The sequence below is a fragment of the Mobula birostris genome, chromosome 12 (genome assembly GCF_030028105.1).
Source record: "Mobula birostris isolate sMobBir1 chromosome 12, sMobBir1.hap1, whole genome shotgun sequence".
Taxonomy (NCBI): Eukaryota; Metazoa; Chordata; class Chondrichthyes; order Myliobatiformes; family Myliobatidae; genus Mobula; species Mobula birostris.
This window is the reverse complement of record NC_092381.1, coordinates 13,761,458-13,905,636: the sequence shown is the minus strand read 5'-3', so window position 1 is coordinate 13,905,636 and position 144,179 is coordinate 13,761,458. Positions and strand designations below refer to the sequence as shown.

Genomic DNA, 144,179 nt, shown 5'->3' with positions numbered 1-144,179 from the left:
TAGCAAGCACTGGGTGTTGTAGAAGATCCTCAGTAGGTAAAGCACTTTAAAAAAAAATAAATTGCTTCCTGTTGGTTTATTGGCGTAATGTGTGCATTTTTCTGCATGATTTCAAAGACAGCAGCTTGGACCTTCGCCCACACTTTGACTTTACAGAGAAAGAGAGGCCAGTACTCTTCTCCTCACAACACAGGAGGGTGTTTATCGGAGAAGTTTAGAATCATAGAACGTAGCGCAAGGAAAGGCCCTTTGGCCCACAGTGTTGCTGCTGAAATGTTTAAAATGGGTAACTAAGCTAACCTCTCTTCTTGCACAATTTCTACATACTTCCATTTTCCAAACGGTTCTTAAAAGTCCCTAATATATCTGCCTCTACCACCATCCCAGGCACCCACCACTTTGTGTTTAAAAAAAATCTTGCCCCTCACATCCCCTTTAAAATTGCCCCCTCTCACCTTAAATGCATGCCCTCTGAAATTAGACATTTCATCCCTGGGAAAAGATACTGTCTGTCGGCTCTTATCTATGCCTCCCATAACCTTATAAACCTCTATCAGATCTCCCCTTAGTCTTTGCTGCTTTAGAGAAAACAACCCAAGTTTGTTCACATGCCCTCTAATTCTGAAACCATCCTGGTAGACTTCTGCACCCTCTCCAAATCCTCGCCATCCTTCCTATAACAGGGTGACCCCAACTGTTTACAATACTCCAGGTGCAACCTAACTAGAGTTTTATAAAGCTGCAACATAACTTCCTGACTTTTGAACTCAATGCTTCAACTACTAAAGGCAAGCAGTATGCCTTCTAAATCACGCTTTTAACCCGTTTAGCCACGTTCAAGGAGCTATGAACTTGGGCCCCGAGATCCCTCTGCTCATCAACACTGTTAAGGTTCTTGCCCTTAGCAGAGTACTATCTCTTTACACTTGACCTACCGAGGTGCAACTCTTAAACTCTTATCTGCCATTTCTTGGTCCATATCGGCAAATGATCTATGTCCTCTTTAATGAAGCGCTCGGACGGAGCATGGATTGGAATGCTGAACCAGCTGAAGAAAGGATCGAGTGTGAGGCGGAAACCAGTTTAAAATAATTTGTGAAAGATCTATGAGGAGGAGATCATCAGGAGTGAATTAACTGAAGATAATCGTATACTTTGAAGTGGGGGTGGGTCAGATATCCTCAGATCAGCACTAACGAGCCTGTCCTGGAGTTAAAGGATTGTGTGTGCGTCAGAGGGAGGATCGGGGCTTGTTGTGGTCTGTTTTATTGTGTTCTGTGCTGTTCTGCTAAGAATTGTGGGCATGCTACATTGGTGCCAGACTGTGTGGTGACACTTGTGGGCTGCCTTCAGCACACCCTCAGGTACGTTGGTTGTTAATGCAAACAACACATTTCACTATGTTTCCATGTACACCTGATAAATAAATTTGAATCTTCACATCTATTGAGTTACAAAGAGAAAACATATCTTTACTTTAGCGCAGGGATGTTTTCCTCCAACTTTATGACAACCTAGTCAGACTTGGCTGGGACACCCTGTGCTTTGTGGTCACCATACTATGGGAAGGATGAAAGACGTGGTGCTGCTAGAGAGGGTGCAGTGCAGAATCACCAGCATGCTGCTGGGATGGACTGTTTCAGTAATAATCTATTTTCCCCGGAGCACAGACGGTTAAAATGTGACGTGATTGAGGTATACAAGAAGCATATTGATTAGGTAGACCTCATGAACCTTTCCCCCGTATCAGGTAGATGAAAGTAAAGGACTTAAAGATTGAGGGAAAGGAGGAAGAGATTTAAGAAGGGATCTGAGGGGGAGCTTTTTCACACAAGGGTGATGGGTACCCAAAACACACTTTCACAGAGAGTGGGGGAAGCATAGTTGCTAATAGTGGTTTAAAAAAGTCTAGAAGAACACTTGAATCACCCAGATACAGAAAGGTATGGGCCAAGTACTGGGAGATGGGATTAATGTGGGCAGGTGCTTGCTGGTAGGAGTGGATATGGTGGACCGTTTCTGTTCTCTATGACAAGTGAACCTTAAAGGTTAAATGATGATTTGATTGAGGTTCAGAGTTCAAGGTAAATTTATTATCAAAGTACATATACAGCATGTCACCATATACCACCCCGAGATTCATTTGCTTGTGTACACTTGCAGTAGAACAAAGAACTACAATAGAATCAATGAAAAACTACACACAAAGACTGACAAGCAACCAATGTGTAAAAGACAAACTGTAAATACAAAAAAAGTAGTAATAATAAATAACATACAACCTGAGTTGTAGAGTCCTTGATAGTGAATCTATAGGTTGAGGAATCAGTGAAAGTTGAGGTGAGTGAAGTTATCCACACTGGTTCAGGACCTTCGTGGTTGATGGGGCAAATGAAGCTCTCCCCTCTGGTTCAGGAGCCTGATGGTTGAGGGGTAATAACTGTTCCCGAACCAGGCAGTGTGAGTGATAAGACTCTTGTACCTTCTTCCTGATAGCAGCCGTAAGAGAGCATGTCCTGGGAGGTGCAATCCATTATGATGAACGCTGTTTTCTTTGTGACAACACTCCGTGTAGGTATGGTCAAAGGAGAGGAGGGCTTTTTCTGTGACGGAATGACCATAAGATATAGGAGCTGGATTAGGCCAGTTGGCTCATCAAGTCTGGTCTGCCATTTCATCGTGGCTGATCCAATTTTTCTCTCAGCCCCAATCTCCTGCCTTCTCTCTATATCCCTTCATGCCCTGACCAAGCAGGAATCTATCGACCTCTGCCTTAAGGACTTGGCCTCCACAGCTGCCTATGGCAAAGAATTCCACAGATTCACCACTCTCTGGCGAAAGAAATTCCTCCTCATCTCCATTCAAAAAGGATGCCCCCTCTACTCTGCTGTGTCCTCTCCCACCACAGGAAGCATCCTCTCCACATCCACTCTATCAAGGCCTTTCACCATTTGATAAGTTACAATGAGGTCACCCCTCCTTCTTCTGAATTCTAGTGAATACAGGTCTAGAACCATCAAACACTCTTCATGTGACAAGCTATTCAATACTGGAATCGTTTTTGTGAATCTCCTTTGAACCCTCTCCAGTTTCTTTCATCCTTTCTGAGATAAGGCGCCTAAAACTGCTCGCAATACTCCAAGTGAGGCTTCACCAGTGCTTTATAAAGTCTCAACATTACACCCTTGCTTTTATATTCTAGTCCTCTTGAAATGAATGCTAATACTGCATTTGCCTTCCACACCACAGACTCAACCTGCAAATTAGCCTTTAGGGTATCCTGCACAAGGACTCCCAAGTCCCTTTGCACCTCAGTTTTTTTGTATTTTCTCTCCATTTAGAAAATAGTTAGTCAATGCTTTAATTTCTTCTGCCAAAGCTCATGACCATACACTTCCTGACACTGTATTCCATCTGCCATTTCTTTACCCATTTGCCTAATCTGTCTGTCCTTCTGTAGCCTCTCTACCCACAGAAACTACCTGTCCCTCCACCTATCTTCATATCATCTGCAAACTTTGCAAAAAAGCCATCAATTCCATCATCCAAATCATTGACATATAACGTGTCCAGATCCACCACTTCTTACAGTCTTTGTGGGGATTGGTTTTTCCATGCCAAGCTGTGATGCCCTATTGAAGTTTTCAGGAGAATAAGAGGAATGAGCAAGGTAGGTGATTTTCTCTAGAAATTAATAGGACCTTCAGCCCATTGTGTCCATGTGGCCAAAAGTGGACTTCTTGGTTCTCCCTCCATCGCTGTACAGGTTGCAGCTCTCCGAGTATCCATCCAGGTAACTTTTGTACCTGCTGAAGGTTTCAACCTCCAGCCACCACAGTAAGTCCCACACCCCCACTTGAATCTACTCTTGTCTCCTTTGTTCTAATGAAATTAAGACTCAACTTCTCCAATCTCTCTCCAGAGCTATATACCTCCAGCCCTGCCAATATCTCTCTAATTTTCCTTACTTCCTCTGTAGCACTTACAAATTTCCACTTTTTGTAGAGTCCAAATTAAAGCAGCCTTTTTAAAAGTGAGGTTAAGAAACCCCTTCCTCCATAGACATTCTCCCTTTCCCCCCCTTCCCATTGGAAGCTTTAAAGCTCATACCACCAGGCTTGAGGACAGCATATGTTACAGCATAACTGTTCCTGGGAAATTTTTTTCTACAGAAGTGGCTTGCCATTGCCTTCTTCTGGGCAGTGTCTTTACAAGACGGTGACCCCAGGCATTATCAGTACTCTTCAGAGGTTGTCTGCCTGGCATCAGTGGTCACATAACCAGGACTTGTGATATGCATCAGCTGCTTTTATGGCTTCAGGTGACCCTGATCGGGGTGCTAAGCAGGTGCTACAGCTCGCTCAAGGGTGACCTGCAGGCTAGCGGAGAGAAGGAGCACCTCCTTTGGTAGAGGCGTGTCTCCACCTTGCCACCCAATCCACTGTTGTAAGACTATTGAGTGGTTCCTTAGTATGATAAGATGAAATTTTGACCTCACTGTCTACCTCATCATAGCCCTTGTACCTCACTATCTACCTGCAATGCACTTTCTCTGTAACCGTAACACTTTAATCTGCCTGAGATGTTAACAGTAGTTTCTGATGGACTCTAAATCATGACCTCTGGGGGCTTTGTAATTGCTGGCATGGTAGGGGGGGCGGGGTTGATGCTTTTGCTGGAGCTAGTGGGGGAAGGAGGAGGATTGTTGCATTTGCTGATGCTTGTGCGTGGGAGGGGGGAGGAGGGCTTTGGGGTTCTAATGTTTTCTGTTATTCTTTATTTGGATATTTTTTCTCTCTGTTTCATGGACGTTTGCAAAGAGTAAGAATTTCAGGCTGTAAATTAAGTGGAACCAATATGTTACCGCCTTTCCCTTGAACGACCTCAGTACAATGATGTGGTGAAATGATCTGTCTGGATGCACGCAAAGCAAAGTTTTTCCACTGGACCTCAGTACATTATTTGTCACATGTACATCGAAACTTGACACTTAACCACTACGCAGGTCATGAGGGACCACCTGAGAAGACATTTCCAAGGTATGTCAGGTGCAATGTGTCCTTTGGACGTCCTAAAGGTGTGAAATGCACCAAAATAAGCAAACTTACTTTTCAGCATTCTGAGAGTTTAAATGTTCAAAGGGAAATTAAACAAAAAAACACTGCCTTGTAAAATTATCCCGGAATTATTTAAGGAACAATTGGATCATGCCATTGGATGCTGTGATGTACCAGAGGGTATTCCTTATCTGTGCTTGTGTTATACACAAAATCAAAGCTAAATTAAAATAAACATACTGTGAAATATGTAAGAATATGAAAAACAATATGTCCATTGCTGTGGTTTACAAATCAAATCCAAGACTTAACAGACTAAACAGTTACTCATGCTCTACTTATGAAACATTAACAATCATACATGCTACTTCTATATTGTATATCCTATTTATTGGCACGTAATTAACTCGATCTTTAATTCTTGGACACTCATTAAGTGTATATAAGTTTGCTGTAGGGGGAAAAAGGCCAGTCTGCCCTTCTTGTGATAGCCCTGAAAAAAATTCCAATTAAAGATTAGCTTTATTTTTTTGTCACATATACATCGAAACATACAGTGAAATGTGTCATTTGTGTCAAATCAAGTCAAATCAGTGAGATGTGTGCTGGGGCAGCCCGCAAGTGGCACCGTGATTCCGGCACCAACATAGCATGCCCACAACTTACTAACCCTAATGCATATATCTCTAGAGCGTGGGAGGGAATCTGGAGAACCCGGAGGAAAGCCATGAGGTCACGGGAAGAATGTACAAACTCCTTACAAACAACGTCGGGTATCAGAGCCCACTGGTGCTGTGAGGTGACTGCACTAACCTCTCTGCTGCCGTGCCACACTCACCCCAATACCATTTCCCCAACGTGCTAGCTCTCAGGAACATTAGAGATTCTGCAGGTGCTGGAAATCCAGAGCAACACACACACACACACAAAATGCTGGAGGTACCCAGCAGGCCAGGCGGCATCCATAGAAATGAATAAACAGTCGATGTTTTGGGCCGGCACCCTTCATCGAGATCAGCTTTCAGGTGTTCATCTTTCAGGGCTACATCAATACTGCAGTGTTTAAGGTGCTGGATTTGTAACCCAAAGGCTTGTACTGGAAATCCAGATACCCAAGGTCAGTCCCCACCATTATATCTGTGGAATTCAATGATCAGGCTGATAATTGGGAATTACATAAAAGTAGGCTTAGTAGTGGTTCAGCAGGCAGTGCGGCTGCCTCACAACCCCTACCCCGAAATGTCCATATGGGTGCTGATGACCAGCGGGTTGTCTCTCACTCCAACCTCCAGCATCAGCAGGCTTTCGGGTCTCCTGGAGGTTTGGCCCTGAGCTGGGGTGCTGTCTGTAGTGGGAGTCAGAAATATTCCCTGTCAAGCATCAGTGGCGTGACCTGAAGATTGTTGGGGCATGGATGTTGTCCTGGAGCCACAGGTAGACTCGAAAACAGTTACTTTCCCCAAGCAGTAAGGCTGATCAACACCTCCACCTGCTAACTCACCCCTCCACACCCCCGACCACCACCACTTTATCATTTCCTGTCAGTCACCTTATGTACAGACACTCCTGTGTCTAGTGTCACTTTATGGACATACAATCAGTCCATGTATATCAGCTAAAGTATGTATTTATATTTATTGTGTTTTATTATTGTGTAACTTATTGTATTTTTTATACTCCATCAGATCCAGAGTAACAATTATTTCATTCTCCTTTACTCTTGAAATCTTGAATCTTGAAAATACAAATTAAAGGATTATATTAAAACTCTGTCTGTTTCTCTGTTGTCTGCTATGTGTCTCCAGCTACCTATTTGAGTCTTAAACAAAGACAAAATGGTGGAAGAACTCTATAGGTCAGGCAGCCTCTGTGGAGAGAGAAACAAAGTTACATAGAACATAAAACAATAAAGGACAGGACAGGTCCTTTGGCCCACCGTGTTATTCCAACCCTTTATCTACTCCTATATCATTCCTTCCATATATCCCTCCATTGTTCTATCATCCATGTGCCTAAGAGTCTCATAAATGTCCCTAACATATCTGCCTCTACCAGCACCCCAACAGCACATTCCACACACCCACCACTCTCTGTGTAGAAAACCTACCCTTTATATTTTCCACGAAACACTCCTTATATTAACCATTTTCTGGGAAAAGATCTCTGGCTGTCCACTCTATCTTTGCCTCTTACCATCTTGTACACATCTATCAAGTCACCTCTCATCCTCCTTCACTTGAAAGAGAAAAACCCCAGCTCACTCAACCTATCCTCATAAGACACACTCTCTAATCCAGGCAGAATCCTGGTACATCTCCTCTGCTCCCTGTCAAAAGCCTCCACATCCTTCCTATAATGAGGCGACTCGAATTGAATACAATATTTCAAGTGTGGGCTAACTAAGGTTTTATAGAGTTGCAACATTATCTTGCAGCTCATAAACTTAATCCCCCGACTAATGAAGGCCAACACATCATACGTCTTCAAACAACCCAGTCAACTTGCACAGCAACTTTGAGGAATCTAAGGATGTGGTCCCAAGATCTCTCTGTTCCTTCATATGGTTAAGAACCCTGCCATTAACCCTGACTTTTGCCTTTACATTGTACTTTCCAAACTGAATCTTTTCACACTTTTCCGGATTGAACGTCATCTGTCACACCGCAGCCCAGCTCTGCAGCTTATCAATTTCCCTTTTAACCTATGACAACCTTCTAACTATCCACAACACCACCAACCTTTGTGTCATTTGCTGACTGGCTAATCCACTCTTCCACTTCCTCACCCAAGTCATTTATAAAAATCACAAAGAGCAAGGTCTCAGACAGATCCCTGTGGAACACCACTAGTCACTGACCACCAGGCAGAATATACACCATCTACTACCACCTTCTGCATTCTGTGGGAAGCCAATTCTGAATCCACTAACCATGTTTCCCTGGATTCCATTTCTCCTGACTTTCATGGAGAACCTTATGAAATATTTTTCTAAAATCCATATACACAACAGCTACAGCTCTGCCTTCATCAATGTGCTTTGACACTTCCTCAAAGAATTTATTTGGGCTTGTGAGGCAAGACCTGCCCCTCAAAAGCCATGTTGACTATCACTAATCAGACTATGATTCTCCAAATGCTTCTATCACATCCTTCCTCAGCCTTGGACACTCCAGAAAAAAAAAGTCCAATTTTGTCTTAACCTCTCCTTTAGCTCATACCCTCTAATCCAGGCAGTGAACTGGTAAACAACTTTACAAAGCCTCCATATCTATCCTGACAACGCGCCGGAGGAACTCAGCAGGTTGGGCAGCATCCAGAAACAATCAATCAACATTTCGGGCCGGAACCCTTCATCAGGACTGAAAAGGGAAGGGGCAGAGGCCCTATAAAGAAGGTGGGGGAGGGTGGGAAGCTTTGACCCCAGCATCTGCAGAGCATTTTGTGTTTGCATATCTATCCTGTGTGTTCATCCATCGTCGACGTCGATGAGGACCTCAACACTATTATGATGTCGAGACTAGCGCATGATTTGGATTTAAGTGAGGGAGAGTTGTGCACCGCCAGCCTCACTCTCTCTTCCCAATTCCCATCTGGATCCAGTGGCAAGATAGAGTCGAGACGGCTGGAGATGGGACTAGGCGCAATGGATGACCAGGACATCTTCTGTGTCTTGTCCTGCTCTACACGTTCCACGACGCTTGCAGAGACCGCCTTCTCGACCGTTGGACCTCCCATTGGTCTCGTCCACTCAATCCACCGGAGTCTGTAAATCTATCCTACAAAATGCACGCAATATCATAAATAAACTATTTTTAAGAAAACAGTTAAAACAAGCACTTGGTGGCCACTTTATTAGGTACCTCCTGGTTGTTTTCTTGGGTAATGGTATCTGAGGTGGGGGTGGGTAGTGAGAGGATCAGAGCCGCAGAGTTATAGAAAAGTACAGCACAGAAACAGGCCCTTCGATCCATCCAATCCATGCTGAACCATTACAGAGGTCATGAGAAGCACTGATAAGGTAAGGCGGTCAGGACAAGCGGCGGTAGAAATGGAGGCGAGGAATGCAGATGCAAGTTCAGTGGGGCAGGAGCAAGCAGAAACAATGGGCCTACCTGGACAACAGTCAGGTTTGTGGATCATGGGTAGGAGGTAGAAATGAGCAGTGCAGTGTAAGGGGGCCAGTAGCAGTGTATGGGTGGATAGAATCAATTTCCCAGGGTAGAAATATCAAACATGGGACAACATAGCCTTGAAGTGAGAGGGGAAAATTTAAATGAGGTGTGCGGGAGAGATTTGTTTTTTTGCGTGGAGTTGTGGGTGCGTGGAATGAGCTACTGGGTGTAGTATTTTACCATATATGTAAATGAAAATGTAAATAAGGTTGAAAGAGTACAGAGGAAATTTACAAGGATGTTGGCAGGACTGGAGGATCTGAGTTATAAGGAAACATTGAATAGGTTAGAACTTTATTTCTTAGAATGTAGAAGATTGAGAGGAGGTTTCGTAGAGGTCTATGTTATGAGGGGTATAGATAGGGTAAACGCAAGTAGATTTCTTCCTCTGAAGTTGGGTGGGACTACAACCAGAGGTCATGGGTTAAGGGTGAAAGGTGCAAAGTTTAAGGGGAACATGAGGGAAACTTTTCACTCAGAGGCTGGTAACAGTGTGGAACGAGCTGCCAGTGCAAGTGGTGCATGTGAACGTGCTTTCAATGTTTAATAGATAGGTATATGGACGGTAGCAGTATGGAGGGCAATGGTCCCCATGCAGGCTGATGGGAGTAGGCAGTTTAAGTGTTTTAGCATGGACTAGATGGGCTGAAGGGCCTGTTTCTGTGCTGTACTTTTCTATGACTCTATATACTACCGTGGGATTCATCCTCTTGCAGGCATTTAGAGGAACAATAAATACAAGAGAACGTTATGAAATATCTACATAAACAAAGAAAACAAATACCAAAGTGTAAAAGAAGACAGCCTGTGCAAATAAAAGTAACGCTGAGAACACGAGTTGTAAAGAGTCCTCGAAAGTGAGTCTGTAGGTCAAAGAATCAGTTCAGAGTAATCCACGCTGATTAAGAAGCCTGATTTTTGTCGGGAGTAACTGCTCCTGAACCTGGTGGTGTGGGACTTAAAACTTCTGTACCTCCTGCTCGATGGAAGAAGTGAGAAGAGAGCATAGCCAGGATGGTGGGGTGTTTGATGATGGACTCTGCTTTCTTGTGGCAGCACTCCATGTAAATGTACCCAGCGGTGGGGAGGGTTTTGCCTGTGATGGACTGGGCTGCATCTACCACTTTGTGTCCTCTGTTCTGTTCCTGGGCATTGGTGTTTCCATACCAGGCAGTGGTGCAACCAGTTAGGATACTCTGCACCACACATCTATAGAAGTTCTTCAAAGCTTTTGGTGACTCCCAAATCTATGCAAAGCTCTAAGAAAGTAGAGGCACTATCGTCCCTTCTTAGCGACGACATTGTGATGACTGTGATTTGGCATTGTGCTTGGCACAGACGCGGTAATTTGAGAGGCTTGATCTTGAGCTGTGCTGTTGTATATTCTATTTATAGCATTAATAGGAAAGAGCAGGGATTAATTTTAAAGCATCTGGACTTCTTCAAGAAGCTGTCATAAGGAGAATGGAGGAAATATCTTGGTAGACCATGAGACAGAGCTTGATGTGCAAAGAGCTGAGACATTGGTCAGACAGCATCTGGAGTGTTGCGAGCAGTTTAGGACTCCTTATTTAAGTAAGAATGTGCTAGTACTGGAGAGAGTCCAGGAAAGGTTCATGCGAATGATCCTGGGAATGAAAGGGTTAAAGTACGAGGAGCATTTGATGGCTCAGGGTCTGTGCGTGCTGGAGTTTTGAAGAATGAGGGAGGGATCTCATAGAAACCTTTTGAATATTGAAAGGTTGAGACAGAGTGGACGTGGAGAAGATGTTTCCTGTAGTGGGAGAGTCTCAGACTCAATTGCACAGCCTCAGAATACAAGGACGTCCCTTTAGAACAGAAATGAGGAGGAATTTCTTTCGCCAGAGGGTGGTGATTCTGTGGAATTCGTTGTCCCTGATGGCTGTGGAAGCCAAGTCTTTGGGCATATTTAAAGTAGAGGTTGACAGGTTCTTATTAGAAAGAGTGTCAAAGGTCATTGCAGAAAGCGGGAAAGTGGGGTTGAGAGGGATAATAAATCAGCCATGATCAAATGGTGGAACAGACTCGAAGGGCCAAATGGCCTGATTCAGCTCCTATATCTTATGGCCTTCTTGTCTTATATTACTGTTGCAACCATCCTGCCGATGGTATCACAGCATTATTCTGACTGATCCAGACTGGCTTGACTGTCCATTAATTAAAATCATATAAATGTTTACTTACCCAGAATTCTGCTTCAGTTTCAGCCGAGATGTTTTTACAGCAAAAATCACCAGCATTCAGAGTGTTTAGAACAATTTGTCTGCCATTGCCAAGTCCCCAAACTGTCTGTAACACATCTGCACACTTCCACTACACCAGAGCTCCCAACCTAACACTACGCCGGGCCCTCCACGGGACAGGTGAGGGACCAAGGTGGTGCCAGCATTACTGCAAATTACACGTAGAGAATGCAACACACACAAAATGAACTCAGCAGGCCTGGCAGCAGCTATGGAGGGGAATAAACAGACTCAAAGAGGATGGATAGTTACCTTATTTATTAATGTCATGGGATTCTTGCAGGTAGGTTTGCTAGCATGGTTCAGGAGGGTTTAAACTAATTTGCAAGGGGGATGGGACCCGGAGCGATAGAGCAGTGAAAGAAGTGCATGGAATAAAGCCAGATCTAACATACAGAGAGGCTTTGAGGAAAGAGAAGCAGAATAAACAGTGTAAAGGTAGTAAGGCAGAAGGGCTGAAGTGTGTGTATTTCAATGCAAGAAGAATCAGGAACAAAGGTGATGAACTGAGAGCATGGATACATACATGGAATTATGATATAGTGGCCATTACAGAGACTTGGCTGGCACCAGGGCAGGAATTCTCAATATTCCTGGATTTCAGTGCTTTAAAAGGGATAGAGAGGGGGGAAAAAGGGGAGGAGAGGTGGCATTACTGGTCAGGGATACTATTACAGCTACAGAAAGGGTGGGTAATGTAGCAGGATCCTCTTTTGAGTCAGTATCGGTGGAAGTCAGGAACAGGAAGGGAGCAGTTACTCTACTGGGGGTATTCTATAGGCCCCCTGGTAGTAGCAGACATACCGAGGAGCAGATTGGGAGGCAAATTTTGGAAAGGTGCAAAAATAACAGGGCTGTTATCATGGGTGACTTTAACTTCCCTAATATTGACTGGTACCTGATTAGTTCCAAGGTTTTGGACGGGCAGAGTTTGTTAAGTGTGTCCAGGATGGATTCCTGTCACAGTATGTGGACAGGCTGACCAGGGGGAATGCCATACTAGATCTAGTACTAGGTAATGAACCGGGTCAGGTCACAGATCCCTCAGTGGGTGAGCATCTGGGGGACAGTGACCACCGTTCCCTGGCCTTCAGCATTATCATGGAAAAGGATAGAATCAGAGAGGACAGAAAAATTTTTAACTGGGGAAGGGCAAATTATGAGGCTATAAGGCTAGAACTTGCGGGTGTGAATTGGGATGATGTTTTTTGCAGGGAAATGTACCATGGACATGTGGTTGATGTTTAGAAATCTCTTGCGAGATGTAAGGGATAAATTTGTCCTGGTGAGGAAGATAAGGAATGGTAGGGTGAAGGAACCATGGGTGACAAGTGAGGTAGAAAATCTAGTCAGGTGGAAGAAGGCAGCATACATGAGGTTTAGGAAGCAAGGATCAGATGGGTCTATTGGGGAATATAGGGTAGCAAGAAAGGAGCTTAAGAAGGGGCTGAGAAGAGCAAGAAGAGGGCATGAGAAGGCCTTGATGAGTAGGCAAAGGGAAAACCCCAAGGCATTCTTCAATTATGTGAAAAACAAAAGGATGACAGGAGTGAAGGTAGGACTGAGTAGAGATAAAGGTGGGAAGATATGCCTGGAGGCTGTGGAAGTGAGCGAGATCCTCAATGAATTCTTCTCTTTGGTATTCACCAATGAGAGGGAACTTGATGACAGTGAGGACAATAAGAGTGAGGTTGATGTTCTGAGGCATGTTGAAATTAAGGCAGAGGAGGTGTTGGAGTTATTAAAATACATTAGGAGAGATAAGTCCCTGGGGCCTGATGAAGTATTCCCCAGGCTGCTCCACGAGGTGAGGGAAGAGATTGCTGAGCCTCCGGCTAGGTTCTTTATGTCCTCATTGTCCACGGGAATGGTACCGGAGGATTGGAGGGAGGCGAATGTTGTTCCCTTGTTCAAAAAAGGTAGTAGGGATAGTCTGGGTAATTATAGACCAGTGAGCCTTACGTCTGTGGTGGGAAAGCTGTTGGAAAAGATTCTTAGAGGTAGGATCTATGGGCATTTAGAGAATCATGGTCTGATCGGGGACAGTCAGCATGGCTTTGTGAAGGGCAGATCGTTTTTAACAAGCCTGATAGAGCTCTTTGAGGAGGTGACCAGGCATATAGATGAGGGTAGTGCAGTGGATGTGATCTATATGGATTTTAGTAAGGCATTTGACGAGGTTCCACACAGTAGGCTTATTCAGAAAGTCAGAAGGCATGGGATCCAGGGAAGTTTGGCCAGGTGGATTCAGAATTGACTTGCCTGCAGAAGACAGAGGGTCTTGGTGGAGGGAGTACATTTGGATTGGAGGGTTGTGACTAGTGGTGTCTCACAAGGATCTGTTCCGGGACCTCTACTTTTTGTGTTTTTTATTAACGACCTGGATGTAGGGGTAGAAGGGTGGGTTGGCAAGTTTGCAGACGACACAAAGGTTGGTGGAGTTGTAGATAGTGTAGAGGATTGTTGAAGATTGCAGAGAGACATTGATAGGTTGCAGAAGTGGGCTGAGAAGTGGCAGATGGAATTCAACCCGGAGAAGTGTGAGGTGGTACACTTTGGAAGGACAAACTCCAAGGCAGAGTACAAAGTAAATGGCAGGATACTTGGTAGTGTAGAGGAGCAGAGGGATCTGGGGGTACATGTCCACAGATCCCTGAAAGTTGCTTCACAGGTAGATAGGATAGTTAAGAAAGCTTATGGGGTGTTTGCTTTCATAAGTCAAGGGAGAGAGTTTAAGAGTCACGACGTAACGATGCAGCTCTATAAAACCCTGGTTAGGCCACACTTGGGGTACTCTGTCCAGTTCTGGTCGCCTCACTATAGGAAGGATGTGGAAGCATTGGAAAGGGTATAGAGGAGATTTACCAGGATGCTGCCTGGTTTAGAGAGTATGGATTATGATCAGGGATTAAGGGAGCTAGGGCTTTACTCTTTGGAGAGAAGGAGCATGAGAGGAGACATGATAGAGGTTTACAAGATAATAAAAGGAATAGTTAGAGTGGATAGCCAGCGCCTCTTCCCCAGGGCACCACTGCTCAATACAAGAGGACATGGCTTTAAGGTAAGGGGTGGGAAGTTCAAGGGGAATATTAGAGGAAGGTTTTTTACTCAGAGAGTGGTTGGTGTGTGGAATACACTGCCTGAGTTAGTGGTGGAGGCAGATACACTAGTGAAGTTTAAGAGACTACTGGACAGGTATATGGAGGAATTTAAGGTGGTGGGTTATATGAGAGGCAGGGTTTGAGGGTCGGCACAACAATGTGGGCTGAAGGGCCTGTACTGTGCTGTACTATTCTGTGTTCTATGTTCTATCCCAAAGTGCTTTACAGGCAATCAGGTGGTCATGATTATCATGAGGCAAAATTCCACTCAGCAAGCTCACAGAGAGAGTGCAGGTGGGGAAGCGGATATAGAGAGAAAGAGAGAGAGAGAGAGACAGAAAGAAAGAAAAATAAAGAAATAGATAGATTGATAGAAGGTGACTACTGACTTAACCATGTCCAAGAAGTTGAACCTCCAAAGGTGTAGAGTTGGGTTAAAGTTGAGCTTCAGAACAGACACCAGAAGCGAACCCATCTGCTGAGAATTTCTTTATTGAGTTATATTCAAAGGGGCGGACAGTGTTTCTGGTAACACCTGTGGTAAGGTACGCAGCTGCTGAAAGCCTAGTGAAATCTTTTTAAACCAGCAGGGGGTCTTTGAGAGGAGAGTCTGTGGCTATCTTGCACATAATGAGCACCTCCAGTGATGGTCCAGTTGCTGCTTGTCTTGGCTTTGACTTTGGCTTGTAGGAAGTGATGTGATTTCGCGTCTGGGATTGATTCGAATGAGTAAGCCGTGGATCACCATAACACTGCATCCCACCTAGCAGTAGGAATGTGCTGAAGGCTTGAGAATGTCAGTCCCTGAAAGAAGTGCACTTCGCCCAGACACACTCTGCATGCTGTACATATTGCCAGTAGAGTGCAAAGTCAAACTGCCCAACGCATCACTGGCACCAGCCTACCCACCTTCAAGGATATACATACAGAAAGGTGCCAGAACACAGCCAGTAGCATCATGAAGGATCACACCCACCCTGCTCATGGACTGTTTGACCCACTCCCAATGGGAGAAGGCTACGTAGCAGCCCCACCGGGACCACCAGACTCAAAAACACTATCTTTCCCCAAGCAGTAAGGCTGATCAACACCTCCACCCACTAACCCAACCACCACTACTTTATCATTTCCTGTCACAGTCACCTTATGTACAGTCACTCCTGTGCCTAGCCTCACTTTATGGACATACAATTAAACTGAGTAGATAAGCTATCTTACGTATTTATGTTTATTGTTTTTAATTATTGTGTTGCTCTTTATTTTATTGAGGGTTTTTTGTGCTGCATTGGATCTGGGGTAAGAATGATCTTGTTCTCCTTTACACTTGTGTACTGGAAATGGCATTAATCAATCTTGAATATTAACATTGCCAATTACTTAAAGTTCCCTCTTGCTGCCATTGGTTGTTTATGCTTATTGATTGAGTTGAGTTTCAGTTCAAGTTTAATTGTCATTCGGCCATAAACATATATACAGCTAAATGGAACGTTGTTTCTCTGGGGCCAAGGCGTAAAACACAGTACATACAGTCACACAGAGTACATATAGTTACAATAGCAGTACAATGCAATGCATAATTTAGACCATAAGAGACAGGAGCAGAATTGGACCATTTGGCCCATCCAGTCTGTCCTGCCATTCAATCATGCCTGATCTATTTTTCCCTCCTCAGCGCCACTGCCCAGCCTTCTCCCTGTAACCTTTATGCCATGGCCTATCAATCTCTGCCTTAAATACACCCAATGACCTGGCCTCCACAGCTGCCTGTGGTAACAAATTCCACAAATTCTCCACCCTCTGGCTAAAGAAATTTCTCCGCATCTCTGTTTTAAATGGATGCCCCTCTATCCTGAGGCTGTGCCCTCTTGTTCTAGATTCCCCCACCATGGGAAACATCCTCTCCACATCTGCTCTGTCTAGGCCTTTCAACATCTGAAAGATTTCAAGGAGATGCCCCCTCATCCTTCTAAATTCCAATAAGTACAGGCCCAGAGCCATCAAGCATTCCTCATAAGACAACCCTTTCATTCCTGGAATCATCCTTGTGAACCTCCTCTGAACCCTCTCCAATGCCAGCACATCTTTTTAAGATAAGGAGCCTAAAACTGTTTATACTACTCAAGGTGAGGCCTCACCAGTGCCTTATAAAGCCTCTGCATCACATCCTTGCTCTTACATTCTAGACCTCTTGAAATGCATTTTAACATTACATTTGCCTTCCTCACCATCGGCTCAACCTGCAAGTTAACCTTTAGAGTGTTCTTCACAAGGACTACCAAGTCCCTTTGCATCTCAAATTTTTGGATTTTCCCCCTGTTTAGATTTCTTCTACCAAAGTGCATGACCATGCATTTTTCCAACATTGTATTTCATCTTCTTGCCCATTCTCCTAATCTGTCTACGTCCTTCTGCAGCCTACCTGTTTCCTCAGCACTACCTGCTCCTCCACCAATCTTCATATCATCTGCAAACTTGGCAACAAAGCCATCTATTCCATCATCTAAATCATTGATATACAGCATAAAGAGAAGCAGTCCCAACAATTTAAAAACACTATACCCTACAATAAGTTATGTATAAAAAAAGAGTCATGCAAAATGGGAGCAAAATAATCGATAGTGTTTGTGGGTTTATGGATGGTTCAGAAACCTGATGCTGGAGGAGAGGAGAAGAAGCCGTTCGTAGACTGCCGGTCTTCAGGCTCCTGTACCTCCCCTCTGATGGTATAGTGAGAAGAGGGCGTGTCCTGCATGGGGATTTCCCTTGATGGTGGATGCCACCTTCTGGAGGCGTTACTCTTTGAAGGTGTCCTCGATGGTGGTGAGGCATCACCTGATGTCCCTGATGGAGCTGGCTGAGATTACCACTTTCTGCAGCTTTTTCTGATTCTGTGCTTTGGCGCCTCCATACCAGACGGTGCTGCAACCAATTAGAATGCTCTCCACCGCAGATCTGTAGAAATTTGCAGAGTCCGGTGACAAGCCAAATCTCCTCAAACTCCTAATGAAATATAGCCGCTGGTCTGCCTTCTTTGTAACTGCATCAATATGTTGGGCCCAGGATAGATTTTCAGAGACGTTAATATCCTGAAGCTTAAAGCTGCTTACCCAAATCTACAATCTCTGCTCCAGGAAGGAGAGAATAAGATTTGACATGGGAACACCACTACCTGTAGTTCCCCCTTCAATCATCAGTGCTGAGTTCCTCCAGCAGTTTGTGTGTTGTATCCAGATTCCAGCATATGCAGCCTCTTGTGTCTATGAACCACAGTAGTGTAGCAGTTAGTGTGGCACTATTTCATCTCGGGGTGTCAGAGTTCAGAGTTCAGAGTTCAGTTCTGGTGTCACCTGTAAGGAGTCTGTGGAATGTGTGGGTCTCCTCCGGGTGCTCCAGTTTCCGCCCACAGCTCAAAGACATACCAGTTAATTGGTCAATGTACGTTGTCCTCTGATTAGGCTCTGATCAAGGGTTGTGGGGGGCACCCAGAGCTTGAAGGGTCAGAAGAGTCTGTTTCCTGCTTTATCTCAATAAATAAATCACTACAGATAAACTCCATAACCATGTTGCACTCAAGTGAACTCTTTTGTTCTCTTTTTTGTTCTATTTTTGTTCAATTTTCTTTCAAGAGAATCTGTATAAAATTGATATATAATTTATGTTTTCTTGTGAATTCATGTGCCTGTGATGCTGCTGCAGGTAAGTTTTTCATCGCACCTGTACAGTCAAGTACTTGTTCATATGACAGTAAACTTCACTTTGACTTGGACTATTAAAGTTCAAAGTAAATTAATTATCAAAGTTGGTAATGCTGCATGTTTCCATATATCAACTGGAATTCATGCTCTAACAGGCATAAAGAAATAAATTAGTTTATGAACAGCAGAGACTGACAAACAACCAGTGTGCAAAAGGAGTGAAATTGTGAAAATAATAAAATAAGAGAACATGAGTTGTAAAGAATCCTTCAGAGAGAGTCTGTGGATCGTAGAATCAGTTCAGAGTTGTGGAGAGTTAAGTTATCAACACTGGTTCTCCTAAAGGGTGATTTATCTCACTAAAGAGAGGCTACAGAAGGACTTCAACAGATTAGGAAAATGGGCACAGAAATGGCAGATTGGCAGAATGGAATACAGTGTTGGGAAGACTATGGTCATGCACTTTGGTAGGAAAAGTAAAAGGACAGACTATTTTCTAAATGGAGAGAAAATTCAAAAATCTGAGGTGCAAAGGAACTTGGTAGTCCTTGTACAGGATTCCTTAAAGATTAATTTGCAGGAGGAGTCAGTGGTGAGGGAGGCAAGTGTGATGTTAGCATTGATTTCAAGAGGACTAGAATATAAAAGCAACGATGTAATGTTGAGGTTCTGTAAAGCACTGGTGAGGCCTCACTTGGAGTATTGTGAGAGGTTTTGAACCCCTCCTGACATTGGAGAGGGTTCAAAGGAGGTTCACAAAAATGATTCTGGGATTGAAGGGCTTGTCATATGAAAAGTGTTTGATGGCTCTGAGTCAATACTCACTAGAATTCAGAAGAATGAGGGGTGGCCTCATTGGATATTCAAAGGCCTTGATAGAGTGGATGTAGAGAGCATGCTCCCTATGGTGGGAGAGTCTAAGACTAGAGGACACAGCCTTAGAATAGAGGCGTCTTTTTAGAATGAAGATGAGGAGGAATTTCTTATCCAGAGAGTGGTGAATCTGTGGAATTCTTTGGCCATAGGCATCTGTGGAAGCCAAGTCATTGGATATATTTAAAACAGAAGTTGGTATATTTTTGATTAGTTGGGGCATGAAGAGATGTGAGGAGAAGCCAGGAGATTGGGCGGAGAGTGAAATAGATCAGCCATGATGAAATATTGGAACAGGCTCAAGGGCCAACTGCTCCTATACCTTACGGTCTTATAGTCTTATTCTCTGCTAATTACAAAGCAAGGGAGTCATATGAATCTCCACTCAAGATACTTGATACCAACTATGGCACAATTGGTTTCCAGTTTACGACCTAAAATGTTAATTCTCACACCACTAGGTTCAAGAACTTCCCTTCAACCATTCAGTTCATGCACCAACATGCAGAACCCACATCAATGCAATTTATCAACACTAAACTGAGTGGCACGGCAGCATAGTGGTTAACAAAATGCCTTACAGTACAGGCAACCCGGGTTCAATTCCTGCCACTGCCTGTAAGGAGTTTGTACATTCTGCCCGTGACCGCGTGGGTTTCTTCCAATTGCTCCGGTTTCCTCCCACAGTCCAAAAACATACTGGCTGGTAGGCTAATTGATCATTGTAAATTGTACTGTGACCAGGCTGAGGTCAAAACGGGGGATTGCTAGGCAGTGTGGTCCAAAAGGCTGGAAGGGCCTATTCTGCGCTGTACCACAATAAATCATAAATAAATAAACTATAACAACTTTTCACTAAAATTGACTTTTTGTGTTGTAATTGTTTTCTTTCTTGTAAAAGTGGTGTATAAGTTATGTTTTTCTCATGAATACTGCTTATAAGAACCTATGTGCCCGTGATGGTGTTACAATTAAATTTTTTATTGCACCTGTCCATACAATGTACTTATGCGTATGACAATAAAGTTGAATTTGACTTTGACTTTTAAGAGGAAATATTGGACAGGTTGGGGCCATTTTCTTTGTCACAGAGGAGGCAGAGTGGAGATAGAACAGTGGTGTATAAAATTATGAGGGATATTGATATAATCAACAGAAAGGACCCATTTCCCTTATTAGAGGGGGTCAAAATAAAGATTAGCTTTATTTGTCGTATATAGAAGTCCCAACAAGAGAGTGTGAAATACTCGATCTGCTATTAGAGAATGAGGGCAGGCAGATGACAGAAGTTTGTGTCGAGGAACACTTTGCATCTGGTGATCACAATGCCATTAGTTTCAAAGTAAATATGCAAAAAGATGGGTCTGGTCCACGGGCTGAGATTCTGAATTGGAGAAAGGCCAATTTTGATGGTATCAGAAAGGATCTGCCAAGTCTGACAGGGTGTTTTCTGGCAAAGGTGTACTTGGTAAGTGGGAAACCTTCAAAAGTAAAATTTTGAGATCTCAAAGCTTGTATGTGCCTATCAGAATAAAAGGTAATGATAATGAGCTTAGGGAATCTTGGTTTTCAAGAGATACTGAGGCCCTAGTTAAGAAAAAAAATGAAAGTACAGATATAAGCAGGTAGGAACAAATGAAGATTTTACGGAGTATAAGAAATGCAAGAAAATACTTAAGAAATAAATCAGGAGGACTAAAAGAAGGCATGAGGTTGCCCTAGCAGACAAAGTGAAGGGACAAAATTGGTACCCTGGAAGTTCAGATAAGGTTGATTGGTGTCAGGATGGATCTGATTTGGGTCGCCTCCAACCTGATGGCATGAATATAGATTTTTTCTTCCAATAAAAAAAATCCTCTCCCCCTCCTCTCTTCTCTTATTCCCGATTTGGGCCTCTTACTTCTTCTCCCTGTGACCGTGTGGATTTCTTCCGAGAGCTCCAGTTTCCTCCCACATTGCAAAGGCAGATGGTTTGGGTTATGGTTAGTGAGTTTTGAGCAAGCTATGTTGGCACTGGAGGCAAGGCAATACTTGCAGGCTACTCCCTGCATAACCTTTGCTGATTTGATTTGATGCAAATGATGCATTTGAAGTTCCCCTGGGCCAAAGTGCATCATACAGTACATTTAACTCACATACAACACATAATGTCAAGATTCTTGTCAAGATGGTGATGCCAGCCCATTCTAACTAATGGTTGTCCTTTACATCTTTCTTATTTCACTGTATGTTTCGATGTACATGTGACAACTAACAGGTCTTCAAACTTTATATGTTCTCATGCTTTTGCATTTCCTGTATTTTGTTTTTGCTTTTTTTCTTGTACAACTTTGATATACTCATATTCCATAATGATCTGTAGGAATGGCTTGCAAAACCAGACTTGTTACTGTATTTGCAACATATGACAGTAATGGGTGGTGAGGTGGAGATCTCTGTGTTCGTTCATCGTCGTCGATGAAGACCCTGACACCATTAGTCAAGTGATAATGGTGTCGAGGCTAGCGCGTGATTTGGATTTAAGTGAGGGAGAGTTGCGCAGCGTCAGCCTCACTCTCTCTTCCCAATTCCCATCTGGATCCAGTGGCAAGACAAGAGGCGAGACGGCTGGAGATGGGACTAGGCGCAGTGGATGACCAGGACGTCTCCTGTGTCTAGTCGTGCTCTACACGTTCCACGACGCTTGCAGAGACCGCCTTCTTGACCCTTGGACCTTCCATTGGTCTCGTCCGCTCAATCCACCGGAGTCTGTCTTCACATGCTGGGGTAGACAACTCCCCATCTCACCAAGGGTTTGAGACCTGTCGGCTACCCTCACCTGGTTTAGCCGGCTTGTCGAAGCCATTGCCCGGGGTTTGGCCGCTATCGCTGGTGGAGATACGTCTCTACTGAAGGAGGTGTAAGGCGCTCCTTTCCTCCTCTAGTCTGTAGGTCACTCCTGGGCAAGGTGTAGCACCTGCTTAGCCCCCCCGATCAGGGTCATGTGAAGCCATGGGAGCAGGTTGGTGGATGGTCGTATAGCTGCTGCATATCACAAGCCCTGGTTATGCAACCACTGATGTCAGATAGACAATCTCGGAAGAGTATTGATAATGGCTGTGGTCACCTGTCTTGTAAAGACACTATCCAGAAGAAGGCAGTAGCAAAGCACTTCTGTAGAAAAATTTGCCAAGAACAATCATGGTCATGGAAAGACCATGATCACCCATGTCATATGACATGGTACATGATGATGATAATGATTTCAATAATAAACCAATTACCAATCGTATTATTAATGCACATCAGAAAAAAGCTTTTTAACATCCTGATTTTTTGTGTGAGGAAGAACATTTTACTTTGTTGGATATCCGAAAAGGCCCATGGACTTTTTGGTTGGCGTAAATTAATCATGGAATACATTCCTTTGGACTTGTTGACATGTATGGTACACTCAAAAACAAATAGTTTTCATAAAACATGGCAACCTTTTCTGTAGTACGTATATAAATGTAAACCTGTCTGCTATACTAATGAGGGCTTTTGTATAGGATGTTGTGGTGATGTCTATATTTTGATGGAAGTGTTCTGACACCTGATATCTGTGAGGGGAAGTAATGTAAATGTAAGTGTGTCTGGAAATTGAAAGTCTTGTTATGCTGAACAAACAAACAAACAAACCAATTACCATTCCACTTGACAGGAGGGAGAGTTGACAAGGGAAGGGGGGAGGTGTAAGAGGGGTGCTTGATTATGTTGGCCACTTTCCCAAAGCAGCAGGAAGTGTTGGCAAAGTCAGTGGTGGGGAGGCTTTAAAATTTAGAAATATAGCACAGAACAGGCCCTTCTGACCCAACAAACCACAACCCACTAGCCTAATCACAGGATAATTTACAATGACCAATTTTGCTACTCTTCCAAGAGGACCACAACTTTGTCGTAGGGTTTGGAAGCTTGTGTGCCTCAATGACCTGGAGAGTTATGTCGGCTGGAGTCAGGGTTTTATGCATTGGCTCTTGGTGGGATCGTCCATGCCCAACAGGTCAAAGGGTAGAGGCCAAACTAAGAGTGGTCCACTGGTCCTCCAGGTTCAGGGGTTCAACACAGGGCTGACTAGTAAAAGAAAATGATTTCAGAAACAGCAATGAAGAATCCTTCTATATATACATACAACTGTATGGACAGACAGAGATGGAGGACATTTATTGCTCCCCTATATGCCAGCAGCATAACGGGCAGTAAGTTATTATCCGACTAGCCCTGCCATGGATTGTCCCAAGCCCAGATTGTTGGGCATGGGGCTAGCAACCCCATCCTATAAAAACCTAGTGGTACAGAAGCTCCAAAGACCTCATCCCTGGCAAAGGGAAGTTCTTCACCCAGAATATGTAGAGATGAGCAGCACCAGGATTTGAGAAGACTGGCCTGGGGCAGAGGACTCTGGCAAATTGCTTTTGGTGGCCTATACCCCAGTAGGGCTGATGATTTTAAGTAGAAGAATTAACCTACTAACCGGTACGTCTTTGGACTGTGGGAGAAAACCAGAGCATCCGGAGGAAACCCGGAGAGATGTGTGATGGGCAATAAATACCAGTGAAGCCCACATCCAAAGTATGAATATAGAAAATGACAAACTCCATTGCAAAGCACTTTGACACATGATATGCCAAACAGAAAGTAACGTTAACTAAAATATCCTCTGATGGCAATTGCACAATCTTGTACGGAGCGATCGCCTGCTGATCTCACCAACAGTGGATTAACCGTCAATAGTAACAAAAAAGGATTCTCCTTTCACATTTATCAGGCAAAAAGAGATCAACCTACCACCCTTCAAGTCGCAAGATGTCCCTTGATTTTATTCCATTGGGAATTAACGGTTGCAGGCTGACCATTCGGGATCATAGCCTGAAAATAGTGAAGTGAAATAATAGTGAGCCAACACATTACTGTGTGGCTTTGACATATCTCTGGCTGTTCTTGTAACGCAGATGTTAAACTATTTTAGGCAGGTTAACCATTCACTGTCTCAGCAGAGTTGTACACACAGTGGCCGCTTTATTAGGTACATCTGCACACCTGCTCATTAATACCAGTATCTAATCAGCCAATCATGTGGCAGCAACTCAATGCAGACATGGTCAAGAGGTTCAGTTGTTGTTCAGACCATGTATCAGAATGGGGAAGAGATGTGATCTAAGCAATTTTGATCGTGGAATGACTGTTAGTGCCAGACAGGGTGGTTTGAGTATCTCAGAAATTGATGATCTCCTGGAGTTTTCACACACAACAATCTCTAGAGTTGGTGCAAAAAAAAAATCCAGTGAGCGGCAGTTCTGTGGGTGAAAGCACCTTGTTAATGAGAGAGGTCAGAGGAGAATGGCCAGACTGGTTCAAGCTGACAGGAAGGTGACAAAACTGAAATAACTACGCGTTAAAATAGTGGTGTGCAGAAGAACATCTCTGAACATACAATATGTTGAACCTTGAAGTGTTTCCCAATGATCCTTTGGTCTCAGTGGGGGCGGCCTTCAAGAGAGTAAATCCAAGGAAAGCATCCGGTCTGTACCTGGCTGAATACTGAAGACTTGTGCCGACCAGCTGGCTGGTGTATTCATGGATATCTTCAACCTCTCGCTCCAGCAGTACGTCGTACCCACCTGCTTCAAGCTGGCTTCAATCATACTGGTGCCCAAGAAGAGCGTGGTAACCTGTCTAAATGACTATAACCCAGTGGCACTTGCTTCCACAGTGACGAAGTGTTTTGAGAGGCTGGCGTTGAAGCATATCAGCTCCTTTCTGAGTGCCGACTTGGATCCGCTGCAGTTTGCGTATCGAAGCAACAAGTCTACAGCAGATATTCTCTTATTGGCTCTTCACACAACCCTGAAACATCTGCACAGCAGAAGATGCCTACATCAAGATGCTCTTTATCAGTAAACTCCAGGACCTGACCCTCAATTGTGCAATTGGATCCTGGATTTCCTCATGTGCAAACCCCAGTCAGCTCGGATTGGCAAAATACATCTCCACAATCTCCATCTGCACAGGAGCACCACGGGAATGTGTACTTAGCCCCTGCTCTACTTGCCTTACACCTATGACTGTGTGGCTAAGTACAGCTCCAACACCATATACGTTTATTGATGACATCACTATCGTGGGCCATATCAAAGTTGGTGATGAATCCCATACAGGAGGGAGACTGTAAATTTGGCTGAGTGGTGTAATAACAACGACCTCTCGCTCAATGTCAACAAGGAATAGATATTAGACCAGGAGTGGGAAACCAAAGGTTCATGAGCCAGTAGTCATTGGAGGATCAGAGGTGGAGGGGACCTGTCCTGGACCCATCATATTAATATAATTGTGAAGAAAGCATGACAGTGCCTCTCCTTCCTCAGGAATCTGTGCAGGTTCGGCATGTCATCAAAAACCTTGGCAAACTTCTGTAGATGTGTGGTGGAAAGTGTGCTGACTGGCTGCATTATGGCCTGGTATGGGAACACCAATGTCTTTGGGTGGAAAATCCTACAAGAGGTAGTGGTTTTAGCCCAGTACATCCACGGGTAAATCCCTCCGACCACTGAGCACATCTAGATGAAATGTTGCCATAGAAAAGCAGCAACTGGCATCAAAGATCCTCACCACCCAGGCCCGTGCTCCTTTCTCGCTGCTGCCGTCAGGTAGAGGGTACAAGAGCCTCAGGACTCACACCACCAGGTTCAAGAACAGTTACTACCCCTCAACCATCAGGCTCTTGAACAACAGGGGATAGCCACACTCATTAAAGGGCTCTGTGATCTTGTTATTTCATGCTCGTTATTTATTGCTATTGATTTGTTATCTACATTTGCCCATTGTTTACAGTTTATAGTTTCTGAAGGTTACAGTTCACAGATCCTGTTTACGGTTACTGTTCTATAGATTTGCTAAGTATGCCCGCAGAAAAAGAATCTCAGAGTTGTGTGTGGTGACATGTATGTACCCTGATAATTAATTTTACTTTGAACTTTGAACTTAGAACATGGATGGGCTACAGCAGTAGAAGACTGCAAACATACACTCATTGGCCACCTTATTAGTGTCAGGAAGTGCCAAATAGAGTGGCCACTGGGTGTATATTCTGAGCATTTATTTTTCTTATGTAATGAACACTTCAGCAGTTCTTTAGCATGAAAATTCAGAGCCCATTAAATTGTTTTCCTCAGCCTCGGGGGAGAGAATGATTCACTCTGTTCAAGACGCTGTCTTCATTGAGAAGCATGGGTGATAGAGTACTCACTAATTTTCCCTCGACCGTCTTGGCAGTGTGGGCTGGCTTGTGAGTTATTGGTTGATTATGGCAATTCATCTCAACTTGTTAGTCACAAAACAAACCCAGACATGATGCAAGGAAATACCAGAGATGAAAACTTTGGGTACTCTCGGTCCAATGTAGTCTGTTCTGTTTAAGTCTGTTAAATTTATCACATGGCGTGTCTCAAGTTACTCTTACGGTTGGGGGGGGGTGGCGGTGGGGAGGCTTGACTTTGGTGAATAGTGTCAATTGAGCGATACTGGTTCCTGTTCAAACTGTTGTTCTGATTGCTGTTAACATAAATTGTGGAAGAAAATAATTCCAGGAGACGTGTCAAAAGAGCCAGTATTGCCAGATTAACATTATCAGCCTGGTCAAAACTCGGCAGCTCACCAATAACACTATCCTATGTGAACACTTATACACTGTTTAACTTTAGCAACAAGTTTTACAGAGCTGACTACTTAGAGACACAGGAGACTGCACATGTCAGAACTCAGTTTGCTATTGTTTATATATTTATTCATTTAGGTATTTATCTATTTGTGGACACGTGGCCAAGTGGTTAAGGCGCTAAACTAGCGATCTGAAGGTCGTGAGTTCGAGCCCTAGCCAAGGCAGCGTGTTGTGTCCTTGAGCAAGGCACTTAACCACACATTGCTCTGCGATGACACTGGTGCCAAGCTGTATGGGCCCTAATGCCCTTCCCTTGGACAACATCGGTGTTGTGGAGAGGGGAGACTTGCAGCATGGGCAACTGCCGGTCTTCCATACAACCTTACCCAGGCCTGCGCCCTGGAGAGTGAAGACTTTCCAGGCGCAGATCCATGGTCTTGCAAGACTAATGGATGCCTTTACTTTATTTATCTATTTATTTATTTGTTTTTTTATTTATCCATCTGTCTATCTATCCATCAATCCATCTGCCCATCCATCTTTTGCTTGTGGGAGGAAACTGAATCATATGGAGGAAACCCATGTAGTCACGGGGAGGACGTACAAACTCCTTACAGGCAGCATCAGAATTGAACCCAGGTCACTGACACTGTAAAAGCGCTATGGTAACTGCTGTCCCACACTCTACCAAAACATTGGCTCTTCATTCATTTCCGTAGATGCTGCCTGACCTACTGATTTCCTCCAGCATCTTGTCTGTGTTGCTCTGGTCTTCCAGGATGTCTTGTAGTTTTAACTGAACGTCTTATTATGCCATTTTGCATATGTCCTTACGACTAAGAAAGAGACCTATGGGCCCATCAAATCTATCCTAGTCCACAAACCAATCCCAATTCCACACTAATTTTCCCCTAGGACCTATTCTCCCCACATTCTGATCACCACTTCCCAAACTGCAATGCACTAATACACCCTAGGGGCAATTTACAAAGACCAATTTGCCTGCCAACCCGCATGTCTTTGGATGTGGGAGGGAATCAGAGAATCTGGAGAATGGAATCTGACAAACTCTGCATGGATGACACCTCAAATGGACCAGGATCTCTGGAGGTGTCAGGCTGTGTCCTGTTCTGAAGAGCTGATTCCAGACCCTGGTCACCGCCCCTGTTTTTCATATAATGTTACCATGTGAAAATGGATGTATCCTATTTTACAGCTGTGACTGGGTGTAGTAGACTGCTAGGAAGGCAACCAAAGCTTGCAGCGTCATCTCCCTCAGATGAGAAAACGGGCTGAAAAATGAGAGGTGGAATTTAGATTAGATTAGATTAGAATCAACTTTATTGTCATTGTGCTGAGTACAGATACAAAGCCAATGAAATGCAGTTAGCATCTGACCAGAAATGTAAAGAATAGTGTTATTTACAAAATAACTACGAATAAAAAGTGCTACAGCACACAAATATAAAAGTACTGAGACAGTACAATACGGATGCAATACTGCTTAGCGCTGTGATGTGAGGTTCAGCAGGGTCACAGCCTCAGGGAAGAAGCTCTTCCTGAGCCTGCTGGTGCGGGAGCGGAGGCTCCTGTAGCGCCTACTGGATGGGAAGAGAGTAAAAAGTCTATGGTTAGGGTGAGATGCATCCCTGATAATGCTTTTCACCCTGCCCAGGCAGCGTTTATGGTAGATGTTCTCAATGGTGGGCAATTGGGTGCTGATAACACAGCCAAGTGTGAGCAGTTTCCCTTTAGGAGGACAAACTAGGGTAGGATTTCCACGGTGAATGGCAGGGCACTGAAGAGTGAGGTAGAACAGAAGGATCTGGGAATACAGGTCCATAATTCCTTGAAGGTAGCATCAGAGGGTAGGTATGGATGCAAAGGGAGTTTTTGGCACAATGACCTTCATAAATCTACAGCTACCTACAGGAAAGATATCAATAAACTTGAAAGGTACATTGGAAATTTACAAAGATATTGCTGGGACTTGAGGACCTGAGAAATAGGGAAGGGTTGAATAGGTTAGGACGTTATTCCCTGGAGTCAGGAAAATGATTGAGATCTTATAGAGGTGTGATATGGGGCTTAGACAGGGTGACTCCATTCCGTCTTTTTCACCTCGGGTTGAGCAGGGTTACAGCTAGAGGGCACAGGTTAAAGATGAAAGGTGAAATATTTAAGGGAAACCTGAGGGAGAACTTCTTCACCCAGAGAGTGGTGCAGCCCGGAACCAGCTGCCAGCGGAAGTGGTAGATGTGGGTTCAGTTGTAACATTTAAGAGAAAATTGGATAGGTGTATGGATGGGAGGGTTATGGGGGGCTACGGTCCGGGTGCAGGCCGATGGGTCTTGGTAGAACAGGTTAGCACAGACTAGATGGGCTGAAAAGCCAGTTTCAGTACTGTATAGACTCCATCAGTGCGTCTCCCGAGCTGACCAATGTACCATCCATCCCGTGTCCGGGGTTGACCCACTGACAATCACGCCAGGGGAAGCATTTTCAGTAAAACTGACACGACGGGGGCCTGTGTTCCGCCGACAGCAGCGAGTGAGAAGGGGTTAAGGGAAGGGGGCAGGGACCCACGTGCTTTAAGTATATTATTAAAAGCTAACAGCTGAAGAAGCCGTGTCCCGGATCGCGTGGAATGCGGCAGACAGTGAGCGAACGGGACTTTTATGGAAACTTGCTACGGGGGAGACGTAATTTTACCCAAACGACATTGAGACTAATCGGTGGTGGTTGAAAACGGCTTAACAGCTCTCTCAGTCTAACCAACTCTCTGGATTACCGCAGGTCGCCAGAATTGAGAGAAACGGAACTCCTTTGGCATAAGGCAAGTTTAACTTTAAAAATCAATACTGTAACGGTAGGGACCTAAAGGAGATGGGGCGAGTTCTGTTTCGAGGGGAAAATTGAAAAGGTTAAGAATTGAAACCACCCACACAGGTACGTGTGAAAAATCAGAAAACGCACGAAGTGCTGGAGGAACTCAGCAGGCCAGGCAGCATCCATGGAAAGGAATAAATAGTCGACGTTTGGGACAGATCTCGGCGCGACTCGTCGACTCTAGTCATTTTCACAGATGCTGCCTTCCTCCAGTATTCTGTGTGTATTGCCCTGGATTTCCAGCATCTGCAGTATCGCGTGTATGGAAAAAAAAAAGTAACTTGATCTAGTTTTAAAGTCTTGGAAATGGTACGTGTTTTAACATCCTTGGTGGTACACTTGTCCCTCATGGCCAATTGGACGGCGGTTGTTAATCGTCAAGCCCGGTGGGCGAGAGGTGATACTCGCCTTCTCCCACTACAAGTGAAACATCCAACTTTAAAGGTTGTTCTGCCCAAAAAAAAATTCTTCTGATTTCCCCTCGCCACTTTGACAGGAGCGCACTGAATACCCGACCCTTATGCCGGAGCGGGGACGTTCACCTTCTCAGGAATTCTGAAGTGATTTTTTTTAACGCCAGTAGGTTGTTACTCCAACGGAGCAATAAAATAATTACTTTAATGATTCTAACAGCTGTTTACAGGATTGGAAGCGCCTCTTTAAGGTTATTTCCTATTATAGTGCTGGGAACTCCGCCGGCAAATTGTCAGCGCTCCCACTAACAGCAGCGAGATCCTTATTGTGTGTGTTTGGCGGCGGGCAAGTGGGTTAACGCTTGAGAAATTAATATTGGCCGGGATACCCGGCGTGAAGTCCAAAATAATCAAGATTGTTTAATGTAATTTCCAGTGCAAAGGAGAACGAAATCGTTGTCACTCCAGATCCGATGCAGCCCAAAAAGAAAACACATTTAGATACAGGACACAATAAAAATAAGTGCACAAGACAGTGTGTAAATAGTGATACTAGGCACGGGAATGTCTCTGACAAGAAATGATAAAGGAGTGGTGTTGGGGGTTGTGCTGGGTGGGTTAGTGGGTGGAGGTGTTGATCAGTCTTTCTGCTTAATAAACCCCTGGAACCTGGAGTGTGCGCAGAGGCATTCTAGATTAAACCTCCTTTAAACAGACGCGTGTTTTACATCAGCAATGCAAAGTGCAGTCTGCCCCTCCCTCCAGAAACCAGAATTCAATGTGATCTGTTTTATTTAGTGGGCAAACTGGCATCGGGAGCTGACAGTCTAATCTTGGTATTCACTATTGTTGCCAATAACATGTCCCCTCACCCTTTCAGCACGTAAGAGTTTTCTGTAAATTGGCTTTAACTGGGTCTGGAAGAGGTGCGGGTGTCCCTCCCCGCGCCCCGCTGTCTCGTGTGCGGAACCTCCGACAGTGCAGACCGCATACTGCTGGGATTTTAAACTCAAACCCAAACGCGTACTGAATGTAGAGGGGAGGGTCGCAATGGGCCGTGTACTGTCCATGAACACTACCTAGTTATTCCTCTTTGCACTAATTGTTTACCCGCGGAGCTTCTGCTGCCGCCGCAAAACACGTTTCGCCATCTATACAACAACCTGATTCCGATTCTGGGATGAGGTAGCCACTTCCATTTTAATAGCTTTCTGGGATGTCGAGATTATTTTTGGCTCAAGGTTTGTCACCTGGGAGAGTCTTTGGATTAAAAAAAAACTTTTCCGTAATTTATTTCATTTAAAATACTTCTAGGTTTTGCCCACTTGAGAATACAGTAGATCAAGTGTTCTGCATAAAATAGTTGTACAAAATGGAAACGGGCCCTTCGGCCCAACTCGTATATGCTAGTCAAGGTGCCCAGCTGGGCTAATCCCATCTGTCAGTGTTTTGCCAATATCCAATATTCTCTAAGGTCAAACAAGGGAACACAAACCAATCTTCATAGATCACAAGTGGAGAGAGTGAGAAACTTCAAGTTCCTGGGTGTCAAGATCTCTGAGGACCTAACCTGGACGCAAATATGGAAGGCAAGACGAGGGCTATATACTTCATCAAGAGTTTGGGGAGGTTTGCTTTGTCAGCTAAGACGCTTTGAAAACGTGTACAACTGTACCTGGAGAAGACTCTGACTGGCTACGTCATCGTTTGGTATGGGTGGGGGGGGGCTACTGCATAGGATCGAAGTAAGTAGAAAAATCTTGTAAAATTAGTCAGCTCTATCATGGCCTCCATAGTCATCCAAGCTATCTTCAAGGATCGGTACCTTAGGAACGCAGCGGCCAATATTAAGGATCCCCTCCACCCAGAACATGCCCTTTTCTCATTGTTACCATTAGGAAGGTGGTACAGAAGCCTGAAGACACAAACTCAACGATTCAGGAACAACTTCTTCCCGTCTGCCAACGGATTTCAGAATGGGCATTGAACCTATGAATACATTACTACCTCACTTCTCAACTTAACTGATTAATATACATGCATATACTTAATATAATTCGTTTCTTCCCCGTATATTTATTTTATCATGAATTTCATTGTACCGCTGCCGTAAAGTTAATAAATTTCACGACAGATGCTGGTGATATTAAACCTGATTTTGATTCTGAAGTGCAGGCGTCTCTGATTCCCTGCATTCATTGTAGTCATATAGTTACCACATTTACTGTCCTCTAGGCTGATGTTCTAATGGGGCACCTAGAGGGTGCAGAACTATCAATACAGAAAGGTGCTGGGAAAGGGCTAGTAACATCATGAAGGATCCCACCCACCCTGCTCATGGACTGTTTGTCCCACTCCCATCAGGGAGGAGGCTATGTAGCATCCATGCCAGGAACACCAGACTCAAAAACAGTTACTTTCCCCAAGCAGTAAGGCTGATCAACACCTCCACCCACTAACCCACTCCCAACCAACACTACCTTACCATTTCCTGTCAGTCACCTTATTTATAGACACTCCTGTGTCTAGCATCACTTCATGGAACACAATCAATCTACCTACATAAGCTAACTTGTGTTTTATATTTAATTTATTTTTATTATTATTGTCTTTATTGAGGTTTTTTGTGCTGCAATGGATCTGGAATAACAATTATTTTGTTCTCCTTTACACTGTACTGGAAATGGCATTAAACAGTGTTGAACATTAATATTGCCAGTTACTTAAAATTCCTTCTTGTTGCCATCATTTGCTTATGCTTATTGACTGAATTCAAGTTCGTCATTCAGCCATAACATGTAAACAGCTAAACGAAAGAGTGTTCCTCTGGGGCCAAAGTCAAAGCACAGCACATACAGTCACAAAATAATAATAGCACTAATCCCTGAGCAGCATGGCATTGATGGGGCATGGATGTCATCCTGGAGCCACCAGTAGACTCAAACGGTTACTTTCCCCAAAGCAGTGAGGCTGATCAACACCCCCTCTCACTAACCCACCCCTCCACACCCCAACCACCACTACTGTGTTACTTCCTGTCAACCACCTTATATACACACACTCCTGTGTCTAATGTCACTTTATGGACATTCAATCAATCAATCTATGTATATAAGCTAAAGTATCCATTTATATTCATTGTGTATTTTATTATTGTGTAACTTCTATTGTTTTTTTTTGTGTGTTGGATCAGATCCAGAGTAACAATTATTTTGTTCGTCTTTACACTTGTGTACAGGAAATGACATTACGCTATCTTGAATCTCTCTGAGGTGATGTTAGACCTAAACTCCCCCAACCCCTTCCCTCTCATGAGGACGTAAAAGATCCTTGTGACTATTTTGAGAAAGTCCCTATGTGTGCTGGAAAATATTTATCGCACAAAGCACATCATAAAAACCGGACTCTGGGGCGGCTTCCATCTTGCAGTTATCAGGACCACTCATGATGCTAAAAGATGAACTCCAGATTGCCCAAATTACCTTGTTGTAGCCATTGCACTTTATCAGTCCATCTGAACTGCACTTTCTCTTTAATGCCATATTCTGCTTTCCGTCTTCCCTTTTTGCTGCCTCACTGTACTTGTGTGCAGCATGATCTGTCTGGATGGCCCACAGACACAAAGCTGTCCAGGATGATAAGGAGCATAGATCGAAGGGACAGCCAGAGACTTCTCCCCTCTGACATGACCAATATGAGGGGGCAAAACGTTAAGGTGATTGGAGGAGTGTATAGGAGGGAATGTCTGAGGTAAGTTTGCTTCCAGAGACTGGTGGGTTTTGGAACGTATTGCCAGGGCTGGTGGTAGAGGCAGATACTTTAGGGGCATTTAAGAGACTCTTAGATAGGCACGTGGATGTGGCTCATGGGTGTAGTGGCTAGTGCAACACTATTACAGCTCGAGGCGTTTGGAGTCCAGAGTTCAGTTCCGACGTGGTCTGTAAAGAATTTGTATGTTCTTCCCATGACCATGTGGGATTCCTCCGGGTGCTCTGGTTTCCTCCCACATTCCGAAGATGTACCAGTGAGTAGGTCAATTGGTCACTGTAAATTGTCCTGTGACTGGGGCAGGGTTAAATAGGTGGGTTACCGGACAGTACAGCTTGTTAGGCCAGAACGGCCTGTTCGATGCTGTATCTAAGCAAAGCCTTCACACTGACCTGTGGTTGGGCTATTTCAGTGCAGAGCTGTGCATCTCGTTATGAAATTTAATACAATACAAATTAAATACAAAACGTTGGAGAGCTCAGCTGGTCAGGCAGCACCTACAGAGAGAAATAACCAGTTGACATTAATGAAGGGTCTCAGCCCTAAATGTCGACTGTCTTATTCCTTTCCATAAATCGACTGTTGGGGCCATTGGGCTCATCAACTCTAATGATGGATTGACCGTGCTGGATTGGATTTAGACCATTACAACACCCTTCAGCCTACTATGTTGTGCTGATCTTTTAACTTAAGGTCAATCTAATCCATCCCTCCCACACATTCCATTTTTTTTTATCATCAATGTGACTATCTATGAGTTTCTTATGCCTCTTGTATATCTGTTTCTACCACCACCCCTGGCAGGATGTTTTACACACACGCCACCCTCTCGGTAACGAACTTAACTTTGACATCCCCTTCCTCCCTATATTTTCCTTCTATCACCTTAGAAGTATATCCCCATTATTTTAGTCGTTCCCGCCATGGGCAAAGTCTCTGGCTATCCACTCAATCTATGCCTCTTATCATCTTGTACACCTCTATCAAGTTACCCTCTTTAAATCTCTCTCCTCTTTAAATTTATGCCTTCTCTTGAAAATTCTGCATTTCTGTTCCACAGCAGCATCTGAAGTCCATCTCTAAACTGCCACTGAACTTGTGGGCATTTAGATGGGTGCATTACTGGAGTTTGCCAAGGATGCAGTGTGTTGACCCAGCGTGCTTTCATTTGCAGGGTGTGGGAGTGTATCAGTGTTTCCCACGATTGCCGGATTTTAATTGTGCCTCCACAGGATGAACTTGGTTGGCCAAGACACATCTGTCCACCTCTAAACTGTCTCTAAACTTAGCAGTAAATTAAAAACCATTGTAGTGGTCTGTTGGGGTAACCTGTTGTGTCTGCTGCTCCTAAAATGTCCAGCTCTACATTAGTGAAACCCAGTGCAGACCTCGAGACTGCTTTGTTCGCTCTGTCCACTACCAAAGGGAGGATTTCCTGGCAGCTACCCATTCCAATTTGACTACAAATTTCCATATCAATATGTCTGTCCATAGCCTTCTCTACTGCCTCAATGAGGCCAAACTCAGGTTGGAAGAGAAATGCCTCATATTTCTTTTGGTTGGCCTCCAACCTGATGGCATGATCATCACTTACTCCAACTTCCAGTAACTACTTCCACTGTTTTTCATTCCCCAATCTAGTTACCTGTCCACCAGGACCCTCTGGAGCCCCTCCTTCTTTCTTCCATAACCAATTGTCTTCTCCTTTCGGATTCCTCCTCCTTCAGCCCTTTACCTCTTCCACCTATCACCTCCCAGTTTCTCACTTCATTCCCCCTCACCTGGCTTCACCTATCACCTGGCAGCCTGTACTCCTCCCCCTCCCCCCCCACCTTCTTTATTCCAGCTTCTGCCACCTTCATTTCCAGTCCTGACGAAGAGTCTCGAAAATGTCAACTGTTTATACCCCTCACAGATGCTGACTGACCTGCTGAGCTCCTCCAGCATTTTGTGTTCGTTAGAAGGAGTGCAACTAGGAAAATGTAAGAAGGGGGCCATAGCAAACAAATCCCATAAACAATTTACACCTGGTTACGGTTGCCAGGGTCCCAGTTGCCTTATCCTTATCTTCAGATCATTGTTTCTAATGAACAAAAACTGAATAGACATTTAAGTTTTTAACCTCCATGAAGCAAGACTGAAGTGTAGTTCGAGGCGTCCATGCCATTAGTCTACTTTTTTTTTTACTTGGAGATATAGCCTGAGATATATTCTGGCCTAATTAACCCATGCTTCCCAATTACACCCATGTGACCAATCAACCCACTAACCCGTACATCTTTGGACTGTGGGAGGAAACCAGAGCACCCGGAGGAAACCCATGAGGACATGGGGAGAACGTATAAACTTTATAGACAGTGGCAGAAATGTACCTGGGTCACGGGTGCTGTAATAGTGTTTGGCTAACTGCTATGCTATTGTACTGCCCCAAATACTTCATGAAAGTGGGTCTCAAGAAAATGAATCTGGAGTAAGTACACAGTGACAGATATGTACATTGATAATAAATCAACTTTCAAAATTCCTCTTACCGTTAGGAACACTTTGTCATCGCATTTCTTCCAATATTTCAATCATCATAAAGTGTCATTTAACAGTATTAAATATTATTTCCACATGGTTATTCATACTCCTTGAATATGCATATTTCTTATACTGAAATAGTGCATTTAGACCTTTGGTAATGCATGGACATGTCTTTATCTGGACACTGGTTTTCCCCTTGGAGTTTAAAGTAAATTTATGATCTACTCCTGATGTGTAACTACTCCTGATCCTGGTGCTGTGGGACTTCAGGCTCCTGTACTGCCTTGGTGATAGCAGCAATGAGAAGACCCGATGTAGATTGGTTGCCGAGCACCTATGCTCCATTCACCAGAAGAAGTGGGATCTCCCAGTGGCCACCCATTATAATTCAACTTCCCATTTCCGTTCTCATATTTCAATCCATGGCCTCCTCTATTGTCATGATGAGGCCACACTCGGGTTGAAGGAGCAACACCTTATATTCCGTCTGGGTAGCCTCCAACCTGGTGGGATGAGCATCGATTTCTCAAACTTCTGGTAAAGCTCCCCCTCCCCCCTTCACCATTCACCATCCCCTTTTCCCTCTCTCACCTTGTCTCCTTGCCTGCCCATCGCCTCCCTCTGGTGCTCCTCCCCTCTTTCTTTCTTCCATGGCCTTCTGTCCTCTCCTATCAGACTCCCCCTTCTCCAGCCCTGTATCTCCTTCACCAATCAACCTCCTAGCTTTTTATTTCACCCGCCCCCCCCCGCTTTCACCTATCACCTGATGTTTCTCTCTTCCCTCCCCCAACATTTAAATCTACTCCTCATCTTTTTTTTCTCCAGTCCTGCCGAAGGGTCTCGGCCCAAAGCGTCGAGTGTACTCTCTTTCCATAGATGCTGCCTGGCCTGTTGAGTTCCTCCATTTTGTGTGTGTTGCTTGGATTTCCAGCATCTGCAGGTTTTCTCTTGTTTGCGAGAGCACGGCCTGGATGGGGGGGCCCTCGATGATGGATGCTGCTTTCCTATGGCAGTCCTCTGAGTAGGTGTGCTTAATGGTGGACTTTTCCTGCAATGGACTGGATTGTATCCTCCACTTGGGCTTGTGGTTTAAATATGAGAGTTTGTGTTTCCACTGAGGAATATCATCTCCAATATGAACATCATTGTTAGAACAGTAACAATTAAAGACAGAAATAACTATCATTTACCCTGGACAAGAAGATTCTAGGGGTAGTCAAAGCTGCCAAATGCATCATCGGCTCTAACCTACTCGCCATCAACGTGATGTATACAGAGAGGTGATGGAAATGGGGCCAGTAGCATAACAAAGGATCCCACCCACCCTGCTCATGGACTGTCTGTCCCTCTTTCATCAGGGAGGAGGCTGTGTAGCATCCATACCAGGACCACCAGGCTCAAAAACAGTTATGTTCCCCATGCAGTAAGGTTGATCAACACTAACTCCACCCACTGACCCACCCCTTCACACCCCCAACCACCACCACTTTATCATTCCCTGTCAGAGTCACCTTATGTACAGACACTCCTGTGTCTAGCCTCACTTTATGGACACACAATCAATGTATATATCAATGTATTTGTGTATTTATATTTGTGCTTTTTTTAATGATTGTGTTCTTTTTCTTGTGATTTTTTTTTGTGTGTGTGTGCTGCAATGGGTCAGGAGTAACAATAATTTCATTCTCCTTTATACTTGTGTACTGGAAGTGACATTAAACAATTTAGAATCTTGAATCACATTCACTTGGATGTGCTCAAGTTTCTAAACCCTTGCACAACATTGGTATAGGTTCGTAGATAAATGTGGTATTCATTATGTGCAACCGGGTCGCACAATAGCCTTGGGATCAATGGCTAATTAACCATTTAAGATGTAACTGCTAACCAGATCATTATTAAAAAAAATCCTGGAAATACTCTACAAGTAGTCTGCATTTGTGAGGCCTGGCTGCATATAACATGAGTACATAACGCAGTTTGTTCTGACGAAGTGTCTTGAATGAGCTAGGGCTTTTCTCTTTGAAGTGAAGGGGGATGAGAGGTGACTTGATCGAGGTGTACGAGATGATAAGAGACATAGATAGAGTGGACAGCCAGAGACTTTTCCCCAGAGCATAACTGACTCATTCAAGGGGTTACCATTGTAAGGTGAATGGAAGAATGCACAGAGAAGATGTCAGAGATAGGGTTTTCTTACACAATTCAAGTTCATGTTAATTGTTATTCAACTATACACATATATATGGCTAAATGAAACAAAGTTCCTCTGGGACCCAAGTGCAAAATACAGTATGTTACATACAGCACAAAATTAATAATAATATTAACAGATAATCTGTAGATGTACAAGTTGACAAAGTATATGTATGACATAATTCAATATACAACTGTATTACTGTTACTGGTGCTGTCATAAGTAATGTGTACTGAGTGGTACAGGGTGTTCAGAAGCCTCACGGCCTGGGGGAAGAAGCTGTTACCCAGCTCAGCAGTTCTTGTACTTTGGTACTGTACTTTCTGCCTGGTGGTAGGGGGTGAAAGAGATTCACACGTCGTGGTGGATTCGTCTAACAGCCTCCCAAGGATGGTGGTAGAAGCAGATACCTTGGGGGTATATAAGAAACATGGATAACAGGAAAATGGAGGGCTGTGTAAAACGGAAGGATTAGATTGACCTTAGAGTAGGTTCAAAGGTTAGCACAGGATGGTGGGCTGAAGGGCCTGTACTGTGCCGTAGTGTTCTGTGTTAAAATCGAAGATGTGGTCAGTTTTTGTAGCATTGCCGCTCTGGAGGAGATCATGAGGAAGTGAATGAACTTGGTCAAGGGAATAAGAGTTCTAAATTTGGCCATTGCCATGATGGAGTCAGAACAATACGATATGCTTCCAGAATGCAAACATTTGTAAATAATTATTACATGATGTCGCTATCCATTAATTGATGTTGGACCCTGATGTTTTCGGCTCAAGGTCCTTTGGCAGTCAAGAATGAGGCAGAAAACTTGTTGCTTACAATTGTTTATTAAACATTATAAGAATGAAACAAGGGGGAAGCAAAGAGGGAAAGACAGAGCCTGGTGGCAAGGGGAAAGAACAAAGAAGAGGCAAAGAGACCGATCCAACGTGCTCTGGTCTCTTATACCAGATTGCTAATTCCATTGAATTTGCGTAGATGACAGTTAACCAATCGGATAGCCCCACTCAAGTAATGGAACTTGAACTAACTTCTAACTTCCACGGGAACTAAGAAGTTATGAAAGCAATCACAACCACTACAAAACACACTGAACAATCACACGCACATAGGTAATTATACAAAAACCATAAGAAAGTTGAACTACAAGGAAAATAATAATTCTGTAGTCCCATCCAGCACTGATTTGTTCCTGTGACAGAACTGAGCAACAGAGCCGTCAGTCACCAAACTGTACCAAGCGCAACATTCCTACTACACAAGTGTCACGGCTCTGTTCCATCAGTTTTCTAAAATAGCTTGAAGATAATTCCACTGGACATGTTCCGTGAGCTGACGTGTCAGGAAATGTCAACCTCCAGCTGTGCACGTTAGTCTGATACTTCACAGGTTTGAAACCCATGACCACTTCAAATTGAATTCATATTTGTGGCAGCCCTGGACTTTAAGGTAATTTCTCCCATAGGGCTAACAAAGGAGGACATCAGTTTATCCCAGACATTTTGGCATGGCTGACAATTCACACAAAAATAATTGCAGCTTCCACATGGGTGTACAACTGCTCCAGTTTATATTTAGCCATGGTGACAGTTCAAATTCTTCAGTCCTTTTTTTAACATGGGTCAGTCATTTAGTATCTTAAACTTGTTGTACCATTCCATTTGCTTGATGTTTTAACTCTAATTACTCAACTTTGTGTTATGTGCCTTTAATATTGTTCTTATAAAATATTTTATAGAGTGTTCCAATTTCTGTTGCCCAAGCAACCTCAAACTTTTGAGGGTCGGGGCTGGGTTTTGGACTCCTGCTGTGATCACTCGGTCCTCACTGTGTCAACGTGGAACGTAGGCAGCACGGTAACATGGCGGTTAGCGCAGCGCTTTTCCGCGCCAGCTGTAAGATTGGGATTTGCTTCCCGCCGCGGTCTCTAAGGAGTCTGTATGTTCTTCCCATGATCACGTGGGTTTCCCCCAGGTGCTCGGGTTCCTTCCACATTCAGGCTAGGGTTATTGATTTTTGGGCACACTGTGTTGGCATGGTGTGCCAGCCGCCAGCACAGACTTCGTTGATTTGATGCAAAACAGTGCACTTCACTGTATGTGAGAACTAAAACTAATCATAGAGCATAGAGCAGCACAGTATGTCCTTTGACTCACAAGGTTGTGCCGACCTTTTAACCTACTCCAAGATCAATCTAGCCCTTCCCTCACACATAGCCCTCCATTTTTCTGTCATCCCTGTGCCTACCTAGAAGAAGGTGACACAAAAGACTGCAAATTCTGGAACTCTGGAGCAATACACAAATTGCTGGAGGAGCAGGTGAGCAGAAAGGCCTGTTTTGGGGCATTCGTACTCTAACTCCAAGTGTTGACCTTGTCAGCCATGCCCTATCATCAGCAGGCCAGGCAGCATCTGTGGAGGGACATGGACAGTTGGTCTTTTGTGTTGAGACCCTTCACCGTTCCAGAGTTGCTCCAGCATTTCATGTGTTGCTTCTTTGCACTAAGTCTGAACACTTTCATCTTGCTCCCAGTGTTTCCCCCACCACCACCATCCCCATGTTCTGCACTCCCACTTTGACCAGTTCTCTTCCTGATTTGTAGCCATTCAATCAAATCCTTCAATCATTTTCTGAACACAGCACAGTACAGGCCCTTCAGCCCACATTATTGTGCCGACCTTTTAGTCTACTCCAAGATCAATCTGACCCTTCCTTCACACATAGTCCTCCATTTTTTCTTTCATTCATGTGCCAATTTAAGAGTTTCTTAAATGTCCCTAATATATCTGTGTCTACTACCACCTTGGCAGTGTGTTCCACACACCCACCACTCTGTTTGTGAAAACAACTTGCCTCGACATCTCCCTATACTTTCCACCAATCATCTCAAAATTATGGCCTCTCATATTAGCCTTTTCCGCCCCGGGTAAAAGTCTCTGGGTATCCACCCGATTATATGCCTATTGTCATCTTGTACACCTCTATCAAGTCACCTCTCCTCTCCTTCACTCCAATTAGAAAATCCCTAGTTTGCTCAGCCTATCCTCAGTCCGGGCAGCTTACTGATAAATCTGCTCTGCACCCTCTCTAAAGCTTCCATATCCTTCCTGTAATGAGGTGACCAGAAATGAACACAACACTCCGTGTGGCTTAACCCTCAGCCTCTACACTCGAGGGGATGTAGACTAGTCCTATCTGTATATTTGGACGGATGCACTGGTTATGTTGACCTGCAGGTTCGGGTTAAGTTTAACTTGCAGTGTTGCTGCGTCGTGGTTTGTACGCAGATGCATTCCCTAATTCTGAAGATGACAGATTGGTACACGGCTATTAAAATAACATACTTATTTGAATTAGTGATACAGCACACTAACAACATGCTTCCGGCCCAACAAGCCCGTACTGCCAAATTTCATCCATGTGACCAATTATCCTATACTTGTTTGGAACGTCTGAGGAAATCTGAGCACCCAAAGGAAACCCAAGTGTTCACAGGGAGAATGTGCAATCTCCTAATGTACAGTGGTGGGAAGTGAACCCAGGTCACTGGCACTGTGGTAGTGCTATTCTGACTGTGGCACGCCGTCAACATAAAATTGCATTGAGATTAAAGTAACTCTTCCGGGTGATGCAAAGTATAAAGTGGTGCACATAAAGGGCATCTTCACAACAGCCCAAACATCGAACTTGCCATCGCACAGAAATATCCACAGACCTCTTGGTTAATGGTAAGGATCCCTGGCATAAAAAAAAAGTTGGGAACTCCTGTTCAAAAGTTGGTGTCTCAAGAAGGCGGCATATATCAGAAAGAGTCTCATCATCCAGGACATGGCCTCCCCTCTTCTCATCTTTACCATCAGAGAGGAGGCAAAGGAGCTGAAAGACCCACACTCAATATTTTGGGGACAGTTTCTTCCCTTTTGCCACCAGATTTCTGAATGGTCCATGAACACTACCTCACTATTTTGCCCTCTTAATGCACTAATTTTAAAATATTTCTTATTGTAATTTAAGGTTTTTATGTATTGTGTTGTACTGCTGTTGCAAACCAACAAATTTCATAACGTATGTCAGTGATAACAAATTGGATTCAGATTCTGATATTCATACATTACCTACCGATATCATTCCATTTCCACAACACAAGGAAGAGCTTCTTTACCATGACATTTCAAGCGCTCGATGCAGGTAGAAAGCCAGGCTATTAACCTCTATACTTCAGCCAGAGGGAAAACTAAAGACCCTTATCTCTATCCAGCAATCTCAGCTGGAACAGCAAAGTGCTGGAGGAACTCAGCAAGTCAGGCAGGATCTTTGGAGAAGAATAAACAGTTGACATTATAGGTCAACACCCTACTTCAGAACCTGATATTCCTCTCCATAGATGCTGCCTGACTTGCTGAGTTCCTCCAGCATTTTGTGAATGTTGCTCTGGATTTCCAGCATCTGCAGAATCTCTTGTGTTTATGATCTCAACTGGAAAGCTTTCTGTGAGGATTGCTACCTTCTCATGGTGGAGAGGTTTGTGAGTTCCTGCGAGCAATGCTGCCTGGAGATAGGGTCACCCATGGCGGTAAGGTCAAGGGGAAAGATTCCAGACAAAGAATGATCCAACCTAGACCTCAACAGTGGAGCTGGCAGAAGATGATGACACATCACAACGGCAGTTAACGTGGAAGAAGGCTGCAGAAGTGAAGGGTTCCCAGTCGTCATGGACCCTGACCCTGGTCTGTCAAGAACCGTGTGATGGCTGCCTGTGTATCAGTCTCCCCACTTTGAATGGTCATGCTCAGCCATTCTCCGTTAAGGAAATCCACCATAACATCTCGGATTAAATCCTGTGGTGATCCTGGATCAGCCTCAACTGCCACCTGAAGACCTACTAATAGACAACCACTTAGGGAAGCATCAAACCCGACTCGAGTGATTGCATTATTAATATGACTAGGAAGTGCCTGGTCTGGTTGAGCACAGTGCTGATTGTAATTCCACTGATCAAATAGCCTAACCCATTGGATTTGAACATGAGATATTTCATTTTGATTTTATTTGCTTAAAGGTACAGCACAGTAACAGGCCCTTCTGGACCAACGAGCTTGTGCTGTCCAATAACACCCACATGACCAATGACTAACACGAACGTCTTTGGACCGTGAGAGAAAACCTGCATGGACATGGGGAGAACATAGACAATCTCCTTACAGACGGTGGTGGGAATTGAACCGGAGTCGTTGGGGCACAAACTGCTATACCACCATGTGGTTCACCATGCTAAGTATGGCACATAGTCAGGAAGAATTCTCAGAATTGGGTTCAATATCACGGGCATATGTTGTGAAATTTGTTGTTTTTCGGCAGCAGTACATTGCAATACATAATTTTAAAAAAAACACAAATTACAACATGAAGATGTATATAAATTAATGAAACGACAACAAAGAGAAAATGTACAGATGTTGGAAATCCGAGCAAAACACAAAATTCTGGAGAAGTCACCTCGGACTTCAACTACTGCACAGAGTCTTGTCATCTTCAGAAGTTTTCTGATGACTCTGCCATAGTTGGATGCATCAGCAAGGGAGATGAGGCTGAGAACAGGGCTACGGTAGGAAACTTTGTCACATGGTGTGAGCAGAATTATCTGCACCTTAATGTGAAAAAGACTAAGGAGCTGGTGGTAGACTTGAGGAGAGCTAAGGTACCGGTGACCCCTGTTTCCATCCAGGGGGTCAGTGTGGATATGGTGGAGGATTACAAATACCTGGGGATACAAATTAACAATAAACTGGACTGGTCAAAGAACACTGAGGCTGTCTACAGGAAGGGTCAGAACCGTCTCTATTTCCTGAGGAGACTAAGGTCCTTTAACTGAGGATGTCCTTTGACTGAGGATGTTCTACGAGTCTGTGGTGGCCAGTGCTATCTTGTTTGCTGTTATGTGCTGGGGCAGCAGGCTGAGGGTAGCAGACACCAACAGAATCAACAAACTCATTCGCAAGGCCAGTGATGTTGTGGGGATGGAACTGGACTCTCCCATGGTAGTGTCTGAAAAGGGAATGCTGACCAAGTTGCATGCCATCTTGGACAATGTCCCCCATCCACTACATAATGTACTGGGTGGGCACAGGAGTACATTCAGCCAGAGACTCATTCCACCGAGATGCAACACAAAGCGTCATAGGAAGTCATTCCTGCCTGTGGCCATCAAACTTTACAACTCCTCCCTTGGAGGGTCAGACACCCTGGTGCAACTGTAACGAAAACCAATTTCCCCTGGGATCAATAAAGTATGACTATGAGAAGTTCAGCTAGCAAGGCAGCATCGATGGAAAAGAGTGAAGAGTCCATGTTCAGGGCCAAGACCCTTCATCAGGACTGAAATTAGTTGGGTAATGCAAAATGAGAGCCAAAAAAAAAGAAAAATGTATAATGAGGCTGCGTACATGGACCGTGGATTCATTGTCCATTCAGAAATCTGATGGTGGAAACATAGAAAATAGGTGCAGGAGTAGGCCATTCGGCCCTTCGAGCCTGCACCGCCATTCAATATGATCATGGCTGATCATCCAACTCAGAACCCTGTACCTGCCTTCTCTCCATACCCCCCGATCCCTTTAGCCACAAAGGCCATATCTAACTCCTTAAATATAGCCAATGAACTGGCCTCAACTGTTTCCTGTGGCAGAGAATTCCACAGATTCACCACTCTCTGTGTGAAGAAGTTTTTCCTCATCTCGGTCCTAAAAGGCTTCCCCTTTATCCTTAAACTGTGACCCCTCGTTCTGGACTTCCCCAATATCGGGAACAATCTTCCTACATCTACCCTGTCCAATTCCTTTATACGTTTCAATAAGATCCTCCCTCAATCTTCTAAATTCCAGAGAGTATAAGCCAAGTCGATCCTTCCAGAGAGTGGAGAGGAAGGAGCAATTCCTCTGCCTCATGGCAAGAATTTTGGGCGTACTTGGCCTTTTCAGCCACAGCTTCCAATGGTGCAAGTACCGATTTTTGGGGCCGGAACTCGGGTCTGTAAAGTCTCAGAATGGGCACGTTTGGTAGGTTCCCAGGTCTGTGAAGCACTTCTGTATATCAGGGCCCTCTACAGCACAGGGTAGTGATATTCAGTGGGTACACTTCTACATAAATATTTTAGAAAATGTACAGCACAATACAGGCCCTTCGGTCCACAAAGCTGTGCCGAACATGTCCCTAACTTAGAACTACCTAGGCTTAACCGTAGCCCTCTATTTTTCTGAGCTCCATGTAGCCATCCAGAAGTCTCTTAAAAGACCCCATCGTTTCTGCCTCCACCACCGCCGCCCACAGCCCATTCCATGCGCTCACCACTCTCTGCATTTAAAAAAAACTTACCCCTGACATCTCCTCTGTACCTACTTCCAAGCACCTTAAAACTATGCCCTCTTGTGCTAGCCATTTCAACCCTGGGGAAAAGCCTCTGACTATCCACATGATCAATGCCTCTCATTATTTTGTACACCTCTATCAGGTCACCTCTCAACCTCCATTGCTTCAAGGAGAAAAGGCCAAGTTCACTAATCTATTCTCATAAGGCATGCTCCCCAATGCAGGCAACATCCTTGTAAATCTCCTCTGCACCCTTTCTATGGTATCCACATCCTTCCTATAGTGAGGCGACCAGAACTGAGCACAGTACTCCAAGTGGGATCTGACCAGGGTCCTATATAGCTGTAACATTACCTCTCGGCTCTTAAATGCAATCCCACAGTTGACGAAGGCCAATGCACCGTATGCCTTCTTAACCACACACTCAACCTGCATAGCAGCTTTGAGTGTCCTATGGGCTCGGACCCCAAGATCCCTCTGATCCTCCACGCTGCCAAGAGTCTTACCATTAATACTATATTCTGCCATCATATTTGACCTACCAAAATGAACCACCTCACACTTATCTGGGTTGAACTCCATCTGCCACTTCTCAGCCCAGTTTTGCAACCTCTGTATTGTTGTAACCTCTGACATCCCTCCACACTATCCACAACACCCCCAACCTTTGTGTCATCAACAAATTTACTAACCCATCCCTCCACTTCCTCATCCAGGTTATTTATAAAAATCACAAAGTGTAGGGGCCCCAGAACAGATCCCTAAGGCACACCATTGGTCACTGGCCTCCATGCAGAACATGATCCGTCTACAACCACTCTTTGCCTTCTGTGGGCAAGCCAGTTCTGGATCCACAAAGCAATGTCTCCTTGGATCCCATGCCTCCTTACTTTCTCAATAAGCCTTGCATGGAGTACCTTATCAAATGCCTTGCTAAAATCCATATACACTACATTTACGGTTCTACCTTCATCAATGTGTTTAGTCACATCCTCAAAAAAAATTCAATTAGGTTCGTAAGATATGCCCTGCCTCTGACAAAACCATGCTGACTATTCCTAATCATATTATGCCTCTCCAAATGTTCATAAATCCTGCCTCTCAGGATCTTCTCCGTCAACTTACCAACTTCTGAAGTCAGACTCACTGGCTTATAATTTCCTGGGCTGTCCCTACTCCCTTTCTTGAATAAGGGAACAACATCCACAATGCTCCAATCCTCTAGAACCCCTCCCGTCCTCATTGATGATGCAAAGATCATTGCCAGAGGCTCAGCAATCTCCTCCCTCGCTTCCCACAGTAGCTTGGGGTACATCCTGTCTGGTCCTGGTGACTTACCCAAATTGAAGCTTTCCAAAAACTCCAGCGCATCCCTTTACTTAATATCTACATTCTCAAGCTTTTCAGTCCACTGCAAGTCATCCCTACAATCGCCAGGATCCTTTGCCATAGTGAATACTGAAGCAAAGTATTTATTAAGTACCTCTGCTATTTCCTCTGGTTCCATACACACTTCTCCAATGTCACACTAGATTGGTCCTATTCTCTCATGTCTTATCCTGTTACTCTTCACATACTTGTAGAATGCCTTGGGTTTTCCTTGAACCTGTCCACCAAGGCCTTCTCATGGCCCCTCCTGGCTCTCCTAATTTCATTCTTAAACGCCTTCCTGCTAGCCTTATGATCTTCTAGATATCTATCATTACCTAGTGTTTTTGAACCTTTTGTAAGCTCTTCTTTTCTTGACTAGATTTACAACAGCCTTTGTACACCACAGATCTTGTACCCTACCATCCTTTCCCTGTCTCATTGGAACGTACCTACCCAGAATCCTACGCAAATATCCCCTGAACATTTGCCACATTTCTTTGGTACCCTGAGAACATCTGTTTCCAGTCTATGCTTCCAAGTTCCTGCCTGATAGCCTCATAGTTCCCCTTACTCCAATTAAACATTTCCCTAACTTGTCTGTTCCTCTCCCTCTCCAATGCTATGGTAAAGCAGATAGAATTGTGATCACTATCTCCAAAATGCTCTCCCACTGCGAGATCTGACACCTGACCAGGTTCATTTCCCAAATACAGCCTCTCCTCTTGCAGGCTTTTCTACACATTGTGTCAAGAAACCTTCCTGAACACACCTAACAAACTCTACCCCATCTAAACCCCTCACTCTAGGGACATGCCAATCGATATTTGGGAAGTTAAAATCTCCCACCACGACAACCCTGTTATTATTACTCCTTTCCAGAATTTGTCTCCCTATTTGTTCCTTGATGTCCCTGTTACTATTGGGTGGTCTATAAAAAGCACGCAGTAGAGTTATTGACCCCTTCCTATTCCTAACTTCCACCCACAGAAACTCAGTAGACAATCCTTCCATGACTTTCTCCTTTTCTGCAGCCGTGACACTATCTCTGATCAGCAGTGCCACGGCCCCACCTCTTTTACCTCCCTCCCTGTCCTTTCTGAAACATCTAAAGCCTGGGACTTGAAGTAACCATTCCTGCCCCTGCACCATCCAAGTTTTAAATGGCCTTGCTCCCACTCCGGGATTCTGGTTGATAATGTTAATTATTAATAGTTTACAAAGTACTTTATTCACAAGGGTGCTTTTAGAGTAGGGCTTCCCAACCTGGGGTCCACAGACCTCTCTGTTCATGGTAGGGGTCCATGGCATAAAGGCTGGGAACCCCGCTTTAGAGACAAACAGCAGTCTTCTTGTTGCTTCTTTCTAAATAACTTTTTTTTACTCCCCTGAGTATTTCCTCCCCAAACCCAACCAGTAGTTAGCCACAGGAAATTGTCCTTTTTTAAAAAAAAATTGGAATCATGTTTAATACCTCTGACACATGTGAAATGTGTTGCTCTGCAGCAGTGCAATAGTAGAGAAACTACAAATTACAGAGTGAACTCGTGCTGGTCTTCATCAGTCAGGGAATTCAACATTGAACATAGACCATTACAGCACAATACAGGCCCTTTGGCCCACAGTGATCAATCTAACCCTTTCCCTCCAACATATCTATACACCCTTCTGTCATTCATGTAATATTTGACACCTGACTAACCAAGAAACTATCAACCTGGGCTTTAAATACTCAGTGACTTGGCCTCTACAACCATCTGCGGCAATGAATTTCACAGATTCACCATCCTCTGGCTAAAGAAATTCCTCCTTCTCTCTGTTCTATGTGGACATCCCTCTATTCTGAGGCCGTGCCCTCTGGTCCTAGACTCACCGGCTGTAGAAAACATCCTCTCCATTTCCACTCTGTCCAGGCTTTTCAATATTCCATCGGTTTCAATGAGATTTCCCCCCCCACCCCACATTCTATTAAACTCCAATGAGTATAGGCCCAGAGCTGTCAAACGCTCTTCATACATTAACCCTTTCACTCCCAGAATCATTCTCATGACCCACCTCTGAAGCCCCTTCAATGCCAGCACATCTTTTCTTGGATAAGGAGCCCAAAACTGCTCACAATACACCAATTGCAGTCTGATCAATGACTTACAAAGCCTCAGCATTACATCCTTACTCTCATGTTCCCGACCTCTCGAAATGAATGCTAACATTGCATTTGTGTTCCTTTTTGCTGGCTCAACCTGCAAGCTAACCCTTAGGGAATCCTGCACAATGACTCCCAAGTCCCTTTGCACCTTTGATTTTTGAATTTTCTCCCTGTTTAGAAAATAATCTACACCTTTATTCCTTCTGCCAAAGTGGATGACCATACACTTCCCTGTACTATATTCCATCTGACACTTCTTTGCCCATTTTCCCAATCTAAGTCCTTCAGCAGACTCTCTTGCTTTTCTTTTGTAGGTATTTTATAGGTGGAGGGGAGCCCCCTCCCCATCTGTGTATTGTCTGCAAAGATGGCCGCGAAGCCATCAATTCCTTCATCCAAATTATTGACATATAACGTGAAAAGGAGCAGTCCCAATACCAACCCTTGCAGAACACCACTTGTCACCGGGAGTCAACCAGAATAGGCCTCTTTTAGAAACATAGAAAACCTACAGCACAATACAGGCCCCTCAGCCCACAAAGCTGTGCTGAACATGCCCCTACCTTAGAACTATCTCGGCTTTACCCATAGCCCTCTATTTTTCTAAGCTCCGTGTAGCCATCCAGGAGTCTCTTAAAAGACCCTATCATTTCCACCTCCACCATCGCCGCTGGCAGCCCATCCCATGCGCTCACCACTTTCTGCGTAAAACAAAACTTACCCCTGATATCTCCTCTGTACCTACTTCCAAGCACCTTAAAACTATGCCCTCTTGCGCTAGCCATTTCAGCCCTGGGGAAAAAGCCTCTGACTATCCACACAATCAATGCCTCTCATTATCTTAAACACCTCTATCAGGTCACCTCTCAACCCTGTAGGTTTAGCGTCCTCTGTTTGGGGACACCCCTCATCTACATCGGGCATATCTTGCCCTAGGTACTGAGACTGTCACCCCAGATTCCAGAATATGCCAGCAGAGTGAAATACCATCCCTGAATCTGCTCCCTCTGGCTCTGTTGGCACTTTGTTTCAGTGAGATCTCCTCACTAATCAAAAAGGCACAGCCGCATCGACAATCTCCGTGGGATTGAGACAAGTTCGGCTCCCTGGTCCCAGTCCAGCAACTTTCTACAGGAGCACCATTGAGTGTCCTGTCGGGCTGCGTCATTGCGTGGTGCAGAGACTGGGGAGCATTGCACCACAACACCGATTAGAGGATAGTTAAAAACCACCGAGAGAATTATCGGGGTCTCCCTTTCCCCTGTTTGTGACATTCACTGGGAGCATTACACATGAAGGGCCCAAAGCATTGTTGAGGATCCCTGCCACCTTTATCACAATCTCTTTGACCCACTGGCATCAGGAAGGAGGTACAGGAGCATCAGGACTAGAACTGTCAAACTGGGTAACAGCTTCTTCCCTCAGTCTGTGAGGCTAATACATACCATGCCACCACTGAGGTCTCATCACCTGGATATTGAGGTGTTTACTGTTTATTGTTTACCTGCACTGCTTTACTACATGTATTTTGAATTATATTTTAGTACTTAATTACAGTATAATATTCTGGTTTGTGTTGTGTGTGATGCACTGTGTGGGCGAACTGTGGTCTGGAGGAACACTATTTTGTTGGGTACAGTCAGAAGATAATGAACTTGAACCCATTCTTCTAAACTCCAGACAGCTGAGAAAGAGCAAGTTTTCTGTCCACTTCCAGGACTTTATCTACTAGAGTCTAGAAGAATGAGGGGAGATTGGATAGAGGTAGGCTAAATGGAAGCAGCTTTTATCATGGGTTAAGGGGGAAAAGGTGAAATATTTAAGAGAAACACGAAGGGGAACTTCTTTACTCAAGGAATGGTGAGTGTGTGAAATGAGCTGCCAGTGAAGGTGGTGAATGAGGATTGTTTTTCAACATTGAAGAGAAAATTGGATAAGTACATGGGTGGAAGACTATAGTCCAGGTGTGGGTTGATGGAACAAGGCAGAGTAATTATTTGGCATGGACTAGATGGGCTGAAGGGCCTATTTCTTTTTCAATCTTTTTATTAATTTCAACATCATACACATTACAAAAAATAAGTACAGAGTGATTGGGATTGCATTAATAATAATTGTTATAAAAGTATACAGTCAAGTAACACATAGTTAGTAAACCTCCCAAAAACTCTCAAATGAACAATAGAACATATAAAAAGTATACATAAAATACAAAAATATAAAAAAAACAGAAAAAGAAAAAAAAAATCCCATTAGAAAAAAAAAATGAATCTACCCAAACTAAAAGAAAACTAAGGAACAGAAAAAGAAAAAGAGGGCTATTATGATACCTCAGATAGAACCAATAGTGTCGCCACTTCTGCTCCTCTCCCCATATATTGAAATCACAAAATAGATTTGGAAAGGGTCAAATTACATCATGTGGAAATATTGAATAAATGGTCTCCAAGTCACATCAAATTTAATAGATGGGTCATAAATGACACTTCTAATTTTTTCTAGATTTAAACAAGACGTAGTTTGAGAAAACCAATGAAATGTAGTAGGAGGATTAATCACTTTCCAATTCAATAGTATAGATCTTCTAGCCATTAGAGTAACAAAAGCTATCATCTGACAAGCTGAAGAGGGCAAATGATGTTTTTCTATCATTGGTAAACCAAAGATGACAGTAATAGGATGAGGTTGTAAATCAATATTCAAGACAGTTGAAATAATATCAAAAATATCGTCCTAATATTTCCTCAATAAAGGGCAAGACCAAAACATACGAGTTAATGAGGCTATCTCAGAATGACTTCTATCACATAGAGGGTTTATGAGAGTAATAACAAACTAATTTATCCTTAGACATATGAGCTGAAGGGCCCATTTCTGTGCTGTGGTGTTCTGTGTGGTGGCACTATAGAGTAGAGGTTAGAGTAACACTGTAACAGTACCAGCCACTCAAGTTCAACTCTGCCACCATCTCCTCCCACATTCCAAAGACATATGGGTTACTCAGTTAACTCACACAAAATGCCAGAAGAACTCAGCGGGTCAGGCAGCATCTTTGGTAATGAACAAACAGTCAATGTTTCAAACAGAGATCCCTCAGAGAGACCTTTTCAGAATGGCAGGCAGTGACTAGTGGGGTACCGCAAGGCTCAGTGCTGGGACCCCAGTTGTTTACGATATATATTAATTACTTAGATGAGGGAATTAAATGCGGCATCTCCAAGTTTGTGGATGACATGAAACTGGGCGGTAGTGTTAGCTGTGAGGAGGATGCAGGGTGACTTGGATAGGTTAGGTGAGTGGGCAAATTCATGGCAGATGCAATTTAATGTGGATAAATGTGAGGTTATCCACTTTGCTGGCAATAACAGGAAAACAGATTATTATCTGAATGGTGGCCAATTAGGAAAAGGGGAGGTGCAACGAGACCTGGGTGTCATTATACACCAGTCATTGAAAGTGGGCATGCAGGTACAGCAGGTGGTGAAAAAGGTGAATGGTATGCTGGCATTCATAGCAGGAGGATTCGAGTACAGGAGCAGGGAGGTACTATTGTAGTTGTACAAGGCCTTGGTGAGACCACACCTGGAGTATTGTGTGCAGTTTTGGTCCCTTAATCTGAGGAAAGACATTCTTGCCATAGAGGGAGTACAAAGAAGGTTCACCAGATTGATTCCTGGGATGGCAGGACTTTCATATGATGAAAGACTGGATCAACTAGGCTTACACTCGTTGGAATTTAGAAGATTGAGGGGGCATCTTATTGAAACATATAAAATCCTAAAGAGATTGGACAGGCTCGATGCAGGAAAATTGTTCCCGATGTTGGGGAAGTCCAGAACGAGGGGTCACAGTTTGAGGATAAAGGGGAAGCCTTTTAGGACCGAGATGAGGAAAAACTTCTTCACACAGAGAGTGGTGAATCTGTGGAATTCTCTGTCACAGGAAACAGTTGAGGCCAGTTCATTGGCTATATTTAAGAGGGAGTTACATATGGCCCTTGTGGCTAAAGGGATCAAGGGGTATGGAGGGAAGGCTGGTACAGGGTTCTGAGTTGGATGATCAGCCATGATCATACTGAGTGGCGGTGCAGGCTTGAAGGGCCAAATGGCCTACTCCTGCACCTATTTTCTATGTTTCTCATCAGGACTGGAAAGGAAGGGGGAAGATGCCAGAAGAGGAAGATCGGGGGAAGGGGGGGAAGGAGGATAAGCTACAAGGTCATAGGTGAAACCAGGTGGGTGGGGAAGAGGGGGAGGATGAAGTAAGAACTGGGAGGTGATAGGTAGAGAAGGCAAATGGCTGGGGGAGAAGAAATCTGATAAGGGAGGTGAGTGGACTGTGGGAGAAAGGAAAGGAGGAGAGGCACTGGGAGGTGATAGGCAGGTGAGGAGAAGAGGCAAGAACCCAGAGTGGAGAATAGAAGAAGAGAGAAGGGGAGGGGATAAATTACCAGAAGCTGGAGAAATTGATGTTCATGCCATCAGGTTGGAGGCTACCCAGATGGAATATGAAGTGTTGCTCCTCCACCCTGAGAATGACCTCATCGTGGCCAAAGCAAAGGCTATGGGCCGACAGGTTGGAAAGGGAATGGGGAAAAGAATAAAATTTGTTAGTCATAAAGAAATTACACTTTTGGCAGATAGAGCAGAGGCGCTTGACAAAGCAGTCTCCCAGTCTTCATTGGGTCTCCCCAGTGTAGAGGAAGCCACATCGGGAGTACTGGATAGAGTAGAAGAACCCAGCAAATCCGCAGGTGAAGCATTGCCTCACCTGGAAGGACTGTTTGTGGCTCGGAATGGAAGTGAGGGAAGAGGTGAATAGGCAGGTATCGCATTCTGCTGCTTGCAAGGATAAGTGCCAAGAGGGAGATCAGTAACAAGGGATGAATGGACAAGGGAACTATGGATGAAGTGATACCTATGGAAAGTGGAGAGTGGGGGGGAGGGGGTGTAATGATATGTTTGGTGGTCAGATCCTGCTGAAGATGGTGGAAGTCGCAGAGAATAATGTTTTGGATCTCAAGCATCTGCAGAATCTCTTGTGTTTTTGGGTTCATTGGGTAATTGGTCACATGAGGGGTAATTGGGTGGCGTAGAGCCTGTTACTGTGCTGGATCTATAAATAAAATAAATAAATAGAATGCTATGGAAATAATACTGAGGCATTTATGACTGTCCAGTAAAGCAACCCTCACTGCATCCAACCGAGAACAGTGAAACTGAATGAGGTATCAGTCATTTCCAAGATTGAAGATGTTTATTGTTATACACTTGTAAAGCAGAATAAAATGATTGTTACTCTGGATCTGATGCAGCATAAAAAAACACTAAGCATGAAGAACATAATTTAAAAAATACAAATAAATATAAAAGCAAACCTATAAAACACAATGTACAAGTAACTGTTATATATGTAGACTGATTGTATGTACCTAAAGTGATGCGAGGTGATGTGTATGTAGTGGGGGTGAGGTGGGTTAATGGGTGGAGGCGTTGATCAGCCTGATGGCTTGGGGAAAGTAACGGTTTTTGAGTATAAGTCTTACCTGAAGATCTAGTGCAGTACTTTCCAGCAACACTCGTTTTGGGACCTGGTATTAAATAAAGGCTTGTTCTAATATGTAGGTCAGTGCATAATATTAGACACCTTTGTTCATCTACTTTGCTCATCTAATTAGTAGAAATTAGCTAAGGATGTGGACAAGGATTCAGCTCTACTTGTGTCAGTCTAAAATTAATACTTCAGTGAAAAAAATGAGTGAGAAGGTTTATAGCAAAAGCCTGTAATCCAAAGGATGTGAAATCAAGTTGTAACTTGATAATATTAGTAGGTGCTTGTATAATCCATTAATAAACCTTAATACTTCTAAGTCAGCTGGTCATAGTTTTGACAGAGTGGCATGGTAGTGTAGTGGTTAGCACAACGCTTTACAGTACAGGCAACCCAGGTTCAATTCCCACCACTGGCTGTAAGGAGTTTGTACGTTCTCCCTGTGACTCTGTGTATTTCCTCAGGGTGCTGCAGTTTCCGCCCAGAATCCAATCGTGTGCCGGTTGGTAGGTTAATTGGTTGCGATAAATAGTTTCATGATTTGGTTAGGATTAAATCGGGTTGCTGGGCGGCACCGTTTGAAGGACTGGAAAGGCCTATTCTGCACTATATCTCAATCAATACAAGGGATGATTGACAAGTTCGTGGCCTAATGTAAAAGGAGATGAGTTATTAACTTCAAACTTTCTGCATAATCACTCAGAGTTGACCTGCGTGTGCATTTAACAAGAGCTGTATAACTCATCTCCTACCTTAGGCCACGAACTTATCAATCACCCCTGCTGTGGACACTTTCTGGAGGTCCAAGATCTGTATGCTCCACGACCGCTGGACTATGTGTGTAAATGTAAGAGAGGACTATGTTAAAAAATAAATGTGCTAGGTTTTCTAAAATTAACTCCTTCTACCTTGGGCCACGAACTTATCAAACACCCCTCGTAAATATGTCTGATACTGTTGTGCTCCTAATTTCCACTAATATTACAGTGTAGTATTGCAATAGCACCTTTCAACATTAAACTGAGTCCTGGCTAACTTTTTCAAAAAAATTAGCTATTGAGACACAACACGGAATGGGTCCTTGTGGCCTTCCGAGCCGCGCTGTCCAGCAACTCCTTAATTAATCCCAGCCTATCACAGGACAGTTTACAATGGCCAATTCAGCTACAACTGGTAGGTCATTGGACAGTAGGAGGAAACCAGAACACCTGGAGAAAATCCACACATCAACTCTTCTGGTAGATGTGAAAGATTCTATGCCATTAATGGATGAATAGAGGATCTCCTCCAGTAATATGGTCAACATTCCAGATCTTGCTTGCTATTTATAGAGTCCTAGAGCAACACAGACTGGGGGAATGTGGAAAAGACTGTAAACACAAAATAATCTGCAGATGCTAGGGGCAAAGTAACACTCACAACACGCCGGAGGAACTCAGTAGGTTGGGCAGCATCTGTGGAAAAAGATCGGTCGACGTTTCGGGCTGGAACCCTTCGTCAGGACTGTGGGGGAAGGGGCAGAGGCCCTATAAAGAAGGTGGGGGGAGGGTGGGAAGGAGAAGGCTGGTAGGTTCCAGGTGAGTAACCAGTAAGGGGAAAGATAAAGGGGTGGGGGAGGGGAGGTGATAGGCAGGAAAGGTGAAGAAGGAATAGGGGAAAACACAATGGGTAGTAGAAGGAGGCGGAACCAAGAGGGAGGTGGTAGGCAGCTGGGGGAGGGGGCAGAGAGACATAGGGATAGGGGAAGGGAGGGGGAGGGGGAGGGACCTTCCGGAAGTTGGAGAATTCTATGTTCATACCAAGGGGCTGGAGACTACCTAGACAGTATATGAGGTGTTGCTCCTCCAACTTGAGTTTAGCCTCATCATGGCGGTAGAGGAGGCCATGTATGGACATATCTGAATGGGAATGGGAAGCAGAGTTGAAGTGGGTGGCTACTGGGACCCACTAAGGTAGCCTCCAGTCCCTTGGTATGAACATAGAATTCTCCAACTTCTGGTAATTCCCTCCCCTTCCCCTATCCCTATGTCACTCTGCCCCCTCCCCCAGCTCCCTACCACCTCCCTCTTGGTTCTGCCTCCTACATTGTGTTTTCCCCTATTCTTTCTTCACCTTTCCTGCCTATCACCTCCCTGTCTCCCCTCCCCCACCCCTTTATCTTTCCCCTTACTGGTTTTTCACCTGGAACCTACCAGCCTTCTCCTTCCCACCCTCCCCCCACCTTCTTTATAGGGCCTCTGCCCCTTCCCCCTACAGTCCTGACGAAGGGTTCCGGCCCGAAACATCGACCGATCTTTTTCCACGGACGCTGCCCACCTGCTGAGTTCCTCCAGTGTGTTGTGAGTGTGGAAAAGACTGTTACTGTCCACCTTGTATACGTGGAAACTTTGTGTTTAAACTGACTGGTATTTGCAGAACAATAATGACCATATTTGGAAACAATCTACTCAAAGTTTCAAACTGTTTCAAAGTGCATTTATTATCAAAGAATGTATAAATTATACAATCTTGAGATTTGTCTGCTTACAGGCTGCTATTGACCAGTTCTGGGCATTCTTAGGATGTGATTATTTCTCCTTCTGGTTTAAAAAAAAAATTCCCTTCCCCTCTCCTCCTCTTCTTTTCCCCACTCTGGCCTCTTGCCTCTTCTCACCTGCCTATCACCTGGTACCCCACCTTCTTCCCTTTCTCCCACGGTCCACTTTCCCCTCCTATCAGATTCCTTCCTCTCCAGCCCGTTACCTTTCCCACCCACCTGACCTCAGCTATCACCTTTTAACTTGTCCTCCTTCCACTCCCCCAAACCTTTTTATTCTTTGTCTTCCCCCTTCATTTCCAGACCCGAAGAAGGGTCCCGGCCCAAAACGTCGACTGTTTATTCACTTCCATAGCTGCTGCCTGATCTCCTGAGGTCCTCCAGCATTTTGTGGGTGTTGCTATTGAAATGCAAACTTTGTCTATTCTAGCTTTTTATTGTTTGCTGATTTAGAGACTCTACCATCCACAAACACTACCTCACTCTTCCTCTTTGTCTCGATGTATTGGAATTTATGGTGATTTTTAGGGTCTCCGCCAGAAGCATCGAATTTACATTGAACAGTACAGCACAGGAACAGGCCCTTCAGCCTACTGTGGTGTGTTGATCTAATTAAATTAATAATCAGATGGGCCACCTAACTAATCCCCTCCGCCTACACAATGTTAGTATCCCTTCATTTCCCTCACATTTATCTAAACATCTCTTAGAAGTCTCCAATGTACCTTTACTACCAACTCGGCCAGCACATCTTGGGCACCCACCGTGCTCTTTATTTTCTCCTCTAGATGCTGCCTGACCTGCTGCCTTCCACCAGCGTTTTGTGTGTGTTGCTCTGGATTTCCAGCATCTGAAGAATCTCTTGTGTTAGTGACTTTTGTGTACCACAAACACAAAACAACAGATTTCATAAAATACCTTACTGATAATATGGTCTACTCTACTCTCCTCTCCTATCAGATTCTTTCTTCTCCAGACTTTTACCCTTCCTACTCACCTGGCTTCACCTATCACCTTCCAGCTAGCCTCCTTCCCCTCCACCCCACCTTTTTATTTTGGCATCTTCCTCCTGCTCCCCAGCCCTGATGAACGGTCTTGGCCCAAAATGTCAACTGCTTATTCATTTCCATAGATGCTGCCCGACTTGCTGAGTTCCTCCAGCATTTAGTGTGTGTTGCTTAGAGATCATAATCCTGATTCTGACACTGACTCACCCACAGCTTACAAGTAGGATATCGCAACAATTAGAGAGCTCCACCACCCTATATCATTGGACTACATGTAATCTGTTTTATTGCAATTGTTTTTTTTGTCAAGCTTTCTACAGTTTGAAAGTAACAGACTATGATATGCAACGTGCATGTCACATAGCATAGCATGAGTGTAGTATGCATTGGATGGTCTTTTGAAAGTAACACAGAGTAATGGTATACGTGCTCTACATGCTATTGTGTATTGCACAAGAGCATGATTGTTATATTAATATTCATATAGCATGTATGGTATAATCATTGTATGTGTGTGTGAAATAGTATTATATAGACTCGGTGGCCACTTTATTAGGAACTGATTAATGCAAATATCTAATCAGTCAATCATCTGGCTGCAACTCAATGCATAAAAGCATGCAGGCATGGTCAAGAGGTTCAGTTGTTCAGACTGAACAGAATGGGGAAGAAATGTGATCCAAGTGACTTTGACCATGGAATGATTGTTGGTGCTAGATGGGGTGGTTTCAATACCTCAGCCACTGATGATCTCCTGGGATTTTCATGCACAATGGTCTCTTGAGTTTACAGAGAATGGTGTGAGAAACAAAAAAAAAAATGTTGGTGAAAACGCTTTGATAATGAGAGAAGTCTGGTGACCAAGAAAGATGCAAGAGGTTCAGTTACAATCTCCGGAAAGCCACCTCACAGATGAAGTGGCAATTCCAGACTAAACTTGTATCAATGAAGGATGCTCAACAGTTTTGGCAGGGCTTGAATGCTATCACCTCTTATAAAGTTATATCGAGGAAAACAGGCGACGAAAGAGCTTTGCTTCCAGATGAGCTCAATACCTTCTACACTTGCACTGACCATCAAAACATGGAGGAACCATCACAAACTTCCACAGCCCCTGATGATCCAGTGATTTCAGTCTCTGAGGTGCAAGCAGCTTTCAGGAGGGCAAACCCACGAAAAGCATCCAGACCAGATAGGGTACCTTGCCAAGTATGAGAAAACCTGTCCACAGCAGATGCCATCTGATTGACTCCTCATTCAATCCTGGAACATCTGCACAGCAAAGATGCATACATCAGGGTGCTCGGCGTTCAATACCGTCACCCCTCAAATCTAATCAATAAGCTTCAAGACCTTGGCCACAATACCTCCTTGTGCATTGGATCCTCGATTTCCTCACTTGCAGACCCCTGTGGATTTGGATTGGCAACAATGTCTCCTCCATAGTCTCCATCTGAATAGATGCAGCACAAAACTGTGTGTTTAGTCCCCCACTCTTCTCACTTTACATTTATGGCTGTGTGGCTAAGCACAGCTCCAATGCCATATTCAAGTTTGCTGATGACACCACTGTCAATGACTGAATCAAAGGTGGTTACGAATCAGCATATGAGAGGGGTGTTGAAAATCTAGCTGACTGGTACCATGACGACAACCCCTTACTCAATGTCGGCAAGACCAAAGAGCTGATTATTGACCTTAGGAGAAGGAAACCAGAGGTCAATGAACCAATCCTCATCAGGGGGTCAGAGATGGAGAGGATCGGCAACTTTAAATTCCTCAGTGTTGTTATTTCTGAGGACCTGTCCTGGGCCCAGACTGTAAGGTCAATTAAGAAGAAGGTGTGGCAGCACCTCTACTTCCTTAGGAGTTTGCAAAGATTTGGCATCTAAAATTTGACAGACTTGACAAAATGTGCAGTGGTATTGACTGGCTGCATCACTGCCTGGTATGGAAACACCAATGCCCTCGAATAGAAAATCCTACAAAAGGTAGTAGATACAGCCCAGTCCATCTCGGGTAAAGCACTCCCCAAAATTGAGCACATCTACATGAAGCTTTGTTGCAGGAAAGTGGTATCCACCTCAGGGATATGTTGTCTTCTCACTGCAGCTATCAGGAAGAAGGTACAGGAGCCTTAGGACCTACACCACCAGAATCAGGAACAGTTACTGCCCTCAATCATGAGACTCTTGAAGCAAAGAAGATAACTTCTCTCACTTCAGTTGCTCCATCTTTGAAATGTTCCCACAACCAATGAATTCACATTCAAGGACTTGTCATCTCATGTTCTTTATTGCTTACTTACTTATTATTATTATTTCTCTCTTTTTGTATTTGCACAGTTTGTTGTCTTTTGCACACTGGTTGAATGCCCAAGTTGGTACGGTCTTTCATTGATTCTGTTATGCTTCTATTATTCTATTATGGATTTATTGAGTATGCCCGCAAGAATATGAACCTCAGGGTTGTATATGTTAACATGTATGTACTTTGATCATAAATTTACTTTGAGCTTTGAAGTCAGAGGAGAAAGGCCAGGGTGCTTCCAGCTGACAGGAAGGTGACAGTAACTCACATAACCACACGTTACGTGATGTGCAGAAGACCATCTCTGAAAACACATGTTGAACCTTGAAGTGGATGGGCTTGAGCAGCATCTCAGTGGCCACTTTGTTAGATACAGGAGGTACCTATCAAAGTGGCTACTGAGTGTATTGTGCCTGGGGTGGTAATTTTGTAGTACAAAAAAATAACTAGAATGAAAAGTTTACTATTTTAACTTGCATTTGTGACATTATTGTATCTTGTGTATAATGTTTGGATGTGTTGTCCAACAGCATTCTCCTTCTTCTTAAGCCCGTCACCCCTACTGGGGCACAGGCCACTGACCGCAGTTTGCCAGAATCCTCTAGCCTGGGTCAGTCCTTTATATTGTCCCCAGGTGTAGCCCACCTTCTAGATCTTTCCTCTCCCAGGGATGACTTTGGAGCTCCTGTTGGCATTTCAGCAGCTCTGGGTTTTTACAGGATGAGGTTGTGACATTGCTGTCAGCTATGAAACTATGATCTAGCAAAAGGGACTTAATAACAAACACTTCGACATTAGCAAAGTTTAAGAACACGCACATCTATTGCATGTCAGTTCTGAAAGCCTTCTGCAGCTATGAATTATTCTTGAAGTGGCGTGATGTAGAAAATATTCCTCATTTTGGGAAGGATGTGCAAGCTTTAGAAGGATGCAGAAGAGATTTACCAGGATGATGCCTGGGTTAGAGAAGTTTTCTTTTGAGGATAGGTGAATGAGCTAGGGCTTTTCTCTTTGGCGCGAAGGAGGATGAGAAGTGGCTTGATAGAGGTGTACAAAATAAGAGGCATTGATAGAGTGAACAGCCAGTGACTTCTTCCCAAGGCAGAAATGGCTAAAACAAGTGGGCATAATTTTAAGGTGTCTGGAGGAAAGTATTGAGGGAGCAGTGAGGGAGGTGTTTGTAAAGAGTGGTGGGTGTGTGGAACGTGCTGCCAGGGGTGGTGGTTGGGGCGGATACATTAGGAACTTTTAGGGGACTCTTTAATAGGAACATGGATGGACAAAAAAAAGGAGGTCAATATGGGAGGGAAGAGTTATATTGATCGAGTAGGTAATGGTCAGCACATCATCTTGGGCAGAAGGGCTGGTACTGTTCTATATTCTACGTTTAATAATACATGCGCAGCAAGTTTCCACACATCAGCCCCTGCGAAATTGAGGGATCGGTACTGGATTGGAGAGTGTGAATAATTCATGTGTTTTTCAAAATGCGGCTGTGGGATTTCATTTTGACCGACTGAAAGAGCAACAAGGGGTAATGTCCCATCTGAAGTGCAGTCCCTCTGATGAGAAAGTTGCCCTTTGCCTTCTCTGATTCCGATGGATGCCAAGGCTCTATCAACAGGAGCTGTGGGTGAAGGCATCTCAGATCTCAGGGGTGGAAAAAACACACTCAACATGTTAGGAACAACTCCTTGCCCCTCTGCCATCAGGTCTCTGAATGGGCAATGCAGCCATGATCACTACTTCACTACTTTTCTGCTCTCTTTTGGCACTATTTAATTATTTAAAAATATTTTTACTATAATGGTACAGTATATTTTATGTAATACACTGTACTGCTGCCTCAAAATAACAAATTTCATGGCACAAGTCAATGCTATTAAACCTGATTCTGAATCAGGGAAGGAAACGAGCTCCATCCACCATTGTCTGTCTTGCTCCACATTCGAATGTTTCTCTGCCACCATCCATTTCCCCACTATCCAGGCCGTGCTCTCGCCTCACTGCTGCTTGCGTCCCTCACCACTAGCTTCAGGAACAGCTACTACCCCTCAACCATTAGACTCCTGAACCAGCGTGGGTAACTTCACTCACCTCAACTCAGAACTGACTCCACTACCAAAGGACACACTTTCAATGACTCTACAACTCGTGCTCTCAGAATTATTTATTATTTCGCAAACACGAGGAATTCTGCAGATGCTGGAAATTCAAGCAACACACATCAAAGTTGCTGGTGAACGCAGCAGGCCAGGCAGCATCTCTAGGAAGAGGTACAGTCGACGTTTCAGGCCGAGACCCTTCGTCAGGACTAACTGAAGGAAGAGCTAGTAAGGGATTTGAAAGTGGGAGGGGGAGGGGGAGATCCGAAATGATAGGAGAAGACGGGAGGGGGAGGGATGGAACCAAGAGCTGGACAGGTGATTGGCAAAAGGGATACAAGAGGATCATGGGACAGGAGGCCCAGGGAGAAGGAAAGGGGGGGGGAACCCAGAGGATGGGTGTGGTAAACCATATATATGTTGTAACTGGATTAACTGTCTGGACACGCCCCTCTGCTGACTGCCCCTGTGGCTCCTCCCACAGATCCCTGAATAAAGGTGATTTTGCCTTGCCCCTCCCCCTCAGTCCAGGGGCAGACACTCAGCATGGAGGTCATATTGTACAGCGAATAAAAGCCTTTCAGTACTTACCCTACTTCAGTCTTTTGGAGTTATTGAAGGAGTTTCAATGGGCAAGGGGTAAAGTGAGAGGGACAGAGGGAGAAAAAGGAGAGAGAGAGAAAATATGTGTGTATATAAATAAATAACAGATGGGGTACGAGGGGGAGGTGGGGCATTCGCAGAAGTTTGAGAAGTCAATGTTCATGCCACCAGGTTGGAGGCTACCCAGACGGAATATAAGGTGTTGTTCCTCCAACCTGAGTGTGGCTTCATCTTTACAGTAGAGGAGGCTGTGGATAGATATATCAGAATGGGAATCCCAGTGGCCACCTATTTTAATTCCACATCCCATTCCCATTCTGATATGTCTATCCACGGCCTCCTCTACTGTAAAGATGAAGCCACACTCAGGTTGGAGGAACAACACCTTATATTCCGTCTGGGTAGCCTCCAACCTGATGGCATGAACATCGACTTCTCTAACTTCTGCGAATGCCCCACCTCCCCCTCGTACCCCATCCATTATTTATTTATATACACACATTCTTTCTCTCACTCTCCTTTTTCTCCCTCTGTCCCTCTGACTATACCCCTTGCCCATCCTCTGGGTTTTTCCCCCCTCCCCCTTTTTCTTTCTCCCTGGGCCTCCTGTCCCATGATCCTCTCGTATCCCCTTTGCCAATCATCTGTCCAGTTCTTGGCTCCATCCCTCCCCCTCCTGTCTTCTCCTATCATTTTGGATCTCCCCCTCCCCCTCCCACTTTCAAATCTCTTACTAGCTCTTCCTTCAGTTAGTCCTGACGAACGGTCTCGGCCCAAAACGTCGACTGTACCTCTTCCTAGAGACACTGCCTGGCCTGCTGCGTTCACCAGCAACTTTGATGTGCGTTGCTATTATTTATTATTTGTTTTATTTTGCATTTGTACAGTCTACCTTTTGAACATGAGCTGCAGGTCTGTCTTTGCTTTGTGTGTGGCTTTCATTCAAGTTTGTTGTCATCTGGCTGTACATAAACAGCCTAACGAACGACATTTCTCTGGACCACAGAGTACCCACAATGCATATATCACACACAACACATAAAGCAAAATATTACCACAAATAAGTTAATAAACTATAATTCAAAGTGCATGTAGTGTGCACCACCAGTAAACGGCTTGCTGTCCTAATGGTGAGATCTCGGTGGTGGCAGGGTATTCATTAGTCTCACAGCCTGAGAGAGGAAGCTGTTACCCATTCTAGCAGTATTGATTAACTCTACTGTACTTCTTTGTATCTTCTGTGAATGCCCGCAAGAAAATGAACCTCACAGTAGTATACGGTAACATGTACGTATGTTGATAATATATTTACTTTGGATTTGAACATACTGTGATTTTTTTTCTCTCTGCACAAGCATCTCTTCTGCCCTCTACTGTCACTTGTATACTTGGTTAGAGGCCGTGCAGCAGAGAGGGGAACTTGACAAGTCTCAGACCCAGCACTTTCAGGACAAGGGGAGAAAGTTGGAGAAAACATACTCTTACATCTCAGCAGGTTGAAAGATTGTGAAATGGTTCCAAATGCCTTTGTCTAACAGAGTTGGAAATAAGAACACTGTGAATTGAATGCTGTTTAAAATGCAGCCTCCAGTCTGGACTCAGCCTGTGATCGGTTCGAGGTCTAACATTCCTCAGTGTTGTGTTGCAAAGGAATCTGAATTGCCTTCTGGACACGAGCTTATCCTGGCTACGTCAATACAACACATTCCAGAGTTCCAGGCATCTGGTGGATATGTGAAATGGGATGAAACGAGAGAGGGAGAGGGAGAAAGAAAATAAAGCAGGAAAACCAAGCAAGAGAAATAGAACTTTGGTTGGGCTCCCATATCAAATGTAAAGGCCAAAGACCTGACGTGGAGAAACCTTCTCCTTGTTATGTCCATTAGTTATTGCTTTACTTAAATGGTTTTCCTCCCAATAAGTCTGATGTGGGTGTTAAACACAGTATTCAGAGCTCAGTCTACGATTATCATAGGTGCCTGGCATGGCTACAGCCTGTCCTGTCTAAGCCTTTTCCCACTGGCTTTACACATTTTTCTCCACCACGTATTGGAACCAAAGTTATTATTGTCACATCTACTGAGGTACAGTGGAAGAGCTTGTCTTACATATTCATACAGATCAAATCATTAGACAGTGTATTAAGCTAAAACAATAGCAGTGCAGAATAAAGTGTAACAGCCGCAGAGAAAGTGCAGTGCAGGTGAAGAGTAGGATGTAAGATCATAATGAGTAGGTTGTGAGGTCAAACGTCCATCTTTTCATACCAGGGAACTATTCAATAGTCTTATAACAGTGTTGGTAACAGGAGATGGGATGTTATGTTGAAGTTGTATGACACATTGGTGAGGGCTAATTTGGAGTATTGTCTGCAGTTCTGGTCGCCCACCTACAGGAAAGATATAAACAAGGTTGAAAGAGTTACAGAGAAAATTTACAAGGATGTTGCCAGGTCTGGAGCACCTGAGTTATAAGGAAAGGATGAATAGGTTAGCAGTTTATTCCTTGGAAAGTAGAAGATTGAGAGGAGATTTGATAGAGGTATACAAGATTGAGGCACATAAATTGGATAAATACAAGGAGGCCTTTTCCACTGAGGCTGAGTGGGACTACAACCAGAGATCATGGGTTAGGGGTGAAAGGCGCAAAACTGAAGGGGGACATGAGGGGAAACGTCATCACTCTGAGGATTGTGAGAACGTGTAATAAGCTGCCAGCACAAGTGATGCATGCAAACTCGATCTCAATGTTTAAGAGAAATTTGGATAGGTACATGGATGGTAGGAGTATGGAGGGGTGTGGTCCCAGTGCAGGTCGATGGGACTAGGCAGTTTAAATAGCTCAGCACAGATGAGATGGGATGAAGGGCCTGTTTCTGTGCTGTACTTTTCTATGACTATGATTAACAGTAGCATAGAAGATGTCCTTCAGCTTGGTGGTACATGCTTTCAGGCTTTTGTACCTTGTACCAGATGGGAGAGGGGGGAAGAGAGCATGTCTGGGGTGGGTGAGGTCTTTGGTTATACTAGCTACTGTGCTGAGGCAGCAAGAAGTATAGACAGACTCTACGGAGGGGAGCCTGGCTTCTGTAATGTGCTGAGCTGTGTCCACAACACAGGTTATCCAGTCCCCTCTTTGCCCTCAATGGAATCTATCTCTGTGATTTCCTGGCAGTGCATTCCAGATTCCAACAACACTGATTTAAAAAAAAATTTATATAAATTTTCCCTCTTCTTGATTCTTTTCACTTCATTTTATATCTGTGACCCCCTGGTACTGCGTGCAGGCAGACATTAGAGCAACAGAGGTGGTTGCGAGAAGCAGAAGGGTGGTTACGGGATTGCTTTGAGTCAGTGGACTGGACTGTGACCATGGTTGTCACGGACTTTATCAAAGCAGTTGTAGGTGAGTGTGCCCCACAAAATATTTCAGTCTTCCTCAACCAGAAGCCCTGGATGAACCATGAGGTCAGTAATCTGCTGAGGGTCAGATCAGACGCATTTAAGTCTGATGACCAAGAAAGTTACAAGAGATCCAGGTAGGATCTCCAGAAAGCGCTCTCTCGGGTGAAGTAGCAATTCCAGACTAACCTTGAATCAACGAAGGATGCTCGACAGTTGTGGCAGGGCTTGAATGCTATCACCACTGATATGGTTAAATCAAGTGCTAGGTGACAATAAGGCTTCACTTCCAGATGAGCTCAATGCCTTCACTTTGACCATCAAAACATAGAGGAACAATCGCAAACTCCCACAGTCCCTGATGATCCTGCGATTTCAATCTCTGAGGCTGATGTCTGTGTGATCCAGAATCTTGGGAAGAGAAGGCCCCGAGTCCTTGACTTTGCCTGTTGCTTGGCGGCCGGGGACGGGGTCGAAGCGCTTGGCAGAGATGGTGCTCCGTATCGGAGGACTGGTCGGAGGCTCGAAGTTTTCGGACAGTCTCAGAGTTGGCTGTGGTCGGGTGCTTCCAGGGTGCTGCATTAGCATGTTTGCGGCGCTGGAGGTTCATGGCATCTGTCATTTCGAGGTGATGGGCTATTGGGACTTAGAGACTTTTTTTTACTGTGCCTATCAAATTACGGTATTGCTTCGCACTGTTGTAACTATATGTTATAATTATGTGGTTTTTGTCAGTTTTAGTCTTGGTCTGTCCTGTGTTTCTGTGATATCATACTGGAGGAACATTGTATCATTTCTTAATGCATGCATTTCTAAATGACAATAAACGAGGACTGAGTGTCCTCATAATCTAATCTAATCTAATGTGTGAGCAGCCTTCAGGAGGGTGAACCCACAAAAAGCATGTGGCCCAGATGGGGTACCTGGCCAAGCACTAAAAAACGGTGCTGATCAGCTGCTGGAGTGTCCCCTCAGATCTTTAACCTCTCGCTACAGCAGTCTGAGGTACCCATCTAATTCAAGCAGGTTTCATTTGTACTGTGCCTAAGAAGAGTGTGGTAACCTGCCTCAGTGATTATCATCCAGTAGCACTTACGTCCACAGTGATGAAGTATTTTGAGAGTTTGTTGCCTGAGAAGTGACTTGGATCCACTCCAATTTGCCTACTGGAGCAACAGGTCCACAGCAGATGTCATCTCTTTGGCTCTTCACTAAACCCTGGAACATCTGGACAGCATCAGGATGTTCTTTATTGACTGCAGCTCGGCATTCAATACCATCATCCCCTCAAAACTAATCAATAAGCTCCTCGACCTTGGACTCAATACCTCCTTGTGCAATTGGATCCCGGAGTTCCTCACTTGCAAACCTCAGTCAGTTCAGATTGGCGACAACATCTCCTCCACAATCTCCATCAGCAAAGGTACACCATAAGGCTGTGTGCTTAGCCCCCGGCTCTACTCATTTTACACTTGTGACTGTGTGGTGAAACACCACTACAATGCCATAATCAAGTCTGCTGTTGACACCACTGTTGCAGGCTGAATCAAAGGTGGTGATGAGTCAGCATACAGGAGGGAGACTGAAAATCCGGCTGAGTGGTGCCGTAACAACAGCCTCTTACTCAATGTCAGCAAGACCAAAGAGCTGATTATTGACTTCAGGAGAAAGAAACCAGAGGTCCATGAGACAGTAACACACATCAAAGTTGCTGGTGAGCGCAGCAGGCCAGGCAGCATCTCTAGGAAGAGGTACAGAAGACGAAGGGTCTCGGCCTGAAACGTCAACTGTACCTCTTCCTAGAGATGCTGCCTGGCCTGCTGCGTTCACCAGCAACTTTGATGTGTGTTGCTTGAATTTCCAGCATCTGCAGAATTCCTCGTGTTTGCGTCCATGAGCTAGTGTTCATCAGAGAATCAGAGGGGGGAGAGGGTCAGCAACTTTAAATTCCTTAGTGTTATTATCTCAGAGGCTCTGTCCTGGGCCCAGCACATAAATGCAATTATGAAGAAAGCACTGTAGCACCTCTACTTCTTCAGGAGTTTATAAAGATTCGGCATGATATCTAAAACTTAAGAGTAATTTCTGTAGAAGTGTAGTGGAGAATATATTGACTGGCTGTATCACAGCCTGGTATGGAAACACCAATGCCCTTGAATAGAAAATCCTACAAAAAATAGCGGATACAGCCCAGTCCATCACGGGTAAAGCCCTCCCCACTGTTGAACACATCTGCATGGAGTGTTGACACAGAAAAGCAGCATCCATCATTAGGGACCCCCACCAACCAGATCATGCTCTCTTCTCACTGCTGCCATCAGGAAGGAGGTACAGGAGCTTCAGGACTCACACTACCAGGTTCAGGAACAGTTATTACCCTCAACCATCAGGCTGTTAAACCAAAGGGGATAACTTTACCTGCCCCATCATTGAAATGTTCCTAGAGTCAATGGACTCACTTTCAAGGACTCTTCATCTCGTGTTCTGTATTTGTTGCTTATTTATTATTTTTTTTTCTTTTTGTATTTGCACAGTTTGTTGTTTTTTGTATATTGATTGAATACCCAAGTTGGTGTGGTCTTTCAATGATTTGTTATGGTTATTATTCCATTATGGATTTTTGAGTATGCCTGCAAGAAAATGGTTCTAAGTTTTTCATGGTGAGATGTATGTGCTTTGATAATAAATTTACTTTGAACTTTGAATTTTGACAAGCACATCAAAGGGAACAGCCTCCCAGTATAGACTCTGCCCAGACACGGCATGATTTATATCTTTCTTCCAAATCTGTGATCAATTTTCTCCTCTTCAAAGAAAATCGTTCTGGCCTCTAATCTGTCCTTGTGACTGCAGTTCCTCATCCCAACAATAATTCTTGGAAATCTTTCGTAGACCCCCTTATGCCCACTTCCTTTCTATAATGAAGCATTGAGAATTAATTTCTTCTTGTTTTCTTATTGTGTTCTTTGTTTACTGTGTGTGTGTGTTTTTTAAATCTGCATCAGATCTGGAGCAACAATCATTTTGTTCTCTTTTCACTCCTGTATTGAAGAATGACAATAAACACTTTTAAGACCATTAGACATGGGAGCAGAACCACACTCTTCAGCCCATCGAGTCTGCCACCATGGCTGATTTATTATCCCTCTCAACCACATTCCCCATAACCTTTGATGCTCTGACTAATCAAGAACCTATTAATCTCTGTTTTAAGTCTACATCTGTGGCAATGAATACCGCAGATTCACCACTCACTGGAAAAGAAATTCCTCCTCATCTCTGTTCTAAATGGATGCTCCTCTATTCTGAGGCTGAGCCCTCTGGTCCTAGACTCCCCCACTATAGAAACCACCTCTCCACATGAACTCTATCTAGGCCTTTCAACATTCGATAGGTTTCAATGGGATTCATTTCCACCTTCCCAACGCCCCCCCCCACCCCAACTTCTAAACTCCAGCAAGTACATGGCCAGAACCATCAAACACTCTTTATTGTTAACCCTTTCATTCATGGAATCCACTTTGGACCCAGCTGAGGCCAGATTGTACTTCAGGAAGGTTCAATATAATTTCTTTGCCATTCTGATAGTGCCTGCGGGATCTGGTCTCCCTTGTAGACCCATTCACTGAACCTTTCTTCTTGTGCGCTGGGTCAGGTTTGGGTTTTTGTTTAAGTTATTGGTCCTTGAGCTGTTAATACCCTGGGCTGGTAGGAGAGAAGCCCTCTCAAACTCCCCATGGTAACCAAGCAATAGTAGAATCCTCTCTCGTGGTTTTTTTTTTTAGATACCAGGGGTTTGTTCAGGAGTTTCATCCCGATGGAGTCACCTAAACCGGGTAAGGGAACAGTAGGGAGGGTTTTTTCCAGTTGTAAGCCAATGGTGGGGGTGTATGCACAGTACTAGAATATAACACAGTACAGCACAAGGGCAGGGACAGGGACCTTTGATCCACAAAGTTGTGTCCAGCTCACTTCATTAGGAAGCAAATGCCCAACTAAGCTCATCCCTTCTGTCCATATCCTTCCATTTTCTGCACACATAGGTTCCTGTCTTGTGCCCTCGAACATCTGTATCATGTACAATATTGGTCTTTCTTTTTAAGGAAAGGCATTAAATTGTTGGAATCAGTCCAGGTCTTCACCAGATATCTGGAAGGGGTGTGTTGTCTTTTGGGGCAAAATAAGATTGGGCAGGCTAGGCTCGTATCAGCTGGCATTTAGAAAAGTGATGGGCACTTTTAACACGCAAGTTTCTTGGAAGTTGTGACAACGCGGATATGCAGAGGATCTTTTGTCTTGTGGTAGGATCAAGATTTACGAGGCAGTTTGGTCAATAGATTCATGCTGATCTCATCAGTGAGGTTCAAGATTAATTGTCATTCAACTACACACGTGAATACAGCCAAACGGATCAGCATTCCTGGTGTTTCTGGTGTACAACACAGAATCACAGTCGCACACAGCACGTAATTATGATAGCAAAAAAATAGTTAGGAAAATTATATAAAAATATAATAGTATAGCTCAAGACCCTGAGTTTTGGGTACAGAGGCAAGGGTCGGGCTGAATTTGCTTGTTCCCCCGTGAATGTTTATTCCTTTCTCCATGGTGACATGGCTGTGAACTGATCGGGCTGCTGAGTGTTTCTGCCCCACTGGAGTGAAAACTGGGGACTGAGGCTTGGCTTTGGACTCGGATTCCCCAGGAGTGGATCTGGGACTCATTCTCGTACAGAATACTGTGTCTTGCTTCTAGTGTTTGCACAGTGTTTTTATTTTCTCTCTCTTTCTCATCGCAGTGTTTTCGTTTTCTTTGGTTTTTTGATTTTTTTTTGAAGTTTTTAAAATTTGGGTTATTTTCAGTTTCTTGCTTTGATAATAAACATGTGTTGAATCTTTGGTGCATGAATGTTGTCCTGGGGCCATGTTTCTGCAAGAGCAGCCCACAGCAGTTCCTCATATCATGCAGTGCAGCCTCAGTTGAATGTAATCCAGCTTGTCCCTCACCGAGCAAACACTGGAGAGCAGCACCGATGGGGAGGGCCAGCTTCAAACCCAGCACGGAATCCAGTAGCACACGGCCAGTTCCGGCATTTCCCCCCTTGGCGGCCAGAACAGGCAGTCCCAGTCTCTGCTTCCCTGTATTCCAACAACTCTGCAGGTCTCTGTCTTGTGTCCATTAACTCCTCTTTGATTCCTTTACTATTTGTCTACACCAAGGGACAGTTTACAACAATCAATTAAACTTAGGAAGTGGCAGGAAAAGCTCTTGTCACAGTGAGAATATAGAGTCTCTACATGGATAACACCCAAGGTCAGGATTGAACCTGTATCTCTGGGCCTCTGAGGCAGCAATACTAACTGCTGCACCATAGTGTTGCCATGGCAACTATTAATATAGAACAGTGCAGCACTGGAACAAGCCTTTCGACCCACAATGTTGTGTCAAATTAATAAAATTAGTAATTAAATCTCCAACTGAGATAATACCTTCTGCCTGCACAATATCCTTATCCCTCACATTAATGTACCTATCTAAGAGGTGCCTGAAGAAGGCCCCTATTGTTTTTGCCTCTACTACCACCCCAGGCACCATCGCTCTCTGTGCTTGAAACCAAAACTAGCTCTGCACATTTCCTTTGAACTTAACTCCCACCTACCTTAAATGTAAGCCCTCTGGTATTAGATATTTCCACACTGTGGAAAAGGTGTCTACACGCATTCATCATCGTTACGTGCTGTGTTGTACGATGTGGGCGATCATAGTCTCATGACCATGAGTGATCTTGGCAAATTTTTCTACAGAAGTGGTTTGCCATTGCCCCCTTCTGGGCAGTTTTTTTTACAAGACAGGTGACCCCAGCTGTTATCAATAATCTTCAGAGATTGTCTGCCTGGCGTCAGTGATCCTATAACCAGGACTTGAGATATGCAGCAGCTGCACATACGACCATAACCACCCTGTTCCCATGGCTTCACGAGACCCTGATCGGGGGGCTAAGTAGGTGTTACACCTTGCCGAAGGGTGACCTACAGGCTAGAGGAGGGAAGAAGATCCTTACACCTTCTTTGGTAGAGACATATCTCCACCTTGCTACTCTACTCTATGCCTCTCATAATCTTATAAACCTTTATCAGATCTTCCCTCAGCCTCTGCCACTCCAGAGAAAACAACACATTTGTCCAACCTCTCATTATAGCACATGCCCCCTAATCCAGGCAGTATCCTGGTAAACCCCTTCTGCACATTGTCCAAAGCCTTGACATCCTTCCTATGATAGGGTGCCAAAACTGAAAGCAATACTGCAGATGCAGCCTAACTAGAGTTTGGTAAGGCTGCAATATACTTTCCCAACTCTTGAACTCAGTTTCTCAACTAATAAAGGCAAATAGACCATTTGCCGCCTTAACCACCCTATAACATGTGTAGCCACTCAGTGTGCAGTCACTGTGACAATGCTTTATAGTCACTACTTAAAATAAGGGGTTACACATTTAAGATTGGGAGGGGAGTGGATTTCTTTTTCATAGAAACATAGAAAACCTACAGCACAATACCAGCCCTTCGGCCCACAAAGCTGTGCCACACATGTCCTTACCTTAGAAATTACCTAGGGTTACCCATAGCCCTCTATTTCTCTAAACTCCACGTACTTATCCAAGAGTCTCTTAAAAGGCCCTATTGTATCCGCCTGTCGTCGGCAGCCCATTCCATGCACTCACCACTCTCTGCATAAAAGAAACTTACCCCTGACAGCTCCTCTGTACCTACTTCCAAGCACCTTAAAACTCTGCCCTCTCATACTAGCCATTTCAGCCCTGAAAAAAAGCCTCCGACTATCCACACGATCAATGCCTCTCAGCATCTTACACACCTCTATCAGGTCACCTCTCATCCTCCGTCGCTCCAAGGAGAAAAGGCTGAGTTCACTCAACCTATTCTCAAGAGGCATACTCCCCAATCCAGGCAACATCCTTGTAAATCTCCTCTGCACCCTTTCTATGGTTTCCACATCCTTCCTGTAGTGCAGCGGTCCCCATCCACTGGGCCGCAGAGCATGTGCTCCTGGGCCATGAGGAAATGATATGAGTCAGCTGCACCTTTCCTCATTCCCTGTCATGCACTGTTGAACTTGAACATGGGGTTGCCAACTGTCCCGTATTTGCCAGGACATCCCGTATATTGGGCTAAATTGGTTTGTCCCGTATTTCCCCCGCTAAGGTAGAGCGTTCCTATGAAACCTTTCATGCCGAAATGGCGTGAAGCCAAGAAGCAATTACCATTAATTTATATGGGAAAAATTTTTGAGCTTTTCCAGACCCAAAAAAAACCTACCAAATCATACCAAATAACACACAAAACTGAAAATAAATAACACTAACATATAGTAAAAGCAGGAGTGATATGATAAATACACAGCCTATATAAAGTAGAAATAATGTATGTACAGTATAGTCGGGAAGATGAAGCAGATTTGTGGAAGGGAAAAAAAATCGGTACTTACGCGCATACACACATCACATGCACACAAAGGTGCCCGCGCAAGGCTTCATGGTCATGTGGTCATGGTAGTCTTTCCTGGGGTAAAGTCTCCCGGGATTTGACTGTTACTTTTGTCCCTTACTTGGGAGTGAGAAAGTTGGCAACCGTAACTGTAAAAGACATGTTGAGGTGAGTTTAACTCTACTTGAACACAACAACCCCCCCCCCACCCCCGCTCAGCTGGTCCGCAAGAGTATTGTCAATATTAAACCGGTCTGCGATGCAAAAAAGGGTGGGGACCCCTGCTGTAGTGAGTTGACCAGAACTGAGCATAGCACTCCAAGTGGGGTCTGACCAGGGTCCCATATAGCTGTAACATTACCTCTCAGCTCTTGAGCTCAATCCTACGGTTCATGAAGGCCAATGCACCATATGCCTTCTTAACCACACAGTCAAACCTGCCCATAGACTTGGACCCCGAGATCCCTCTGACCCTCCACACTGCCAAGAGTCTTATCATTAATACTATATTCTGCCATTATATTTGACCTACCAAAATGAAGCACCTCACACTTACCTGGGTTGAACTCCATCTGCCACTTCTCAGCCCAGTTTTGCACCCTATTAATGTCCCACTGTAACTTCTGACAGCCCTCCACACTATCCACAACACCCCTAACCTTTGTGTCATCAGCAAATTTACTAACCCATCACTCCACTTCCTCATCCAGGTCATTTATAAACATTATGAAGAGAAGAAGTCCCAGAACAGATCCCTGAGGCATATCACTGGTCACTGACCTCCATGCAGAATATGATCCATCTACAACCACTCCCTGCCTTCTGTGGGCAAACTGGATCTGGATCCACAAAGCAAGGTCCCCTTAGATCCCATGCTTCCTTACTTTCTCAATAAGCCTTGCATGAGGTACCTTATCAAATGCCTTGCTGAAATCCACATACACTACATCTACTGCTCTACCTTCATCAATGTGTTTAGTCACATCCTCAAAAATTTCAATCAGGCTTGTAAGGCACGACTTGCCCTTGAGAAAGCCATGCTGACTATTCCTAATCATATTATACCTCTCCAAATGTTCATAAATCCTGCCTCTCAGGATCTTCTCCATCAACTTACCAACCACTGAAGTAAGACTCACTGGTCTATAATTTCCTGAGATATCTCAACTCCCTTTCTTGAATAAAGGAACAACTTCTGCAACCCTCCAATCCTCCAGAACCTCTTGATGATGCAAAGATCATTGCCAGAGGCTCAGCAATCTCCTCCCATGCCTCCCATGTTAGCCTGGGGTATATCTCTTCTGGTCCCGGTGACTTATCCAACTCTCTCAGATAGCTATGAGACTTTGGAGTTCTCCTTCTCAGATGGTGGTGAACACACTTCCTCCAATTCTTTTTTCCACCTTGATAAACAGAGTGAAAAGCCAGTGCGGCTAGGTGGGATGCAGAAAGTCAATCTGATCATCTGCGAAGTTGAGTTCTGGAGAGGACTCAGGACCCGTGATGTACAAAAAGTCAAGCAGAGTCTGTGGAAAGAGACATAGAATCCTGCTGAAGGGGTTTCAACTTGAAACAGTGAATTGGTTGTTCTTCCACAGATGCTGCCTGACTGGTTGAGTATCTTGGGGATTTTCTGTTTTTATTGTAAAGTTATATGATCTTTCCTGAAGTCTATTTAAGTTTTTATAACGATTTAACAGCTTTTCCGACCTCTTCTCCATAGCATAGTAGATCCAGTCTGGGTTTGAAAAAGTAAACCCTGGGATTGCTAATTGATCTGTGTAGCCTCATGATTCATTGCCTCATGGACAAACAGCTGAACCTGTGGATGAGTTCATGTTGATCAGGTTGGAAGTGTGATCACAGCAACATCTCATTTCTCTGCAGGTCTGAGGTGAAGGTGCGTCCAATTTAACTGCAACGAGCCTGTCGAGCACAAAGCAGCCATGACTGATGTGTCCAAGAAAACCGAGGTGAGTCTGTGCCTGACCAGTACTCATTTCTGGAGACTGTATCTTGTACTCTAATGTTTAGGAAGAATTCAAACCAAAAGGGCTTTTCTATTTTTGGAGCAAAGGAGGATGAGAGGTGACTTGATAGAGGTGTACAAGATAAGAGGCATAGATCAAGTGGACAACCAGAGACTTTTTTCCTGGGCAGAAATGGCTAATATGGGAGGACATAATTTTAAGGTGACTGGAGGAAAGTATAGGAGGGGACGTCAGAGGTAAGTTTTTCTTACACAGAAAGTGGAGGATACGTGGAATGCACTGCCGAGGTAGTGGTCAAGTCAAGTACATTAGGGACATTCAAGAGACTCTAAGATGGGTATGTGTAAGATAGAAAATTGGAGAGCTACGTAGGAGAGAAGGATTAGATTGACCTTGAAGTTGGTTGAAAGCTTTGTCACAACATTGTTGGCTGAAGGGCCTATAGTGTTCTATGTCCTAATTTCCCTTAATAATATTTAAAAACTTTTGTACTTAAGTGTGAGCTTTGCATGCTGAAATTCAAAATTCTCTTTTTGTAATGCTACCTTGTAATCTAAAGCTGTCTACTAATTGTGTTGGGACTCTTGTTGGTACTGACAATGACAGGATGATGAAAAACAGTAGATTACCAGGGCGATGATGATGGAACATTCTAGGTTACTGGGGCAATGATGGAATGTTGTGGGTTACTGGGGCGACGATGATGGAACGTGGGTTACTGGGGCGATGATGAACCATTGTGGGTTACTGGGGCGATGATGATGAAACGTTGTGGGTTACTGGGGCAATGATGATGGAACGTTGTAGGTTTTAAGCATTTGCTTCTTTTGAGTGATAGACAAAAGGGAGTACAGTGAATCATCTCAGTGACATCCAGAAGAACTTCAGATGGGGGTTGGGGGTCCTGAGGAAAAAGAGGCTTCCACTCAAGTATTGGTGGGAGCTGGAACCCACTGTCTGAAAGGGTATTGGAGGAAGTACTCTCAGCATATTAAAAAGTTGGCTTCATAAGCACTTGTTGTTACATAATAAGGAGAGGGTGGAATGAGATTGCTGCTAATCTCTTTTGACTGATGCAGACACTGAGAGACAAATAGTCTCCATCTGTGCAGAAAACAATCCATTCATCAAGTCTGATACCACAATCCATTTATCAAGTCCAATATTACCTGCCAGATTGAGGTGACTTTTTTGGCAATTGATGAAAAATGTAACTGGACTTCATTCAGACTCCAGTCCAAAATTAATGTGATCGCAGTCCTTCGAGAACATGTCTGATTCTTGATCATGCTCTCTCTCAGTCCAACGAACCTCCTCTGTGTTCTTGCAGTTCTTGGAACAGTTACAGAAAACCCCTAAATAGTAGATATAGTGCAGAATGAATGTTTTTTAAAATCTGGATCAAATGCAGAAATTTAAGGCATTTATTGTTCCGATGCCAATCCTCTGAACCTGATCACCTGCAGTCTGAGGTCTTAGATGCTGGCTGCATCAATGGGGAATGTCTTGGCCATCATCAATCAGGAAATTGTGTACAGGTGTTGGAACGTTAAAGTTGTACAAACCGTTGGTGGGGCCAAATTTAGAGCTTTATCTGGAGTTCTGGTCTTCAATATTGTCTGTAAACTTGAAAGAGTGTAGGGAAAATTTAGGGAATAGGTTCAGACTTTATTCCTTGGAGTACAAGAGAATGAGAGGACATCTTAGCTATCAGGAGTTGGGATGTTATATTGAAGTTCTATAAGGCTTTGGTGAGGCCTAACTTCTAAATTCTAAGTTCAAAGTGCATTTACTATCAAAGTCCAAACAGGCAGCCATAAAACAAAGAAACATGAAAAAACTCATATAAAAGACTGTCAATCATGTACAGGGGGGAAAAACAGATTATACGAACAATGAATGCAAGCAAATAAGGTTTTGAACTGAAGTCCACATTTGGAGTACTGTGAGCAGTTTTGGTCACTTACTTACAAGAAAGATATCAATCAGTTTGAAAGAGTAGAGAGAAAATTTTCGAGGATGTTTGCAGGACTTGAAGACCTGCGTTAAAGGAAAAGGTTAGGACTTTATTCCATGGAGCATAGGAGAATGAGGGGAAATTTGATAGAGGTATACAAAATTATGTGGTATAGATAAGGTAAATGCATATAGGCTTTTTCCACTAAGATTGGGTGAGACAAAAACTAGAGGTCATAGGTTTAGGGTGAAAGGTGAAGCGTTTAAGGTGTATCAGAGGGAAATCACTCTGATTGCTGAATGAGCAACCAATGGAAGTGGTAGATGTGGGTTCATTTGTATTATTTAAAAGAAGTTTGGATAGGTACACAGATGAAGGGGATCTGGAGGGATATATTCCTGGTGTAGCTAGATGGTAATAGGCAGAAGGCCAGGTTGTCACGGACTAGATGGGCTGAAGAGTCTGACCCTATGACTGTATGAACAGACAAGTCTTCATGCCCTGATGGACTGCATGCTCAAGTGTTTAAAGGAAATGGCTGCACAGATGGTGCAGCCATTCATAGTTCACTAAACTGCAGGAGGGTCCCAGGAGATTGTAAAATGGCCAATGTGACCGCTTTGTTGAAAATAGGAAAAAAGGCATAGAGGTGGGAGGGGGGAGAGTGGTGGTGGAGAAACTCTAGGCTTATCAGCTATCATTGGCAAAATGCTGGAGTCAATTCACAAAGAGGAAATGGCTGACTATTTAGAAAAGCTGAATGTGATTTTATCTTGAGATTATGGTGTTATGAAAACAAGAGATTCTGCAGATGCTGGAAATCCAGTGCAACACGCACAATGCTGGAGGCAGCATCTATGGAAATGAATAAGCAGTTGACGTTTTGGGAACAAGATTGTTCATCAGGACTGGAAAGGAATGGGGAAAGATGACAGAATAAAAAGATGGGGGGGGGAGGAGGAGGAGGAAGGGTGATGGGTGAAGCCAGGTGGGCGGGAAAGGTAAAGGGCTGGAGAAGAAGGAACTTGATAGGAGAGGAGAGTGGACCATGGAGAAAGGGAAGGAGGAGGGGACCCAGCAGGATGTGATAGGCAGGTGAAGAAAAGTAGGTAGAGGTTAGACTGGGAGGGAAGGGGGAGAGGAAAAAATCACCACGTTGGAGAAATTGGAAAAAATTGCCAGCAGTTGGGAGGCTATGCATTCAGAATATGAAATATTGCTCCTCCACCCTGAGGGTGGCCTCATCATGGCAGGCAAGGAGGCCATGGACCGACATGTCGGAACGGGAATGGGGATAGGAATTAAAATGGGCAGCCACCGGGAAATTCTGCTTTTGGTGGATGGAGTGGAGGCGCTCAACAAAGCGGTCCCCAATTTTTGTCGAGTCTCACCAATGTTGAGGAGGCCACACTGGGAGCACTACATACAATGGATGACCCAAACAGGTGAAGTGTGCCTCATGCGAAAGGACAGTTTGGGACCTTGAATGATGGTGAGGGAGAAGGTGGATGGGCGAGTGTGGTGTTTCTGTGGCTTGCAGGGATATGCGACAGGAGGGGGATTGGTGGGGAAGAATGAATGGACAAAAGAATCACAAAGGGAGCGATGCCTATGGAAAGCAGAGAGTGAGGGGAGGGAGGTAAGGATGTGTTTGGTGGTAGGATCCTGGTGAAGGTGGTGGAAGTTGCAGAGAACGTGTAGGATGCAGAGGTTCCTGGGGTGTAGTTGAGAATGACCCGGAAGGGAAAGCTTCATCTTGGGAATGGACAGACGTGGCAGGAAGGAAGGAACTGAAAAAACGAAATGGCATTTTTACAGAAGATAGGGTAGGAAGAGGTATAGTCAAGATAGCTGTGAAAAGCGGTAGGTTTTGGTAGACATCTTGTCTCCTGGGATGGAGACAGAGGGATTGCAAAAGGGGGAAAGTGGTGTCAAGAAATGGACCATGTGAATCTAAGGGCAGGATAAAAGTTGGAGGCAAAGTTGATGAAATTGACGAGCTCAGCATGGGAGCATGGGTGCATGAAGTGGCGTCAATGCAGTGTGGGAAGCGTTCAGGAGCATTACCAGGGAAGGCTTGGAACATGGAATGTTCTATGTAGCCAGTGAAAAGGCAAGCATAGCAGGTGCCCATAGCTACCCTTTGAGTTTGTAGAAAGTGGGAAGAGCCAAAGGAAAATCTGTTGAGGGTGAAGATGAGTTCTGCCAGACAGGAGGGTGGTGGTGGAGGGGAACTGCCCCTGAGAAAGAAGTGGAGAGCTTTAAGGCCTTCTTGATGGAAGATAGAAGTGTATGAAGACTAGATATTCATGATATTACTGAGGTAGTCAGGATGGGGGAATTTAAAGTTAGCGAGGAGATTGAGAACATGTGAAGTGTCACGGATGTAGGTGGGAAGCAACTGAACCAAGGGGGATGATGAAAACTAAACTGTGTTTGACAGATTTGCTGAAAGTATTTGACAATGTGACAGGGAGATTTGATAGACAGGAATCTGTGGTCATGCATTTAGATATTCAAAAGGCACTGGTACATGTTAAAATCCCACGGGATTCAAGATTCAAGATTGTTATGTGTCATTTCCAGTACACAAGTGTAAAGGAGAACAAAATAATTGTTTTTCTGGATCTGATACAAAAAAATACACACTAAGCTGAAGAACATAATAATAATAATAAAAAGCACACAATAAGTATAAATATAAGTACATAAGATAGTTTATATACATTGCATGTCCATAAAGTGATACAAGGCACAGGAGTGTCTGTACAAAGGGTGAGTGACAGGAAATAATAAAGTAATGGTGGTTGGATGTGTGGAGGGGTGGGTTAGTGGGTGGAGGTGTTGATCAGCCTTGTTGCTTGGGGAAAGTAACTGTTTTTGAGTCTGGTGGTCCTGGCATGGATGCTACGTAGCCTCCTCCCCGATGGGAGTGGGACGAACAGTCCAAGAGCAGGATGGGTGGGATCCTTCATGATGTCCGGCACCTTTCTGTATACATGTCCTTGATGGCAGGTAAGCTGGTGCCAGTGATGTGTTGGATAGTTTTGACTAGCCCTTGGAAAGCTTTCCTGTCTGCGTATTGAAGGATGCATGTTAGAATGGATTGAAAATTGTCTGTCTGAGAAAGCAGACTTACAAACTAGTAACTTCCTTCTAGTCCTTTTTAGAATAGAAGGTAGTAACTAGTGGTGTATCACAAGGATCAGATCTTGGTCCACAAGTGTACACTATTTATTCAATTTAAGTTTAATTGTCGTTCAAGCATACATGAACACCCATGAATCCAGCCAAACGAGACAGTATTACTCCAGGGCCAAGGTGCAAAAGACAGTACAAAGCACACATGCCACGTACAAGATAGAAAGCATATAAAATCCAGACTCGAGCCACAATAAAGCTTGTCTTCTACCAGGTGAACAATGGGGGTAGCACTGACTCCAGCCTTGGACGCCCCTGGTGGAGTTCACGGGATCCAACGCCTCTCTGCTGGTGGCCGTAAACAGGCTGGTCATCAATGACCTAGAGGAAGGAACAGAACGTAACATTTCCAAAATTACTGATGGATACAAGCATAGGCGGAAGGCCACACTGCACTAAGGATATTGTGATTCTGCAAGGGGATATGGATAGATTTAGTAAGAGGGCAAGAGGGTGGAAAACGGAGTTTAGTGTGGGGATGTTGGGGAATAAAGAACTCCAGAGTACGGGTTTAAGGTGAGAGGAGAGAGATTTAATAGGAACTTAAGAGGTGACTTATTCAGCCAGTAGGTGGTGAATCTTGAGCAACACACAAAATGCCAGAGGAACTCAACAAGTCTGAAAATGTCCATGGAGGGAATGAATAGTCAACAACTTGGGCTGAGATTCTGGAGAGGAGTGGGGCGGAAGCCAGAACAAATTAGGGGGAGGAGTACAAACTGGCAAGACCTGGTGAGGGAAAATGTAAGCGGGAAGTGGAGGGCATGGGTTTAAGGTAAGAGGGGAGAGATTTAATTGGAGTCAGAAGGGAAACATTTTCACCCAGATGATGCCCAGTATATGGAATGAGTTGCCAGGGGAAGTAGTTGAGGCAGGTATATTAACAACATTTAAAGGGTATTTGGGCAGGTACATGGATACGAAAGGTTTAAAGGAATATGGGCCAAACAGGGACAAATGGGACTAGCTTAATTGGGAATCTTGGTCAGCATGGACCTGATGGGTCAAAGAGCCCATTCCCAGGCTGTATGACTCTTCGTGTGAAGCTGTACACTTTGGTAAGATAAATCAAAAGGCAGATGATTATCCAACGAGGAGTAGAATATTAAAACAAGCTGAGCTGACTTACAGACTTCCTCCAGCATTTTGTGGGTCTTTGTTCATTTCTGACACCTCTCTCCCTTTTCTCGATCTGTCTCCATTTCTGGAAACAAACTGTCGACCGATATCTTTCAAAAACCTACTGATTCCCATGGCTATCTTGACTATATCTCTTCCTACCCCTGCCTCCTGTAAAAACGCCCTTCCCTTTTTAAAGTTCCTTCTTCTCCTTCCCAGAATGAGGTTTTCCTCTCCAGGGCATCAGAGATGTTCATCTTCTTTAAAGAAAGGGGTTTCCCTTCCACCACCATTGATACTACCCTCACGCACATCGCCATTTCCCGGACATCCACCTCACCCCATCATCCCACTGCCTTAACAGGGATAGAGTTCCCACTGATAGGCCACCCCATGAGCCTCCACATCCAGCACCTGATTCTCTACAGCTTCCGCCATCTTCAACAAGATCTTACCATCAAACACATCTTTACCTATCTGCTTCCTTGCTCTGTGATTCCCTTGTCCATTTGCCCCTCCCCACAAGTGGAGTATAGACGGTCTAGCCTCTCCACAGCACGTATGAATCTCCAGGCAGTAGGGGAGATGTTATTTGTTGCAACAGCTGCCAGTTTTGATGCAGCTTATTTTTCTCCGTGAGGGACAGACAACCACATAGCACAGAAACAGTCCCTTCAGCCCATCTGATCCATGCTAACCAAGATCCCCATTCATTGGCCAATATCCTCCTCATCCTTTTTCTACTGCACAGTCAAATGAAAAATTTGTATCACTTTTTTTTTACACATTCTGAACAGGTTACTAAAGAGCCAAAAACAATACCATAAAATTTAGTGCAAATGAGAATGGCCTTGAGGGTAACTATTCCTGCATTGTTCCTATCTGGCAGAACTGGTGTGTTTCCAGAAACCACTGTAAATATCGGCTTGCACCCAGGAGGTCCCCTCCTTACATAAGACACTTTCAGGACCCCCTGGTACAAAAATATTTGACCCTGGTCTCCAGACTTAACTGCTAACTGGAGTCACCTCCTCAAATAGACCTCACTGAAGTCAGCTAAACTGTACTGGTGGCAGGAAAAGCGACACAACAGCTAGGTTGCTGGCTTGTATTCAAGGAAGTGGTTGAGTCCTGGCTAGGAGTTTCATTCTGTGTTCTGGCCCTTTGATCTAGAATTGAGTTCAAATTCTACTTTGGCAGCCAGGAATTTTAAATGTAATTAAATATTTGGTCAATTGGTTTATTAAAGATGAGTTTATTTGCCATGTGTAGATCAAAACATGGGTTGAGATGTGTGTGTTTGCATTGAGAATGTGCCTGCAAGTGCTGCCATTCTTCTGGCCCCAAAATAGCATGCCCATAACTTACTAAGCCTTGCATGTACATCTTTGGAATGTGGGAGGAAACCCATGTAGTCATGGGGAGAACGCTGTTACAGACCGTGGCAGGAATCGAACCCCAATCCCACAGCTGGCACTGTAAAGCATTACGTAACAGTGCATCGCTTACGTTACTATGCAGCCCCTCAGTTTCTGGTGACATGTGATGTATAGTTTCATATGCCTTCCATGACAACTTGATCACGTCAGTACTTCAAGGTACCACAACAGAAAAGCAATGACAATGCAGAATAAATTGTTACGGTTACAGAGAAAGTGCAGTACAGACAGGCAATAAGGTACAAGGCTATGACTAGGTAGATTGAGAGCTCAGAAGCCTACCTTATCATACTAGGGACTGTTCAATAGTCTGCTAACAGTGGGGTAGAAGTAGGGTTGCCAACTGTCCCGTATTAGCCGGGACATCCAGTATATTGGGCTAAATTGGTTTGTCCCATACGGGACCACCTTATCCCGTATTTCCCCCTCTAAAGTAGAGTGTTCCTATGAAACCATTCGTAAACCAAAATAGCGTAAAGTGAAAAAGCGATTACTATTAATTTATATGGGAAAAATTGTTGTGCATTCCCAGACCCAAAAAATAACCTACCAAATCATACCAAATAACACATAGAACCTAAAATAACACTAACATATAGTAAAAGCAGGAATTATGTGATACATATAGGCATCTGTTAGTCTTGTGAGACCATGGATCTGCGCCTGGAAAGTCCTCACTCTCCAGGACGCAGGCCTGGGCAACGCTGTACGGAAGACCAGCAGTTGCCCATCCTGCAAGTCTCCCCTCTCCACGACACGGATGTTGTCCAAGGGAAGGGCATTAGGACCCATACAGCTTGGCACCAGTGTCGTCGCAGAGCAATCTGTGATTAAGTGCCTTGCTCAAGGACACAACACGTTGCCTTGGCTGGGGCTCGAACTCATGACCTTCAGATCGCTAGTCGAATGCCTTAACCACTTGATCACGTGCCCACAAATAGATAAATACACAGCCTATCTAAAGTAGAAATAATGTATGTACAGTGTAGTTTCACTTAACAGAATTGGGAAGATTAAGCCAAAACAGATTTGTAGAGAAAAAATTGGCGCATACACGTATATGCACGTCACACGTGCGCACACAGCTGCCTGTGCAAGGCTTCATGGTCATGGTAGTCTTTCTCGGGGTAAACACATGTGTCCCATATTTGACTGCTACTTTTGTCCCTTATTTGGGAGTGAGAAAGTTGGCAACCCTAGGCAGAAGTTGTCCTGCAGCTGGTGGTACGTACATTCAGGCTTTTGTATCTTCTACCTGATGGTTGGGGGTGAAGAGAGAATGTCGGGGGTGGGACATAGTTCAAAACACATGCACACAAAATACTGGAGGAACACAGCATACTAGGCAGCAACTGTGGAGGGAGATGAACAGCAGACATTTTGGGCTGAGATCCTTTATCAAGAGTGGAAAGGAAGAGGGCAGGAGCCAGTTAAAAGGGGGGGGGGGGGAGAGGAGTTTCCACACCTTATAAATGAAGTCATGTTGAGTCCATCCCACTGCGTACTTGGCAGACTCCAGTAACGCACCCTTGTAAGTGTTGGCACCATATCCACACAGGGGCAGTGCAGTCTTGATCTAGAAGGTGAGAAGTTTTTACACAGAGACATATAGGAGGAAGATGTTATTACAACATTTAACAGACTTTTAGCAACCCCCATTCTCCTGCCTTAGCCCCGTAACTTTTGGTGACCTTACTAATCAAGAACCTATCAGCTTCTGCTTTAAGTATACTTAATGACTTGGCCTACACAGCTGTCTGTGGCAATGAATTCCACAGGTTCACTACCCTTCTAGCTCAAGAGCCCATCTGTGTTGTTTTGATCTATGACGCTATGAGGTCCAGTAGCAAGCTGAGCAATGGTTGGAGGATGCTTCAGGATCAGGAACAGGAACAGGAACTCTTTGGAAGTATTGACAGCTTGCTGTCAGATTTACATTGGAGAATTTATATGCTGGACAAATAACAATGCATTAATTGTGAAACGTGCTAGTGACCAGAGCATTTTCCAAACAATCACACCTAGCACTGTGTGACTAATTTGCTTGAAAGCTCCTCTTCCCTCTTGGAGTACCGCATGCATTCATTAAATCAGTCTTGGGTTTATTTGCACTGACTTGCATGAATTTAGATATTCTCAAACAGCAGAACTGTTAGAGAGTAGAATCAGGTTTAATGTAACCACTGGCATATGTCGTGAAACTTATTAACTTTGCAGCAGCGGTACAATGCAATACATAATAATAGAAAAAATGTGAATTACAGTAATATATATATATAATAGTTAAATTAAATAAATAGTGCAAAAATAGAAATAAAAAGTAGTGAGGTTTATGTGTTCAATGTCCATTTAGAAATCAGAGGGGAAGAAGCTGTTCCTGAATCATTGAGTGTGTGCCTTCAGGCTTCTGTACCTCCTCTCTGATGGTAGCAACGAGAAGAAGGCATGTCTTGGGTGATGGAGGTCCTTAATGATGGCTATGCCTTTTTTAGGCATTGCTCCTTGAAGACACCCTGGAAGATATGCAGTAATTTCTGGAGTAAATGGGTAGTGTTAACCAAAGGTGGAGTGGTGGGAGGTCAAAGGAGGCATCAGGACTGTAGTTGTTGGTAACGTATATCCTTGGGTCTGTCTATTAATCAAAATATTATTTAGCAGAACAATTATGCCAAATGAGGCTGTTGAGATATCAGGTACATGACTATGGAAGAAAATTTAGAGATAACTTTAAAGCATCAATAGAAAAAGACAATAATTCAGAAGTCAAAAACAATACTGCTTCATTCTTTATGTTCTCTATGATCAATTCCACATGTTTTTCCTTGGTTTGTTTCCTTCATTCATCTGTTTTTCTTTTCTTTTTCTTTCTCTGTCCATCTGTCTCTCTGCTTCGCCCTCCATAGAGACTTCTATCTGCATCTAAAACTGTCCATAAGTCATATGTGCCTAAGGTGGGCAAGGGTGATGTTAAGACTAAGTTCGAAGCCATGCAGAAAGCACGGGAGGAAAGAAGCCAGAGGAGAACCGGAGAAGAAAGGAGGAGAAGGAACGAACAGTATAAGAAGGAGAAGGAATGGACAAAGATAAAACAGGAGGTCACCCAGCCTTTCATTTGTATTTGCTTTACCATTGCCTGCATCCTAATGGACTATATAGAGCATAGAACAGTACAGACTCTTTAGCCCATAATGTTGTGCTAACCTTCTAACCTTCTCTGGAATAGATCTAGCCCTTCCCTGCCATGTAGCCTGCTATTTTCCTTTCATCCACAAGCCTGTCTAAGAGTCTCCTAAACACTCCTAATGTATCTATCTCTACCACTACCCTTGCAGGACATTCCATGTGCCTACCACTCTCTGTGTATTTTTTTAAAAACTTATTTCTGGCATTCACCCCCTCAATTAATTTCCTTCAGTCACATTAAAATTATGCCCTCTCACACTAGGCCTTTCCACACAGGAAAAAGGTGCTGGCTGACCACTCTATTAATCCCTCTTATCACCTTGCACACCTCTATCAAGTCAGCTCTCATCCTCCTTTGCTCCAAAGACGAAAGTCCTAGCTCACTCGACCTATCCTCATAAGGCATCCTCTCCAATCCAGGAAGCATCTGATAAATCTCCTTTGCACTCTCTCTAAAGCTTCCACATCCTTCCAATAGAGAGATGACTAGAACTGAACACATTATTCCAAGTAAGGTCTAACCAGGGTTTTATAGAGCTGCAACATTAGCTCATGGCTGTTGAACTCAATCCCCTAACTAATGAAGGCCAACACATCATATGCCCTCTATGCCACCCTGTCAACCTGCTTTGAGGGATCTATGGGCATGGACCTGAAGATCCCTCTGTTCCTCTATACTGGTAAGAATCCTGCCATTAACCCTCTACCAACTGGGGGACCACTTCATCAGGCACCTCTGCTCCACCTGCCAAAAGCAGAATCTCCCAGTGGCCAAACATTTTAATTCCAATTCCCATTTCCATTCTGACATGTTGATCTTTTCTCTCCTTTTGTGCCAAGATGGGTCACCCTCAGGGTGGAGGAGAAACACTTCATATTCCATCTGAGTAACCTCCAACCTGATGGCATGAATATCAATTTCTTCTTCCAGTTTAAAATAAATATCCCCCCAACTTCTATTCCCCAGTCTAGCCCCTTACCTCTTCTCACCTGCCTATCACCACCCCTGGGGCCCCTCTTCCTTCCCTTTCTCTCATGGTACACTCCCCTCCCCTCTCAGATTCCTTTCTCTCCTGTCCTTTACCTTCTCCACCCACCTGGCTTCCCCTATCACCTCCCAGCTATCCTTGTTCCCCTTCCCTCACCTTTTCATTCTGGCATCTTCCCCCTTCCTTTCCAGTCCTGAAGAAAGATCTCAGCCCAAAACGTCGACTGTTTATTCATTTCCATAGATGCTGCTTGACCTGCTGAGCTCCACCAAAGTTTTGCATGTGTGTGTGTGTGTGTGTGTTGCTTTGTATTTCCAGCATCTGCAGACTTTCTTGTGCTTATAATTAACCCTGTACTCTGCCTTCAAGTTCAAACTTCAAAGTGTATCACTTCAGGCTTTTTGTAAATCTTATCTCAGTGAATTTTCTCCAATAGTTTGCTCACCCAATGATGCAAGACTCATGGTCTATAATCCCCAAGATTATCCGTTACTTTTCTTGACCAAAGGAATAATATTTGCCACCCTCCCAGAAGATTAGCCCGAAGCCCTATGACTTAGACTGCCATTTCACTCCTTTCAGTTGATCGGAGGGATCCGGCCACTGTTTGCAAGGCCAACATTTACAACCCCTACTTAATGGGCCTTGGAACGTGATGGTGAGATGCCTTCTTGAACCTGTTGTTGTCCCTGCTGGGCACTCTCTTTGTGTTGTGAGGTTAAGGTGTACAGTACCAGGATTTAAACCCACTGGTGAAAACAATATGATTCCAAGTTAGGACGCTTTGTGTCTTCATGGAAACACTAGTGGTACTCTCATGTTTGCTGCTCCTGTAGATAGCAGTGATGGGGGATTTCTGAGGTGTGGTTATAGAAGCTTTGATGAGCTGTGTCAGGAGTACATCCTCTACACTCCCCAAATGTGTTTGTCCACACGGGATGTTTAAACTTCACGTTGCACCAGCAACAAGCGGCCTCATGTTGGTTTCAGCCTGACAAAAGAAAGATGAAAGCTCTCAAGCTCTTTTCAAACTTTGCGCTGTGTCACCAACAACTGAGCTTTCGTGCTGCTTTCAGCCTGACGAAACTGGATGGCTCCAGTTTCCGTTTTTTCAACCAGTTTAGCTCTTTATTGTGCACACAAGATAATGGAGCAGAATTAGGCCATTTGACCCATTGATTCTGCTCTGCCATTGCATAATGGCTGATTCATCTCCCTCACAGTTCCAATCTCATGTCTACTCCCTGTATCCCTTCATACCATGACTAATCAAGAATCTATCAACCTCTGCCTTAAATATACCCAATAACTTAGCCTCCACAACCATCTGTGGCAACGGATTCCACAGATTCACCACCCCTCTGGCTAAAGAAATTCCTTCTCATCTCTGTCTTAAATGGACGTCCCTCTATTCTGAGGTTGCATCTCCCCACTATAGGAAACATCCTCTCCACATCCACTCTATTGAACCCTTTCACCATTCGATACGTTACAATGAGATACCCCCTCATTCTTCTGAATTCCAGTGAATACAGGCCCAGAGCCATCAAATGCTGTTCATATGATAAGCCCTTCGATCCCAGACTCAAATACTGCCACTACTACATTTCTTACTGTTGCATTTCCAAAAACCCCGCGGCTAAAACACAAAAATGACAAGTTCTGATATTGTCCGTTTTCCCAGTCCCCTGTCCTGTCAATGACAGTCTATGGAGCGTTGCCAAGGCCACCCTTGTTATAAGGTCAATGTGACATCATTGTTTCCAGTTACATCATTGTTTAACGCTGGGACGACTGATTCTGAACGTCACCTCACTCGATTCATTTCAGTATCGGCAGCTCCTCGCTTCAGACGATGAAGAAGAAAATAAATTGGATGAACTGAAGAAAGCGTACGTCCCCAAGCTGACAGGTAACAAAGAATTGAGTCCTTCTAATAATATCAAACATTAGTCATCAGAATCAGTCAGGTTTAATATTACTGACGTATGTCATAAAATCGTTGTTTTGTGCAATCCATAAAAAAATAGTGAATTTATTAAGAATTATGTATAAAATAATTAAGTAAGTAGTGCCAAAAGAGAGGTAATATTCCTGGGGTGGTTCATTGTCCATTCAGAAATCTGATGGTGGAGGGGAAGAAGCTGTTCCTAAAACAGTGGGTCTTCAGGCTCCTGTACCTCCTCCCTAATGGTTGCTGTGAGACGAGGGTTTGAACTGGGCGATGGGGGTCCTTAATGATGGACGCCACCTTTTTGAGGCATCGGTCCTTGAAGATGTCCTGGATGCTAGTGCCCACGGTGGAGCTGGCTGGTGCTTTGACCCTGTGCTGTGTCCCTACCCCCTGATGCTACCAGTCAGAATGCTCTCCATGGTACACTTGTAGAAACTTTGCTAGAGTCTTCGGTGACATACCAGACCTCGTAAACCTCATAGAGTAGCACAACAGAGAGCCAGGCCCTTTGACCCAACTTGCCCAGGCCAACCAAGATTTCAGAATGGTCTATGAACGCTACCACGCTGCTTTGCTCTCTTTTTGCACTATTTGTTTGTTTTTATTCCTTATTGTAACCTCTATAATTTTTAAAATTGTATATTGTACTCTACTGCTGCCACAAAACAACACTTTTCATGGCATACGTTGGAGGTGCCACAGTGGCGCAGCAGTTAACCCTACGCCACCACAGCCTGGAGCGTCGGAGTTTGGAATTCAGCTCTGGCATCCTCTGTAGGTGAGATTGTACCTTCCTGTGCGTGTGTGGGTTTCCCCTGGTTTCCTCCCACATTCCAAAGGCATTCTGGTTATAGGTTAATTATTCATTGTAAATTGTCCTGCGATTAGGCTAGGGGTTAAATTGGTTGCCAGGCAGTGTGGCTCATTGAGCAGGAAGGGCCTGGTCTGTGCTGTGTCTCTAAATAAAATTATAAAAATAATAAACCCACTTCTGATTCTAATGCCCATCTAAGCTAATCCCGTTTTCCTGTGTTTAACCCATATCTCCCCAAACATTTCCTATCTATCTACAGGTCCAAGTATCTTTTAAACATTATTATAAGACTTGCCTCAACTACTTCCTCTGGCAGCTCAGTCCATAAACACACCACCCTCTGTGTGAAGAAGTTGCCCCTCAAGTCCCTATTAAATCTTTCCCCTCTCACCTAAAACTCCAGCCTCTTAGCTCTTATTCCCCAACCCTGGGAGAAAGACTGCGTGCATTCACCTTCTCTCTGTCCCCTCGTGATTATATATGCCTCTGCTCTCCAAAGAATAAAATCTATGCCTGCCGAACATCTCTCCATAACCAGACCTTTGAGTTCTACCAACATTCTTCTAAGTCTTAAAAGATTTTAAAGATGAGGTTTATTTGTCATGTGTATATCGAAACATTGTATGTGCTGGGGACTGTCTTGCAACTCTGTCACCAATGTAGCAAGCCCACACCTGACTAACTCTCACTGACCCATACGTCTTTGAAATGAGGGAGAAAGGCGGAGCACCTGGAGAAAACTTGTGTGGTCACAGGAGAGTGGACAATCTCTTTACAGACAGTGGCAGAAACTAAAACCTGATTGGTGCTGTTGTAACAGCGTTATGCCAACGGCTACGCCACCGTGCCACCTTTCTGCACTCTTTCCAGCTTATTGGCACGTTTCCTATAGCAGGGTGACCAAAACATGAGTCGATGGGGGGGTGGGATAATAAAGAGTGCATTCTTCTGTCCACAGGGACGGTTAAGGGCAAGTTTGCGGAAATGGAGAAGATAAGGCAAGAGGAGGAGAAGAAGAGAATGGAAGAAGAGCGGAAGAGAAGAATTCAGCAGGACATCCTGGAGAAAAGGAAGCTACAACGTGAACTTGCAAAGAAGGGTGCAGAGGTACTGAGATGGTTCTCTATTGGTGCGTTTGGAAACCGAGGAATCCTGGCCTGGAGATTAGACCATAAAACATAGGAGCAAAATTAGGCTATTTGGCCAATTAAATCTACTCCATGTTTGATCATGGCTGATTTATTATCCCCCTCAACCCCATTTTCCTGCCTTCTCCCCATTACTTGCAAATCATGTCAAGTTTATTTATCTCAAATATAATGAGACCAAGGTACAATTAGAAATTTGTTTGCAACAGTAACACAGTTGCAAGGGTTCAAACAATACACAAAATGTAAATATACATGAATTATAGCAACGAAAGTCTGTCTCAAACAAGATATTAGTGCAGAAACACAACCATGGCCCACGATCATGCAACAGGTAGTTCACAGTGTTCCATTAGGGTTGTATAGGTCAGTTCAGGAACCCGATGGTTGTAAGGAAGTAGCTGTTCCTGAACTTGGTGGTGTGAGACTTCAGTACCCCCTGTAGATGCAGTCACTGGTGCGGAGGACTGTTCCTGTGTTGAACTGCGTTGTGTCCACTGCTCTCTGCAGCCTTGGTATTTTCTGTTCAAGATATTAGAAAATATAAAATATTTGCCTTGATTTGAAGAATGAAGGCTGGGACCAGGAGGAGGCTCCCTAACCCTTCACAAGACCATCCTGCCATTCCATGGGATCACAATCTTCCTCCATTTTCCCCAAATCCCTCATTGTATTTTGATCCACAGAAGCAGATGTATTGGGGAGATTTAAGAGATTCTTAGACACATGAATGAGAAAAATGAAGGGCTATGCAGGAGGAAAGGGTTAGATTAATCTGGGAGTAGGTTGAAAGGTCAGCACAACAGAATGGGCTGTACTGTTCTATAAACAGTGAGAATGGTTCCTATGGAGGCAAAGAAAAGAAATAGTGACTGAGCTTTTAGAAGAGAGGCATTTCTATTGTAGAAATGTACTCTCAGTGGCCACTTTATTAGGTATAGAAAGTACCCAATAAAGTGACAAATGAGTATGTGTTCATGGTCTACTGCTGTAGCAGATCCACTTCAAGGTTCAATGTGTTGTGCATTCAGGGATGCCTTTCTGCACACCACAGTTGTAATGTGTGGTTATTTGAGTTACTGTCACCTCCCTGTCAGCTTGAACCAGTCTGGCCTTTCTTTTCTTTCTTTCTCTGTCTCTCTGTCTCTCTCTGGCTAACATGGCATTTTTTTCCTAAAGAACTGCCACTCACTGGATGTTTTATGTTTTTTTGCACCATTCTCTGTAAACCCTAGAGACTGTTGTGCATTCCAGAAGATCAGTAGTCTCGGAGATGCTCAAACCACCCCATCTAGCACCAGCAACCATTCCACTGTCAGTCACATTTCTTTCAAAGTCAAAGTTTGATCAGAACAACAACTGAACTTCTTGACGATGTCTGCATGCTTTTATGTATTGATTTGCTGCCAAATGATCGACCCATTCTTTCTCTCTCTTGTTTCTCCCTCCGTCCCTCTCACTATAACTCCTTGCCCATCCTCTGGGCTCCCCTCCCCCCTTTCTTTCTCCCTAGGCCTCCCGTCCCATGATCCTTTCCCTTCTCCAGCCTTGTATCCCTTTTGCCAATCAACTTTCCAGCTCTTGGCTCCATCCCTCCCCCTCCTGTCTTCTATCATTTCGGATCTCCCCCTCCCTCCCCCACTTTCAAATCTCTTACTATCTCTTCTTTTAGTTAGTCCTGACGAAGGGTCTCAGCCTGAAACGTCGACTGTACCTCTTCCTATAGATGCTGCCTGGCCTGCTGCGTTCCACCAGCATTTTGTGTGTGTGTTGCTTGACCCATTAGATATATACATTATCGAGCAGGTGTACCTAATAAAGTGGCCAATGAGTGTATGTTAGTGATAATCAACCTGATTCTGAGGATGTTTTAAAGTGCTTTTCAGCCATTGGCTGCTGTATTCCTCACACTGAATGAAAGGTATGTGAGACAAGCTTTTTAATGTATCTCTGTTTTCACTTGTGGTCACTGTTGTAGTGTATGGTATACCACAGCAAGAGCAAGCTCCCGCAAGTAGCAATGTGCTTTGCGAAGGCAGATGTGGATTATGTTGCTCTCCCAGTGTGACCGTTGTATTTTTGTTTGGTAATGTTGATTGAGATACCTTAGTATTTGCCAGGACCCTGTGAGAATGTTCCTGTGCTCCTCCATCATAGTGCCAATGGATAGGTGGAGGGGTAGGTAGTGCTAAGGAAGCAATGCAATTGCAGCAGAACTTAGACAAATTGGAAGACTGGGCAAAAAATTGGCAGATGGAATACAGTGTTGAGAAATGTACCATACAGCATTTTGGTAAAAAGAACAATAGTGCGGACTATTATTTGAATGGGGAGAAGGCTCAAACCTCAGAGATGCTGAGGGACTTGGGAGTCCTTGTGCAAGACTCCCAGAAGGTCGATTTACAGGTTGAGTCTGTGGTATAGAAGGCAAATGCAATGTTGGCATTTATTTCAAGGGGAATAGAATATAAAAACAAGGAGGCTTTATAAGACACTAGTCAGGCCACACGGAGTATTGTCAACAGTTTTCAGAATCAGGTTTATTATCACCGGCATGTGTCGTGAAATTTGTTAACTTAGCAGCAGCAGTTCAGTGCAATACATAATATAGAAGAAAATAATAATAGTAAGTAAATCAATTACAGTATACGTATATTGAATAGATTAAAAATCATGCAAAAAAAAAATATATATTTAAGAAGTGAAGTAGTGTTCAAGGGTTCAATGTTAATTTAGGAATTGGATGGCAGAGGGGAAGAGGCTGTTCCTGAATAGCTGAGTGTGTGCCTTCAGGCTTCTGTATCTCCTACCTGATGGTAACAGTGAGAAAAGGGCATGCCCTGGGTGCTGGAGGTCCTTAATAATGGACACTGCCTTTCTGAGACACTGCTCTCTGAAGATGTCCTGGGTACTTTGTAGGCTAGTGCCCAAGATGGAGCCGACCAAATTTACAACCCCCTGCAGCTTCTTTCGGTCCTGTGCAGTAGCTTCTCCATACCAGACAGTGATGCAGCCTGTCAGAAAGCTCCCCATGGTACTTTTTGGGCCCCTTCTCTGAAAGGATGTGTTGTCATTGGAGAGAATCCAGAAGAGGTTCATGAGGATGATTTCAGGAATGAAGTGGTTAACATATGAGGGGCGTTTGGCAGCTTTGGGCCTGTACGCACTGGAATTTAGAAGAATGCAGGGGGATCTCATTGAAACCTACCAAATGTTGAAAGAAGATAGGGTGGATGGGGAGAGGATGTTTCCTTTGGTGGGGGTATCAGAACTAGAGGGCACAGCCTCAAAATTGAGGGGCAACCTTTTAGATCAGAGATAAGGAAGAATTTTTTCAGTCATAGAATAGTGAATCTGTGGAATGCTCTCTCTCAGTCTGGTGGAGGCCAAGTCCATGAATATATTTAAGGTGGAAGTTGATTGTTTCCTGATCGGTCAGAACATCAAAGGATATGGCAAAAATGCAGGTGTAAGGTGTTGAATGGGATGCGGGATCAGCCATGATGGAATGGCAGAGCAGACTCGATGGGCTGAATGGCCTAATTCTGCTCCTATGTCTTATGGATCATTTTTAAAGTTGGCTTGAGAGAGCAAATGAGCTTTGGTTTCATGTCACCCCTAACATTCTCTATTTACCTCAGGAGGATGTCAGTCACAATTTCTATCAGATTTCAAGTTCAAAAAAGTCCAGAGTAAATTTATCATCAAAGTACATATATGTCACCATATATAATCCTGAGATTTATTTTCTTGCAGGCATTCACGGTAAATACAAAGAAACACAATAGAACCAATAAAAACCATACACAAGACAGACAGACAAATGATGTGCAAAAGGCAACAAATAGTGCAAAATAAAAAAAGAAACAATAATAATATATAAATAAGCAAAAAGCGTAAAGAACATGGATGAAGAGTCCTTGAAATGGAGTCTATAGTTTGTGGAAACAGTTCAGTGCTGGAGTGAGTGAAAATGGGTGAAGTTATTTTCTCTGATTCGAGAGCCTGATGGTTGAAGGGTAATGACTGTTACTGAACCTGGTGCTGAGGCTTCTGAGGCTCCTGTACCACCTTCCTGATGGCAGCAGTAAGAAGAGAGCAAGGCTTAGATGGTGGGGGTCCTTGATGATGGATGCTGCTTTCCTGTTCAGAAGCAAAGAGCCTACCAGTCAAGCCATAGATGCTATTTGAAGTGAAAGACCTCCATTTTACAGAAGGATAGACCTTCCTATTTTGAAAACTAACTCTTGACTTCCAGCAAGCCTGGCTGGTATTTGTGTCAACATCACTCACCTGGTCCAGTCTCATTTGCTTCCAATAATCTTTATTTTTGAGCAACAATCCAACTTTTCTTTTAGCGGAATCTGCAATATTTATAATGCTTTGATGAATTTTGTTTCTTGGTCATTATCCCAAGTGAAGCGGTCACTATTTACCTCGCTGACCTCTATCCTCTTTCCCAATGGTCTTCTGATGACAGGAACCCCAGTTCTGACACTGTTTTTCACAATTGTAATTGGTATTACTTTAATATTGTAACATGTACCGAACAGCAGTGAAACACTTGCCTTGCATAATGTTCATGCAGATCAGATCATTCCACAGTGCATTGAGGCAGAACAAGGTAAAAGAAGAACAATGCAGAATAAAGTGTAAAAGCTATGGGGAAAAAATGTCCGTAAGCAATAAAGTGCAAGGTCATAATGGGGTAGATTGTGAGGTCGAGTCCATCTTATTGTACAACAGGACTTTCCAAGAATCTGATAACAGTGGGGATAGAAGCTATCCTTTGAGCCTGGTGGTATGTACTTTTAGGCTTTCGTATCTTCTGCCCGATGGGAGAGTGAAGAAGGGAGAACGTCTGGAGATGGTGGGGTCTTTACCTATGCTGGCTGCTTTACTAAGGTAGCAAGAAGTGTAGACATAGAGAGGGAGGTTGGTTTCTGTCATGTGCTGAGCTGTCTCCAACAACTCACTGCAGTTTCTTGTGGTCCCATGCAGAGCAGTTGCCATACCAAGCTGTTGAACATCCAGACAGAATGGTGCATAGATAAAAATTGGTGAGAGTTGATGGGAAGTGCCAAATTTCTGTAGCTTTCTGAGGAAGTAGAGGCATTGGTGAGCTTTCTTGGTGAACCCATGGAATATCTACAGTGTGCATTTACTTCTCCTTCTCCATCCATATTTCAGTAAAGCATCTGAAACTATGCACAACTTTCCACTTGTATAAATTCTGAGTAGGTTTCAGTGCAGTGAAATGGAGTGAATTCCTTTGTACAAGTAAAAGTGTTGGCCACTTTGGCAAAATTCCAAGAAATAGACGAAAGATCATCTGCTATATATATTTTTTAAAAATGGTTGTTGCTGTCAAGACCATAAGACATCTGACAAAGACCTACATGTTCTGTGTAAGATCATAAGACATGGGAGCAGAACTAGGGCCTGAAGCATGGCCTTGTGTGCAGAGCCAAGATGGCACTTGTCTTCCTCATAAAGGAACAGTATTTTACATGAAGTAGGAAATGTTTATTAAAAGAAAGGATTTCTGTTTTGAAACAGGAAGATGAAGCTTTTTCCTCAACCATAAATATTTCTGAAGGTGTTAACACAACACCAGGCAAAACCACAATGAACTTTGAGGATCTGGAGAAGACGGGGGAAGATGATGACCACCAAAACACTGAAGAAGACATGCGAAGATACGAAGAAAACGGACGTTCCTTTCGGCAAGCAAAGCGCCACTCAGCAGCGCTGTCAGTAAGTCCACATCTCCATCCCACTCTCAGAATGGCCCAACTTTGTGCACCTTAAATTGTCTCGTCGTGGAACATCGCGATATAATCTAATCCAAGGTGGTGTAATAAGTCTTTTGGCTACAGAAGAGAGACTTGACAGGATTTCTACCATTGACTGTGTGTACAAAGTAGCCTGTGTGTCTGTGTTGTTTCTTGTGAATCATTGTGTGTTGAATATCTTGGAACGCACCTCATCAAGACACCATTCAGAATTTTCTCCCAAGAATAATTCCCAGACAATGGATCGATATTCGGAGTGCAGTGCATTGACAGCCAATTTCTGTATAGCAAGTAACAGTGAGGTTTTGTCTCCATGCCAGGGATTGGACACTTAGTCAATATTCCTATTCCTACTGTCTTTGTGTGTATTTACATCTGTGTTTGCCTTTTGGGGATCAATGTAATATTGAAAGTGCTATTTGTCCATTCCCAGTACCTGGAGAGGAGATAAATAGGATGCTCTGTGAAACTCACATCACTTACCTACAGGAGGCAAGATGCAGGCATTTTTCACTGAGATTGGGTGAGACTAGAACTGGAGGTCATGGGTTTAGGGTAAAAGGTGAACTATTTAAGGGGAACATGAGGGGGAACTTCTTCAATCAGAGGGTGGTGAGAGTGTGGAATGAGCTGCCAGCAAAAGTGGTGGATGTGGGTTTGATTTCAACATTTAAGAGAAATTTAGATAGGCTCATAGGTGGAAGGGCTGGTTGATGAGACGAGACAGAATAACAGTTCAGCATAGACTAGGTGAGCCAACAGGCCTGATTCTGTGCTGTAGTGCTCTGACTCCATGAAAAAGAGAAGAATTTAGAACAGGAGCTTCCAACTATTCTTTATGCCAGGGGTCCCTTCTGTTATCTGAGAGGTCTGTGGTCGCCAGGTTGGGAACCCCTGGTTCAGAAGGGTTTGAAGGGGGAAGCAAGGTAAAAGATGCACATGACTGCAAGGTATGGACATTTGGAGACCTTGTGAGAGTTGGCTGGAGGTATTTGGCAGGAAGGAGGGGTGTTGAGTGCAAAGGACGCTGGAGTCTGGAGAGTGAATGGCATTGCTGGTAAAGTTGGGGTTGAAGGAGGTTGTCCAGGTGAGGGCAATGAAGCCAAGAAGAGACCCATTTCAAAGATGCGATAAGGCAGCTTCTGCAACCCTGTCTGGAAATCAGCCATCTTATTTTAGCAGACCATCCACCCCATCTCCAATACGGCACCTCCTCAAATCAAAACCTGAGTGGGAAATATGCTTCCTCAAAAAAAAAAGATACAGGCCATCTTTTTTTTTTTTTTAAAAGTCTGTTTAAGGGTCGGATTGACAATCTGATCACTTTTTGGGTGGGAAAGTCCCCGAGCCACCGAGAGGTTCCAGCCATTTTTGTTGTGACGGTGTTTCCTGTCAGACTCTAGTGCTCCCACACCTCACACTTCCCGTTTCTACCTCCTACCCAAGGTCCACAAACCTGCCTGTCCTGGTAGACCTATTGTCTCAGCTTGCTCCTGCCCCACCGAACTCGTTTCTGCATACCTCGACACGGTTTTATCCCCCCCCCCCCATTCAATCCCTTCCGACCTATGTTCGTGACACTTCTCACGCTCTTAAACTTTTCGATGATTTTAAGTTCCCTGGCCCCCACCGCTTTATTTTCACCATGGATGTCCAGTCCCTATATACTTGCATCCCCCATCAGGAAGGTCTCAAAGCTCTACGCTTCTTTTTGGATTCCAGACCTAATCAGTTCCCCTCTACCACCACTCTGCTCCGTCTAGCAGAATTAGTCCTTACTCTTAATAATTTCTCCTTTGGCTCCTCCCACTTCCTCCAAACTAAAGGTGTAGCTATGGGCACCCGTATGGGTCCTAGCTATGCCTGCCTTTTTGTTGGCTTTGTGGAACAATCTATGTTCCGTGCCTATTCTGGTATCTGTCCCCCACTTTTCCTTCGCTACATCAATGACTGCATTGGCGCTGCTTCCTGCACGCATGCAGAACTCGTTGACTTTATTAACTTTGCCTCCAACTCTCACCCTGCCCTCAAGTTTACCTGGTCCATTTCCGACACCTCCCTCCCCTTTCTAGATCTTTCTGTCTCTGGAGACAGCTTATCCACTGATGTCTACTATAAGCCTACTGACTCTCACAGCTATCTGGACTATTCCTCTTCTCACCCTGTCTCTTGCAAAAACGCCATCCCCTTCTCGTAATTCCTCCGTCTCCGCCGCATCTGCTCTCAGGATGAGGCTTTTCATTCTAGGACGAGGGAGATGTCTTCCTTTTTTTAAAGAAAGGGGCTTCCCTTCCTCCACTATCAACTCTGCTCTTAAACGCATCTCCCCCATTTCACGTACATCTGCTCTCACTCCATCTTCCCGCCACCCCACTAGGAATAGGGTTCCCCTGGTCCTCACCTACCACCCCACCAGCCTCCGGGTCCAACATATTATTCTCCGTAACTTCTGCCACCTCCAACGGGATCCCACCACTAAGCACATCTTTCCCTCCCCCCCCCCCCCCGCATTCCACAGGGATCGCTCCCTATGCAACTCCCTTGTCCATTCGTTCCCCCCATCCCTCCCCACTGATCTCCCTCCTGGCACTTATCCGTGTAAGCGGAACAAGTGCTACACATGTCCTTACACTTCCTCCCTTACCACCGTTCAGGGCCCCAAACAGTCCTTCCAGGTGAGGCAACACTTCACCTGTGAGTCGGCTGGGGTGATATTCTGCGTCCGGTGCTCCCGGTGTGGCCTTTTATATATTGGCGAGACCCAACGCAGACTGGGAGACCGCTTTGCTGAACATCTACGCTCTGTCCGCCAGAGAAAGCAGGATCTCCCAGTGGCAACACATTTTAATTCCACATCCCATTCCCATTCTGACATGTCTATCCACGGCCTCCTCTACTGTAAAGATGAAGCCACACTCAGGTTGGAGAAACAACACCTTGTATTCTGTCTGGGTAGCCTCCAACCTGATGGCATGAACATCGACTTCTCTAACTTCCGCTAAGGCCCCACCTCCCCCTCATACCCCATCTGTTACTTATTTTTATACACACATTCTTTCTCTCACTCTCCTTTTTCTCCCTCTGTCCCACTGAATATACCTCTTGCCCATCCTCTGGGTCCCCCCCCCTCTTGTCTTTCTTCCCGGACCTCCTGTCCCATGATCCTCTCGTATCCCCTTTTGCCAATCACCTGTCCAGCTCTTGGCTCCATCCCTCCCCCTCCTGTCTTCTCCTATCATTTTGGATCTCCCCCTCCCCCTCCAACTTTCAAATCCCTTACTCACTCTTCCTTCAGTTAGTCCTGACGAAGGGTCTCGGCCTGAAACGTCGACTGCACCTCTTCCTTGAGATGCTGCCTGGCCTGCTGCGTTCACCAGTAACTTTTATGTGTGTTGCTTGAATTTCCAGTATCTGCAGAATTCCTGTTGTTAGACTCTAGTGCTCACCCAGTTGCTAGTGTCGGTTGTCCATTATATCCGACGACGACAGAAAACCTGTGCGGGAGAGTTTTTAAGGTGGAAAAGCCATTGCATTGGGGCAGTTCCACTCTCTCAACCTCCAGTGGTACAAGTAGTCGTCACAAACGGGGGTCTTGGTTGGAGCGGATGACTATGATTTCCTCTGTGCCTTGCTATGTCCTTTGGTCTTCACAAAGTGTTACAGAACCGCCTTCCTGGCCATTGTGATCTCACCTGCCCAGTCTGCCAGAGCTAATTTTGCATGCTTGGACTGGCGTGCCCCTGCCTCACCAGGGTATGAGCCCACCGGCTGCCCTCACCTGGTTTAGCTTCCCTGCTGAAGTGGTGTGGTTGCTGTCGCATGCCAACAGCTACTTGGAGCCACAGGTGAGAGCTGAGTGTGTGGTGGGACCCAAGATGAGTGAGCTGCCCCAGAATAGGCACAACAAGCCCTTTCACCAGAGGTGCCACCCCATACACCACCCCCCCAGGTCCCAGCAGAGGCTTTCCAGCAGCCCTGCTGGGAAAACTGGGGGCTTATCTGACAGCAGCATGGATTCTGACACAGGTTCAGTAACTACACTCCTCTCAATGGAGAGGAAACGATCTGGGAGTATGCTATGTTGGCACCAGAAACGTGGCAACACTTGTGGGCTGTCTCCAGAACAATCCTCAGACTGTGTTGGTCATTGATGCAAAATGAAGCATTTCAATCTGTTTCCATGTACCTGTGACAAATATGGCTCATCTTTATCTTTTTCTTGGGCTCAAGGGCCTGTTTCTGTGCAGTTTGACTCAGTGACTTTCTCTCTCTCTGTGTCTCCTGCTTTCATTCCTGAATAAACGGTAAAAAAAAGTTGAGTGGGAATTGAGATGTTTTCTCTCACATCCTTTGAACATTTCAACCAAGTAACTGTAAGAAATTGGAGATGTGCCAGCTGACCGATAATGTGATCCCATGCTCTTTACCCATATTTTATAATCACAGAGTTTAAAAAGAAAATTTGTACTTTTGTACCAGGAAAAAGACGATGACAAGGAGAGCAAGGCTGAGATTAAGAGCACAATACGCCCCGGGAAATTAAAACTCAGCTTTGAAGAACTAGAGAGGCAGAGGCAAGACCAGGAAAAGAGAAGAGCAGAGGAGGAGTCGCGACGGCGCATTGAGGAGGAGAAGGCAGCCTTCGCCGAAGCCAGGAAGGTGGGAACTGAGTGATCTGTGTACCTGTCCAACTGTCTTTTAAAAGTGATTATTGTACCTGCCTCAACCACTTCCTCTGGCAGCTCGTTCCACGTACATACCTGTGCCCATTATCTCTGTATAGTGGGTTCTTAGCTCAGGTGAAGAATTAAACTGGGTGGCACTGTAGCGTAATGCGATAATAGTGCAAATGACCTGAGTTCTCTTCAGAGAGGGAAAGAGCTGTTGCTAAAAACATTGAGTGTATGTCTTGTGTCTTGTCCATGCCTGAGATGTTTTTACCCACATTTCCTCATTAGTTCTGATGAAGGGTGTCAGCCCGAAACATTGACTGTACTCTTTTCCATAGGTGCTGCCTGGCCTGCAGAGTTCCTCCAGCATTTTAGAAACATAGAAACATAGAAAACCTACAGCACAATACAGGCCCTTCGGTCTACAAAGCTGTGCCGAAAATGTCCCTACCTTAGAAATTACCTAGAGTTACCCATAGCTCTCTATTTTTCTAAGCTCCATGTACCTATCCAGGGGTCTCTTAAAAGACCCTATCGTTTCCACCTCCACCATCGCCGCCGGCAGCTCATTCCACGCACTCACCACTCTCTGTATAAAAAACTTACCCCTGACATCTCCTCTGTACCTACTTCCAAGCACCTTAAATCTATGCCCTCTTGTGCTAGCCATTTCAACCTTGAGAAAAAGCCTCTGACTATCCACACTCATTATCTTGTACACCTCCATCAGGTCACCTCTCATCCTCCATCGCTCCAAGGAGAAAAGGCTGAATTCACTCAACCTATTCTCATAAGGCATGCTCCCCAATCCAGGCAACATCCTTGTAAAGCTCCTCTGCACCCTTTCTATGGTCTCCAACATCCTTCTTGTAGTGAGGCGACCAGAACTGAGCACAGTCCTCCATTTTGTGTGTGTTGCTTGGATTACTAGCATCTGCAGATTTTCTCTTGTTTCTCCTCGTAATTATTTCTTTTATCCATCCATCCAGTACAGAACAGACCCTTCTGGCCCAACGAGCTGCACCCCCCCCCACCCGCCAGCAACCTACCTATTTTACACTAGCCTAATCCCAGGACAATTTACAATGACAAATCAGAATCAGGTTTAATATCACTGACATATATCGTGCAATTTGTTTTGCAGCAGCAGGACAATGTCATACATAAAAACCCTATAGATTACAATAAGAAACAAAATATATACAAGTTAAATTTTTTAAAATCTAGTGTAAATAAAGAGTAAAAACAGTGAGGTAGTGTTCATGGGTTCATTATCCATTCAGAAATCTGATGACAGAGGGGAAGAAGCTGTTCCTGAATCATTGAGTGTGTCTTCAGGTTTCTGTCCCTCCTCCCTGATGATAGCAATGAGAAGAGGGCATGTCTTCGGGTGACAGCAGTCCCTAATGATGGATGTGGCCGCCTTGAGGCATTGCTTTTGGAAGATGTCCTCAATCCTGGGGAGACTGGTGCCCATGATGGAGCTGGTTGATTCTCATTGCTGTCTGTAAGGAGTTTGTGTGTTCTTCCTACGACTGTGTGGGTTTCCTCCCATCATTCCAAAGACGTACGGGTTAGTAACCGGTCACGTGGTGTAATTGGGTGGTGTGGGTTCAAAGGGCCGGTTACTCTGCTGAATCTCCAAATATCGTGAAATAAATCTGCCCAAAATTAAGGCCAAATGATATTTAACTTTATTTAAAAGAATGAATTATATTTATAACCATGCTTTGAGCTGTGAAATGATTTTAGAGTGCTGCTGAAGCAAAGTTCAAAGTAAATTTATTATTGAAGTGCTTAAATGTCACCATGTGATATACCCTAAGATTCATTCTCTTGCAGGTGTTCACAGTAGAACAAAGAAATACAATATCTATTTTGATAGACAGTTGGAGTCCTTATGAAATGAGGACTGTGATACAAGAAATGTAACAAACTACCATGGCCTCACAAACGATGCATATTGTCCTGATCGATTTGCTTAATTAAATTAATTTATTTATTTCGAGATTCAGCACAGTAAAGTCCCTTCCGCCCAATGATCTCACGCTGCCAAATTACACGCTTGTGACCAATTAACCTGCTAACTGGTACATCTTTGGACTGTGGGAGGAAACCAGAGCACCTGGAGGAAACCCATGCAGTCATGGGGAGAAGGTACAGACAGCTGTGGGAATTGAATCTGGGTTGCTGGTGCTCTAAGAGCATAGTAGCTAACCACTACACCACTGTGATGTCCCACGGATAAACTCTAAGGTCTATAAAACAGTTCTATAAAACTCTGGTTGGATCACAATTGGTGATTTGTGTTCAGTTCTGGTCGACTTATTATAGGAAGGATGTGGAAGTTTTAAAGAGGTTGCAGAGGAGATTTACCAGGATACTGCCTGGACTAGAGAGCATGAATTATGAGGATAGGTTGAGGGAGTTCAGGCTTTTCGCTTCGGCGTGAAGGAGGATGAGGGGCAGCTTGGTACTTTCTACCTATTACATCACTGGCGTTTAGAGCAACGATGAGGTCCTCCATCTCCAGCAGTGTTCAGGGTTTCCTTCATCGTGTCCGTAGCTTGGGTTTCACTACTTTAAGTCATGCAAGTTCTGGGTAGAGACTCGGAATACTGTTGCACTCAGATATAGAAGGATTCTTCTTTTTTGTTTTGTTTTACCAGTCAGGGTTGTTAGCCCTGAGCTGAACCCCCAAACCTGGAGGACTACACAAAGCCCTAACTCCAACCAACGTAGATCTCCAGATCATTGAGGAATGCAGGCCTCCAAATGACAAAAAAATTGTGGTCCTCTTGGAGGAGACAACTTGTTAGAATTGTACAAGATGATGAGAGGCATAGGTCGAGTAGATCGCCAGAGACTTTTTCCCCAGGGCAGAAATGGCTAATACCAGGGGGTGTGATCTTGAGTTGATTGAAGGAAAGTATTGGGGGAATTTATATACAGTGAGTGGTGTGTGGAATGCCAGGCCAAGGGCGGTTGTAGATTTAGACACATTAGGGATATTTAAGAGACTCTTGGTTGGCACGTGGATGATAGAAAGATGGAGAGTTATGTAGGAGGGATGGGTTAGATTGATCTTAGAGTAGGTTAAAACCTAAGCCAAAAGGCCTGTTCTATGATGGCTCCTGACCTGAAACGTCAACTCTTCATTTTCCCTCCCACAGATGCCACTCAATCTGCTGAGCTCCTCAAGCTAGTAATAACTGACCACAGAACGTTGAACAGTTTTGTATTGCTCCTGATCACAGCATCTGCAGTCTCCTATACCTCCATAATGCCATCATAACCCTATTTTGGAAGGTTTCATTCACGGAGGAGAAACATGGATGCTAAATTAGAGAATTAAATAGAGAGTGTTTTGTGTAGCTTGGTGAATGTTCTAATCGATGGACTATTGTACTCAGTCTCTAGCCGAAGATGAAGATGATCAGCCCGATCCCAGTGTGGCTCTGAAGGACCCTGCCCGGCCGGGGAAGCTGAAGCTAAGTTTTGAGGAGCTGGAGCGCCAGCGGCGCAAGGAGGAGCAGCGCAGGGCGGAAGAGGAGGCTCGCAGGCGCTTGGAGGAAGAGCGGAAACAGTTTGCCGAAGCTCGCAGAAGCATGGTGGGTGTCCCACATCACAGAGCCTTCCCCTTTTCTGCTGAGGTCTACAGAATTGTTACTTAGTCCTACCGCAGTGACACAGGCCCTTCGGCCCATCTGGTCCATGCTGACCAAGATTTCCATTTGGCTCATATTCATCTAAATCATTCCAAACCATTTACTGTACCTGTACAAGTATCTTCTAAATATTGTTAATGTTCCTGTCTCAACCACTTCCTCTGGCATCTCATTCCATATACTGACCACTCCCTGAGTGAAAATAGTTTCCCTCATACTCCAATTAAATCTCTCCCCTCCCGCCTTAAACCTATGCCTCTCCACTTCATTCCTCCCCCACTCTCTCACCTTCCCCCTCACCTGCTCCTGCCTATCGCCTGCTAGCTTTGTACTCCTCCCCCTCCCCATAACTTATTCCGGCTTTTGTTCCCTTTCAGGATATCAGCCCAAAACGTTGATTGTTTGTTCCTCTCCATAGATGCCGTCTGATCTGCTGAGTTCCTCCAGCATTTTGTGTGTGTTGCTCTGGATTTCCAGCTTCTGCAGAATCTGTTGCATCTGTGCATTCATGTTAACTGTTGCTGCTCGTGATTTTATACACCTGTATAAAATCACCTCTCCATCTCCTATACTCTGGTGAATAAAGTCCAAGCCTGCTTAACCTCTCCTTATAACCCTGACTTTTGCATATCTTTTCTACCCTCTTTCCAGTGGACATAATCCTATTTGGTGTTCTATGCTGATCCACTCATTGCATCCATATCAATGAAAGCACTGACAGTGATTATAGAGTCTCGGAGACCTAGAGCGCTACAGCATGGAAACAGGCCCTTCAGCCCACGTGGTCTTCTGCCTAGCCCCATCAACCTGCACTCGGACCATAGCCCTCCATATCCCTCCCAGCCATGTACCTATCCAAGCTTCTCTTAAACATTCCAATTGAGCCTGCATCCACCACTTCTCACTCCCTCTGAGTGGAGGATTTCCCCTCGTGTTTCCCTTAAACCAGGGATTGCCAACCTTTGTAATGCCATTGACCCCTACCATTAACCGAGGACTCCTCGTTGGGACCTCCTACCTTAAACATTTCACCTTGCATCCTTAAACCATGACCTCTGTGGAAAAATCCTGCTTGTATTTACCCTATCTATATCCTTCATAATTTTATGTACCTCTTTCAAATCTCTCCGCTTTTTCCTATGCTCCAGGGAGTAAAGTCCTAGCCTATTCAACTTTTCCCTAAAACTCAGGTCCTCAGGTCCTAGCAATTTCCTTGTAAATTTTTCTCTGCTCTTTTTCAATCTTATTGATACCTTTCATAAGAACATAACATAAATAGGAGCAGGAGTAGGCCATCTGGCTCATCGAGCCTGCTCTGCCATTCAATAAGATGGTGGCTAATCTGGCCACCTACCTGCCTTTTCCCCATAACCCTTAAGTCCCCTACTATGCAAAAATCTATCCAACCTTGTCTTAAATATACCTACTGAGGTAGCCTCCACTGCTTCACTGGGCAGAGAAATCCACAGATTCACCACTCTCTGGGAAAAGTAGCTCTCCTCAACTCTGTCCTAAATCTATTCCCCCAAATCTTGAGGCTATGTCCTCTAGTTCTAGTCTCACCTACCAGTGGAAACAACTTTCTTGCCTCTATCTTATCTATCCCACTTTCCTGCCTCTATCTTATCTATCCTGTAGGTAGATGACTAGAAATGCATGCAATACTCCAAATTAGGCCTCACCAACATCTTATTAAATTTCACCGTAACATCACATCTCCTGTACTTGGTGCCCTGAATTATGAAGGCCAATATGCCAAAATCTCTCTTTACAACCCTATCTATCTGTGATGCCACTTTTAAGGAATTATGGATCTGTATTCGCAGATTCCTCTGTTCTACCACACTCGCCATTGCCCTACCACTCACAGTGTAAGTCCTGGTGCATAATAAAGGAGAAAATGCTTAACATGAGCCTGGTGTTATGAAACGTTCCTGCATGCATATGTGGGGAGTGGGAATCTAAACACGTATGACTCCTTTCAGCAAAATCAAAAGGTTGAAATGCATGCATTTCCTTGTTAGGTAAAATATATGCAGAAGGCAAGATACAGAAAGGCATTATCTAATTGAATGGTATAACTGCTGAGACTTTGGTAAAGCATTGGACAAACCAGGAGTATTGTGAGCAGTTTTGGGCCCCTTGTCCAAGAAAGGGTATGCTAGTATTGGAGTGGTTTCAGAGGAGGTTCACGAGAGTCATCCTGGGAATGAAAGGTTTAACACGTGAGAGTTTGATGGCTCTGGGCCTGTATTCACTGGAGCTTAGAAGAATGGGGGAGGAAGGATCTCATTGAAACGTATTAAATCTTGAAAAGCTTAGATAGAGTGGATGTGGGGAAGGTGTTTTCTATAAGTTGGAGAGTCTAGGGCCAAAGGGTACAGCTTCAGAATTACAGGGATGTCCTTTTCAAACAGAGAAGAGGAGGAATTTCTTAAGCCAGCAGGTTAATTGGTCACATAACGATAACTGGGCACTACAGGCTCATTGGGCCGAAGGACCTGTTATCATGCTGCATCTCTAAAGTAAACAGGAGAAAGTCTGCAGATGCTGGAAATCCAAAGCCACACACACAAAATGCTGGAGAAACTCAGCAGGTCAGGCAGCATCTATGGAAATGAATAATCAGTTGGTGTTCTGGGCCAAGACCCTTCTTTGGGATGGGAAAGGAAAGGGGAAGATGACGGAATAAGAAGGTGGGGGGAGTGGAAGGAGGCTAGCCAAAAGGTGACAAGTGAAGCCAGTTGGGTGGGAAGGGTAAAGGGCCAGAGAAGAAGGAATCTGATGGGAGAGGGGAGTGGACCATAGGAGGAGGGGCACCAGCGGCAGGTGAGAAGAGGTAAGAGGCCAGAGTGGAGAATAGAAGAGGAAAGGGGGAGGGAAAAAGTAGTGCTAGGGCTTTTCAGGTTGATAAATTGGTATATTATCGTCACAGGTAGAGTGAAAACTTGCATACTGATCAAGTCAGTACCACAGTATATTGAGGTAGTACAAGGGTAAAGAGAATAAGCTCAATGCCGAATAAAGTGTCGCAGTTACAGAGAAAGTACAGTGCAGGCAAACAGTAAGGCACAAGGTCGTGATCAGGTATACTGTGAGGTCAAGAATCTATTTCATCATTGGTTGAAGAACCTGATGGCAGTGGGGAAGGAACTGTTGTCAAATGTTGAGGTTTGGGACTTCATGCTTTCTCTTCAGTGACTATCTTTATTTCGACCACAAATTGTAACTCCTTTGACATTGGTGGCTCCTTTACTGAAGTGATTTTTTTTTTTAACTGTTGAAGTTATCCAATGTCCCAATTATTTTTTAAGAGTCCAGACCAGGATAGCACTCTGAAGGAGCTTTCAAGTTCAGACAAGGAGGATTATGGACCTAACGAAGTAAGGCATAATTCATTAAAAAGTACAAATATTGTGTAACCAAATATGTTTAATGGAAAAACACTCACCATGTTTCTTTTAGCCTAGCTCACTTCTACACAAGGTAAATGCCACTATCTTTTTGATTAATACAGTTTGAGCTTCAACTAACTGCAAAGTCTGTTCTGTCTGTGCTTTGGACCTATTGGAAATCCACAGGTGGAGGACCCAAAGGCAAACTGTTGTAATCATCAGTGCCTATACATGGGCTTGTGGAATGCATGGTGACGATGGGCAGCAAACCTGCTCCTTAAGCATGATGAAAACATTGTGACCAGATGCTTTTGAATCCTGCTTCCTCAGCACCCTCTCCCCACAGCCACAGTATCTCCAGAGATACATACATCAGTGTAAAAGGTGGAATCTGAATCAGGTTTAGTATCGCTGACATACACTCTCTGCCCACTTTATTAGGTACACCTGTACACCTGCTTATTAATGCAAAAAGCTCATCAACCAACCATGTGTCAGCAGCTCAATGCATAAAAGCATGCATACATGGTCAAGAGGTTCAGTTGCTGTTCAGACCAAACAGCAGAATGGGGAAGAAATGCAACCTAAGCGACTTCGACCATGAAATGATTGTTGGTGCCAGACGGGGTGGTTTGAGTAACTCAGAAACTGCTGATCTCCTGGGATTTTCATGCACAACAGTCTTTAGAGTTTACAGAGAATGGTGTGAAGAACAAAAAAGAACATCCAGTGAGTGGCAGTTCTGAGGGCAAAAACACCTTGTTAATGAGAGAGGTCAGAGGAGAATGGCTACACTGGTTCAAGCTGACAGGAAGGCGACACAAACTCAAAAAAACCATGCATTGCAATAGTGGTGTGCAGCAGAGCATCTCTGAACGCACAACATGTTGAACCTTGAAATGAATGGGCTACCGCAGCAGAAGACCATGAACGTTCACTTAGTGGCCACTTTATTAGGGACAGGAGGTACCTAATAAAGTGGCTACTGGGCGTACGTTGTGAAATGCGTTGTTTGTGGCAGCAGTACAGTGCAATACATAAAAATGACTATAAGTTAAAATAAATATATATAAAAATAGTGCAGAAAGATAGCAAAATAGTGGGGTAGTGTTCATGGATAAGTAGATCATTCAGAAATCTTGTGAGGTCCGGACAAGAGTAAAAAGTATTCTAGAGAGTTTTTCTCCAGTCACTCCCACAAACCCTGTCCCATGGACTATTCTGGAAGCCCCTGCATTATTCCTAGAGAATGACCTATATCAACACTTTCTATAACACAACCCATGTCATCTACAAAAGCCAAGAAACATGAGTTAAAAGAAAATTAATTTACTTTCTTTTCCACACCAATTTGGCAAGTGCGGATTTTATTTGGTACTGTGTGTGATATTGTGAATTCTGTAAGGGTGGATTTCCATATTGTGGAAATATCCAAACACTTTTACGGATCTCAGCAGTGCTGCTGAAACAGTGAAATCAACATGATTCTGCAGAATTGCTGGTAAATTATTGGACTAGAGATTAGAATTCAGAGGTTCAAGCAAAGATCTAGAATTCAGATCTGGTAAATTCAAATCTAAATCATCAAATTAGGATTATAAAATAAGGTGGCCCGGTAGCATAGCATTTAACATAAGGCTTTAATTGTCAGCGACACAGGTTCAATTCCCGCCACTGCCTGTATGGAGTTTGTATGTTCTGCCAGTGACCACATGGGTTTCCTCTGGGTGCTCTGGTTTCCTCCCACAGTCCGAAGGTGTACGGGAAGGAAACTGGAGTATCCGGAACATGGGTGTAATTGGGCAGCACAGGCTTATTAGGCTAGAAGGACCTGTTACTGCACTGTATCAATAAATAAATAAAATGCTAATTAAGTTATCAAAATGTATTGCAGTAAACAATTGGTATCATTAGTCATGAGCAAAAACAGTGTTAAAAATTACTCAGACTTTAATACCTTTCATGGTGCAGAAGCTGTCATCTAGGTTCAGTTTGAACAATTCAGTAGCATAGCAGTTAACGTAACACTTTACAGTACCAGCGACTGCAATCGGGGTTCAATTCCTGCCACACTCTGTGAGGCGTTTGTACGTTCTGCTGTGACCATGTGTGTTTCCTCCAGATGCTCTGGTATCCTCATGTGTTCCAAAGACCTTCAGTACGGGTTGGCATTAGTAAGTTCTGGGCATGCTATGGTGGCAGCAGAAACGTGGCAACCCTAGGTGGGCTGCCCCAAACCCATTATCAGATTGTGTTGGTCGTTGATGCAGACGACTCATTTCACTGCATGGTTCCTAAAGCCAATCTCTATATTCAGTCTGACATAAGACCATAAAGAGACAAGGGCAAAATTAGACAATTCAGCCTTCTCCGCCATTTCATCATGGCTGATTTATTAACCCTCTCAACCCTATTCTCCTGCCTTCGCCCCATGCCCTTTGATGTCCTTACTGATGAAGGACCTATCAACCTCCGCTTTAAATATACTGAATGACTTGGCCTCCACAGCTGTCTGTAGCAATAAATTCCACAGATTCACTACCGGCTGGCTAAATAAATTCCTCCTCATCACTGTTCTAAAGGGATGTCCTATTCTGAGACTGTGGCCTCTGGTCCTAGCCTACACCACGATGGAAAACGCCCTCTCCACGTCTACTTCATCTAGGCCTTTTAATATTCAATCATTTTCAATGAGATCCCCCTCTCATTCTTCTAAACTCCAGCAAGTACAGACCCAGAGCTATCAATCGCTCTGTGTTAACCCTTTCATTCCCAGAATCATTCTCCTAGAATTGAACTTGTACTCTCTCCAATGCCAGCACATTAGTTCTGCTATAATAACTACAAAATGCTCCCAATACTGCAAGCAAGGCCTGTCCAATGTCTGATAAAGCCTCAGACTGGTGTGTAATCGTTATACATGTATAACAATCATACAAGTTATAAAACATGTGCAACTGCAACCCACCAAACTGATTGGCCCTTAATTACCCTCTGAAATGGCCATTCAAGCCACCTGGAGCAGAAGACAATTTGCATTGCATATTAATGGTCCTACCTGTGATGGCCACAAACCATGAACAAGTAAGTGATTTGGTAGGTTCACACTGGAAATGCATGTTTGGCACAAATAATAATGGATGCCCAATGGCAGTTGAATAAACTCCAGGTATTTGACCATGAATGGATATGTGGGTGGAGAGTGTTGGTAACTTTAAACTCCTTGGCATTATCATTTCAGAGGATCTAGGACCAGCATGTATTATAAAGAAGGCATGACAGAGCCTCTATTTTCTTAGAAGTTTGCATAGATTTATCTAAAACTTTGACAAATTTCTATAGATACACAGTGGAGAGTATTCTGACTGGTTGCATCACAGCCTAGTATGGAGACAGCAATGCTCTAGAATGGAAAAGCCTGCAAAAATGGTGGATGCAGTGCAGTCAATCACAGTCAAACCATTGAGCAGATCTATAAGGAATGCTGACACAAGAAAGCAGCATCAATTATCAAAAACCCCACCATCAAGGCCAAGCCATTTTCACACTGCTACTTCAGGAAGGAGGCACAGGAACTTGATCTCCTTCCTGAAGCCACCACCAGGTTCAGGAACAGTTATTATCCCTCAACCATCAGGTTCCTGAATCAGTGTGGATGACTTCACTCACCTCAACACTGAACTGATTCCACAACCTATGAACTCACTTTGATGATCTCAGCATTATTTTTTTTAATTATTTGTTTTTAAATGCACAGTTTGTATTTGTCTGCAGTCTTTGTTTCGTGTAGTTTTTCATTGATTCAATTGTACTTCTTTGTTCTGCTATGAATGCCTGAAAGAAAATGAATCTCAGGGTTGTATATGGTGACGTATATGTATTTTGATCATAAATTTACTTTGAACTTGGAGAGTGTACAGAAGAATGCCTGGCGTCCATGAGGCTATACATCAATGCAACTGGTTCCATTCATGTAAAGGATGGTGATGGGGAATATTTAATCTTTACATAGAGGTCATCTGGTCACTCTGTGTACTACTTGAGCAACTGCCCTCACTAGATGTCAAACAAGAGTTTGCCTCGGGGTTGACAGGGTAAAATGCTTTCTCCTGGAGAATAAATATTTGACGTGTGGTCAAGGGATGAAATTTTAACATAGACTGTCTTTACCCCACTGCCTACCCTCCTCTCCCAAAATAGTTACTCGATGATGAACCAACCAACTCTGCGAAAGCAGCCTCTGGTTCTGATGATGTGCATTGTCCACGCAAACTGGAAATCAACTTTGAGGAGCTTTTGAAGCAGAGGATGGAGGAAGAGAAACGGCGATCTGAAGAGGAGCGACGGCAGAAGCTAGAACAGGAGAAACAGGAATTTGAGCAGCTGCGGCAGGAGATGGGAGAGGTGCGTAAAGTCTTAGCCTTCTGCCCTTTACGCCATTGGCATTTAGGGCAGTAGTGAAAGTACTCCACCTTTGGCAGTGTTCAGGGCTTCCTTCATTGTGTCAGTGGCTCCCTCTTGGTTTTCATCACTGTAAACCATGCAAATCCTGGGTGGAGACTCAGGAATACCGTTTTATTCAGAAGTAGAAGGATTCTTCATCGCTGTTTCTGTAACTTTTTTTTTGATCAGTCAAGATTGTTAGCCCTGAGCAATAGTCCACTCTTAGTCTTGCCTTGTCTTTAACCTTTGACCTGTTTGTCATAGGTGACCCTACCAAGAGCCAAAGTATAAAGCCCTGACTCCAGCCACCATAGCTCCCCGGGTCATTGAGGCACACAAGCCTCCAAACCACGACGGGGGTTTTGGATAAAGTTTGCACTTGCATAAATGGATCAAAGATGCACTTTGTTTGGCATATGCACTCTCCCCATGACTGCATGGGTTTCCTCTGGGTGCTCTGATTTTATTTCCCACATTCCAAAGAATTATGGGTTAGTAGACTAATTAGTCACATGGGTGTAATCAGGTGGTGCTGGCTCACTGAGCCAGAGGGGCCTCTACAATGCTGTATATGTAATAGTTACATATTACTATTTATGGTTTTCTTACTATTAAATTATTTATGGTGCAACTGTAACGAAAAACAATTTCCCCCGGGATCAATAAAGTATGACTATCACTATGATCTCTAAAACTAAATGTACTAGGAATTTGCTGTGGTTCATTGATGCAACTAAAACAACACTGAATAATTATAAAAATTAAAACACATAAAATAAACTTGTATTTTTAAAAAACTAATTCAAGTTTATTGTTAACTTGCTGCTGTGCCCAGGGAATGGTGTTCAGAGAATGTTGCCCAGGTTTTTTTTTGCATTTTGGATGTGGACTTGGACTATAGACTTTTATTGGTCTTGTAGTTTCTTTTCTATTCTCTGTTTTTGCCTGATCTTTCTCATTTTTCTGTGCAGGTGGAGGGGGTTTGGGGGTTGATGATGGTGCTGCCTTTTTTGGTTTCATGGTTACCTGGAGAAGAAGGATTTCAGAGTTGTATACTTGGATAATAAATTAACCTATGAACTAATAGAGGTTAAAGTACAGATATGGAATAAAATGCACATAACTACATAAATACCAGCATGTATTTACAATATAAACAGTGGATTAAAGTGTTTACAGTGCAATTCAGTGCATAATAGACAAAGAGTGCAGGAGCAGGCCATTTGGCCCTTCGAGCCAGCACCTCCATTCACTGTGATCATGGCTGATCATCCACAATCAGTGCCCCATTCCTGCCTTCTCCCCATATCCCTATACTCTGCTATCATTAAGAGCTCTATCTAACTCTTTCTTGAAAGCATCCAGAGAATTGACCTCCACTGCCTTCTGAGGCAGAGCATTCCGCAGATCCACAACTCTCTGGGTGAAAAAGTTTTTCCTCAACTCTGTTCTAAATGGCCTACCCTTTATTCTCAAACTGTGGCCTCTGGTTCTGGACTCCCCCAAAATCGGGAAAATGTTTCCTGCCTCTAATGTGTCCAATCCTTTAATAATCTTGTATGTTTCAATCAGATCCCCTCTCATCCTTCTAAATTCCAGTGTATACAAGCCCAGTCGCTCCAATCTTTCAACATATGACAGTGCCGCCATCCTGGGAATTAACCTCGTGAACCTCCGCTGCACTCCCTCAATAGCTAGAATGTCCTTCCTCAAATTTGGAGACCAAAACTGCACACAATACTCCAGGTGTGGTCTCACCAGGGCCCTGTACAACTGCAGAAGGACCTCTTTGCTCCTATACTCAACTCCCCTTGTTATGAAGGCCAACATGCCATTAGCTTTCTTCCTGCCTGCTGTACCTGCACGCTTACTTTCAGTGACTGATGAACAAGGACACCAAGATCTCATTGTACTTCCCCTTTTCCTAACTTGACACCATTTTTTTAAATCGCCCGATAACTGTTTCCAGAAGGGAACTTTTGGAAAAGACGGTTTGGTTTGCAGGGTCGGTAGTATCTGCAACAATTTTTCCTGCTTCTTTGTCTTGCTGCCTCTTCCCCAGGGCACCACTGCTCAATACAAGGGGACATAGCTTTAAGGTAAGGGGTGGGAAGTTCAAGGGGGATATTAGAGGAAGGTTTTTTACTCAGAGAGTGGTTGGTGCATGGGATGCACTGCCTGAGTCAATGGTAGAGGCAGATACACTAGTGAAATTTAAGGGACTACTAGACAGGTATATGGAGGAATTTAAGGTGGGGGTTATATGGGAGGCAGGGTTTAAGGGTCGGCACAACATTGTGGGCTGAAGGGCCTGTACGGCGCTGTACCGTTCTATGGACACATACAAGCTGTGCAGTGATGGTAGACTGCAGCCATTTGCTTTTATTTATTGAGATACAGCATGGAATAGGAACATACAGACATGGATTAGAGAACGTACAAACTCCTTACAGGCAGTGGCGAGAATTGAACCCAAGATGCCTATGATGTAAAGCATTGTGCTAACCAATACGCTAGCGTCCCACCCTCAAAGTTTTCATTACTCTTACACTACTTATCCACCCCCCACCACTATCTTTACCCCACTTGCGCTGTGTATACAGAGGGTGAGGTAACTCTTTTGCAGCGTCGAGCTTCAGCACCCATGTTCTATGTGAGCTGTGTGCAATTCTGATTTTAGTTTGAGACCATAAGACACAGGAGCAGAATTTGGCCATTCAACCCACTGAGTTTGCTCTGCCATTCCATTATGACTAATTATTATTCCTCTCACCCCTATTGCCCTGCCTTCTCCCCGTAACCTTTGATGCCTCGACTTATTAAGAACCTATTAACTTCCACCTTAATTATACCTAATGACTTGGGCTCCACAGTTGTCTGTGGCAATGAATTCCACAGATTCACCACCTGACCTTTCATCATAGCTGACATCTAAAGAATATTAAAGATGAAATGTTATAGTGAAGGTCAGGGCTGGGGAATCAAGAACTTGAGGACAGGTTTAGGGTCCAAAGGGAGAGGCCCAAGAAGAACCTGAGGGGCAATGTTTTCTACCCAGTGAATGGTCCATATCAGGAATGAGCTTTTGGAGGAAGTGGTCGTGTGAGATACATTCATCATCATCTATGTGCCCTGTTGTTTGAGATGGGCGAACATGGTCTTTCCAGGAGCATGATTGTTCTTGGCAAATTTTTCCTGCAGAAGTGGCTTACCATAGCCACCTTCTGGGCAGTATCTTTACAAGAGGGTGACCCCAGCCATTAGCAATACTCTTCGGAGACTGTCCGCCTGGCATCAGTGGCTGCATTACCAGGATTTGTGACGTGCACCAGAGCTCATGCGACCATCCACCACCTGCTCCCATGGCTTCATGTGACCCTGATTAGGGGGTGCTGAACAGGTGCTACACCTTTCCCAAGGGTGACCTACAGGCTAGTGGAGGTAAGGAGTGCCTTACACCTCCTTTGGTAGAGCTGTATCTCCACCTCACAACCCAGCAGGTACATTAACAACATTTAAGATGCTTAGACAGGTACATGGATAGGAAAGGTGTAGAGAGATGTGGGCCAAATGGGATTAGCTTAGATGGGCACCATAGATGAGCTGAAGGGCCTATTTCTGCGCTCTATGCAATCAGACATAGCAATCACAACTCATAAATTCATCCTTCTGATTTTTTTTTCCCCTCAGGATGAAATCAATGAAACAACTGAGATTATCAGTACAGAGTATGAAGAGCTGAAGAATCTGAAAAGAACGGGCTCTATTCAGGCCAAGAATTTGAAGTCCAAATTTGAAAAGATTGGCAAGTTGTCAGAAGAAGAAATACAGAAGAAAGTGGAAGATGAGAGGGCCAGAAGGAGAGCAGAAGATCTAGAAATAAAGGAAAGGGAGTCGGAGCGATTCAGAGAGGTAGCCTTCACTCTCTGGGGCAAACTGATTTCACGATAAGAACCTTTGCATCTAGAAATATTTTTAATTCTGTTCACTGTCAGGAGGAAAGCGGGAGATCAGCTGAATATTTCATTTATTTCCTGTGTAAATTTTACTGCTGAGTTTAAAAATGGTTTATGTAATAACACCCGATCTATTCAAAACTGACCTTGCACAAATGTTTTAGGTCTACAGAATTAGCCCCCACTGTTTTGGGAATTAGAATTGGTTTATTATTGTCACGTGTACCACAATACAGTGAAAAGCTTGTCTTGCATACTCTTCATACAGATGAAATCATTACCCAGTGCATTGAGGTAGAACAAGATATAACAATGCAGATTAAAGTGTAAAAACTACTGGAAAAAGTGCAGTGCAGGTAAATGATAAAATGCAAGATCATAACAAGATAGATTGTGAGGTCAATAGTCCATCTCATCATACAAGAGGTCCATTCAAAAGTCTGATAACAGTGGGATAGAAGCTACTCTTGAGCCTGGTGGTAAGTGCTTTCTGGCTTTTGTATTTTCTGCCTGATGGAAGAGGGGAGAAGGTGGGTGGGGTCTTTGATTCTGCTGGCTGCTTTACTGAGGCCACCAGAATTATAAACTGAGTCCCGGGGGGAGTACAGGTTCCTGTGATGTGCTGAGCAGTGTCCACAGCTCTCTACAGTTTCTTGCGGTCACATGCAGAGCTGATCTGGCTGTGGACTCAGCTCCACCTACCTGCCTTTTCCCCATAACCCTTGATCCTCTGACTATACAGAACTCAATCTGACTGTGAACTTGCACTTGTACTCCATAAGAATGGACAAATTAGGAACAAGTTCACATCCCATTTGGCAGGTGGGGAATTATCATTCAATTCAAGTTGTGGAGTTGAACAGTACAGAAATGGGCCATTCAGCCCACTATGTCATGCTAACCCTTTTGTCCATTTACATTAATATCATTTCCCTGCATTGGGTCTATATCCTTTGCCTTGTCTATTTAGATGACTGTCTAAATGCTTTCTAACCATAGTAACTGCATCTGATTCCACATCCTCTGGCAGTACATTCCAGATACAGTACCACCCAAAGAGAAAATTTATACTTGCATACGGTGGAAAGCATGCTGACTGTGTTAATGTCTGATGTGGAGGTGCCAACGCACAGGATCAGAGGATTGTTGACTCAGCCAGCTCCATCGTGGGCATTAACCACCATCAAGGACATCTTCAATAGGTGATGACCCAGGAAGGTGGCATCCATCATTAAGGACCCTCACCACCCAGAGCACATTCTCTTCTCATTGTTACCATCAGGGTGATGGTACAGGAGGCTGAAGGCACACACTCAACATTTTAGGATGTACCATGGAAAGCATTCTAGCTGGCCGCATTGCCATCTAGTATGGGGGTTGGGGGGCACCGCGCAGGATCGAAGTAAGCTGCAGAAAGTTGAAAGCTCAGTTAGCTCCATCGAAAGCACTAGCCTCCCCAGCATTAAGGACATCTTCAAGGAGCAATGCCTCAAAAATGCAGCATCCATCTCCAAGGACCACCATCACACAGGACATGTCCTCTTCTCATTGCTGCCATCAGGGAGGAAGTACAGGAGCCTAAAGACACACAATCAATGATTCAGGAACAGCTTCTTCCCCTCTGCCATCTGATTTCTGAATGGACCACGAACCCATGAACACTACCTCACTACTTTTTTTTAGCACTAATATATGTTAAAAGTTAAATTAAATATATAATATATGGTAATTCACAATAACGTATTACAATATGCTGCTGCCACACCTGATTCTGTTTGCTTAATATTGCAGCTGCAACTCCCATCTGAAGACAGTTTAAAGTAGATAATGCACTGGAAATGTACTATGATATCATAAAACAAATTGCACAAGCTGAAATTTAGTTCTCTTGCTGTTCCTCACCAATTGCCTAATTGATTTCTTCACTGCCTATCCATGGGCAGCTGCTTCTCAGCTTAATTCTTCAAAAGGAAAATGCTCCCAGCAAGTTCAGAATAGTGGATTTTCCAGATTTCCAGACAAAACTAATCCAGGATGATGATTTGAGTATATTGAACAGGTGGCATGGTGGAACGATGTACAGTGCCAGTGACCGGGGTTCAATTCCCACCACTGTCTGTAAAGAGTTTGTAAGTTCTTCTCTGTGACCACGTGGATTTCCTCCAGGTTCCAAAGGCACTGGAGTTAGGAACAAGAGAAGGGGCAAAGGTGGTTACTGGTGCCTTAAAACCAGTCATTTCGGGCAGATGGGGCTCATCAGCCATGGTTGGCAGCTCATCTAGGAGAAGGAAAACTCTGATCTCAAATCTCCTCTGCCTTGTGGTTAGACACACTCATGGGGAAGACTTTGGGAGTAAACCTCAAAGGAAAAATCTGGAGCTGGAGTCCTTCGGACAGTTCTACATTGAGTTTAACGCTGACTGGCAATCCTGTGACACTGCTGGTGCCAGACTGTATCGGTCTCTTATGTTTCTTTGGGCTCATCAGATGGGTGGAAAAGTGGAGCTTGCTACATGTGCAACAGGTTGCTCTCCATATTGTATTGCCCTTGCTTGCGTACCTAGATGGCCAGGACTCAACGTCCATGGTTGACCCTGACTGACAGAGGCCTCACAGTGGGTTGGTAAGTTGAGGGCATGCCACGTTGACACTGGAATCATGGTGACACATACAGACTGCCCCACCATATATTCAGACTCTGTTGGCCATTGATGCAAGCAAGACATTTCATTGTGTTTTGACATACATTTGACAAATAAAGCTGATCTTAAGATAACATTTTCTTCATGCTCGCAGGGCAATATAGAAAATCAAAAGGAACTCAAGATAATTGTTTTTAGTTGGAACATAGAACTAGTTCGACCCATGATGTTGTGCCGACCTTTTAACCTACTCTAAGATCAATCTAACTCTTCCCTCCTACACAGCCATTTTCTACTGTCTGATAGAAAAATGCTATATTAACGGTAAGGAGCTTTGGACATGAATCTCGTGAAAAGCCTTGTGTCAATTTCATATACTGAAAGTGATAGTTCTTCAGCATGATTCCCGATACCTAATTATAAATGAACAGAAGATTGAACTGCCATCTCCAGGTTGGCCCAGAGCAGACTCTGTGTTTTTAGTTATCTTTCACGTCTTCATCTTCCCTGACATTTACTGTAAAAGCTTCTCTAGTCCCACACTGAACTCTATTATGTTTCTGTTTCCCAAGAAATATGATTATATATCCTGCTAAACACCTTTTTCTCAGTTCATTACATTGAGTAATGTTAATACTATATAACACACACAAAATGCTGGAGGAACTCAGGCAGTGTCTATGAAACACAGAACATTCAATGTTATGGCACAGTCCAGGTCCTTTGATCTACAATGTTGTGCTGACTTTTTAACCCACCCGAAGATCAATCTACCCCTTCCCTCCTACATAGCCCTCCATTTCTCCATCATCCATGTGCCTGTCTCTGAGGGTTGATATGCAGGTTCACTTTGGACAAATAGTTCAAGCAAAAGTTTGAGTCCTTTGTAGCACAAAATACTGATTCAATAATATTTCATACTTTGCAGGATGAAACAGAGGAAGTAAAGGAGCCCAAGCGAAACAGTCCTCCATTTACTCACAAGGTGGACATGCGAGCACGCTTTGAGCAAATGGCTAAAGCCAGAGAGGACGAGGAAAGGAGAAGAATCGAAGAACAGAAACGTCAGCGGATGCAATTTGAGCAGAAGGAAATAGATGCAGCCTTGCAAAAGGTATATCGCATGTAATTTCCAAAAGAAATAATTCAGATTTAACATCCTGCAGAATGAAAGATAAAAGCTTTTGGCTGCTCTCTGTAACAGAATAGTTCAAGTTCTTGCAAGATTCTTGATAGGATGGTGTGATTTGAAATGTTTCTGTTTATTGGGAAAGCCAAAACACAACTGAATCACGAATAAATCAAGCTGAAATAAGTAGACAGAGTGGACATGGAGAGGAGGCCTAATCATTGGGTTTATTTAAACTGGAGATTGATAGGTTTCAGATTAGTAAGGGTGTCAAAGGTTACGGGGAGATGGCAGGAGAATGGGGTTGAGAGGAATAATACATCAGCCATGATGGAATGGCAGAGCAGACTTGATGGGCTGAATGGCCTAATTCTGCTCCTATGTCTTATAGTCTTCCAGAAATTCAGAATAAAACTTTTATCCAGAATAGTCACAATAGAAAACTTGTTATCACAAAAACTATGAGTTCAATAGTTCAGTTGTATTATAGGGTAAGATAGATAAACATAGAACATAGAAATCTACAACACGATACAGGCCCTACGGCCCACAATATTCTGCTGGACATGTAACCTACTCTAGAGACTGCCTAGAATTTCCCTAGCGCATAGTCCTCTATTTTTCTAAGTTCCATGTACCTAAGAGGCTCTTAAAAGACCCTATTGTATCCGCTTCCACCACCGCCGGCAGTGCATTCCATGCACCCACCACTCTGTGGAAAAACTTACCTCTGACATCCCCTCGGTACCTATTTCCAAGAACCTTAAAACTATGCCTCTTCGTGTTGGCCATTTCAGCCCTGGGAAAAAGCCTCTGGCTATCCACACAATCAATGCCCCTCATCATTTTATAGACCTTTATCAGGTCACCTCTCACCGTCTGTCACTCCAAGGAGAAAAGGCTCAACCTATTCTCATAAAGTATGCCCTCCATTCCAGGCAACATCCTTGTAAATCTCCTCTGCATTCTCTCTATAGTATCCACATCCTTCCTGGAGTGAGATGACCAGAATTGAACACAGTACTCCAACTGGGATCTCCACAAGATCTTGTATAGCTAGTTTATAAACTCAAATAGAAATTTTTCATGGATCAAATTCAGTTGAATGCACAAACAATTATGGTTTTATGTGCAAAGCACAGAATTAACAATCCATTTTGTTCCTCAGCTACCTTCATTGTAATCAAGAAAAATTAATGATTTGATATATTTCAGAACACCTCAAGATTAAGGGAGGCTTAATTTTTAACACTGGGTTTAAAAACTCAAACAATAAATTTGTGCAGGATGACCCAAAACATTAAATTAAAGAAGTTATCTCCTAATGTGTTTGTAGAAAGGAGATGAAGAGGAGGAGGAAGAGGAAGGAAGTATCGTCAATGGATCAACCTGTGAAGATGATGTGGATGAACTCATTCGATCTGGAGCTCCGTGGTTCAAGAAACCTCTCAAGAACACATCGGTTGTGGACGGTGAGCCAGTAAGGTTCACTGTGAAAATATTGGGCGAACCCGCACCGGAGATCACGTGGTGGTTCGAGGGAGAAATGCTACAGGACTGCGAGGATTATCAATACATTGAGAGGGGAGAAACGTACTGCCTTTACCTGCCCGAGACCTTTCCTGAAGATGAAGGAGAATACATGTGTAAGGCTGTCAACACCAGAGGAACAGCTGCAAGCACCTGTATTCTCACCATTGAAAGTAAGAGTTAAACTTGTGCACTACTTCTCTGAAAGTAAATTTGCAAACTCATCCACACACACAAAATTCTACACTTACCTTCTGCTACTATTTTTCAATATCAACTAATTCCCTTCCTTGATTCTTTTCTAGCTGATGACTTCTAAATCTCCTGGGATTTCCTTCCTGTCCTCAACCTTTACTACATCCATCTTTTCCTACTGAATGGGGCCAAAAATAAGTCAAATCCTATTGCCCTTGGAAAAATTACTGTTGTGTTGATCGTCATTCCTTTAACGGTTACGTATAGACTACGGAAAATGCATGATGTTTACCTTCTGGTTTTATTTGGTCAATTTTAATCTTTTAAAAATTTCTTGTGATATTCTTATTTACCAGATGCATTATATCTGTAATGTTGTTAAGTGGCACCCACTTATCAGTCTTGAGTCTATAAACTTTTTAAAGAACTGTAATCCATTGTTATCCTATTTACCAAAACTCTTAGTTGGGCCAACTGATTTACGAACCCAGCCGGAACTATCCATTGTGAAAGCCAACTTAGAAATGGCATGAAATAATATTTTTAGTTAAATACAGCATTGAAAGAACTCACTGGTATATTCAATTGTGGACATTGGTTTCTCCATATACAGAAAAAAGGATTTTTTGTAAAATTACTGTTTTAAAAAAAAAAAAAAAATTACCACAAAGCCTTATGGACAGATGTTCCCTCTTGCAATAAAGGGACAGGGGAGGCAATACCTACCGAATGTCAGACAATTTGTGACTCTCAAATATCCTTCATGCAGATGTACTCTTTTGTAAACTGTTTAACTTCTGCTCAAATGTATGGAATTTTCTGATACCATTTAAAAAATTAACTTTCAAACAAAATGCTGTGTTTATTTTCCTTCCTTGGCTTCAGAAATGAGCGATTTTGTAGAAATGGTATTTCCTAATGTGGTGCATTTCATCATGAATCGAATAGGTACTGACTTGTTTTCTAACAGGATCAACAGAATAAGCACTAACCTAAAACCATAAGTGACCCGTTTCCAGATCATAAAGTATAGGAGCAGAATTGGGCCATTTGGCCCATTGAGTCTGCTCCACCATTTCATCATGGCTGACCCATTTCCCTCTCAGCCCTGATCTCCTAACTTCTCCTCATATCCCTTCATGCCCAGACTAATCAAGAACTTATCAACCTCTACCTTAAATATACCTAAAGACATGGCCTCCACAGCTGCCTGTGGCAGAGAATTCCACAGGTTCACCACCATTTGGTTAAGAAATTTCTCCTCCTCTCCATTCTAAAAGGACATCCTCTATTCTGAGACTATGTCCTTTGGTTCTAGGCTTCCCCACCATAAGAAACATCCTCTCCACATCCACTCCATCGAGGAAACCTTTCACCATTTGGTAGGTTTCAATTGGATCACCCCTCGTTCTTCTGAATTCCTGTGAGTGGAGGCCCAGAGCCATCAAACACTCTTCATATGACAAGCCTTTCAATCCTGGAATCATTTCCATGAATCTCCTTTAAAGCCTCTCCAATTTCAGCACATCCTTACTTGGATAAGGGGCCCAAAACTGCTCACAATGCTCCAAATGAGGCCTCACCAATGCTTTATTATGATGTAGTGGCCATTACAGAGACTTGGCTGGCACCAGGGCAGGAATGGATTCTCAATATTCCCGGATTTCAGTGCTTTAAAAGGGATAGAGAGAGGGGAAAAGGGGTGGAGAGGTGGCATTACTGGTAAGGGACACTATTACAGCTACAGAAAGGGTGGGTAATGTAGTAGGATCCTCTTTTGAGTCAGTACGGGTGGAAGTCAGGAACAGGAAGGGAGCAGTTACTCTATTGGGGGTATTCTATAGGCCCCCTGGTAGCAGCAGAGATACCAAGGAGCAGATTGGGAGGCAGATTTTGGAAAGGTGCAAAAATAACAGGGTTGTTATCATGGGTGACTTAAACTTCCCTAATTTTGATTGGCACCTGATTAGTTCCAAGGGTTTAGATGGGGCAGAGTTCGTTAAGTGTGTCCAGCATGAATTCCTGTCACAGTATGTGGACAGGCCGACCGGGGGAATGCCATACTAGATCTATTAATAGGTAATGAACCGGGTCAGGTCACAGATCTCTCAGTGGGTGAGCATCTGGGGGACAGTGACCACCGTTCCCTGGTCTTTAGCATTATCATGGAAAAGGATAGAATGAGAGAGGATAGGAAAATTTTTAATTGGGGATGGGCAAATTATGAGGCTATAAGGCTAGAGCTTGCGGGTGTGAATTGGTATGATGTTTTTGCAGGGAAATGTACTATGGACATGTGGTCGATGTTTAGCGATCTCTTGCAGGATGTTAGGGATAAATTTGTCTTGGTGAGGAAGATAAAGAATGGTAGGGTGAAGGAACCATGGGTGACAAGTGAGGTGGAAAATCTAGTCAGGTGGAAGATGGCAGCATACATGAGGTTTAGGAAGCAAAGATCAGATGGGTCTATTGAGGAATATAGGATAGCAAGAATGGAGCTTAATAAGGGGCTGAGAAGAGCAAGAAGGGGGCATGAGAAGGCCTTGGTGAGTAGGGTAAAGGAAAACTCCAAGGCATTCTTCAATTATGTGAAAAACAAAAGGATGACAGGAGTGAAGGTAGGACTGATTAGAGATAAAGGTGGGAAGATATGCCTGGAGGCTGTGGAAGTGAGCGAGGTCCTCAATGAATACTTCTCTTTGGTATTCACCAATGAGAGGGAACTTGATGGCAGTGAGGACAATATGAATGAGGTTGATGTTCTGGAGCATGTTAATATTAAGGCAGAAGAGGTGTTGGAGTTATTAAAATATATTAGGACAGATAAGTCCCCAGGGCCTGACGGGACATTCCCCAGGCTGCTCCACAAGGGGAGGGAAGATACTGCTGAGCCTCCGGCTAGGATCTTTATGTCCTCGTTGTCTACGGGAATGGTACCGGAGGATTGGAGGGAGGCAAATGTTGTCCCCTTGTTCAAAAAAGGTAGTAGGGATAGTCCAGGTAATTATAGACCAGTGAGCCTTACGTCTGTGGTGGGAAAACTGTTGGAAAAGATTCTTAGAGATAGGATCTATGGGCATTTAGAGAATCATGGTCTGATCAGGGACAGTCAGCATGGCTTTGTGAAGGGCCGATCGTGTCTAACAAGCCTGATAGAGTTTTTTGAGGAGGTGACCAGGCATATAGATGAGGGTAGTGCAGTGGATGCGATTAAAATGGGTTTTGGTAAGGCATTTGACAAGGTTCCACATGGTAGGCTTATTCAGAAAGTTAGAAGGCATGGGATCCAGGGAAGTCTGGCCAGGTGGATTCAGGATTAGCTTGCCTGCAGAAAGCAGAGGGTGGTGGTGGAGGGAGTACATTCAGATTGGAGGATTGTAACTAGTGGTGTCCCACAAGGATCTGTTCTGGGACCTCTACTTTTTGTGATTTTTATTAATGACCTGGATGTGGGGGTAGAAGGGTGGGTTGGCAAGTTTGCAGACAACACAAAGGTTGGTGGTGTTGTAGATAGTATAGAGCATTGTTGAAGATTGCAGAGTGACATTGATAGGTTGTAGAAGTGGGCTGAGAAGTGGCAGATGGAGTTGAACCCAGAGAAGTGTGAGGTGGTACACTTTGGAAGGACAAAATCCAAGGCAGAGTACAAAGTAAATGGCAGGATACTTGGTAGTGTGGAGGAGCAGAGGGATCTGGGGGTACAAGAAGATTGAGGGGGGATCTTATTGAAACATATAAAATTTTGAAGGGATTGGACAGGCTAGATGTAGGAAGATTGTTCCTGATGTTGGGGAAGTCCAGAACGAGGGTCCACAGTTTGAGGATAAAGGGGAAGCCTTTTAGGACCGAGATGAGGAAAAACTTCTTCACACAGAGTGGTGAATCTGTGGAATTCTCTGCCACAGGAAACAGTTGAGGCCAGTTCATTGGCTATATTTAAGAGGGAGTTAGATATGGCCCTTGTGGCTACGGGGATCAGGGGGTATGGAGAGAAGGCAGGTACAGGGTTCAGAGTTGGATGATCAGCCATGATCGTACTGAATGGCGCTGCAGGCTCGAAGGGCAGAATGGCCTACTCCTGCACCTATTTTCTATGTTTCTATGTCCACAGATCCCTGAAAGTTGCCTCGCAGGTAGATAGGGTAGTTAAGAAAGCTTATGGAGTGTTAGCTTTCATAAGTCGAGGGATAGAGTTTAAGAGTTGCGGGTAATGATGCAGCTCTATAAAACTCTGGTTAGGCCACACTTGCAGTACTCTGTCCAGTTCTGGTCGCCTCACTATATGAAGGATGTGGAAGCATTGGAAAGGGTACAGAGGAGATTTACCAGGATGCTGCCTGGTTTAGAGAGTATAGATTATGGTCGGAGATTAAGGGAGCTAGGGCTTTACTCTTTGGAGAGAAGGAGGATGAGAGGAGACATGGTAGAGATATACAAGATAATAAGAGGAATAGATAGAGTAGATAGCCAGTGCCTCTTCCCCAGGGCACCACTGCTCAATACAAGGGGACATAGCTTTAAGGTAAGGGGTGGGAAGTTCAAGGGGGATATTAGAGGAAGGTTTTTTTTACTCAGAGTGGTTGGTGCGTGGAATACACTGCCTGAGTCAGTGGTGGAGGCAGATACACTAGTGAAATTTAAGAGACTGCTAGACAGGTATATGGAGGAATTTAAGGTGGGGGCTTATATGGGAGGCAGGGTTTGAGGGTTGACACAACAATGTGGGCCGAAGGACCTGTACTGTGCTGTACTTTTCTATGTTCTATGTTTATAAAGGCTCAACATTACATGCTTGCTCGGATTAGTTCATGTAGCACCCAGCCACTGCATAGCAAAAGGACTTAAAGGAAAATATTTTCAAAAAACTGCTGCCAAGCAAGTAGATATACAGGCAGATGACCAAGCATTTGGTCAAACTGTAAAGTAAGTTCTCAGAAGAGTCTTAGAGAAGGAGATATATAGCAATGTGGGTGGACTTTGGGAAGAAATTCCAGAGCTTAAGCCCTTAGTCACCAGTGGATGAGCAAAATGCTGAAGCAGGTCCAGCAATATGGTTGTGAAGCAGAAAAGTAAGGGATGGGCAAGGTAATGGATGGAGTTGAAAATTAAAACTTCTGAAATTCAGGAACTACTTAATTGGAGCCAGTGTAAGTCAGCAAGCACAGATTCATGAATGAGACTTGGTACATGAAACCGTGAACTTTTGGGTGCCTTCACTCTGTCTACTACACCAGGTGGGAATTTTGATTTTAATTCCACGTCCCATTCCCAATCTGACGTGTCGGTCCATGGCCTCTACTGCCACAATGAGGCCACTTCGAAAACTGTTTCAGTGCCGTGCATCAAGGACCAACGATGATCAAAAATGACATTTATAACTATGCTACTATTTCATTCAGCAGATCAGACACTGAACTAACAAATAAAGAAAAACCCTGTGTGGTTAGAGAGAAAAAGACAAAACTATTGCATTGTATAAGTCATTGAAGAACATGAGAAGTAGGAGTTGGCCATCTGGTCCATTAAACCTGCTCTGCCATTCAATAAGCTCACGGCTGATCTAGTTATGGACTTGGCTCCATCTGCCTTTTCCCCACAAACCCTCCCCTGCTATGCAAAAATCTGTGTCTAACTCATCGTTGTCCAAAACTAATTCCTCTGAATCCTGAGGCTACGTCCCCTCATAGTAGTTTCACTTACCAGAGGAAACACCTGAATCTGTCTTGTGCATCCCTTTAATAATTATATACATTTCTATAGGCTCCTCTCTCATGTTTCTGCATTCTAATGATTATGGTGCTCTGCAACTAAATGTTTCCACATAACACCCCCCACGCCCCACCTCCTCTGCAAAGCAAATACACCTTCCTCAAATGAAGAGACCAGAACTGCAAGCATGACTTCACCAGTACTCTGCACAGCTGTAGCATAACCTCGCTGCCCTTAAATTCAAACCCTCTAGAAATGAAGGACAGCATTCCATTTTCCTGCTTGATAACCTGTTGCACCTGCAAACCAATCTTATTATTTGTGTACCAGCACACCCAAGTCCCTCTACACAACAGCATGCAGCAATTTTTCACTATTTACATAATAATCTGGTGTTTTAATTTTCCTTCCAAAGTGGATGGCCTTGCAAGGACCATGTTCTACTCCATTTGCCAAACCGTTGTCCGCTCAATTAACCCATCTATTGTTTGTATCCACTGCACAATTTGCTTTTGCGCTGAATTTAATGTTATCAGTAAATTTGAAGATTTAAAGATTAGTTTTATTTGTCACATGTACATCAAAACACGTGTCATTTGCATCTACAATCAACACAGTCCGAGGATGGTCCGGGGAAAGCCCGCAATTAGCGCCATGATTCCAGTGCGAGCATAGCGTACCCCCAACTTAATCCTAACCCGCATGTCTTTGGCATGTGGCTGCAAACTGGAGCACCTGCAGGAAACTCTCTCAGTCACGGGCAGAAAGTACAAAACTTTTTACAGAGAGTAGTGGGAACTGAACCGTCATCTGATAGCAGGTTCCCTCTTCCAGTTCATTGCTGTATATCATGAACAGTTGTAGGCCCACCACTGATCCTTTGGCTTTCCATTCATTACTGCCAATAAGAGAAACACCCATTTATTCCAACTCACAAGCACCAGAGATGCTGGAAAACCAGAGCAGCACACAAAATACTGGAGGAACTCAGCAGGCCTGGCAGCAGCTGTGGAAATGAATAAACAGTCGACATTTTGGGCTGAGACCCTTGGTCAGGATTGGAAAGGAAGACTGCAGAAGCCAGAATAAGAAGATGGGGGACAAGCTGGAAGGTGACGGGTGAAGCCAGGTGGGTGGGGGTGGGGGATGAAGTAAGAAGCTGGGAGTTGAGAAGTGGAAAATGCAAAGGGCTGAAGAAGAAGGAATCTGATCAGAGAGGAGAGTGAACCATAGGAGAAAGGAAAGGAGGATGGGCATCAGGGAGAGATGATAGGTGGCTGAGGAGAAGAGATAAGAGCCCAGAGTGGGGAAATGAAGTAGTGGGAATGGGGAGGAGCAAAAATTATTGGAAATTAGAGAAATCGATGTTCATGCCATCAGATTAGAGGCTACCTATATGGAATCAGATATTACTCCTCCAACCTTAGAGTGGCTTCTTCATGGCAGAAGAGGAGGCCATGGACTAACATGTTGGAACTGGAATAGGCATAGGAATTTCCACCTTTTGCTGCTGGACTGAGCTGCTTGACAAAGCGGTCCCCAATCTATGTTGGGTCTCACCAATGTATAACAGGGCACATCGTGAGCACTGGATGCAGTAGATGACTCCAACAGATTGCAGGTGAAGTGTTGCCTCATCTGGAAGGACTTTTTGGGGCCCTGAATGGAGGTGAGAGAGGAGGGAAATGGTCAGGTGTGGTACTTTTGCCACTTGCAGGGATAAGTGCCTGCAGGGAGATTCCTGGGGTGGGATGGATGGACAAGGGAATCACAGAGGGATACCTGCAGAAAGGGGAGAGTGGGAAGAGGTAAAGATGCGTTTGATGACAGGGTCCCCTTAAAAATGGCAGAATTTGGGGAGAATAGTGGTTGAAGTCTCATGGGGTGGTATATGAGGATAAGAAGAACTCTATCACTGTTAAGACAGAGGGAAGATAGAGTGAGCACAGATGTTTGGTAAATAGAGGAGATGCAGGTAAGGTCAAGATCAATGGTGGAGGAAGGGAAACCTCGTTCTTTGAAGGAAGAGGACATCTCTGATGTCCTGGAAAAGAAAGCCTCATCCGTGGAACAGATGGGGCTGAGACAAAGGAACTGAGAAAAAGAATAGCATTTTTACAGGAAATAGATTGGGAAGAGGAATAATCAAGATATCTGTTGGAATTGGTTGGTTTATAAAAGATATTGGTAGATGATTTGTCTCCAGTGGTGGAGACCGCGAGATTGAGAAAGGGGAGAAATGTGTCAGAAATGAACCGAGTGAATCCAAAGTCTGGAAGTTGAAGGCAAAGTTGCTGCAATTAACAAGCTCAGCATGGGTGCACGAAGCAGCACGGATGCAGTCATCAATGTAGCGCAGAAAGAGTTGGGGAGCATTATCAGAGAAGACTTGTAACTTGGACTGTTCCACGTAGCCAATGAAAAGGCAGGCAAAGCTAGGGCCGATGCAGGTACATGTGGCTACACCTTGAGTCTGGAGAAAATAGGAGGAAATGAAAGAGAAATTGTTGAGAGTGAGGACCAGTTCTGCCAGGATTGTGGTGGAGGGAAACTGGTTGGATCTGTTGTCAAGAAAGAAGTGGAAAGCTTCAAGATCACACCCACAAGCTCAGCAGGTCAGACAGCATCTTTGGAAATAAATAAACAAGCGATGCTTCAGGCCGAGACCCTTCTTCAGGACTGGATAGGAAGGGGGAAGATGCCAGAATAAAAAGGTGGGAGAGGGGAAGGAGGACAATAGGAGAAGCCAGGTGGGTGGGAAAGGTAAAGGGGTGGAGAGGAAAGAATCTGATAGGAGAGTAGAGTGAACCATAGGAGAAAGGGAAGAAGAAGGGGCACCATGGGAGGTGATAGGCAAGAGGCCAGAGTGGGAATAGAATAGGGAAGGGAAAAAAATACTGGAAGGTGAAATCGATGTTCATGCCATCAGTTTGGAGGCTACACGAGAGGGAATAGGAGGTGCAGCTCCTCCACTCTAAGAGTGGCCTCAGTGTGGTAAAACTGCTTTAAAGGTCTTCTTGATGGGAGATAATAGTCCATAGGGACTGGACATCCATAATGAAAATGAGACAATAAGGCCCAGGGAATTGGAAGTTGTTGAGGAGATTGAGAACACATGAAGTATCTTCGATGTACAGTAGGTGGGAAGGGACTGAACCGAGAGATAAAATGGAGTCAAGCTATGTAGACACAATTGAGTGGGCCGGGAGTAGGCAGAGACAATAGGCCTACCTAGACAGTTAGGTTTGTAGGTCTTGGGTAGGAAGTAGAAATGAGCAGTGTCGGGTAAGGGAACTATGAGGTTGGTGGCTGTGGATGGAAGATCTCCAGAGTTGATGAGGTTGGTGATGGTGTCAGAGACAATGTCCTGATGGTTCTCGTAGAGGTCAGTCCACCACATTACAACAACACCCCCTTGGCGGGTTTGATGGTAAGGTTGGGATTGGAGCGGACAGAGTGGAGGGCAGTGCATCCTGAGGGGGTAAGGTTCGAAGAGGAGAGAGGAATGCTGAAGTTGAGCCAGTTGATGTATTATTGGCAATTAGAGATGAAAAACTTCGGAGCAGGCAGAGAACAAGAAAGGGCTGTCCAAGAGAGGAGGAGGGTTGGAGTTGGAAGAAGGGGCCATCAGCGTGGGGTGGGGAATTCTTGCCAAAGAAGTGGGCTCTGAGATGGAGGCGATGGAAGAAGTGCTTGGTGTATTGTGTGTGCGTTGTTTATCCCATGCATCTGCCTTTGATTCGTTAGCCATTCCTCTATCCATGCTAATATATTATTCTGAACTCTGTGCATCCTTATAGATAAATCTTTTATGCAGAAAGTTAACGAATGCCATCTGGAAATGCATGCACACAACATCCATCTGTTTCCCTGTATCCACTCTACTCATTATATCCTCAAAGAACTTCAGTAGGTTTGTCAAACAGGCTCTGCCTATGTTGTGTATGCCTGATGGAACCACTTCTATCCAGATGTCTCACTATTTCTTCCTTACAACAACTTCGAGCATTTTCCTGACTATTGAAGCTACAGCTAACTAGCCTATAGTTAACCACCTTATGCCTACATGCAGTTTTCTTTAAACAGCAGTGTGACTGTCTTCCAATCTGCCCCAGGACCTACTCAGATAACTTTGGTAACTTATCACAACTGCATGTACTGGAACTCCCACCATTTCTTTCAGTACCCTGGGATGAGACATCATACAACAGAGTCTTTTATTAATGGTTATGGAGGATAAATATTAGCTCCAACTCCAGGAGAAATACCAATTCTTAAGCTAATGTCTTAAGACATACTGTGGGAGCAGATTTAGGCCATTTGACCCATCAAGACTACTCCACCATTCCATTGTGGCTGATTTATCTCTCTCAACCTTATTGTCCTACCTTCTCCTTGTAACCTGATACCATGATTAATCAAGAAGCTAACAATCTGCTTTAAATGTACCCAATGACTTGGCCTCTACAGCCCTTTGTGGCAATTAATTCCGCCCTCTGGCTAAAGGAATTCCTCATCTCTCTTCTAAATGGACGTCCCTCTATTCTGAGGCTGTGCATTATAAGAAACATCCTCTCCACATCCACTCTCTCTAGGTCTTTCAATATTTGATAGGTTTCAATGAGATCTCCCCTCATTCTTTTAAACTCCAGCGAGTACAGGTCCAGAGATTCCTTATACATTAACCTTTTATTCCTGGGATCACTCTCATGAACCCCCTCTGGACTCTCTCCAATGTTACCACATCTTTTCTTAGATGGAGGCCCAAAACTGCTCACAATACTCCGAGTGCAGTCTGACCAATGCCTTATAAAGACTCAGCATTACATTGTTGCTTTTATATTCTAGTCCTCTCAAAATAAATGCTAACATTGCATTTGCTTTCCATACCAATGACTCAACGTGTAACTTCACCTTTAGGGAATCTTGCAAAAGGACTCCTAAGTCACTTTGAGAAGTGAGATGAAATGTTAGCTTAGAATCTGCATTCAAATCTCTGGAGGGATTGTACTCATGACTATCTTTATTGGTGAATACTGAGTAGATGCATTTGATATTGAGCAACTATGAAAATTACAACAGGCAACCTTGGACAGAATTTCAGATGTGATAGCCTCAAAAGGAGGCAGCAGCTGGGCAGCAGAACTAGACATAGTTATCTTGGGTAAGGTGGTGGAAGATTGTTATCCAGCTGGAAGCTGCTGACACAATCAAAATGCATCAAAAATTAGCTGCAGTGATACGACCAGACTCTTGCACAAGGAATTGTGCAGTGTGGAGTGTGATCAGGAAAATAGCACTCTATTTAAATGGAAAAGTGAATTTAAAATATAATGCAATATGGGTTACAATAACTACCCTAGAGTTTAAGCAAGTTCTTCTCTTAGCTAGTTGAAAGAGTAGACCAGGGTTAGAGTGGTCTGGCTTTGGCTCAACTGGTTCAGGTGAGAACACACTTGGGCAAGGCTCTGAAGAGTTGAGTAAGCTTTTTCCCTCCTTCTGTTAACCATATAACAATTACAGCATGGCAACTGGCCATCTCGGCCCTACTAGTCCGTGCCGAACTCTTACTCTCACCTAGTCCCACTGACCTCCACTCAGCCCATAACCCTCCATTCCTTTCCTGTCCACATATCTATCCAATTTAACTTTAAATGACAACATCGAACCTGCCTCAACCACTCCTGCTGGAAGCTCGTTCCACATAGCTACCACTGAGTAAAGAAGTTCCCCCTCATGTTACCCCTAAACTTTTGCCCTTTAACTCTCAACTCATGTCCTCTTGTTTGAATCTCCCCCACTCTCAATGGAAAAAGCCTATCCACATCAACTCTATCTATCCCCCTCATAATTTTAAATACCTCTATCAAGTCCCCCCTCAACCTTCTACGCTCCAAAGAATAGAGACCTAATTTGTTCAACCTTTCTCTGTAACTTAGGAGATGAAACCCAGGCAACATTTTAGCAAATCTCCTCTGTACTCTCTCAATTTTATTGACATCTTTCCTATAATTCGGTGACCAGGACTGTACACAATACTCCAAATTTGGCCTCACCAATGCCTTATACAATTTCAACATTACATCCGAACTCCTATACTCAATGCTGTGATTTATAAAGGCCAGCATACCAAAAGCTTTCTTCACCACCCTAACCACATGAGATTCCACCTTCAGGGAACTATGCACCATTATTCCCAGATCCCTCTGTTCTACTGCATTCTTCAATGCCCTACCATTTACCATGTATGTCCTATTTTGCTTAGTCCTACAAAAATGTAGCACCTCACATTTATCAGCATTAAATTCCATTTGCCATCTTTCAGCCCACTCTTCTAAGTGGTCTAAATCTCTCTGCAGGCTTTGAAAACCTACTTCATTATCCACAACTCCACATATCTTCGTATCATCTGCATACTTACTAATCCAATTTACCACCCCATCATCCAGATCATTAATATATATGACAAACAACATTGGACCCAGTACAGATCCCTGAGGCACACCACTAGACACTGTCCTCCAATCTGACAAACAGTTTTCCACCACTACTCTCTGGCGTCTCCCATTCAGCCACTGCTGAATCCATTTACAACTTCGATATTAATGCCTAATGATTGAACCTTCCAAACTAACTTTCTGTGTGGAACCTTGTCAAAGGCCTTACTGAAGTCCATATAGACAACATCCACCACTTTACCCTCGTCAACTTTCCTAGTAACCTCTTCAAAAAATTCAATAAGATTTGTTAAACATGACCTTCCACGCACAAATCCATGTTGACTGTTCCTAATCAGACCCTGTCTATCCAGATGGTTATATATACCATCTCTAAGAATACTTTCTAGCAATTTACCCACCACTGACGTCAAACTCACAGGCCGATAATTGCTAGGTTTACTCTTAGAACCCTTTTTAAACAATGGAACAACATGAGCAATACGCCAACCCTCTGGCACCATTCCCATTTCTAATGACATTTGAAATATTTCTGTCAGAGCCCCTGCTATTTCCACACTAACTTCCCTCAAGGTCCTAGGGAATATCTTGTCTGGACCTGGAGACTTATCCACTTTTATATTCTGTAAAAGCGCCAGTACTTCCTCTTCTTTAATCATGATACTTTCCATAACTACCCTTCTCGTCTCCTTTACCTTACACAATTCAATATCCTTCTCCTTAGTGAATACTGAAGAAAAGAAATTGTTCAAAATCTCCCCCATCTCTTTTGGCTCTGCACATAGTTGTCCACTCCGATTCTCTAAGGGACCAATTTTATCCCTCACTATCCTTTTGCTATTAATATAACTGTAGAAACCCTCTGGATTTTACTTTTACCTTACTTGCCAAAGCAGCCTCGTAACTTCTTTTAGCTTTTCTAATTTCTTTCTTAAGATTCTTTTTAGATTCTTTATATTCCTTGAGCACCTCATTTACTCCAAGCTGCCTGCATTTATTGTAGATCCCTCTCTTTTTCTGAACCAAGTTTCCAATATCCCTTGAAAACCATGGCTCTCTCAAACTTTTAACCTTACCTTTCAACCGAACAGGAACATAAAGATCCCGTACCCTCAAAATTTCACCTTTAAATGACCTCCATTTCTCTATTACATCCTTCCCATAAAACAAATTGTCCTAATTCACTCCTTCTAAATCCATTCGCATCTCCTCAAAGTTAGCCTTTCTCCAATCAAAAATCTCAACCCTGGGTCTAGTCCTATCCTTCTCCATAATTATATTGGAACTAATGGTATTGTGATCACTGGACCCGAAGTGCTCCCCAACACATACCTCCGTCACCTGCCCTGTCTCATTCCCTAACAGGAGATCCAACACTGCCCCTTCTCTAGTTGGTACCTCTTTGTATTGCTGCAAAAAACTATCTTGCACACATTTGACAAAATCCAAACCATCCAGTCCTTTTACAGAATGGGCTTCCCAGTCAATGGGTGGAAAATTAAAATCTCCCACAATCACAACCTTGTGCTTACTACAAATATCTGCTATCTCCTTACAAATTCGCTCCTCCAATTCTCACTCTCCATTAGGTGGTCTATAATACACCCCTATAAGTATCACTACACCTTTCCCATCCCTCAATTCCACCCAAATAGCCTCCCCTAGATGAGTCCACTAATCTGCTGTTATATTTTCTGACAAGCAATGCAACACCTCCCCCTCTTGCCCCTCCTATACTATCACACCTGAAGCAAAAAAATCTAGGAATATTTAGTTGCCAATCACACCCCTCCTGCAACCATGCTTCACTAACAATTACAACGTCATATTTCCAGGTATCAATCCATGCTCTAAGCTCATCCATCTTTCTTACAATGCTCCTAGCATTAAAATAGATGCATTTAAGAAACTCTCCACTTCTTACTGTTTATCCTTAATGGAGCAAACAACTTTCTCATCCTTCTCCCCTACATCTTCCGTCTGAGTACTCCTGATCTCTGTCCCCTGCCTATGCTCCTTCACACAGTCTACTAACTTTCTCTATTTGTGAACTAACCTCCTCTCTCCTAGTCTCTTCAATTTGATTCCCACCCCCCAACCATTCTAGTTTAAAGTCACCTCAGTAGCCTTCGCAAATCTCCCCGCCAGGATACTGGTCCCCCTAGGATTCAAGTGGAACCCATCCTTTTTGTACAGGTCACACCTGCGCCAAAAGAAGTCCCAATGATCCAAAAACTTGAATCCCCGCCCCCTGCTCCAATCCCTCAGCCACGCATTTATCCTCCACCTCATTGCATTCCTACTCTGTCGCATGGCACAGGCAGTAATCCCGAGATTACTACCTTTGCCATCCTTCTTCTCAACTCCCTATATTCTCCTTTCAGGACCTCTTCCCTTTTCTTACCTATGTCATTGGTACCTATATGTACCACGACCTCTGGCTCCTTTCCCTCCCACTTCAGGATATCTTGGACGTGATCAGTAGCACCCCAGACCCTGGCACCAGGGAGGCAAACTACCTTCCGAGTCTCCTGACTGCGTCCACAGAATCGCCTATCTGACCACCTAACTATCGAGTCCCCTATTACTACTGCCCTCCTCTTCCTTTCCTTAACCTTCTGAGCTACAGGGCCGGAGGCTGTGCAAGAGGCATGGCCACTGTTGCTTCCCCCAGGTAAGTTGTCCCCCCCCCCCAACAGTACTCAAACAGGAGTACTTATTGTCAAGGGGTACGGCCACTGGGGTAATCTCTAGTACCTAACCCCTTCCCCTTCCCCACCGTGACCCACTTGTCTGCCTCCTGTGGCCCCGGTGTGACCACCTGCCTGTAATTCCTCTCTATCAACTCCTCACTCTCTCTGACCAGATGAAGGTCATCAAGCTGCAGCTCCAATTCCCTAACACAGTCCCTTAGGAGCTGCATCTCAGCGCAGGTGTGGACGTTCGGGAGGCTAGGAGACTCCAGGACCTCCCACATCCGACACCAAGAACAACAGACTGCCCTCACACTCATACTTACCCCTCTCCTTAAAAACAGGAAAAAATGAAAACCAAACCTTCACCTCGTCCATTTCCACCTAAGCCCGTTGAGCCAAAGCCCTTACTTTGCTCCCTGCTCACTCCGCCACCCGCAAACGATGCTGCCCGCTGTATAAGGCTGTACATACTGTAGCTAGTTCAGCAAGAATGAGTTCAGTTAGTGGTATGTTCTTTGTGTGAGGAGTGGGAATTCTAGATCTCGTCTCCCTGATAACTACATATGCATGAAGTGCATTGAGCCGCAGCTGGATGACCTCAGGCTCATACAGGAAAATGAGGTGGTTATAGATAGGGGCGATTACCTCCCTGTAGCTCCTAAATGATTGTTAGGAGAGGTAAAGGGAATAGGCAGCCAGTGTGGTATAACCCTGTAGCCATTCCTCTCAATAATAAGTATACTGCTTTCAGTGGAGGGGGCAAACAGCCCAACAGGGGAAAGCTGCAGTGACCAGGTCTCCAGCACTGAGGCTTGAAAAAAGGGTGGGGGAGAAAGGAGCAAAGAGGGGAGGGGAGAGCAGTAGAGTAAGGGGATTCCATAATTAGAGGAGCAGAAAGCAGATTCTGTGCATGTGAAAGACACCCAAATGGTATGTTACCTCCCAGGTGCCTGGGTCGGGGATGTCTTGGATTGGATCTATGGTATTTGAAGGGGGGGAGGGAACGTGAACAGCTAGAAGTCATGGCATATATTGGTGCCAACTAAATCGGCAGGAAAAGGAAGGAGGTCCTGATGAGTATATAGGGGGAAAGTGTTAGGCAGAAAGCAGAAAAACGGGACTTTCAGGGTATCATAAACAAAAAATTCTCTGCCGATGCTGGGGTCAAAGCAACACATACAACACGCTGGAGAAACTCAGCAGGTCGGGCAGCATCCATGGAAATAAACAGTGAATGTTTCAGGCCGAGGTTGTGCATGTTACCTTCAGGGTATAATCTCTGGATTGTTGCTTGTGCCACGTGCCAGTAGAGCAAGATCAAGATGACCTGGCAAATGACTGCATGACTGAAGAACTGGTGCAGGGGACAGGGTTAATGGAATTCTAGATCATGGGATCTCTTCTGGAGAAGGTATGACCTGTTCAAAAAGGGTGGGTTACACCTTAACCTGAAGGGGGCCAATATCCTTGTGAGCAGTTTCGCTAGAGCTATTGGAGAGGGTTTAAACTAATTTGGCAGGGGATTGGGAACCAAAGTGATAGGGCTGAGGATGAGGCAATTGGTATACGACTAGATCTAGTGTGTAGTAAGACTGAGAAGGACAGGCAGATGATAGGGCAAATTTGCAGTGTGATGGGTTAAAGTGTAACAGGAGGCTAAAATCAAAAAGGTGATGGCTACAAGACTGAAGGTGTTATACTTGAATTCATGCAGTATACAGAATAAGGTAGACCTTGGAGTGCATTTGAGATGGCAGGTATGTTGTGGGTATCACTGAGACGTGGCTGAACGAAAATCATGGTTGGGTGCTTATCATCAAAGGATACACATTGTATTGAAAGGACAAGCAGTGTAGGTAGGAGGGTCTGTTGGTAAAGATAAATCAAATCCTTAGAGGTGACATAGGACTAGATGATGTAGGTTACTGTGGGTAGAGTTAAAGAAACTGCAAGGGTACAAAGACCTTGCTGGGAGTTATAGACAGGCCTCCAAACAGTAGCCAGGTTGTGGGCTACAAATTACAATGGGAAATAAAAATGGCATGTCAAAAAGTCAAGTCACCTTTTATTGTCATTTCAACCATAACTGCTGGTACAGACAACAGTGAAAACGAGAACTTTTTTTTTAAAAAAGTCTGTGCCGGTGACTAGTGGTGTGCAGCAGGGGTTGGTTTTGGGACCGATTCTTTGCACATTATGTCAATTATTTGGATGAAAGACTTGATCACTTTGTGGCCGAGATTGCATACGAAACAAAGGTAGGTGGAAGACCAGATTGTACTGAAGAAGCAGGATGTCAGCAGATCGTTAGAATGGACAAAGTGGCAGATGGAGGATAATGTAGGAAAGAGTGTGGTCATGACTTTGACAGAAGGAATAAAGGTGTAGACTTTTCTAAATGGGGAGAAATTTCAAACATCAGTCGCACAAAGGAACTTGGGAGTCCTCATGCAGCATTCCTTAAAGGTTAACTTGCAGGTTGAGTTGATGTAAAGCAAGGCAAATGCAAAGCTACTATTCACTTTGAGAGGTCTAGAATACAAAAGGGTGTAATGCTGGGGCTTTAGAAGACATTGGCCAGACCAGATCATTAAGTATTGTTAAGTTACGGGTCCCTTCTCCAAGAGACATGCGGGTATTTAGAGAGGGTATAGAGGACAATCACAAGAATGATCCGAAATGAAAGGGTCAATACATGAACAGTATTTGCTGGCTCTGAGCCTGTAAGCAGTGGAGCTCAGAATGGGGGTGGGGGGGCTCATCCAGAAGATTAAAATGCATGAGATCCATGGTGAATTGGCCATTTAGATTCAGAACTGGCTTGCCCATAGGAAACAGAAGGTAATGGTTGATGAGACTTATTCTAGCTGGAGCTCTGTGATTTGTGCTGTTCAGCAGAGATCCGTACTGGGGCATCTGTTGTTTGTGATGTATATAAATGACCTAGATGAAAATGTAGATGGGTGGGGTTAGTAAGTTTGCAGATGATATCTTTGGGTGTGTTGTGGATAGTGGAAAAGACGGATATAGATCAGTTGCAAATACGGGTGGAGAAATGGCAGATGGAGTTTAACCCGGCCAAATGTTGGGTGAAGTGTTGCACCGTGGTAAGTCAAATGTAGATAGTACACCATCAAGGGCAAGATACTTGACAGTGCTGATGAGCAGAGGGATCCAAGTTTATAGCTTCCTTTAAGTGGCTACACAGGTCGAGGGAGTGGTTAAGAAGGCCTTTATTAGTAAAGGTATTGATTTCAAAATTCAGGAAGTTATGTTGCAGCTTTATAAAACTCTAGCTAGACTGCATCTGGAATATTGCATTTAGTTCTAGTCTTCCTACTGTAGGATCTCCATCTGAGGTTTATTAGAGGGTGCAGACCTTTACTAGAATGCAGTCCTGATCAGATTGCATGTGCTATAATGCGAGATTGGACAAGGTGGTGTTTTCTCTGGAGCAGTGGAAATTGAAGGGAGATCCAATATAAGTGTACATTATGAGGGACAGTGTACAGACATTATCTCCCCCCCCCCCCACCCCCAGAGTTGAAACGTCTGATAGCAGAGGGCACGCATTTAAAGTGAGAGCGGTTAAGTCCAAAGGAGATGTGAAGGGAATTTATTTATTCAATTTTTTTTTTAAAAGAGTGGCGGGTGTCCAGGTTGTGCCGCCCAAGGTGGTGGTAGCAAAAGATACATTAGGGACTTTAATGAGACATTTAGATAGGCACATGAATACAAGGAAAATGGAAACACATGAACTTTGTAGAGGCAGAAGGAATTGGGTTAGTTGGCCGTATTATTACTAATTTAGTTGGTTTTGTGCAACATTGTGGACTGGAGGGCCTGATCTTGACCTGTACCGTTTTAATTACTGCTGAAAATATAATATTTTCTGTGTATTATTTACCTTTTTAAAAATTGTTTGCACAATTTTCTCTTTTGTTCCCATAATGGATGCATGACTGGGGTTTTTCATCAATTATATTGTATTTCTTTGTTTTATGGCTGCCTGCAAGAAGATGGATCTCAATGTTGTATATGGTATACATACTTCGAAAATAAATGTATTTTGAACTGACAAAGGACACAGGCTATAATTATTTGAGCAACTTAAGACTTTATTTATAAACCAAATCCTTTACAATTTAATTCACACTAAAGTCAGTTACACATCAGTAAGTAAAGCAAAACCTTTAATGTCAATATATCTGTATCATTCTCAAACAGCTTTGTCAGATGAGAAGTTACCTTACTGTTCAGCTCCAAATCTGTATATCCCTTCCTCCAACCACAGCAAGCCCTTTATTTGCTTAGTAGTCTTCTCCAGCAATGCACATTTTCTGAAGATTTTTTCTTCGAGATAGTATCTAATCCATCTCAAAAGTCATGTTTTAAAAAAATGCAAAAGAAATATGCAGGAAACCTATCTAACAGTGTACCAATAATAAAGTACAATCAGGAATAATAGCAAAAGTCTGCAGTGAAATCCAGATACATCATTCCTCTAAATTCTCTTACAGTTGCTGCCTAATATAAAACACTATTGGGTTAAATGACAATTCACTATAGAATCTAACAAACTGTGTACAGTAATAAAGGCAGAAGATCTCTTCTGCAGATTTTCTTAGAATCCAGACTTCTAAACATTTTTGAGACAAACAAAAATGTGTAAGTTGTTCAAGCAAGCCCTCAAATGTAAAAAGTTCAATGTGCTCATTTATACAAGCTGCATCCATTTTTCCTAACTTACTGCAGATTCCTATATTTACATTGCATCATTAAGTAAACTGCCAAGATAACAGACAAATAAACTGTTATATCTCTGTATTTCTTCTCTATTCAACTTAAAACCTACTTTCAATTATAATGCATATAATTTGATATGTTCATTTTAATTCAGTAATTTAAATTTATACTTTGAACTCTGTAGAAGCATCAAAGAAAGACCAAAGTAAAAACAAAATAACCAGAGGAAAAACAAGCCAAAAAAAAAAGCATACATAAAAAGTCTTGCAATTCTAAACTGGTCTTGTCCTGATGACTTAAAATTTGTACAACTCTAGATGTATTAAATTTGACTGGACTATGTAATTTAAAATAGTTTCAGCCTGCAGGAAAAAGTGGATTTAGTTTAACATGTGCCTATGACTGAAACACGGGAGCAGAAACAAGTTCATAAGCCAAAATCAGAGAACATGTCCGATCAGAATATCACAGTTTGTGCATAATAAAGCTGCACACAAATGACGTTTCCCTCAAAATAAACATTACCTTATACAGAGAGCCCTTGTATGTTTTTATGTTCATCAGTTCAAAAGGATGAACTCAAAGGAATCCTCCATAAGGGTAGAAACTATCTCAAGGCCTGCTGCTATGACCTATGAATCGGGTGCTGCCAGCTAGCTCTTCAGCGCTGTGCAAGAACGAAGGCACCGTCTATGTGTACTTTGAGGGGAAAAGAATTGCCAAGAGATAAGCAGACTGGCTTTTAGACAATATCACGAAGACTTTTTGATTAAAATACAAAGGTAATAACATCTGGCATATTTAATCCCCTAAAATAAATTGCACTC

At 43.9% G+C, this 144,179-nt stretch overlaps 2 protein-coding genes across 7 annotated transcripts in view; both read left to right on the top strand.

Annotated features, from left to right (window-relative positions):
• miga1 (mitoguardin 1) overlaps positions 1–37 on the top strand; it is a 138,292-nt gene extending 138,255 nt beyond the window's left edge. Inside the window, exon 17 of the mRNA XM_072273333.1 lies at positions 1–37. This exon is cut by the window's left edge and continues 3,045 nt beyond it. The gene's annotated coding sequence lies outside the window, so the exon portion shown is untranslated.
• Positions 38–29,464: 29,427 nt separating this feature from the next.
• nexn (nexilin (F actin binding protein)) lies at positions 29,465–124,597 on the top strand. 6 transcript variants are annotated; one of them, XM_072273326.1, is made up of 15 exons: positions 29,466–29,673; positions 40,369–40,486; positions 76,413–76,498; positions 87,136–87,327; positions 90,235–90,316; positions 92,131–92,279; positions 97,880–98,077; positions 102,595–102,774; positions 106,199–106,396; positions 109,768–109,836; positions 114,049–114,252; positions 117,982–118,203; positions 121,818–122,003; positions 123,355–123,721; positions 123,854–124,597. In XM_072273326.1, exons 3-15 carry the CDS (start codon positions 76,472–76,474, stop codon positions 123,865–123,867), a joined length of 2,088 nt encoding a protein of 695 aa, XP_072129427.1. In that variant the 5' UTR covers positions 29,466–29,673; positions 40,369–40,486; positions 76,413–76,471; the 3' UTR covers positions 123,868–124,597. The 6 variants fall into 6 exon arrangements, with proteins under 6 accessions (XP_072129429.1, XP_072129427.1, XP_072129425.1 ...); XM_072273324.1 differs by lacking the exon at positions 40,369–40,486; XM_072273329.1 differs by lacking the exons at positions 40,369–40,486; positions 87,136–87,327.
• The last annotated feature ends 19,582 nt before the right edge of the window (positions 124,598–144,179 follow it).

What these genes read in the sequence shown, in the direction of transcription:
- nexn (XM_072273324.1), top strand. Translation starts at nt 76,472, where the DNA reads ATGACTGATGTGTCCAAGAAAACCGAG. An exon ending in AGGATTATGGACCTAACGAA is followed by an intron (nt 109,837 to 114,048) that starts GTAAGGCATAAT and finishes CTCCCAAAATAG; the next exon opens with TTACTCGATGATGAACCAAC. An exon ending in AGTCGGAGCGATTCAGAGAG is followed by an intron (nt 118,204 to 121,817) that starts GTAGCCTTCACT and finishes CATACTTTGCAG; the next exon opens with GATGAAACAGAGGAAGTAAA.